At 54.5% G+C, this 139481-nt stretch overlaps 3 protein-coding genes across 9 annotated transcripts; all 3 read right to left on the bottom strand.

Annotated features, from left to right (window-relative positions):
• Positions 1-10289: 10289 nt before the first annotated feature.
• AGTR2 (angiotensin II receptor type 2) lies at positions 10290-11573 on the bottom strand. The gene has a single exon (XM_064158894.1). The coding sequence runs from the start codon at positions 11571-11573 to the stop codon at positions 10443-10445; it is 1131 nt and encodes a 376-aa protein (XP_064014964.1). The 3' UTR covers positions 10290-10442.
• An 8774-nt stretch (positions 11574-20347) lies between these two features.
• Positions 20348-37746, bottom strand: PRPS1 (phosphoribosyl pyrophosphate synthetase 1). Of its 3 annotated transcripts, XM_064159632.1 has the most exons (8): positions 37537-37739; positions 36767-36964; positions 31880-32063; positions 31560-31658; positions 29081-29205; positions 25671-25844; positions 24609-24768; positions 20348-22391 (listed from the first exon to the last, which is right to left on the bottom strand). In XM_064159632.1, exons 1-8 carry the CDS (start codon positions 37542-37544, stop codon positions 22299-22301), a joined length of 1041 nt encoding a protein of 346 aa, XP_064015702.1. In that variant the 5' UTR covers positions 37545-37739; the 3' UTR covers positions 20348-22298. The 3 variants fall into 3 exon arrangements, with proteins under 3 accessions (XP_064015702.1, XP_064015703.1, XP_064015705.1); XM_064159633.1 differs by lacking the exon at positions 25671-25844 and having other exon boundaries at positions 37537-37746; XM_064159635.1 differs by lacking the exons at positions 36767-36964; positions 37537-37739 and adding an exon at positions 36302-36398.
• Positions 37747-48811: 11065 nt separating this feature from the next.
• FRMPD3 (FERM and PDZ domain containing 3) lies at positions 48812-119022 on the bottom strand. Of its 5 annotated transcripts, none has more exons than XM_064159630.1 (15): positions 119000-119022; positions 81372-81529; positions 81023-81125; positions 80614-80659; positions 79272-79376; positions 78188-78295; positions 77525-77656; positions 76859-76978; positions 76608-76744; positions 75683-75806; positions 74918-75007; positions 73238-73417; positions 60622-60766; positions 55621-56442; positions 48812-54894 (listed from the first exon to the last, which is right to left on the bottom strand). In XM_064159630.1, exons 2-15 carry the CDS (start codon positions 81520-81522, stop codon positions 52004-52006), a joined length of 5154 nt encoding a protein of 1717 aa, XP_064015700.1. In that variant the 5' UTR covers positions 81523-81529; positions 119000-119022; the 3' UTR covers positions 48812-52003. The 5 variants fall into 5 exon arrangements, with proteins under 5 accessions (XP_064015700.1, XP_064015697.1, XP_064015699.1 ...); XM_064159627.1 differs by lacking the exon at positions 119000-119022 and adding an exon at positions 89546-89631 and having other exon boundaries at positions 81372-81534; XM_064159629.1 differs by lacking the exon at positions 119000-119022 and adding an exon at positions 89546-89619.
• Positions 119023-139481: the final 20459 nt, after the last annotated feature.

Here is a 139481-nt window from a genome sequence, read left to right as displayed (position 1 = left end):
CACCAGGCCACCACTGCTGCTAAGCCACTGCCACTACCCCACATCCCTCAGCACCACATCCATGCGCCTGAGGGGATCATCACCCCCAAGGCTGATTGACTCCAGCCCTGCTCAGGGCAAGGGCAGTCAGGGGCAGCTCCAAACCCTTCACCTGGCAGCTTTTAAAGGCCAATTTTGGTAGTCTTGCACCAAAGAGAAGTGGGGGCAAGGCCAAGCAGAGGAAAGCTTTGGGTGCTTTTTGTTCTCACCAGGAGTCAGTGCAGTGAGAGAGGCTGATGGGCAGCAGCAGATTGCTCAAAGTTGCCTTTAGCTGCTGTGGCAAAGAGCAAAATATCTGTTGGTGTCTCAAGATCCAGGCAGAAGAATGCTCCTTCTTGGCTCAAAACATGGCATTGTCATAGAGTCACAGAATGCTCCAGGCTGGAAGGGACCTCCACAAGTAACCCAGCCCAGTGCAGTCAGCAGGGACATCCTCCACTAGGACAGGTTGCTCAGAGTCCTGTCCAGCATCACCCTGGATATCTCCGGGTCAGGACCTCAACTGCAGGCTTACAGGATACCAGGGCTTGGAAGGGACCCAAAGAGGTAGAAGCACAGAATCAGAGAATCAGGCAGGTTGGCAGAGAGCTCCAGGCTCAGCCAGCCCAGCCTAGCACCCAGCCCTGCCCAACCAACCAGACCATGGCACTCAGTGCCCCAGCCAGGCTTGGCTGCAACACCTCCAGCCACAGCCACTCCACCACCTCCCTGGGCAGCCCATTCCAGTGCCAATCACTCTCTCTGACAACAACTTCCTAACAACATCCAGCCTGAACCTGCCCTGGCACAGCTTGAGGCTGTGTCCCCTTCTTCTGGTGCTGGCTGCCTGGCAGCAGAGCCCAACCCCACCTGGCTACAGCCTCCCTGCAGGCAGCTGCAGGCAGCAATGAGCTCTGCCCTGAGCCTCTTCTGCTGCAGGCTGCACCCCCCCCAGCTCCCTCAGCCTCTCCTCACAGGGCTCTGCTCCAGGCCCCTCCCCAGCCTTGCTGCCCTTCTCCAAACACCTTCCAGCACCTCAGCATCTCTCTGCAATGGAGGAGCCCAGAGCTGGACACAGCACTGCAGGGGTGGCCTGAGCAGTGCTGAGCACAGGGGCACAAGAACCTCCCTTGTCCTGCTGCCCACACTGCTCCTGAGCCAGCCCAGGATGCCATTGGCTCTGCTGCCCACCTGGGCACTGCTGCCTCCTCTGCAGCTGCTCTCTGATTTAGGTGTAAGGTAATGATCACATCTGGGGAGTTTGTCACACTGAGTCTTCTAAACGTGGCTTGCTCTGGAGGGTTTGGGGTCAGTTTTTTGTCTGGAGTGATGCAATTGAAGTCATGACTGGTTTTGCTGTTCCCATCTAATCTGGAAAAGAAGAATGTAGGCCTGCAGCCAAATGCCTTAGACACAGGGCAAAGCTGATTTCATCAGCCTGCTGCCTCGGGTGGAATCTTACCTTGTCTTCTCTTCCACATTTCCCTGCCATGCAGAGGTGGTTTTTTGAGCAGCCATGCATACCTGAGCTCTACCTCTTACAGCCTGCCTGAAAGTCAACCTGAAGGTGCTGCAAAGGGACCATCATCCTGGGGGGCATCAGGAAAAGTGTGGCCAGCAGGGCCAGGGAGGTTCTTCTCCCCCTCTGCTCTGCCCTGCTGAGACCACAGCTGCAATGCTGTGTCCAGTTCTGGGCTGCCAGCTGAGGAGAGACAGGGACCTGCTGGAGAGAGCCCAGTGCAGAGCCACAGGGATGAGTGGGGGCCTTGAGCATCTCCCTCTGGAGAGAGCCTGAGAGCCCTGGGGCTGGTTAGTGTGCAGAGGAGGAGGCTGAGAGCAGATCTGAGCCATGTGTACAGACACCTGAGGGGTGGGGGTCAAGTGGAGGGGGCCAAGCCCTTTTTGGTGGCCAGCAGCAGTAAGCCAAGGAGCAACAGCTACAAACTGGAGCAGAGAAGGTTTCAGCTCCACAGGAGGAGAAACTTCTTTGCAGTGAGGGTGCTGGAGGCCTGGAGCAGGCTGCCCAGGGAGGTTGTGGAGTCTCCTGCTCTGGAGACTTTCCAGCCCCTCCTGGATGCTTTCCTGTGTGAACTCCCCTGGGTGCCCTGCTCTGGCAGGGAGGTTGGACTGGATGACCTGCAGAGGTCCCTTCCCACCCTGTGATGCTAAGATTCCACTTCAGAGGGTCATTTCTGAAGGTGTTGCTGTCTCAGATCATCCCAATCAAGTTGTGCCTTGAGAATGTCATGAGGGAGAATCTGGGGCAGTTCTAATGAACAACTTAGTGACTAACTCAGCTTGATGGCAACGAAACCTCCCTGGTGAAGAGTGCTGCAGCAGCTTCTAGAAGGCATCTCCTCTTGTGTCCACGTTCTGCTGTCACCAGTGTCTGTGCCTGTGCTCTCTGTGGTCCTGCTGGGCCTTCAAATGAGCTCTCCTGTGTGAACTACCCTGAGTGATGCTGCCTTGGCAGGGGGGTTGGACTGGATGAGCTCTGGAGGTCCCTTCCAACCCCTAAGGTTCTGTGATGCTGTGGCTTGTGAAGTCCCACAGGAGAATTCCCTCTGATTCCAGATGCTACTAAAATAAAGCCCTGATGGGCTTAGTGAATAGTGGTAGGGGGGAAGCATTTCCATGAGAGTGCTTGAACACAGTAAAACAGCCATAAAGGCACAGGACACTTGGACTCATCTCTGGGGGCTTCAAAGGAGATGCTGGGCTGCAGCAAAAGAAGTGTGGCCAGCAGATGGGGGTGGGGGGATTCTGCCCCTCTGCTCTGCTCTCCTCTCCTCTCTTCTGCTCTCCTCTCCTCTGCTCTCCTCTGCTCTCTTCTGCTCTCCTCTCCTCTGCTCTCCTCTCCTCTCCTCTCCTCTGCTCAGACTTCACCTGGAGTGCTATGTCCAGCTCTGGAGCCCTCAACACAAGAAGGATATGGAACTGTTGGAGCAGGTCCAGAGGAGGCCACAGAGGTGCTCAGAGGGCTGCAGCAGCTGTGCTGTGGAGAGAAGATGGAAAGGCTGTGCAGCCTGGAGAAGAGAAGGCTGCAGGGAGAGCTCAGAGCTGCAGTTCAGTACCTGCAGGGGAGCTGCAGGCAGGCTGGGGAGGGACTGCTCAGAAGGACTTGTAGGGATAAGCTGAGGGCAGTGGTTTGGCAGTGGAGCAGGGCAGAGTTAGGTTGGGCATCAGGAGGGAGTTGTGCACAGTGAGGGTGGGCAGAGCCTGGCACAGGCTGCCCAGGGCTGTGCTTGAGGCCCCATCCCTGCAGCCATTCCAGCTCAGCCTTGCTGTGTCCCTGTGCAGCCTGCTCCAGCTGGAGCTGTCCCTGCTGCCTGCAGGGTGAGGTATTTGGGGCTGTTCACCCTAGATAAAGCTCCAGGAAGACCTCAGAGCAGCCTTTCAGTATCCAAAGGGGAAGGACTTTTGACAAGGGCTTGCAAAAAGGACCAGGGACTATGGCCTGAAACTGGAGCAGGGCAGAGTTAGGTTGGACATCAGGAGGAAATTCTTCATGATGAGGCTGGAACAGGTTACCCAGAGATGTGGCTGAGGGCTCCTCCTTGGAGAGTGTCCAGAGCAGTCTTGATGTGGCTCTGAGGATGCTCAGAGGCTGCAGCAGCTCTGCTGTGAGCACAGCCTGAAAGAGTTGGGGCTGTGCAGGCTGCAGCAGAGGAGGCTCCCAGGGGACCTTCTTGTGGCCTTCCAGCATCTGAAGGGGGCTCCAAAAAAGCTGGGGAGGGACTTTTGAGGGTGTCAAGGAGTGTCAGGAGTGGGGGGAATGGAGCAAAGGTGGAGGTGGGGAGAGTGAGGCTGGAGGTGAGGAGGAAGTTGTTGAGCAGGAGAGTGGTGAGAGGCTGGCAGGGGTTGCCCAGGGAGGTGGTTGAGGCCCCATGGCTGGAGGTGTTTGAGGCCAGGCTGGCTGAGGCTGTGTGCAGCCTGCTCTAGGGTAGGGTGTCCCTGGGCATGGCAGGGGGTTGGGACTGGCTGCTCCTTGTGGTCCCTTCCAACCCTGACTGATTCTGTGATTCTGTGGCACCTGCTGCATGCCAGACCAGTATGTAACAGAGGTGCTGGATACACACCATGAGGAGCTACTCAGGTCACTGCTGTTAGTCACCCAAGGGAGATTAAGCAAAGCCAACCAAGAGCTCTGTTGCCTTGTGCAGCAATGTGTGAGAAGCTTAAGCATCTCCAGAGGACATGAAAGGGTTATTAGGTCAAAGAAAATCACAGAAACACAGAACCTCAGAGGTTGGAAGGCATCTGCAGAGGTCATCCAGTCCAACCCCCCTGCCAAGGCAGGGGCACTCAGGGCAGGGCACACAGGAATGCATTCAGGTGGGGTTGGAAAGTCTCTAGAGGAGCCTCCATAACTTCCCTGGACAGCCTCCAGGGCTCTGTCACCCTTACAGGGAAGAAATTCTTCCTCCTGCTGAGGTGAAAGCTTCTCTGTTTCAGTTTCTAGCTGTTGCTCCTCATCCTTTCTTTGAGGTCCCTTCCAATCGAAACCATTCTATGATCTCCAGCCCTTTGATCATCTTTGTAGCCTCCTATGGACCTATTCCAGCAGGTTCATATCTTTCTGGTGTTGGGGGTCCCACAGCTGGACCCAGCAGTGCAGGTGAGGTCTCCCCAGAGCAGAGCAGAGCAGAGGGGCAGGATCCTCTCTCTCCATGCAGCTTTGGCCTTTTGGGCTGCCAGTGCCCATTGCTGGCTCCTGCCCAGCTTCTTCCCCACCAGCACCCCCAAATGTCACAGTTTCACCAAGGAGCCAGCAGGGTCACCCAACAGTGTGGCACTGATCTTATTTCTGGGGGCAAGTCACTGTGCTTGGAGATGTTGCAGCCAAGCCTGGCTGGGGCACTTAGTGCCATAGTGTGGTTGGTTGGGCAGGGCTGGGTGCTAGGTTGGGCTGGCTGAGCCTGGAGCTCTCTGCCAGCCTGCTTGGTTCTGTTATACAATTCTATGCTAGTGCCATGGTCTGGTTGCTTGGCCAGGGCTGGGTGCTAGGTTGGGCTGGATGAGCCTGGACCTCTCCTCCACTCTGCTTGATTCTATGAGGGGCCTGGAGCAGAGCCCTGTGAGAAGAGGCTGAGGGAGCTGGGGGGGTGCAGCCTGCAGCAGAGGAGGCTCAGGGCAGAGCTCATTGCTGCCTGCAGCTGCCTGCAGGGAGGCTGTAGCCAGGTGGGGTTGGGCTCTGCTGCCAGGCAGCCAGCAGCAGAAGAAGGGGACACAGCCTCAAGTTGTTCTGACTCTATACACTGAACCAGCAGCAGCTTCCAGCCTGCCCAGTCTCAGTCCTGTGTAGGACAGGCAGTGGAACAGCCAGGCTGAACCCCTTGAAGCGTGGCTGATTGCAACCTGACTCCCAGTGCCCATCCCTTTGCCTCCTTTATTGAAGCCCAGCCAAGCCTGAGTGGCTCTCTCCACCCCTCCACTGCAGCAGCCTGCGCCTCAGCACTAGATGGCCTCTTCCTTCTGTCAGAGAAGCTCTGATGTGCCACTCCTTCAACAGAGGGCTGCACCGAAAGGGGGAAAAGAGAAACCAACCAGAACCCAAGCAAGCAAAAAGCTAAGTAAAGCTCCAGCGGTTCCTCCGGGAGGGTCTGAAGAGGAGGATTGCAAACCAGCTCACCGGAGCGTGCTGAGTGGAACTCAGAACACAGAACTGGGGCTCTGCAGCTTGCCTTGCCCTTGGGCAGTGATTTACCCACACAGCACTCACCAAGGACACTCAGAGATTTGTTTGAGTCGGAAGGGACCTCAGACATCATCTGGTTGCATCCTCCCCCCCCCCCGCCACCCAGGGGCACCTTCCATCAGCTCTGCTTGCTCAAGGCAGCCAAAGAGGTTCCAATTGCAGCACATCAGGTTCCAGCCCAACACAAGGGGGAACTTCTTGCCTGGAAGGGTCCCAGAGCCCTGGCACAGGCTGCCCAGAGAGGTTGTGGAGTCTCCTTCCCAGTCCTGTCTGGATGTGCTCCTGTGTGCCCTGAGCTAGCCTGTGTGGTCTTGCTCTGGCAGGGGGTTGGACTGGATGATCTCCTTCCAACTCCTAACATCCTGTGAGCCTGTGAACCTGATGTCCTCCACTGCTGGAGTGGGGTTAGGTTTCTGCCCTGGTGCCTGTGAAAAGGAATGTGCTGGTCTCAGAGTGATGGGAGATGAAAAGCCTGTGTCCAGGGATGGGCCACCAGGAAGGTCAGAGGGCTTCAACTCCTATCAGGACAGGCTGGGAAAGTTGGGGTTGTTCAGTTTGGAGAAGAGAAGGCTCCAAGGAGACCTTCTTGTGGCCTTCCAGCATCTGCAGGGGGCTACAAGAAAGCTGGGGAGGGACCTTTTAGGGTGTCAGGGAGTGGTAGGAGTGGGGAGAAAGGATCCAAGCTAGAGGGGGGGAGATGGAGGTTAGAGATTAGGGAGAAGTTGTTCAGCATGAGGGTGCTGAGAGACTGGCACAGGTTGCCCAGGGAGGTGGTGGAAGCCTCATCCCTAGATGTTTCCAGTGCCAGGCTGGATGTGGCTCTGGGCAAGCTGATCTAGTGTGAGGTGTCCTTGCCCATGGCATGCATGCCTGGGTGAGGCACTTAGTGCCATGGTCTGGTTGGCTGGGCAGGGCTGGGTGCTAGGTTGGGCAGGCTGAGCTTGGAGCTCTCTTCTAACCTGGGTGATTCTCTGACTCCATGATACCCCTGGCCAGAAGGTGGTGTGGGGAAGGCAGACAGGTGTGAGTGCCAGCAGGGGCCAGGCTGTGTGCCCTCTCCAGCAGAACAAGCTGTACCAAACAGTTCCTCTTGCAGATCTTACACAAGCAAAGGGCTCTGCTCGCTGCCCAGCGCCAGCTCCTGCTGCACAAACATTCTCTGCCTCCCACTGGAAGCTGGGGCTGTCAGGAGCTGAGGGGCACACACAGGAGGCTCAGTTTGGACCGGGACTCTGTCTGCAGTTGATTTAATCTGGATCAGCCACGGCTAGAAAAGGAAGCTGCAAAGAGGATTTGCTCCGCACCTACGCCAGAGAGCAACTGACCCCTGCAGGAGACCATCCCTTGGACCCTCTGCTGGGAGAGGAGCCCCTGGGCAGGCCCCAGAGTGCTCCAGGGTGTCCTCCTCTCCAAGAAACTCTGCTACCACCCTCAGCTTTGACCCCAAAACTATCAGCATTTCATACAACCACAGAATCACTTTGGTTGGAAAAGCCTTTGAAGGTCACCCAGGCCAACCCCCCTCTAGCTCTGCCAAGGCTGGGGCTGACCCATGGCACTCAGCACCACAGCTCTGCCTCTGGGAAACACCTCCAGGCATGGGGGCTCAGCCACCTCCCTGGGCAGCCTCTTCCAGCCTTTGAGAACCTTCCCTGTCAAGAGGCTTCTTGTGCCAATGCAAACCTCCACTGAAGCAAGTTGAGGCCATTCCCTCCCATCCTAACACTTGGTCCTAGGGAGCAGAGCCCAACCCCCACCTCACTGCAGCCTCCTTTCAGCAATGAGGTCTCCCCTCAACCTCTTCTTCTCCACACTAACCCCCAACCAGCTCCCTCAGCTGCTCCTCCCCAACCTTGTTCTCCAGACCCTTCTCCAGCTTTATTGCCATTCTGTAGACCTGCTCCAGCCCCTCAGTGTCCTTCTAGAAGTGAGGGACCCAAAAATGAACCCTAGATTCAAGCCATGGCCTCTCCAGTGCTGAGCACAGGAGCCAATCCTTGCCTTGCTGCTGCTGCCCACACCATTGCTGACCTGAGTGCCCTTCTTGCCCACCTGGGCACACCCTGGCTCATCTTCAGCTGGCAGTTGATGAACACCTTCAGGTCGTTTTCCAGCCACTCTGCTCCAAGCCTGAAGCCTTCCTGGGATGGGTTTTCCACCTGGCTGATCACAGGACAGCCTTCCCACAGCAGCCTTCCTCCCCCACTGAGCTTGACTGCACCATGGCAGGGCAGAGAAGCAACAGCCCCAGCCAAAACCCAGCCCAAGTGTATCTCACTGTGCCTGGGGAGCGATCAAGGCACTGAGCAGCCACAAGGTCCCTGCCAAGGAGCTGCAAGGCTTCGCCTTGGTCGGGCTGGCAGTGTGCTCTAGGGGTGCCTGAGAGAACACAGGGCTTGGAAAGGACCAGGGTGGGAGGCAGAGCTGGGGTCTGACAGAGAGAGGCTGCAGCACTGCACAGCTCTCAGAGTTGCTTGGAGCTGTGAGCAAAATGTTCAAAGTGGAAAACGTAGCTTCTAAATTTGCGAGTTAAAAAGAAGAAGGAACCACCAAAAGCCTCCTTAAACCTTTGCCCGAGAGAGCCTGAAAGCAAACAAACAGAACATGCTGAAACTGTGAACCCCACCCACACATTCCCATTAGCAATTCCTCACAAATCCCAGGGGAAGCTCCTGCCGGGGGCCATAAATTCAGAGAGCTCCAAGTTAGTCGAATGGGTCTAAAAATAAAGGAAATGGCTTGGCACAGACCTGCCCCCACCCCCCACTTCCACCTCGGCTTCCTCTCCAGACAGAGGTTTTCTTGACTGTTGGTTTCACCACACTGCTCAGACTCATGGCCCTGCAGAGGGCTAAGGCAGAGCTGGCCAGCAGAGAGCTCTCCCTGGCACTTGGCTTGCTGCTGCTGCAGAATATGACCCCCACGGGAGACTTCAGAGTCATAGAATCAGTCAGGGTTGGAAGGGACCACAAGGAGCTGGGGGGGTGCAGCCTGCAGCAGAGGAGGCTCAGGGCAGAGCTCATTGCTGCCTGCAGCTGCCTGCAGGGAGGCTGTAGCCAGGTGGGGTTGGGCTCTGCTGCCAGGCAGCCAGCACCAGAAGAAGGGGACACAGCCTGAAGCTGTGCCAGGGCAGGTCTAGGCTGGCTGTGAGGAGGAAGTTGTTGTCAGAGAGAGTGATTGGCATTGGAATGGGCTGCCCAGGGAGGTGGTGGAGTGGCTGTGGCTGGAGGTGTTGCAGCCAAGCCTGGCTGGGGCACTGAGTGCCATGGTCTGGTTGATTGGACAGGGCTGGGTGCTGGGCTGGGCTTGGAGCTCTCTGCCAACCTGCTTGAGTCTATGGTGCTAAGATCCTATGGTCATCCAGTTCCAGCTCCCCTGACATGGGCAGGGACACCCTACCCTAGAGCAGGCTGCCCACAGCCTCATCCAGCCTGGCCTTAAACATCTCCAGGGATGAGGCCTCAACCACCTCCCTGGGCAACACATTCCAGGCTCTCACCACTCTCATGCTCAACAACTTCCTCCTTACCTCCAACCTAGCACCCAGCCCTGCCCAACCAACCAGACCATGGCACTCAGTGCCCCAGCCAGGCTTGGCTGCAACACCTCCAGCCACGGCCACTCCACCACCTCCCTGGGCAGCCCATTCCAGTGCCAAACACTCTCTCTGACAACAACTTCCTAACAACATCCAGCCTAGACCTGCCCTGGCACAGCTTCAGGCTGTGTCCCCTTCTTCTGGTGCTGGCTGCCTGGCAGCAGAGCCCAACCCCACCTGGCTACAGCCTCCCTGCAGGCAGCTGCAGGCAGCAATCAGCTCTGCCCTGAGCCTCCTCTGCTGCAGGCTGCACCCCCCCAGCTCCCTCAGCCTCTCCTCACAGGGCTGTGCTCCAGGCCCCTCCCCAGCCTTGCTGCCCTTCTCCAAACACCTTCCAGCACCTCAGCATCTCTCTGCAATGGAGGAGCCCAGAACTGGACACAGCACTGCAGGGGTGGCCTGAGCAGTGCTGAGCACAGGGGCACAAGAACCTCCCTTGTCCTGCTGCCCACACTGCTCCTGAGCCAGCCCAGGATGCCATTGGCTCTGCTGCCCACCTGGGCACTGCTGCCTCCTCTGCAGCTCCTCTCTCCCAGCATCCCCAGCTCCCTCTCTGCCTGCCTGCTCTTAGCCACTCTGGCCCCAGCCTGTAGTGCTGCTTGGGCTTGTTGTGGCCAAAGTGCAGAACCCTGCCCTTGGCCTTGTTCAGTCTCATCCTCTTGGCCTCTGCCCACCCATCCAGCCTGGCCAGGTCCCTCTGCAGGGCTCTGCTGCCCTCCAACAGATCAACACCTGCACCTTGAGTGACCTGTTCTAGTGGGAGGTGTCCCTGTTTGCAGTGTGGGGTTGGAGCTGGATGAGCTTCTAGGTCCCTTCCAACCTATTCCATTCCGTGATTCTACAACCAGCTTAGGAGGTGATGCTGAGCACCTACCCCATCAGCCCAATGTCCTGTGCTTTCTTTTGCCTTTCTGTTACACTCTCCTGATCTCAGCCACGTGCAAGCTCACATTTCAAAAGCCTTCAACAGGTTTATTTGCCAGAACCTTCACTCTGTGTCAGACTCCTTGCAGAAAAGAAGGATAAATCCCCATGGATGAGAAAATCTTCTTCCCCTGCAAACAGCCAGGCACTAAACCCAAGAGAACAGGAGTGAGGGGCAGCCAACTCCACTGCCATCACCAAACATCATGCCCCAGTGCTTACAGCAAGGACCTGGGGCCGTCTTCCCTGCCCAGGGGGGGTCTCAGCGTCTCTGGGGCAGCTGCCTCTCCTCAAGGAAGAGCTCTCTTGGTGGCTGTTGAACAGAGAAACTCTCCGCTTAAGCAAGTGGTGGAGCCTCTCCTGGAACTGGTTGCCAATGAAGCAGTAGAGGAGAGGGTTGGTGCAGCTGTTGGAGAAGGCCATGCAGAGGCTGAAGGGCAGCGCCGCGTCGATGGCCCCCGTCACCTGGCAGCTGCTGATGACCTGCAGGTGAGCCAAGGCATCCAGGAAGGTTAGAACGTGGAAGGGCAGCCAGGAGATGAGGAAGGCTACGACGACAGCAGCCACCAGCTTGAGGACTCTGTCCCTCCTGTGCCTGCTTTTCCCGAAGCTCTGCGCCGCCAGCAGGCGCCTCCTGATGCAGAGGCAGCAGGTGGTGATGACGGCCAGCGGGATGCAGAAGCCCAGAGCGTTTTTCAGGAGGGCTGTTGTGGCAGACCACTTTGCATAAGCCTCTGGGGGGAAGGCCATGATGCAAGCCGTGACCCCCAAGCTCTCGACGTAGCGGGTGTCCCGGAAATGAAAGGTGGGGAGGGAGGCCAAGCAGGCGAGAGCCCACACGCCCAGCACCACGGAGTACGCCTGCCGCGGAGAGCGCCTCTGGCAGCGGATGGGGTGGGCGACGGCGCGGTAGCGGTCCACGCTCATGCAGGCCATGAGGAACACGCTGGCAAACATGTTGAGGCAGAGCACGGAGCTGCAGATCTTGCACACGAGGGACCCGAAGAGCCAGTTGTACCCCTGGGCGTAGTAGGTGGCCCAGAAGGGAAGGGTGGCGAGGCACAGCAGGTCCGCCACGGCCAGGTTGCAGATGTAGACGTTGGCCACCGTTCTGGGGCCGCCGTGGCGGCAGAGCACCGCCACCACCACGCCGTTGCCAACCGAGCCCAGGAGGAAGAAGACGGAGAAGAGAGCTGGGATGAGGGAGAATTGGTAGTGGGAGGAGGTGAGAGGGCAGGCAGCAGGGGAGCGCAGCGCAGGCGAGGAGCCGGGCGCTGCTGTGCAGAGGGCCTGCAGGCTTTCTCTGCTGGAGCCCAGCGAGCAGTTGCTCTGCATGTCGGTGCTGCTCAAAAGGGAGGGTGCTGCTGGATACTGTGTGCTGGCAGCGCTCCTCTCTCACACAGGCTCCTTGGAGAGGTTGTGGAGTCTCCTTCTCTGGAGACCTGCCCGGGTGGCTTCCTGCGCTAGAGTCTGCGGTCCTGCTCCGGCAGGGGGTTTGGACTCGATGATTTATGGAGGTCCCATCCAACCCCTGACATCCTGGGATCCTTGGGATCCTGTGGCTCACCTGCAGATCAGAAACTGAGTGTGAGCCATGCACTCTGCAGCCATCTGTAGCGCTGCACAGTCACAGCACACCCAACCTCCTGTGTCATCTGGTGAGGCGATGCTGCTCTGGCAGGGGGGGCTGGACTAGAATCTTTTGAGGTCCCTTCCAGCCCCGGACATTGCGGGATTCAGTGTAATTACCTGGGTAAGCCGAGTGCTGCAACACCAGGCAGTCCTCCTGGGCTCCTTTGCTCCACCTCCTCTGGCAGGATGCAATTAGCCCTTGGGAGGTCACAGCCCTGTTTAATGAGCCTGGCAGAGAAACGAGCAGCTGGGTTCTGTCTGTGGTTACAAGGTGGTGCTTCGTGTGGCCAGCGGAGCAGAAAGATCGCAGAGGCAAGGAGCTGGAGATACTTCAGGAACTGTAGTGAACAAAGGCAGCACTGAGGCTCCTTGTCAACCTTTTCTGGGCCTTCTCATGCCACTTATGGTGCTTTGTACAGCTAAAATACTATAGAAAGGCAACACTTGCCAGTGGGGATCAGACACTTCGCACCTGAGGGTCTCACGGGCATGAAAGCAGCTTTTTATCAAGGCTGTTAGTAACAGAGGCTTTGACTGTTTTATTTGTTAGCTCAGGGGGCTGAAAAAAGGGACACTGAAGGCTCCTTACAAAATGTCATTTATTGCCACAGTCCTGGAAGCAAATCTCCTGCCCTCCTGGCTGCTTTTAGTCAGGGGAGTGACAGAAACCCTTACAATGCAGATGCAAGCAGCAGGCATTAGGGTACTGAGCTCTTGGAGGCATTGGATTTAGCAGCAGTGCTTGACATGTAACTAGAAAGAGCAGGTTTGGGTTTCAGCAGGCATTAGGGTACTGAGCTTTTGGAGGCATTGGATTTAGCAGCAGTGCTTGACATGTAACTAGAAAGAGCAGGTTTGGGTTTCAGCAGGCATTAGGGTACTGAGCTTTTGGAGGCATTGGATTTAGCAGCAGTGCTTCACATGCACTTAGAAAGAGCAGGTTTGGGTTTCAGCAGGCATTAGGGTACTCAGTTCTTGGAGGCACTGGATTTAGCAGCAGTGCTTGACATGTAACTAGAAAGAGCAGGTTTGGGTTTCAGCGAGGTGAAAGGTAGCTATGAAGCAGCTAAAACAGAATCACAGAACCAAGCAGGTTGGCAGAGAGCTCCAAGCTCAGCCAGCCCAACCTAGCACCCAGCTCTGTCCAACCAACCAGACCATGGCACTCAGTGCCTCAGCCAGGCTTGGCTGCAACACCTCCAGGCACGGCCACTCCACCACCTCCCTGGGCAGCCCATTCCAGTGCCAATCACTCTCTCTGACAACAACTTCCTAACAACATCCAGCCTAGACCTGCCCTGGCACAGCTTCAGGCTGTGTCCCCTTCTGCTGCTGCTGCTTGCCTGGTGGCAGAGCCCAACCCCACCTGGCTACAGCCTCCCTGCAGGCAGCTGCAGGCAGCAATGAGCTCTGCCCTGAGCCTCCTCAGGTCTGGGTTTGTTCCAGTTCAAAGGCTCCTCTCTCTGCAGCCTAAGCAGAGTTCTCAAACGTTAAGGCTTTATAGTCAATAATGAAGAAGTTCATTTTACAGGAGAGGAGGAGAAATTCTTTTCTTTTGTTAGCTAAATGCTTCTGGAACCAGTCAGGCATTTAGGTAGTCTCAGGGAGCCCTAAAAGCAACAGAGATTTCGACCAAGCCGAGAGCTGGGTGATGCTCCCTCCTCTAACAGAAGCCAGCTCATCACTTCACACATTCTTCTGTGTTAACAGACGTGCTCCGTGCAAAACCTGCCTTGTGCTGCTCGGGATATCGTCGGTAGCAGAACTGGATGTGAATTGCATCGCCTTAAACAATGAGAAGTCGTCAGCAGACCGTTCAGTGCTGGTTGCTGTAGAGTGCTGGCTACTGGACCCAACTACTCAGGGTCCTAACTACTGGAGCACAAGCCCACGTTCTCTAATCAAACAGGTCTTAAACCAGGGGAAAGCTCTAGCCCGAGGATGAGAAAGATTCGAGAGGGTTCCAAGCCTCACTTCATCCTTCTCTTAAGTCTCTGCCTTGAAACTGTCGCTATCATCTGGAGCCTCCGCACTAGCCGCACACGTTCCGTGCCCGGCTCGCTCCTAGCAGAGGGACCTGCTTCACCCTTCCCTTAACTCCCTGCTCTGAATCTGTCGCTTTTAGCTGGGGGAGCTGCAGGCTCCGATCTAGCCGCACACATTCCATGCTCAATTCGCTCCTAGCAGAGGGACCTGCTTCACCCTTCCCTTAACTCTCTGCCTTGAATCTGTCGCTTTCAGCTGGAGGAGCTGCAGGCTCCGCACTAGCCGCACACATTCCATGCCCGACTCGCTCCTAGCAGAGGGACCACCCCGGCACAAAGTGGAGCTGCGGTGCTAAGAGCAGCTCGCAGACGGATGCCTGACCCCCTGCTCCTGCCCTGGCAGCCCCTCTCTCGGCCACTCAATCAGGTAGCAACCGGCAGCTGGCAGCAAACTTACCTCTGCAGCCTCCGTCCAGCGCCGAGCCTGCTGGGCTCCGCTTTCCTCCCTTCCTTTCAGCCACTATCGCCAGCAGCGATCTGCTCCCTCCCAGCTCCCGCTTTCCCACTGGGAGGCTCAAGCACCGAAATGCGAAGGCTGGACAGAGTGTGCTCCTCTGGGGAGCAGCGTGGCTGGAGACGCGCTCTTGGAGAGCACACGGGCAGGGAGCCGGGAGAGGGGCACAGCCGAACCGACCGGGAAGGGAAACGAGGAAGGGAGAGGGAAAAAAGGGGGAAAAGGGAAAAAAAGCAGCAAGAACTCTGGCCTTTTGTCAGCCCACGCAGCCACCAAGCAGGTCAGTGGGAGCACACAGGATCACAGAAGCACAGAGTGGCAGGGGCTGGAGAGGACCTGCAAAGCTCATCCAGTCCAACCCCTCTGCCAGAGCAGGGTCCCACAGGGCAGATCACACAGCAACACATTCAGGCATGTTTTGAATATCTCCAGAGGGGGAGACTCCACAACCACCCCTGGGCAGCCTGTGCCAGGCTTCTGGCACCCTCACTGTGAAGAAATTCCTCCTCATGTTCCCATGGCACTTCCTACACCTCAGCTTCCACCATTGCCCATTGTGCTGGCATTGGGCATCCCCCAGCAGAGCCTGGCTGCAGCCTCCTGGCACTCACCCTGCACATCTTTATCAGCATGACTGAGGTCACCTCTCAGGCTGCTCCTCTCCAAGCTCCCAGCCCCAGCTCCCTCAGGCTCTCCTCTTAAGAAAGATGTTCACTGCCTGCAGCATTTTTGTGGCTTTGTGCTGGACACTTTCAGTTTCCTGAGATCCTTCTTGAACTGAGGGGCACAGAACTGGACACAATATTTGAGGGCAGAGTAGAAGGAAAGGAGAACCTCTCGATTACTAACCACAGCCCTTCTAATCCACCCCAGAATGGCACTGGCTTCTTGGCCAGCAGAGCACATTCCTGGCTCATGGTTGTGTGACTCCTGCTGCAAAGGAGAAGCAGCCCACTTAGTGCCATGCCCTACATACCCTGGTTGGTGTGCAGGGGCCAGCTGGCTGTCAGGTGAGGGACCTAAGACATCAGCACTCACTCTGATTCCATTTCTTACTGACAGTGTGTGGCCAGGAAGCACTCAGACAGGAATTCTTGCTGCACAAAAATAGCTTGGTGAAAGATCCTGCTCCATCCTTCAGCAAACAGCTAAGCCTGCTCTGGAAAGTAGGAGGAAAAAAGGTCAAATGCATGAGAATGTTTATTTTGCAAAGATAACAAACTCACATTGTTTAGGTTTAGAGAGAAAGTTTTTCTTTCCAGATGTACTTTTTGATCCTCAGAGATAAGAGCTGTGTCTGGTCTGTTCTGCCTCCAAAATGAGGGAGGTTCTTGTGCCCCTGTGCTCAGCACTGCTCAGGCCACCCCTGCAGTGCTGTGTCCAGCTCTGGGCTCCTCCATTGCAGAGAGATGCTGAGGTGCTGGAAGGTGTTTGGAGAAGGGCAGCAAGGCTGGGGAGGGGCCTGGAGCAGAGCCCTGTGAGGAGAGGCTGAGGGAGCTGGGGGGGTGCAGCCTGCAGCAGAGGAGGCTCAGGGCAGAGCTCATTGCTGCCTGCAGCTGCCTGCAGGGAGGCTGTAGCCAGGTGGGGTTGGGCTCTGCTGCCAGGCAGCCAGGGGCAGAAGAAGGGGACACAGCCTGGAGCTGTGCCAGGGCAGGTCTAGGCTGGCTGTGAGGAGGAAGTTGTTGTCAGAGAGAGTGATTGGCACTGGAATGGGCTGCCCAGGGAGATGGTGGAGTGGCCGTGGCTGGAGGTGTTGCAGCCAAGCCTGGCTGGGGCACTGAGTGCCATGGTCTGGTTGGTTGGGCAGGGCTGGGTGCTAGGCTGGGCTGGCTGAGCCTGGAGCTCTCTTCCAGCCTGCCTGATTCTGTGACTCTTGTGAAAACTAGCTGAATCTTTCTGCTGGCTTCATACATCTCAGCAGGCAAGAGATGGGGCTGCTGCACCTGGTGCAAAGGAGACCTTACCTTGGCCTGCCTTTTGCCTGCAACCATTCCACCCTCAATGGGTGCTCAGCATATCCAGTTCCCAATCTGCCCCCAGGGTCCTGCTGCAAAGCTCCCTGTGGACAATGCACAAACCCCCTCCTCCTTTTCTTTTCCCTCACTATCACTTTCTGAGCACTGCCTGCCATGAACAGCTGTGAGGTGGCACCCAAGCTGTCCAGGCACAAGCCACCCTTCTGCCATGCAAATGCTGAGCTTGCAGGAGGTGTTTGTCCAACTCCCACAGCCAGACTGCTAAATCCAGCACAAGGATCTGCTGCAGCAGAGCACAGCACAATGTGGGGCAGAGTCCCAAAGCCTTTCTTGCTCCTGCTCCTCTGACTGCAAAGTTACAATAGCTGAGGGGAGCTTCACCACAAGAATCAAAGGGTCACAGAATGTAAGGGTTGGAAGGGACCTCTAAAGACCATTCAGTGCAGTCCCCTGCCAGAGCAGGGTCACCCAGGGCAGAGCACACAGCAACACATCCAGGTGGGGCTCGAAAGTCTCCAGAGGAGACTCCACAACCTCTTTGGGCAGCCTGCTCCAGGCCTGCAGCACCCTCACACCAAAGATGATCTCACATTGAGATGGAACTTCCTGGGATCCAGTCTGTACACCAGATTCCAGTCACACTAAAACATCCACTCACCCAAAAACACTCACACCCCCTACTCCACCTACATCAAAGCACCCACACACCCCACTCCACCTACACCAAAGCACCCACCCACACCAGAGTAGCCACCCAACCCCCCCAAAGCATCCACATGTTCCCAGGGATCTGCTGGGCATCCCACACACACTCACCCTGCTGAAGCACAACTTAAAGCAAGACCTTGGGATAAAATAGCACAGCATTTCCACAGCTGTGGCAGATGCTCCACCACCAGGCAGCCCATGGTGCTCCCTAGGGAGATAAGGTCACTACAGCAGCAGCATGGATGGACAAAGAAGGCAATAGGATGTAGAAAGCCTGGGGTGCATGTGCATTCAGTAGCTCCAAGTGCTGGGTGCTGCACTTTGGCCACAGCAACCCCATGCAGAGATACAGGCTGGGGTCAGAGTGGCTGAGAGCAGCCAAACAGAGAGGGATCTGGGGGTGCTGATTGATACCCACCTGAACATGAGCCAGCAGTGTGCCCAGGTGGCCAAGAGAGCCAGTGGCATCCTGGCCTGCATCAGGAATGGTGTGGCCAGCAGGAGCAGGGAGGTCATTCTGCCCCTGTACTCTGCACTGCTTAGATCACACCTTGAGTGCTGTGTTCAGTTCTGGGCCCCCCAGTTTAGGAGGGACATTGAGATGCTTGAGCGTGTCCAGAGAAGGGCAACGAGGCTGGGGAGAGGCCTTGAGCACAGCCCTACGAGGAGAGGCTGAGGGAGCTGGGATTGGTTAGCCTGGAGAAGAGGAGGCTCAGGGCAGACCTTATTGCTGTCTGCAACTACCTGAGGGGAGGTTGTGGCCAGGAGGAGGTTGCTCTCTTCTCTCAGGTGGCCAGCACCAGAACGAGAGGACACAGCCTCAGGCTGTGCCAGGGGAGATTTAGGCTGGAGGTGAGGAGAAAGTTCTTCCCTGAGAGAGTCATTGGACACTGGAATGGGCTGCCCGGGGAGGTGGTGGAGTCGCCGTCCCTGGAGCTGTTCAAGGCAGGACTGGACGTGGCACTTGGTGCCATGGTCTGGCCTTGAGCTCTGTGGTAAAGGGTTGGACTTGATGATCTGTGAGGTCTCTTCCAGCCTTGGTGATACTGTGAATACTTTAGAAGGGCAAAAAGCCAAGTTTAAGAACAGGCAGCCTACCTGTTCCTGGCTGGGCAGGGGAGCAGTAAGGGCACCAGCATGCTGGGAATGGTTGGAGGGCCAGGATACCTGGGAGGCCTTACATGGAGCAAGGAGAAGAACAGGCATCCACATAACCATGGCAGGCTTGCCAAAACCCTTCTGCAGAGATGCTGGCATCACAGGAAGTATGAACCTGCTGCAGACTACCAGGGGTAGCAGCTGCACTATAGCAGCTCACAACCATCTCCACCTGGCCTGCCAACCTCTGCATTTGACCCATTTCCTGCCACCACGGGGCAGGGACTTGGCTTTCTGGCAGCAGTAGAGGGCTTGGCCAGAGGCAGCTCTTTGCAGGACACCGGCATCTTGCTGCTCTAGACAGCAAGTGGGCTCTGAATTAAGAGGTAACAATGGATAAGTACACATAAAAAGCAAAGGCCAAGTCTCAAGATGTGGTTGCTACTCAGAGAAGTTTGGATGGCAAACAGCCTGCAGTCCTTATCCCCTAGGTAGGGGGAGAAGCAGCAGCTACAGGTAAAGCCCCAGGCCAGGTTGCTCCCAGGGCAGCAGATCTGGTCTTGCAGCTCCCCTGGGTAGGGCCAAGTTTGGAGGGAGCCACACAGCCAGCAGTCACAAACCAAAGCAAGGTGGCCTTCACAAGCATCTTTCAACCCCACTCTGCAGAGCTTGCATCACAAAGCCCACCCTAAGCTGAGGAAGAGCTCCATTTTTCCTGGACAACAAGAAGAAAGCCACACACTTTAAAAATGAAAGCAGAAAACACTTTTGCCTTTATGCAAACTGCCATACAAGTGTTCTACTGCACACCTACACTCCAGCTGTGTCTGCCTTCCCCTCTACCTCTGCCTGTTCTCCACATGCTTCTCCTTTGCAGATGCTGCAGCCTGCTGGAGCTTTTGTCCCTAGCAGGCAGGCACTGCAAAAGGACCTGGATCCCCTACTCCCTATGCAAAGCCCCTCAACAGCAACGGCTGCACCCACCACAGCCAAGGCACAGCCCCTGTGCAGTGCGTTGCATCTCCTCCATGCTGCATCATTTTGCCACACAGACCACAGGGTTTACAAAGCTGCCAGAGCAGCTTGCACAGGCTGGGGAATGGGAGCTCCCCTTTATTTGTGCCAGCCATGGCAATGCTGCCACACTCTGACAAACCACAGCCAGAGCAGCTTTCCAGTCGACCTGCTGCATTTCCAGCAGGCAAAGGGTGAGGCTGCTGAGAAGCTTTGAAATCCCACCTTGCAGAAAGAGAAAGAAAGGAGTTTGTATCCCTGGAAGAGCTTTTTCCCCATGACAAATTTGTGAAGCCTCTCATAGCCACAAAAGCTGCTTCTTTCCCACATGCTTTGCTATTCCTGCTGTCAATAATTTCTAGCCAAAAGAACTGAGACATCAACTATGAGGAGGAAAGCACAAAGAGGCTTGACCTGAAATGGAAGTGACTGCTAGCCATTTTAGATGAGTTTCACATTTCCCACAGGAGAGGGCTATCAGGGCTCAGACACAACCTCAGTGATGGCCATTTCCAGGAACACTTCATTCTCTTCTACAGGAAGGAGCAGGCAGGACACCACCACATACAAAGCAAGACCTGAGCTCCCTTCAGCCACCACCGCCTAGCTGTGAGCTATTTTCCTTACTCCACAGAGCCAGTTTACTTTTTCCTGCCCATTTTTAACTCCATCCTCCTGCCACAATCCCTTCCTTCTACCAGAGCAGGTACTGAGAGCACCAGGGCTATAGTGTCTTAGAGTAGGGCTCGTTCCTCTGGGGGATTTTGCTGCTCCTTGCAGTTTAGAGAAGGGCTTGTGTTAGCCCTTACTACTTCAAGGCACTTCAAGGCAAGGTTGGACGTGGCACTTGGTGCCATGGTCTAGCCTTGAGCTTGGACTTGATGATCTGTGAGGTCTCTTCCAACCCTGATGATACTGTGATACTCTTACCCTCCAGCAATTAAGTCTGGGAAACAGACAAAAGCCATCAGCCACTAAGAAGTAGCTTAAATCCAAGATTTTTCTTCCAGGCAATGTGGGCACAACCAAGCTGAACCTCAGCTGGCCTTGTTACAAGAAGGTTAAACCAGATGGCATTCCAAGGTCCCTTCCAAATGGCATCACTCCATCATCTATCCACCTTTCAAGTGACCCAACTCATCTCATTTGTAAGGCTTTTAGAAGCATGACAGGCAAAGGCCATTTTTTTTTTTTAAATAAAAGTTTAATTCCTTCATCAGGTCTTAAGTTCAAACACAAATGCTGCTGAAAATCCTCATGCTGCTGCTCCAGTGTCCTGGTTTTTGGCTTTCAGGTGACTGGCAATGCAGCAGCAAGGACGCCCATACAGGAGGCAGGAATCAGACACTTGGTAGAGCTCAGTGCAGGATGCAAAGCAAAGAAGCAAGAGACACTTTCCAGACAAACACCAATGCTTATAGAAAAAGAAAAACCCTACACTGTAATAGAAATGTTAACATTGCCACAGGACAGGAGTTCTAGGGAGGGAGAGAAGTCCTCACTAAAAGGCACAACCGAAGAAGTACTTCCCTAGATCTTAACTAAGTCTTTCAGTTAGTTCCACTTACACCCCAGCCACATGCCTCTCAAAGCCATGCTGGTTACTCTAGCAAGTAATTCCAGGTTCCTCCTTTTCCCTTTTTCCTCTAGTCCAGCTCAAAAACAAACAATAGAGGAGTGCTTATAGAACCCAGAGCAGAAAACAGATTGGTCCATAACTTTGTGAGAGTCCAGGAGAGACCTAACCGTTTTACCTCACGATTGTCTGGTACAGTTACTAAGAATTCAAGTTTCAGATGATAATTATCACATCTGGGAGCCTCAGCCAGCTCTAGTTTTGGTTTTGTGGGTTTTTTGTCTTCTTTCAGGCACTTTCCTGCCTGACAGGTTGGTGTTAGATCTACAGTGTTCCCAGTACTATGTATCACGAGCCTCTTCAACCCATTGCTGTAAGCACTCATTAGCAGCATCAGGCCCACTCCAAGGCCTTCTTCAGGCTTTGTAGTCCTGCAATCTCCTGTGCTCCTTGGTTTAAAATCTTTTGCAAGGAGCTACACTTACAAGGCAAGGCAGGATGAGCAACCAGAATGGATCAGTAACTTACAGGACAGGATTGCAGGCAATGAGAGGCTAAAACAGCTGGACACAAAGCTCATATATACATTACTAAGTCACCCCAGTGTCTGAGCAGGCACTTGCTAGGTGCAACAACCAAGCTACTAGGGGATAAAGAGGCTCAGTTTACTACTGTACTGGTAAGAGAAGCAAGGATGTGCAGAGCAAGTCGAGGTGCAGCTGTGATACACAACTGAGCAGCCCTTTAACTGCTAGCAAAGCTAACAGTGAGCTGTGAAATTGAGGAACTGGGTTTGGCCACACTGGAAACTAAAGCACACAACCACCACGATTCCTCTACACAAAGAGAAGAATGCTGGTCCAGGATGCACCTTCACCATCCCATTAGCACAGCAAGGCAGTGCTGCAGACTGTGCTCTCCCCTTCACTTGGCTGTGTAGCATGCTAAAGGGCATTTAATTTCATCTGTAATTAAGTCAAGTCTGTCCTTTGGTGGAAGGAAGCTGTAGCAGAACCACCTCCCAAGTGTCCCCAAGGGCTTCATCTACGGTCAAGCTTGGCCAAGATCCAAGCTTTTCCCCATGACTCTTCAAGGGTTCCTGTCGAGCCTAGAGTGGTACAACAGCCAGCAGTCTACTGGGCTTTTGCTGTAGATCCAGATCAACATGTTTGGGAAGTAGAGCTCCCTAGGACAATTTAGTCACATGCCAGATCATCTAACCCTGCCCACAAACCCTCTCCCTCCCCCCCTCTTAAAATAATTGTGGCAATTAGCCATGTGTCAGTCCTGCTCTCCACAGATCTGCAGAATCCATGCTCATCAATACTACTGAGCCCTAAAGCACAGGGTTGCTGGTGGAGTTGGAGTGTTACAGAGATGAAGCTTCCCCTTCCAGCTTCCCAGTGTTGGGATCAGAGCCAGTAGGCCTGACTTAAGCAGGAGTAGCTGTGGAGAGCTGCACTGGAACAAGCAGAGTCTTCTACTGAACTTTACACCAAGCTGAACAACTTTTGGTTTTTAAAAAAAAGCCATACAAGCAGCAGCTGCCATCTGGTGTTATAAAGGGACATGGCTGAATAAGTAGGAGACAGATTCCCCATTATGAGTCCTCCTGATGGCCTCGGCAAGGATCATCGAGATGTCAATCACCTGGAGGGGGAAGAAAAAGGCATCAGCATCACTGAGAACAGACATGGAGCCCAGAAGAAGGGCTGGTGAGGCAGTAAGGGGAGTCTACACTCAGCATCCAAGCTTGTGTCACACCCAACACAGCTAAGTGACTTCTACACACAGGACTGAGGTATAGAATGACATGATCTGTTGGAAGGTAGGAGAGTCCTGCAGAGGGACCTGGCCAGGCTGGATGGGTGGGCAGAGGCCAATGGGATGAGCCTGAACAAGGCCAAGTGCAGGGTTCTGCTCTTTGGCCACAACAACCCCAAGCAGCACTACAGGCTGGGGACAGAGTGGCTGGAAAGCAGCCAGGAGGAAAGGGACCTGGGGGCACTGATGGATAGTAGGCTGAAGATGAGGCAGCAGTGTGCCCAGGTGGCCAAGAGAGCCAATGGCATCCTGGCCTGCATCAGGAGCAGTGTGGCCAGTAGGACAAGGGAGGTTATTCTGCCCCTGTACTCAGCCACACCTTGAGTGCTGTGTCCAGTTCTGGGCCCCTTAACTCAAGAGAGATGTTGAGGTGCTGGAAGGTGTCCAGAGAAGGGCAACAAAGCTGGTGAGGGGCCTGGAACACAAACCCTATGAGGAGAGGCTGAGGGAGCTGGGGGTGTGCAGCCTGCAGAGGAGGCTCAGGGCAGAGCTCATTGCTGTCTACAACTACCTGAAGGGACATTGTAGCCAGGTGGGGTTGGGCTCTTCTCCCAGGCAACCAGCAACAGAACATGGGGACACAGTCTCAAGTTGTGCCAGCGCAGGTCTAGGCTGGATGTGAGGAGGAAGTTGTTGGCAGAGAGAGTGATTGGCACTGGAATGGGCTGCCCAGGGAGGTGGTGGAGTGGCCGTGCCTGGAGGTGTTGAAGCAAAGCCTGGCTGGGGCACTTAGTGCCATGGTCTGGTTGACTGGCTAGGGCTGGGTGCTAGGTTGGACTGGATGATCTTGGAGGTCTCTTCCAGCCTGGTTGATTCTATGAACACTCTGAATATATTCTACATACAGCATTACAGGAATTATGTCACTGCTAATCTTGCTCAGGATGACACTTCACTGTCACCTTTCTTTGCTGAGACCCCCTAAGCCCACTCTGTTTACCCTGAGACTATCTTATTTGCTTTGTGTGCAGTCTAAATTGAGGCCAGATCACTTCCCCCGAGTCAGGAGGCTTTACCACCGCTGCCAGCAGCCTAACAAAGGCAAAGCTGCTGTGCTGCAGCTCAGCACCCAGTCACTGTGCTGGCTCCACCTGGTGGGGTAAACCCAGTTAACAGCAGGGAACAGCGAGTCTCAGTGAAACCCTCAGCTCTGAACTCCAGCAGCTAAATCATCTGAACTTCTAACCTTAGTGAGAAGCACCATGTTAACAGTGCATTAAGGAAAGTAACTGAAACTCCTATTTAACATTTTCTTTCTTCTGGATAGTTTGCCTCTTAAGGAAAGAGAAAAATCCAACAGCTCTAACTGGCAGACAGAGCAGGTAGAGCACGAGACAAGATAGATCCTTTAGTCTCAATTTCTCACAGGCAACATCAGAGGTTAGTGTAAGAGTGAAGTGTTATGTGAGAGCCAGAAAAACTACTGCACTGCAATTTTTTTGCTACAGCTGTTTACACTCTGGTTTTGCCTCCATGCCTGGGGAGCAGCTGAAGCACCAGGGATCTTTTAGATGTGCTCAGTGCAGGACCTGAACTTAGTGCCCAAAACAAAGCAACCCAACGGCAGTTTGCAACTAGCCCGTCACTCTAGAAAGCAGCTTACAATTCACTGTAGCTCCAACCAGGTGAGCTTCCTCTTCACTAGAATTCCAGCACAGGGATTCCACTCCTCTCATAACACAGTACTACCTGAGTTTCAGCTGCACAATTCACTCCCCAGAACTTCTCCAGGTGTCTGTGTCCCATATCTGCTGTGAAGCTAGTGCTGAGGAAGTCCTTGGCTGTGTGTATGTTATAGCAGTACCTGAAGCTTCTAATGGACCTATTATGCCTGAATGCTCAGGTCAAGCTGCAACATTCAGCTGTCCTTTAGCACAGGACATCCCCAAGTCCTGCCTAGCTCAAGCTGTACAGCCAACACTGCCAACAAGTCCAGTACCAACAAAACTGCTGTAAGTTCCAGCCAGTATCAGGAATTTTCTCACCACCAGCAGAACAGACAAGCACTTCTACTCCCCAGTAATGATAGAAGTAGATGCTCACCTGGATTTTGGGGCACTGTTTCATCTTGTCCTCCTGGGGTATTGTATTTGTGACTACAACTGCTTCAAAACAGGCGTTGTTGATTCGAGATATCGCTGGCCCCGAGAAGATCCCATGAGTTAAGATGGCATAAACCTTGGTGGCTCCAGCTGACACAAGCCTACAAGGGAAAGGAGGATGAGAAATCCTTAGCAGACATTAGTGCAGAGCACAAGCATGGAAGAAGACAATACAACATGCTCAGGGGACATGCTGCCTTTGATTCCCTCTTCTAGCCCATTACTGATTCAGAGGAGTAAGAGTAACAAAAACCTTGTTCATAACCCTGGGACATTTGTATCTCTGCCAACACAAGGCAGCAGATATTTCATGCTGAGTGTTGCATATGCTGGGTGTTGCTTGTGGAGAAGGCCTGAAAGACACTAAAGCTTACTTCTAACAAGAAGTCTGATGTGTGACTAAGTTGATGGACCAGACAGCACCAAGTTCTACCTAGCACAGTCACTGATGGCCTAGTGGAGGCATGCTTTGGACCCAAGCATGTCTCAAATACAGAACACAGTATGTTCTTCCAGTTATTTCCACTGGAAAGAACTTCACCAAGGCCTTTGACTTATTTTGTACTTCAGCCAGGCTTTTGACTGATTTAGCATAGGAGAACATCAAGAAACTGTGTTACTTTGTGAAACCTGACATGCAAATAATCTAATTAGCTTATCACACAGCATTGCAACTTACTCTATCATTGGAACTTATTACACAGCTATGGAAATGCCATGGGGCAACGAGTACAAGTTACTCCTGAGGAGTTTCTGACTGGAATGCAGAAGACAGTTTTTCACAATGAGATCACTTAGGCACTGGAATCACGTCCCAAAAGGAAGCAGTGGATTCCCCCCAGGCCAGCCAGTTTTAAGATTCAGCCTGCCAGGGTTCTGGGCCAGCTCATTTAATCTGCACTACTGTCTAGAAAGCTTGGACCAAATGATCCTTGCGGTCCTTTCTGACCTAGAATCCCATGATTCATTCTGATTGAGGAAAGAGCCAGACAGCCCTACTCACTTGTCTGCAGCATGACAGATGGTACCACATGTGTCTGCCATATCATCTACCAGAATGGCCACTCTGTCTTTCACATCACCCACCAGCACCATGCGATCCACCTCGTTGGCCTTCTTGCGCTCCTTGTGAATGAGGGCGAAGTCTACATTTAACCGATCTGCGATGGAGGTCACTCTGAAGAGAGAGCAGTTCATGGGATGAGACTGAACAAGGCCAAGGGCAGGGTTCTGCACTTGGGCCACAACAACCCCAAGCAGCGCTACAGGCTGGGGACTGAGTGTCTGGAGAGCAGCCAGGAGGAAAGGGAGCTGGGGGTACTGATAGAGAGTAGCTGAAGATGAGCCAGCAGTGTGCCCAGGTGGCCAAGAGAGCCAATGGCATCCTGGCCTGCATCAGGAACAGTGTGGCCAGCAGGACAAGGGAGGTTATTCTGCCCCTGTGCTCAGCACTGGTCAGGCTACACTTTGAGTACTGTGTCCAGTTCTGGGCCCCTCAATTCAAGAGAGATGTTGAGGTGCTGGAAGGTGTCCAGAGAAGGGCAACAAAGCTGGTGAGGGGCCTGGAACACAAACCCTATGAGGACAGGCTGAGGGAGCTGGGGGTGTGCAGCCTGGAGAAGAGGAGGCTCAGGGGTGACCTCATTGCTGTCTACAACTACCTGAAGGGAGGCTGTAGCCAGGTGGGGGGTGGCCTCTTCTCCCAGGCAACCAGCAGCAGAACAAGGGGACACAGTCTCAAGTTGTGCCAGGGGAGGTCTAGGCTGGATGTTAGGAGGAAGTTGTTGGCAGAGAGAGTGATTGGCATTGGAATGGGCTGCCCAGGGAGGTGGTGGAGGCACCCTCCCTGGAGGTGTTCAAGCAAAGCCTGGATGAGGCACTTAGTGCCATGGTCTGGTTGGCTGGCTAGGGCTGGGTGCTAGGTTGGACTGGATGAGCTTGGAGATCTCTTCCAACCTGCTTGATTCTATGATTCTAGCAAATCTCTTAAAAAACCCAAAAATTACTGAACACAAATGGACAGTGCAGTAAGAGAAGCTGACATGGCACTACAGCTCCCAAACAACAAACAGAAAGGACTGTACCACCTTAGTTTCCCTTCAAGCAGTCACACTGGGATCTCTGATCTAATCTCTCCCGATGATAGCCACCAGATGAAGATAAAACAGCTTATCATCCTGACCACTGTAAATTAATTTGCACTTAAAGCTGCACCAAGCTTTAATCAGCAAGCTTGGCAAATCTGGAGTGATCAGAATGCTTTGGAATTTGTCATCTTTCTAGCAGCATACTGGAAAGGCTTAAGTTGTGCCATGACAGGGATCTATGTGAGCATACAACTGTCATGCACTCAATGATCTCACAAGGACTGTAGCAGGAGTGCACATCCCATAAATCCAAGTCCACCACATCATGCTTACTTTGGTTAAAATGACCACAGAGCCACCTTACTAGAGAGACCTACACTTTATAGATAGGCCTCCTAGCCTTGGTAGATCAGGTCCAGCTCTGTCAGATTCCTATATGAGGCTGCTGAAACTAAATTGTTTACTGAAGTATTTAGTTTTTCAGTCTCTCCATAAAACACTGCATCAGCTGAGACTGACACATTTCAGGTTGAGTGGCTTTTGAAAAGGCTTTATCAGGAGTCAGACTACAGCTGGCTGACCTGGCATTGCATACACTGCACTCTGCAACTAGGTGCAGAAGTAGTTGATTATACCAAAGGTCTTCTCCAATACAGGGGCTACAACAAAGCTAAAGGAAGGCAGACAGTGACCTACAATAGCAGAATCTCTTGTGTGTGGAAGACATCTTTAACACTCTGAAGTATGTGAATCAGGTCAGCACATACCAACATTTTGGTGTGACAGCCCTGGATTAAAGAGTATGTCTGTGTCCTTTGCTCTTCACTGATGCTTACACAGAAGCACCAAAGAAAGGCCTGGTTTCTCCTAAGCAGCACCTGAGAGCATTCTGCATAAAGGTGGGAGCCAAGACTATCAAAGCAGAATTGTGCTACAAATGTCTTGGGGTTAGCTAGGATAGGGCTAATTTTCTTCACAAGAAGCTGGAAGGGGCTACAGCAAGGAGAGCCCATGGAAGCAGCAGTGGGCTGCTCAACCCCACACTGACATCACACCCACTGTGTAAGGGGGAGGCTGGCCAGGGCAGGAGAGCTGAGCTCTGCAGTCTGGTCAGGTATCCAGTGCAAAGAGCAGTGAGCTGAGTGCCACACAATTTATTATTACTGCTTTTTCTGGCTTTAGGAGGTTCTACTGAACTCTTCTTAGCTCAACCCATTGGGTCGATTCTCTTTCCCATCCCACAGGGAGAGCAGGCAGCCACACGGTGGGGTCAAAGTACAACAGCAACACCTGCTGCTGCTTTTTGGAAGGGAACCATTTATCTTCCTTGCTCTCAGGGAAGAGGAAGAGCAGCAGTGGGCTTAAGTTTCACTAGATTCAAACAAAGAGTATAAAGCAAGACAATGTCTCAGTAAGACTAAGCTTAATACTTCACTGCCTGGACAAAAGTGTTTGATTAACCAGCAGTGGTAACCTGTTATGGCACAGGGGTATGAGTTACAGGATTCCTTCTGTCAACCTGCATCATTGCCATTCTACAAAAACTTGAAGTTCTACTCCAAGGGATACAGTAACTGAGCAATTCCCACACAGCTGTACTCAGCACTGGTCGGGCCACATCCTGAGTACTTTGTCCAGTTCTGGGTCTCTCAATTTAAGACAGATGTTGAGGTGCTTGAATGTGTCCAGAGAAGGGCAGCAAGGCTGGGGAGGGGCCTGGAGCACAGCCCTGTGAGGAGAGGCTGAGGGAGCTGGGGGGGTGCAGCCTGCAGCAGAGGAGGCTCAGGGAAGAGATCACTGCTGTCTATAACTACCTGAAAGAAGGTTGTAGCCAGGTGAGGTTGGGCTCTGCTGCCAGGCACCCAGTGACAGAAGAAGAGGACACAGCCACAAACTGCAATAGGGCAGGTTTAGGTTGGACATAGGAAGAAATTCTTCACTGAAAGTGATTGGCATTGGGGTGGGCTGCCCAGGGAGGTGGTGGAGCCACTATTTCTGGAGATGTTTAAGAGGAGGCTGGCTGAGGCACTTAATGCCATGGTTTAGTTAATTAGAAGGGTTAGGTGATAGGCTGGACTCAATGATCCTAGAGGTCTTTTCCAACCTGTTTAATTCTGTGGTTCTGGAAGCTATTTAACTCTCCATGAAGCCCAATGAACTTTCTGAATATTCCCTAGGCAAAGTATCTGACCACTCTTTTTCCACAGACTGTCTCACAGAAGGCAAGCTGGCAGGGGGAGCATGTGCCTTAAGAATGAGGTCACACATCCCCTCAGCAATTCACACAGATACAGCAGCACCTCAGGCTAGCTGCCTGACAGCTCACCTCTTGGCTCCACCAGCATCTGGTGAAACAATGGTGCAGTTCTTCCACTCTGCAATATTCTCCTTGATCCATTTCAGTACAGCAGGCTCAGCATATAAGTTATCAACAGGGATATCAAAAAAGCCCTGCAAGGAAGATAACAGCAACAGATACAGCTGAAGGTAATGTTCAAAAGAGAAGCTGGAAGAAGCCTTCTATAGGATCAGGCAGGCAGCCACCACCCTTCCACAGCCTTCAAGCTTGCATCAGGAACAGCGTGGCCAGAAGGATAAGGGAGGTTCTTCTGCCCCTGTACTCAGCACTGCTCAGGCCACACCTTGAGTACTGTGTCCAGTTCTGGGCCCCTCAAATCAAGAGAGATGTTGAGATGCTGAACATGTCCAGAGAAGGGCAACAAAGCTGGTGAGGGGCCTGGAACACAAACCCTATGAGAAGCTGAGGGAGCTGGGGGTGTGCAGCCTGCAGAAGAGGAGGCTCAGGGCTGACCTCATTGCTGTCTACAACTACCTGAAGGGACATTGTAGTCAGGTGGGGGGCGGTGTCTTCTCCCAGGCAACCAGCAATAGAACAAGGGGACACAGTCTCAAGCTGTGCCAGGGGAAGTATAGGCTGGATGTTAGGAGGAAGTTGTTGGCAGAGAGAGTGATTGGCATTGGAATGGGCTGCCCAGGGAGGTGGTGGAGTCACTGTGCCTGGAGGTGTTCAAGAGAAGACTGGATGAGGCACTTGGTGCCATGGTCTGGTTGACTGGCTAGGGCTGGGTGCTAGGTTGGACTGGATGATCTTGGAGGTCTCTTCCAACCTGCCTGATTCTATGATTCTCTCCACTTCTCTCAAAGCAAGGGCAGCAGCCTTTGGGATACACTTAAAGAGCAATGCAAGAATACATCAAAACTAGAAATAGTTTATCAGCATAAATAACACTTCACATCTGACATGTTTACAACATGAAACTAGCTCTTCACCTAAGAGGCTGTAGAAAGCCAGCATCCAACACATTTCCAAAGCAGTCAGCTGCCTGTTTAAAGTCCATCTTTACAGCTCTGTACCTACTCTGTTTACATCCACAGGAACCCCACAGAAAAGGCATTTTGGTTCATTTGGTTTCAAATGAATGCAGCTGGCTTCACAACTTTACAGTGACCCAGCAGACTCCAGCAGGCAAACCTCAAAGGTCATGAAAAGCCACAAGTTAATAGTGGACAGGGAGTAATAAGCAGGAGTAGTGGGGGCTACTCTACAGGAATCCTTCAAGGTACAGGGATGAAAGATCCTTCCTATTCCTTCTACGCTCAGCAGCTACAAAACCCAGACTGAAACTAGCCAGATGCTGGAAATCTCACATACACAAATCAAATCATTCAGCTGAATCTCACCATGGCTGCTGGTGAAAGGTCAACCCTATGGCACACATCACTACTCTGAGCCTCTCAGGAAAGAGGTGACTGACTTGGGCTCTGTTATTTTATTTCATGGTCTTTCTCAAAGTTCTCTCAGCTGTGTCTCCATAGATTTTTAACATCTGAGACAAAGTGTTTGGGGGCAAATTAAACTGGAAGATACTTTATGAAGTATAACTTTCAACTTCACCAGCAGTAGGTATCTTACCCTTCTGGATTCAAAGTGTTTGCAGCAATACATTAAATAGCCTCCCCTTTGCCATACTCCTTTCAATTGCCCTGAGTTGATATTTCTTTCAGAAGTGGAAAGACACAGGACTGATAATCTAGCACTTGATGTCCCTCTCCTGGCAACCTGGTCTAGTTGAGGATGCCCTTGCTTACTGCAGGGGGGGTTGGACTACACAATCTTCACAGGTTCCTTCCAACTCAGGCCATTCTATGATTCTCCCACTCTTGCCACTTCAAAGCTTCAATTGTTCTGTTCACTAAGCCAGGAAAACTGAAAAATAACTTTCAGTTCACCTGCAGCTTGAGAGAGGACCAAATAAAACTTATGCAGAAGGGTGGCACTGAAGAGGTAAGTGAGACTGCCCACTTTGCCAGCAGCAAGCTATCCAAACTCCCACACCTGTGCCAGTACACCTGAAAGCACAGCTAACCCCAGGGCAGCAGTGTTACCAGCCAGTGTCACCAGCCAGTGTCAAACAGAGCACTCAGAGCACTGCTCCCTTCTCCCTGACAGAAAGCTCTACTAACACTCTTGATAAAGCCATTCTCCATCTCCACTTCCACAAAGGACCAGTTCAGAATGCACCACGTTGCACAGATCATTTACTAGCCAAACATTCATTTACACAAGACTGAAAATGCTTAGTCCCCAGAGAACAGCTCTCATTTCATTTGCAGATAAATCTATCTCCCTTTACTCCTCTAAATGATTCCACAAATCCCTTTCAGTCCCACATTCCCGAGTCCCAATCACTGCTGTGTGTAAAAAAAGGCAGACTGCTTGGAAGACTACAGGGCTGTGAAGAGGTTCAGACTGGAGCAAGCACTTCCCTATTTTTAGCTCCTACCTGAATCTGAGAGGCATGCAGGTCCATGGTGATGATATGATCTGCACCCGCTACAGACAGCATGTTTGCAACCAGCTTGGCAGAGATTGGAGCTCGACTCTGGCACAGAAAGAGAAAAAGTAGCATTTAAGACAAGTTCAGCAACTTCATTAAGACATCAGGTCTTCTAGGCACAGATTCACAAGCAGTTATTAGCAGGAGTGGTGGGTAACATCCCACCTTTTCATCAAATGGTGATTGCAGCTTGGTGTACTTTCAGCAAGAACTAGATCCTTATGGAAAGATGAGCTCTCAGTGCAACGCCTCAAAGCAATTCTTACCTTGTCCTTTTTGTCCTGCCGAGCATAAGGGAAGCAGGGAATGACAGCTGTGACTCTGCTGGCTGAAGCAATCTTACAGGCATTAATCATGATAAGGAGCTCCATCAGATTGTCATTGATCTCTCCACAGCCACTCTGCACAATGTAGACATCCTCCCCTCGAACACTCTCGCCAATTTCCACGCTGGGGACAGATGAGGAAAGGAGAGTCTGTATGCAAATACAAACCCAAGCAGCCATGCCACACGCCTGCAGAGCAACCGAAGCATTGCACTCCCAAGGCTCCATGGCTGACAGTGTCACACAATCAAGGATCGAGCAGGAACACTGTTGCTTATTTGCTCAGCAACTATTTTACAACGCTCAGTGATCAGATTTAATGGTTCAGGCAGTAAGGCTAAAAGCACACGGTGTGTGCTCTCAATTTCAACACAAGCTGAGCCTGTAAACACCCTGAAACAGGCCTTATTGCCCTGAAACAGACGTGCAACCAGCTCAGCTAAAAGCAGCAGCGTACAAAGGAAGCAAGAACGATGGCAGATTGGCACAGAAAGCCAAGCCAAACTTTTATCAGAAGCTATGCTGCAGCTGATTATTAGATTTAGTCAGAACAGCTATTTGCTGGCTTGAACAGAAAAGCCCTCCAGCAGTTCACTTTGGAAAGGCTTTTGGGGTTAATTTCCCCCTGGATGCAATGCACACTAATCCTTGCTGATGAAGGGCCTGAACACAAGCCAAAGGTCCTGTTTGCTGGCAGCAAGCCACCAGCTTCAACATGTGTATCAAGACACTGCACTAGAAGCAGCTGGAAGGAAAGCAGTGGTAGTTTTGAGGTTTCATCCAGGGCAATAGGAACAGATTAACAAGTGCTTTCAACATTTCAAGTTTGAAGAAGCCTGCCACAGATCTCTAAGCAAATAGAAGTGAGTCCACCAGGGACAAGGCTCTTCCACAGTTTCTTCTTGCACTGGAGATGCTGCAGACTGCTGCCACAAACTCCAGGAGCGAGTAGAGACCATCATCCACCTGCCTCCTAATGGCTTCACTTATAGAGCACCCCATATTTCTTACCTCCTCCTACATTCTTGCTGCCCACTACGCATTTATATTGCTACTGCATGATGACTTACAGCACACAACAAGCTCTCAGGTAGCATTTCAGCCAGGTTAACCTTTCAGAAACCCTTCAGTGTCTGAATTAACAGTAGGTGGCATTCAAGCATCATCTCTAACTGTAGTAATGGTCTAATGTTAAGTTGGTTGAAGGCATATATTATACAAAAATAGCAATTATTCTGCTAAAACAATCTTACTTTTGTGGAGAATCAGAGTCACCTGGGTTGGAAGTGACCTCTAATAGTGACCTACTCCAAACCCCCTACAGTGAGCAGGGACATCCTCAACTAGAACCCTGTCGAGCCTCACCTTGAGTATTACATCTTTAGTGATGATCTGGACGAGGTGATTTGAGTCCAGCATCAGTAAGTTTGCAGATGACACCAAGCTAGGAGCAGCTGTTATCTGCTGGGAAGTAGGAGAGCCCTGCAGAAGGACCTAGACAGGCTGGATGGGTGGGCAGAGGCCAATGGGATGAGATAGAACAAGGCCAAGTGCAGGGTTCTGCATTTCGGCCACAACAACCCCAAGCAGCACAACAGGCTGGGGACTGAGTGGCTGAGAGCAGCCAGGCAGAGAGGGAGCTGGGGGTGCTGGTAGAGAGTAGCTGAAGATGAGGCAGCAGTGCCCAGGTGGCCAAGAGAGCCAATGGCATCCTGGCCTGCATCAGGAACAGTGTGGCCAGAGGACAAGGGAGGTTCTTGTGCCCCTGTACTCAGCACTGCTTAGGCCACACCTTGAGGGTTGTGTCCAGTTCTGGGCCCCTCAGTTCAAGAGAGATGTTGAGGTGCTGGAAGGTATCCAGAGAAGGGCAACAAAGCTGGTGAGGGACCTGGAACACAAACCCTATGAGGAGAGGCTGAGGGAGCTGGGGGTGTGCAGCCTGCAGAAGAGGAGGCTCAGGGCAGAGCTCACTGCTGTCTACAACTACCTGAAGGGGCATTGTAGCCAGGTGGGGTTGGGCTCTTCTCCCAGGCAACCAGCAACAGAACAAGGGGACACAGTCTCAAGTTGTGCCAGGGGAGGTCTAGGCTGGATGTTAGGAGGAAGTTGTTGGCAGAGAGAGTGATTGGCATTGGAATGGGCTGCCCAGGGAGGTGGTGGAGTCACCGTCCCTGGAGGTGTTCAAGCAAAGCCTGGATGAGGCACTTGGTGTCATGATTTAGTTAACTGGATAGGGCTGGGTGCTAGGATGGACTGGATGAGCTTGGAGGTCTCTTCCAGCCTGGTTGATTCTATGATTCCAGGATCTCCAGGGATGAAGCCTCAAACACTCCTCTGGGCAGCCTGTCCCAGTGCTCAATCGCCCTCACAGCAAAGAACTTGTTCCTAACACCCAAACTCAATCTCCTCTAATTTCAAACCGCTGCCCCATGTCCTATCACTGCAGGCCTTCACAAACAGTCCATCTCTAGCCTTCTTGAAGGGTACTTCAGGTACTCACAGTATCAGTTTATTAGGGTAAGTAAGATGTCTGTTAGGTCTTAAGGTCACATTACCTGCTGACATAACTTAATGGGTAGCCAACTAGATAGATAAAGAGCAACCAGAGGCAAACAGCCTCTTTTTACAACTGTCCTCTGCAAGTCTTTGTACTACCTCTGAAGCTCTCAGTTGCAAGTAATACCCATGCAACAGCAACGTGATATTCTACATCCTATGTACATCCTGGATTCTCCTGAGGGAAAAAATACTGTCGCCAGAAGAAAGGATCATAGAATCAACCAGGTTGGAAGAGACCTCCAAGCTCATCCCATCCAACCCATCGCCCAGCCCTAGCCAGTCAACCAGACCATGGCACTAAATGCCTCATCCAGGCTTTGCTTCAACACCTCCAGGGACAGTGCCTCCACCACCTCCCTGGGCAGCCCATTCCAATGCCAATCACTCTCTCTGACAACAACTTCCTCCTAACATCTAGCCTAGACCTGCCTTGGCACAGCTTCAGGCTGTGTCCCCTTGTTCAACTGCCGGTTGCCTGGGAGAAGAGGCCACCCCCCACCTGGCTACAATGTCCCTTCAGGTAGTTGTAGACAGCAATGAGCTCTGCCCTGAGCCTCCTCTGCTCCAGGCTGCACACCCCCAGCTCCCTCAGCCTCTCCTCATAGGGTTTGTGTTCCAGGCCCTTCACCAGCTTTGTTGCCCTTCTCTGGACACCTTCCAGCACCTCAACATCTCTCTTGAATTGAGGAGCCCAGAACTGGACACAGCACTCAAGGTGTGGCCTGAGCAGTGCTGAGCACAGGGGCACAAGAACCTCTCTTGTCCTACTGGCCACAGTGTTCCTGATGCAGGCCAGGATGCCATTGGCTCTCTTGGCCACCTGGGCACACTGCTGCCTCATCTTCAGCTACTCTCTATCAGTAACCCCAGGTCCCTTTCCTCCTGGCTGCTCTCCAGCCACTCAGTCCCCAGCCTGTAGTGCTGCTTGGGGTTGTTGTGGCCAAAGTGTAGAACCCTGCACTTGGCCTTGTTAAATCTCATTCCCTTGGCCTCTGCCCACCCATCCAGCCTGGCCAGGTCCCTCTGCAGGGCTCTGCTACCTTCCAACAGATCCACACCTGCTCCTAGCTTGGTGTCATCTGCAAACTTACTGATGCTGGACTCAATCCCCTGCTCCAGATCATCAATAAAGATGTATACATGCTTAGTGTACTTCCCTAAATCAAGTTTTAGAAGTGCTGGGTAATTTTTAGCTTCTCCAAGCATGATGCTAGCAAGACTTCCAAAACACAGACATAAACCAGTATCAGTCTTAGGTTTCAGAGTCTTGGGAAAGCATAGGCTGCATGGCAGCAACTGCATCATGGGCTGCAAGATGGTGTCAGCCTCTGATCTTCCCTGAATAATTTTCTAAGTAAAAACTGATACTCCTCAGTACAGTTCAGATACACTTACAGATACACTCTAAGCACAAAACCGTCCAGAGTCAGGTCATCACAGCCTCGATTAGGCATGGAAAAGGCTAGCCAACGTGGGTTTAACCCCGGGGCGATGCATTCTCATCATCTCCTAGCTTCTGGGGTGATTTTGGGCAAGGTCTGGCTGGTGAATTCTGTCGCTCGGAGCAAACGGGTGACAAACCCTTTCCTGCAGGTACAGGCACACTACACACCGCAAGGCACGGCGCAATCGCTGTCCCGGCCAGCGCAGCAGACAGGTGAGCTTTAGTGGAGGCCGCCAGAGGCACGGCCCGGGCCGTGCAGCAGCCCCACACGCGGCCCAGCGCCGGGAGCTCTCCGGGGAGCACCGCAGGCCCGGCTTCCCCCACGCCAAACAGCAGCCCCTCAGGGCCCCGCCGCTCACCTGCGTGTGCCGCTGGGCCAGGCCGCTCGCTTCCGTTCCCTCCTACCCAGCACCCGGCCCAGCACCCAGAGGCAGGACCACGGTGCCCCGCAGAAAGGGGCTGCGGGCGGGTGGCTGCTTCAGCGGAGCCAGCGGCGCTGCACAGCGGCCCCGTCACTGAAAGACACCCACGGGAGACAGGGCTCCGACCGTGGCCCCTGCCCGGGGGCTGCGCAGCGGGTGCTGCCGGGCAAGTGTGGCATGCGTTGGAGGTCTCCAGCCCCGCAGGGCACAGGCGGGAGCGCCGAAAGGCAGCTTCCCAGCGTGGTTTCTGGCGAGCCGCCGCTCGCCCGGCGCCAGGCCGGGCCGAAGGGCCCAGCCCGCACTACAAACCCCAGCAGCCCCTTGCGCGGGGGGCAGAGCAAGCCCCAGCGCTGCAGCGCCCGAAGGCCCCCGGGAGCCGTAGTGCGGCCCCGCCCCGCTCACCACGTCTCCTGGTTGCTGAACTTCTTCGTGACCACCTTGCCCAGCTCCAGGCCGAGGCGGTCGGCGATCTTCTGGGACAGGTCCTGGTGCGAACTGCCGCTGAAGATCTTAATGTTGGGCATGGCGGCAGCGGCTCGGTCCTCCTCCGCGCTCCACTTGGCACCGCAACCGGCTGTCGCACGGGGCCCCAGCCGCCTCCTAGGCGAGGATGCGCAGGCCGAGCACAAGCTGTAGCAGCACGCACCTACTCCGCCATCTTACCCCTTCCCGCCCGCCGCGCGGCCCCTTTATAGACGCCTCGCCCCCGCGGACACGCCCCGGCGCGCTTCCCATTGGCTGCCAGGCGGCCAGGGGCGGGGCTCCCCGCGGGCCCGCAGTGGCGCGAAAGGCTGTGGGCGTGCCCCTCCCGCCTCGCCCTCCACCTCCGCAGCGGCCCCCGGGGTGCACGGGCCGAGGGACCCCCTCAGGAGGTGGGACGTAGGGCAGAGAGGAGGCCTGCGATTGGCCAGCGCGGCCGCAGCCAGAGCCGGCCGCCAGCCCTGCCCCGCGGGGCCCCTCCGGGAGGGACTCTCGTGATTGGCAGCGACCCCCGCTCCGCCACCCGCCCGGCGGCCATGATGGCTGCCCGCCCGCGGGGCCTCGCCGCGGGCACGCAGAGCGCAGCAGAGAAAATGGGCAGGCTCTCGCTGCAGAGCGCCGTTCCCCTGCTCCCCCGGCCGGCCCCCGACCTTGGCGGGCGAGGGTCCCCGTAGTGGCGGGGCCAGGGTTACCTCAGCATGCCAGAGTGCCCGTGTGTGCTGCCTTCTTCCTCCGCCGCCGGGGCCTGCCGCGCCTTCAGCAGGCGTCACCTCGGCGGGCTGCGCTAGCGCGGTGTAATGCAGCGCTCCGGTGACATGCGGCACGGGCGTCACTCTGCCCGGCCGCTGAGCCGCCGAGTCACAGTGTGCCGGCGTCACCTCGCCAGGCGCTGCACCCCTGAGCACCGGGCTCTGCCAGCGCCCCCTCGCCAGGCGCTGCACCCCCGAGCCGAGCTCTGCCAGCAACCCCTCGCCAGGCGCTGCACCCCCGAGCCGAGCTCTGCCAGCAACCCCTCGCCAGGCGCTGTACCTCCGGGGCGGGCTCTGCCAGCACCCCCTCGCCAGGCGCTGTACCCCCGAGCCGGGCTCTGCCAGCGCCCCCTCGCCAGGCGCTGCACCCCCGAGCCGAGCTCTGCCAGCGCCCCCTCGCCAGGCGCTGCACCCCCGAGCCGAGCTCTGCCAGCGCCCCCTCGCCAGGCGCTGCACCCCCGAGCCGAGCTCTGCCAGCGCCCCCTCGCCAGGCGCTGTACCCCCGAGCCGAGCTCTGCCAGCGCCCCCTCGCTAGGCGCTGTTCCCCCGAGCCGAGCTCTGCCAGCGCCCCCTCGCCAGGCGCTGTACCCCCGAGCCGGGCTCTGCCAGCACCCCCTCGCCAGGCGCTGTACCCCCGGGGCGGGCTCTGCCGGCGCCCCCTCGCCAGGCGGTGTGCCCCTGGGGCGGGCGGTGCTGGCGCCACGTCTGCGAGCCGTTGTACCCAGCGCCGCACATCACGCCACGGCTTCGCAGCGCCACGCCGCTGGATGCTGGCGGTGGGAACGAGTCGGGCTCCCGCAGCATCGCAGCCACATCTGTGCGCCTCCTCCCCGACAGAGCAAAGCCCCCGGGCCGTGGGGTGAGGCGCTGTGAGCCCCAGGGCTGGCGGTACCCACCGGCGGGGGGTGCCCAACGTTTCCCGTTTCTCTGTGAAGTTTTTTTTCACAGCGAATAGAGGTTGCCATGAAAGAAATGGTTTGCGACTTGTGCGGCGCAAACAAACCCAAGCGCCCGTCTGGAGGCTGCGCTGGCTCAAGGACAAGCGGGAGCTGCCTGCCCGACCAGCCGCACCCTGAGTGGCGGCTCTGAGCCCGGGGCTTGGGGCCGGTCCCCGGCTGCTAGCTTCAGAGGTCGGGCGGGGCCGTGCGCTGGCGTTTTCAAGTTGGAGCAAGTTTTCGCTTTTAGAAGGATCGTGCCTATCTTCTTCACTCGAACATCAAACCTTTTGCTTGTCTGGCAATCTGCGAGCCTGCAAAACCACCAGTAATTGACTGCCTCTGCCCTTCCCCTTCAAGCGTGCCATGCTCGGTAACCGACTGCATGTGCAAAGAGGGCAGTGGCTTTCACAGTATCACAGTGTCACAGTATCCCCAAGGTTGGAAGAGACCTCACAGATCATCAAGTCCAACCCTTTAGCACAGAGCTCAAGGCCAGACCATGGCACCAAGTGCCACGTCCAGTCCTGCCTTGAACAGCTCCAGGGACGGCGACTCCACCACCTCCCCGGGCAGCCCATTCCAGTGGCCAATGACTCTCTCAGGGAAGAACTTTCTCCTCACCTCCAGCCTAAATCTCCCCTGGCATAGCCTGAGGCTGTGTCCTCTTGTTCTGGTGCTGGCCACCTGAGAGAAGAGAGCAACCTCCTCCTGGCCACAACCTCCCCTCAGGTAGTTGCAGACAGCAATAAGGTCTGCCCTGAGCCTCCTCTTCTCCAGGCTAACCAATCCCAGCTCCCTCAGCCTCTCCTCGTAGGGCTGTGCTCAAGGCCTCTCCCCAGCCTCGTTGCCCTTCTCTGGACACGCTCAAGCATCTCAATGTCCCTTTTAAACTGGGGGGCCCAGAACTGGACACAGCACTCAAGGTGAGGTCTAACCAGTGCAGAGTACAGGGGCAGAATGACCTCCCTGCTCCTGCTGCCCACACCATTCCTGATGCAGGCCAGGATGCCACTGGCTCTCTTGGCCACCTGGGCACACTGCTGGCTCATGTTCAGGTGGGTATCAATCAGCACCCCCAGATCCCTCTCTGTCTGGCTGCTCTCAGCCACTCTGACCCCAGCCTGTATGGGGTTGCTGTGGCCAAAGTGCAGCACCCTGCACTTGGAGCTATTGAACTCCATCCCCTTGGACTCTGCCCATCTGTCCAGGCAGTCAAGGTCCTGCTGCAGAGCCCTTCTGCCCTCCAACCCAGCCACATCTGCCCCCAGCTTGGTGTCATCTGCAAACTTGCTGCAAACTCAGTCAGATCAAAACATCCTGACAGCTATAAGCAACAATTTCTGCACTCGTGCTCGGAGTTTGCAGTTCTGCCTGCAATTTTCATTCTCTGTTGGAATGGAAATAGCCTTTGGCCACATTTTGAGATAAAAAATATCACCATTGTGATGGTTACCCCGAATTGCAAATAGAGAGATGTTTATGCCTTCTGGATCATGGTTAGAAGGTAAATGGTTACTATTTTAACAGTCCATTTCATTTCAGAGGGGGTTTTATTTTTTGACATTTATAATCAGGGTTTTGCACCTAATTCTATAATTACTCCCCCTGGGAACTTTCAGCCTGCATGTGACTATATTATGTGGATTAATTTAGCCTTTGCAAGGAGGGAAAAAAAAAGAGAAACATTGTATTTAAAGGGTTTTAAGTACACTGAATAAGGGACAAACTGTTTCTCCACACTTTGCATGCATTCATGTGATTTCCACTCGTTTTAACTGACTGGCCTCATAGACAACAAACTCCTGCAATGCATTGTAAGTTACTGCTTTGAGTCTGTCACAATTCCCCCAGAAGAAATAGTGCACAATTCACAGGGGCTGCCCACATCTTCTTCATTCTGGATTGCAACTATCCTGGCTCAAGATGCCGCTGCTGTTTATCCCCAGAAGCCATCAAACGAATGATAGGCTTGGAGGAGGTTTTCTCTGACTCTTTGTAGGGTGTCACTGCTCTCGTCAGACCCCACCTGGAGGACTGTGTGCAGTTCTGGAGCCCCCCACACAAGAAGGACTTCAAACTGGTAGAGCAAGTCCAGAGCATGCCACGAGGATGATCAGAGGGCTGGAGCAGCTCTGCCAAGGCTACAATCACAGTATCACAGTCTCACAGTATCACCAAGGTTGGAAGAGACCTCACAGATCATCAAATCCAACCCTTTACCACAGAGCTCAAGGCCAGACCATGGCACCAAGTGCCACGTCCAGTCCTGCCTTGAACAGCTCCAGGGACGGCGACTCCACCACCTCCCCGGGCAGCCCATTCCAGTGTCCAATGACTCTCTCAGGGAAGAACTTTCTCCTCAGCTCCAGCCTAAATTTCCCCTGGTGTAGCTTGGGGCTGTGTCCTCTCGTTCTGGTGCTGGCCACCTGAGAGAAGAGAGCAACCTCCTCCTGGCCACAACCTCCCCTCAGGTAGTTGTAGACAGCAATGAGGTCTGCCCTGAGCCTTCTCTTCTCCAGGCTAACCAATCCCAGCTCCCTCAGCCTCTCCTCGTAGGGCTGTGCTCAAGGCCTCTCCCCAGCCTCGTTGCCCTTCTCTGGACACGCTCAAGCATCTCAATGTCCCTCCTAAACTGGGGGGCCCAGAACTGAACACAGCACTCAAGGTGTGGTCTAACCAGTGCAGAGTACAGGGGCAGAATGACCTCCCTGCTCCTGCTGGCCATACCATTCCTGATGCAGGCCAGGATGCCACTGGCCCTCTTGGCCACCTGGGCACACTGCTGGCTCAAATACAATAGTTGGGGCTCTTCAGTCTGGAGAAGAGAAGGCTTCCAGTGTCTGAAGGGGACCTACAGGAAGGCTGGGGAGGGGCTATTGATGAGGTCTTGTAATGACAGGACAAGGGGGAATGGGTTTAAACTGGCAGAGGGGAGATTCAAACCAGATGTTAGGAAAGGGTTCTTTACAGTGAGGGTGGTGAGACTGGAAAAGGTTGCCCAGGGAGGCTGTGGATGCTCCCTCCCTGGAGGTGTTCAAGGCCAGGTTGGATGAGTGGGAGGTGTCCCTGCCTATGGTGGGAGGTTGGAACTGGCTGATCCTTGAAGTCCTTTCCAACATAAACTATTCTGTGACTCTATAATTAAACTTGTGAGTTTATGGTCATTAATTCCCATAGTTAGGGAACTGGAAAACGTGTAACAATGGACATTAATTCCCACATTTAGGGAAGTGGAACATCAACCCATGGTCCTTTTGAAGGGGGTTTTCTTTGGTGTAACTGCAGCAGCTTAGGAAATGCTGTGCCACACAGCAAATCCAGGCAATGAGAAAGGAAGAAGACAGCCTTTTCTTTCTGATTTCTTGTTAAATCTTGTTCATCTTAATAACACAGAAGTTTAACTTCACTATGAGATGACTTTCTGGTGATTCAAGTGACACCTCCTCTGCCATATTCTTGCACAAAATCCACCTCACTGTAACTGTTCCCTACTAATGACTCCTGAACTTTTGTCTGGAGGACACCTGAGAAAATCTGGCAATTTTGTTGGTGTTCTTTTCTGTGGACCTTTCACAGTTCACAGCATTTATTTCAGCTGCTAGTCTGAGATAACTGCAAGCTTGCAATAGTTGTTCTGGACACCGTTTCTAAGTGATAAAGCTATCAAGTCTAAAAAGCACTTCAAGGCCAGTTCTCCCTGCAAAACACAGACTACAGAAGGTTTGTGGCTGCTGTTGCAGTTTGAAGAATTTGGAAGATAACTAACTTCTTTCCAGTCCCCAAAATATTTGGATTTGGGTTTGAAACACTTGCTTGAGTCTTGGTTTAAATTCCATTCCCCCTGGCCCATGCACTTGAGTGCCTCTGTGCATCGACAGCCTTCTTCCAGTGTGTGAACCTAAGGCTAAAGGCAGAAGATCATAGAATCATGGAATGGTTTGGGTTGGAAGGGACCTCCAGAGGTCATCTAGTCCAACCCCCCCACATTAAAACATGTGAATTAGACCTCTCATTGACAAACTCTGAGTCCCCCCTGTGAAGGGCTTTTGAAGAAGCATGTCTGTTAGTTTCCTCCTGGAATCATGGAGATGGGATTTGCAGGAGAGAAAAATCTGACAGAAGATGAAATAAGGGAGGGGGGCTGAAAGAGAAATGGATGCCAAAAAGGCCAAGTGCAAGGTCCTAAAGGAAAGTGGATGCCAAAAAGCCAAGTGCAAGGTCCTAAAGGAAAGTGGATGCCAAAAAGCCAAGTGCAAGGTTCTAAAAGAAAGTGGATGCCAAAAAGCCAAGTGCAAAGTCCTAAAGGAAAGTGGATGCCAAAAAGCCAAGTGCAAGGTCCTAAAGGAAAGTAGATGCCAAAAGGCCAAGTGCAAGGTCCTAAAGGAAAGTGGATACCAAAAAGCCAAGTGCAAGGTCCTAAAGGAAAGTGGATGCCAAAAAGCCAAGTGCAAGGTCCTAAAGGAAAGTGGATGCCAAAAAGCCAAGTGCAAGGTTCTAAAGGAAAGTGGATGCCAAAAAGCCAAGTGCAAGGTCCTAAAGGAAAGTGGATGCCAAAAAGCCAAGTGCAAGGTCCTAAAGGAAAGTGGATGCCAAAAAGGCAAGTGCAAGGTCCTAAAGGAAAGTAGATGCCAAAAAGCCAAGTGCAAGGTCCTAAAGGAAAGTGGATGCCAAAAAGCCAAGTGCAAGGTCCTAAAGGAAAGTGGATGCCAAAAAGCCAAGTGCAAGGTCCTAAAGGAAAGTGGATGCCAAAAAGGCAAGTGCAAGGTCCTAAAGGAAAGTAGATGCCAAAAAGCCAAGTGCAAGGTCCTAAAGGAAAGTGGATGCCAAAAAGCCAAGTGCAAGGTCCTACAGGTTCTACACCTTGGTTTGGGTAATCCCAGGTGTAAATATAGGCTGGGTGAGGAGTGGCTTGAGAAAGGTTTTGAGGAGAAGAACTTGTGGGTGTCAGTTGGTGGGAAACCGAGCGTGAGCTGGCAGTGGTTGCTTGCAGCCCAGAAGGCAAACGTGTCTTGGTCTCTACCAAAAGAAGTGTGAGGGAGGTGATTCTGCCTCTCTGCTGTGCTCTGGTGAGACCCCACCTGCAGCACTGCATCCAGTTCTGGTGTCTCCAGCATAAGAGGCACATGGAACTGCAGGAGTGGGTCCAGATAAAGATGATCAGAGGGCTGGAGCACCTCCCTTATGAGTACAGGCTGAGAGAGTTTGGGCTGTTCAGCCTGAAGAAGAGAATGCTCTGGGGAGACCTTAGAGCAGCCTTCCAGTACCTGAAGGAGGCTACAGGAGAGCTGGAAAGAGACTTTTCACAAGGGCTTGTAGTGATTGGACAAGAGGGGCAATGACTTTGAGTTCCAAGAGGGCAGATTTAGACTGGAGACTTGGAAGAAACTGTTTCCAGTGAGGGTGGGGGGCCACGGGCACAGGTTGCCAGTGTCTCAGGCAAGGGAGGTTGTGGATGCTCCCTCCCTGGAGGTGTTCCAGGCCAGGCTGGGTGAAGCCTTGAGCAAGTTGGTCTAGTGGAAGGTGTCTCTGCCCATGGCAGAGGGTTTGGAACTGGATGATCTTTAAGGTCCCTGCCAACCTAAACCATTCCTTGTCTACTCATGCCCAGGTACAGAATTACACATCCTGGCACAGAAAACCCTTTGGAGAAGCTTCCTGTCATGTGCACAGACTATTTGCATCGACACTAAAGGTTGGGTGATGTAAATAAGCAGAGATACCTTCCTTCCCTGTCAGATGCCCAACTAAAGCCACGGATGTCCCAGGCAGCTCCACCCTGTTTGCCTACGTGAGGCATTTGGCAGGATGTTTTGCAGAGGAATCCAGACGCTGTGCTTTAAGTGAGGATAAAATGTAGACATTACTCATTTCCATGTGGCTGTCAGCTCCCTTGGGCATGGGGAAAGCAGCAGTGGGGCCCAGCTATTCAGCTTGCCCTGCTGTTGTATCTGGGGATGCTGTGATTCCTGTGTAGTGTTGCCAGGACCTTGGAGAGGATGGAAATCCCGACAGGAGAATGTGGCCACTACGTGGTGGGGATTAGAGTTCAAAGTGCTTTAAACCACGGTGCCCACTTGTTGTCTCCAGCTGACAACGAACAGCAAAGTCCACAGAGACACAAGCAGTTTTACTCAGACTTGTCTTGGGACTACTGCTTGAGGGCTGCTGATTTTCCAGCTCCTCATTTTGAGACTTGAACCCCTCTTATCCAGGTCTTCTCATGTGCATTACAGGGACCAGTGATGATTCGTTTTTTTGTTCCTTTTCTGTCCATTGTCACTGATAGAGCCCTGGTGAGGACTCCTTGGGAGTGGAGGTTAAATTCAGAGATTAAAGAGAGAGCAGACTATGATAGGAGTACAGGGACATCAGATGGTCATAAATGCATGTTGTGGCTGAGCAATGCTGATGGGAACCGTGAAGGCCCTGGATAAAATCTCCATCAGCTGTGATGCTGTAGCAAAAAAACTCAGGCAGAAGGCAGTGTGGGGACATCAGTTCCTGCTGGCACTGTTCTGAGAGGGTGCTGAGGCTGGGTAACCACCTGCCACATTCAGGTAGATTGCTCTGGAGGGAGGAGATGGAGAGAAATGGATTTACCTTTATGCACACACACCTGCAAAACAATCTTGTCCTTTTCTGAGAACTGCAGACTTTGGTTAACTTGCCTGGGACAGTGGCTTTGGGCTGAAGAAATGCTGATGCTAAACGAGGGCGAGGCAGTCTGCAGGTAGGATCATAGGATCATAGAATCAAGCAGGTTGGAAGAGACCTCCAAGCTCATCCAGTCCAACCTAGCACCCAGCCCTAGCCAGTCAACCAGACCATGGCACTAAGTGCCCCAGCCAGGCTTTTCTTGAACACCTCCAGGCACGACCACTCCACCACCTCCCTGGGCAGCCCATTCCAATGCCAATCACTCTCTCTGACAACAACTTCCTCCTAACATCCAGCCTAGACCTCCTCTGGCACAACTTGAGACTGTGTCCCCTTGTTCTATTGCTGGTTGCCTGGGAGAAGAGACCAACCCCAGCTGGCTACAGCCTCCCTTCAGGTAGTTGTAGACAACAATGAGGTCTGCCCTGAGCCTCCTCTGCTGCAGGCTGCACCCCCCCAGCTCCCTCAGCCTGTCCTCACAGGGCTGTGCTCCAGGCCCCTCCCCAGCTTCACTGAGCAGTTTACCAGCAGGTAACCCAAGTGGACAGTGAAATGGGAACTGGACTTGGAAAAAAAGATACATTTCCTTCAAATTCCTTGTGGTGTGTAACTGAGGTGAAGATTTTTGCATCATTCAAAACCATTCACAAGGACATCTCCTTTAGGAGTATTTACAAGTACCCAACAGAGTCAGGCTGCTGATATGGTCCTGCTCTGGCAGAGGGATTTGACTCGAAGATCTCCAGAGGTCCCTCCCAACTCCTAGCATCCTGCCATCCTGTGACAACACCTGAAAGATGAGTACAGCAATGATAATCCTTCTCAGCTAACATACCGGTGTGGCTCATCCCTGCACACTGGCTGGTCCTGGAGCACCTGTTTCCTCTGCAATAACTGTGCTGTGAAGAAAGAATTCCTTCCTGCTGGGGTGCTGATTGCCCACTAGATGGTACTAGGCATCGACTCTGAAACTGCTGACTGAACTGCCTGCTGTCAGTAATGTTTTCAGGCTCTGAGGGTTGTTGGAAAGCATCGACTTTTCCATGGGTTTTCTTTTTTCTGGGGGGATCCATATCCAGCTTTACAAATAGGGGGATTTTGTCTCCTTCAGCATCATCATTGGTTAGTTCAGACTGGGAAGTGGTGTGATGTAGATTAAAGTAATGAGCCTGGAGGCACAGAGACCATGTACGAGTCTTGACTGCTGGTGCCTTTGCTTTAGACCACACATGCAGCTTCAGTACAGAGAAATCACAGCATCACAGAACGTTAGGGGTTGGAGGGGACCTCCAAAGATCATTGAGTCCAACCCCCCTGCCACAGCAGGATCACCTAGCACAGGTCACACAGGAACACATCCAGGCAGGTTTTGAAAGTCTCCAGAGAAGGAGACTCCACAACATGATCTCTGTTCCAGTGCTCCAGCATTCTCACAGCAAAGAAGTGTCTTTTTGTGTCGAGGTGGACCCTCTTGTGTTCCAGCTTGTATCTGTTGTTCCTTGCTCTATCACTGGGCACCACCAAAAAGAGATCATCACCTTAATCTTGACACCCACCCCTCAGATATTTATAGAGGGGTGGGAGCCAAGATGAAGAATCATAGAATGTTAGGGGCTGGAAAGGACCTCAAAAGCTCATCTGGTCCAGTCCCCCTGACAGAGCAGGATCACCCAGAGCAGATCACACTGGAACACATCCAGATGGTTCTTGAGTATCTCCAGAGAGGGAGACTCCACAACCTCCCTGGGCAGCCTGTTCCAGTGCTCTGTGACCCAGTTCCTAAGCTTTTTGCATTGTGTCTGTATCAGACCTGGCTTTTATAGTCCCTGGAGGCTTTGTGGCACACAAAGGGCACACATGAACATAGAATCATAGAATCAACCAGGTTGGAAGAGACCTCCAAGATCATCCAGTCCAACCTAGCACCCAGCCCTAGCCAGTCAACTAGACCATGGCACCAAGTGCCTCACCCAGTCTCTTCTTGAAGACCTCCATGAACGGTGCCTCCACCACCTCCCTGGGCAGCCCTCAATACCTTCTTGCCTGATAAACAGGGAGCAGTTCATTGTGCCAGGCAAAAGGTGCCCCCAGAGGGAAGGGAAATGCCACCTGCAGCTAGCAAACTGTTTACCTTGCTCAGGTCTCTCCCCGGGGCTGGCACTATGCTTTTGCTGGGTTTTCCTCTGCAGGCAGAGCAGAGCAGTCCCAAAGGCCAGCAGAACTCTCAGGCCACCAGTAGCAGGCTGCACACCATTGCATCTTCACAGGCAGAAGAGCACATGCCAGGCAGAGGCTGTGAGTTGGCTGAAAACACCCGTGGGGGCATGTTTCCCAACTTCTGGGTGCTCAGTTTAGCCCATCCTGAAGGCATCAGGCAGGAGTTTGCTAACAGAGGAGGGTTAAAGCATCCTCTGGCTTTCCCCTGCTTTAGGGGCAGCAGGGTGTCCTGTGGGCACCAGGAGCTCCACACTTTCACAGTCTCACGGTATTATCAAGGTTAGAAGAGACCTCACAGATCATCAAGTCCAACCCTTTACCACAGAGCTCAAGGCCAGACCATGGCACCAAGTGCCACGTCCAGTCCTGCCTTGAACAGCACCAGGGACGGCGACTCCACCACCTCCCCGGGCAGCCCATTCCAGTGTCCAATGACTCTCTCAGGGAAGAACTTTCTCCTCACCTCCAGCCTAAATTTCCCCTGGTGCAGCCTGAGGCTGTGTCCTCTCGTTCTGGTGCTGGCCACCTGAGAGAAGAGAGCAACCTCCTCCTGGCCACAACCTCCCCTCAGGTAGTTGCAGACAGCAATAAGGTCACCCCTGAGCCTCCTCTTCTCCAGGCTAACCAATCCCAGCTCCCTCAGCCTCTCCTCGTAGGGCTGTGCTCAAGGCCTCTCCCCAGCCTCGTTGCCCTTCTCTGGACACGCTCAAGCATCTCAATGTCCCTCCTAAACTGGGGGGCCCAGAACTGAACACAGCACTCAAGGTGTGGTCTAAGCAGTGCAGAGTACAGGGGCAGAATGACCTCCCTGCTCCTGCTGACCACACCATTCCTGATGCAGGCCAGGATGCCACTGGCTCTCTTGGCCACCTGGGCACACTGCTGGCTCATGTTCAGGCAGGTATCAATCAGCACCCCCAGATCCCTTTCTGTCTGGCTGCTCTCAGCCACTCTGACCCCAGCCTGTATCTCTGCATGGGGTTGCTGTGGCCAAAGTGCAGCACCCTGCACTTGGAGCTATTGAACTCCATCCCCCTGGACTCTGCCCACCTGTCCAGGCAGTCAAGGTCCTCCTGCAGAGCTCTCACCCCTCAGGTAGCCGTAGACAGCAATAAGGCCAGTGGCCAGTGTCAGCAGTGAGAGGGTGAGAGCTGCTGGAGGTGTCCCCCTCCCAGAGGGGAATTAACTCAAAATGCCCATTAACAACACAAGCCCATGCCAAGCCTGCCTGCATTTCAAACCTGCATTGTTGCTGCTTAGCTGCTGTGGAGCCCAGCAACTTGTGGAGTCCTCAGGCTATGCCCTTCCAGGTACCTGCATTTCTACAGCAACACAACCAGGAGGTTTTGCTTGTGAACAGTTGTCTTGTACAGCTCAGAGTCCTTGAGAAAAGACACAACTGCTAGTTTGGGTATTAAGATGAATATATTTAATCTCTCTTGTTTGTAAAACAAGACATAAATTTGTATATATATATATATATATATAATTTATATATATTTATTTTAATTTATGTATACTATATACAGACAATAAAAAATTGTTGGTTTGTTTTTCCTCTGTATTAGACTGAGAGATTGATGAAGGAATGATATAGGCATAACAGGGATGGAGCTTGGAGAAACTCAAGAGTTTCATAACAGATCATTCACACAGAGAAAAAAAGAGAGGAACAGGGCTCCCTATCCACCTGCAGCAGGACAACAAAGCTTTGCCCACCACAGACCCAAATCTGACTTGGCTCTTCCACTCCAGATTTGCTACATGGTTCTTGAAAGCAGGAGGTTGTCCCCACAGCAGGGTCCTCTCCTGCCTTGCTGACAGCATTGGCCAAAGTCTGGGGCAGCCAGGGGCTGGACCAGGGGTGGTTATTGCAGGTGGCAGAGGACACCTTGGCTGCAAAGCAGGCCGTGGAAGAGCGAGAGGTGTCCAGTGTGCATACTTGTGCGGAGCAAGAGAGATGGGAAGCATCGACTGACTGGGTGCAGAGCCTTGACCATGCCCAAATGCTGGGGCCAGCTGGCTGGATTTGACAACTGGTCTCACCCTTGGCACCGATGCCCCCGTGTCCCTTTTCTCAGCCAGAGGTGGGTGTGACAGAGGCCAGGCACCCTGGCAGGACCCACTCTCCCCGCGCACGTGTGCAGCGGGTGGCATGATAAGGGCAATGCAATGCATAGCCTTGCATTTCCCTCCTTGTTCTGTTTTGGAGGGTGGGTGACTGCAGTGAAGCACCAGTTAAGGTGATCTGATTCTAGAAGCTGGGCTGGGAGGAAAGAGAGAAACCTCAGGATGTGAAGGGAGGCAGTGAGGAATCATTTCACCATCCACCTGGGAGCGGAAAAACCCCCACTCCAAACCCCCAACTCCAAATAACCATCACTCAGCACTAAACTTCTCATGGCAGTCAGTCTGGTGGGGACAGGAAAAGGACTCCAGCACTCTGGCAAGGAGGGAGCTGCTGTGGCTGGTGCCAGTAGCACCACATGGCTTCGGGGCCAGCCATGGCTCACTGACAAAGCTTCTCTGGGGCTTCTCTCTGATGGGCATGGTGAAAGGAAATCAGAACAGGTTTGGGCTGAGCCTCGGAAGCACAGGCATGGCATCTGGAGAATGGTGTGAAAGAGGTCACCTTTCAGCTGCCAGCCCAGCTTCTGCTTGCAATGGTCAAAGATCAGTCTGGATCCTTGAAGTCTCTCTAGCATGGACACAGTGATCCAGCAGAGGGAGTGGAACACAGAGTCATAGAATCAAAGAATTGCTTAGGTTGGAAAAGACTCAGTGCAGTCTTTTGAGTCCAACTGTTAACCTAGGGCTTCCAAGTCCACCACTAAACCATGTCACTGAGTGCCTCACCCTCATGTCTTTTAAACACCTCTGGGGATGGTGACTCAACCAATTCCCTGGGCAGCCTGTTCCAACCTCGACAACCCTTGAGAAAATTTCCCTAATATCCAATCTAAACCTCCCCTGGTGCCACTTGAGGTCATTTCCTCTTGTCCTAACACTTGATACTTGGGAGAAGAGCCCAACAACCACCTTGCTACAACTTCTTGACACTTCAAGAAGTTGTAGAGAGTGATAAAGTCTCCCCTCAGCTTCCTTTTCTCCAGACCAAACAATCCTAATTCTCCCACCCACTCCTCCTAAGGCTTGTTCCCTCGACCCTCCATCAGCTTCATTGCCCTTCTTTGGACACATTTCAGCCCTTCAATGTCCTCTGTAGGGAGGGGCCCAAAACTGAACCCGGTGTTTGAGGTATGGCTTCCCCAGTGCTGAATATGGAAGGACAATCACTTCCCTAGCCCTGCTGGCCACACGACTGCTGATGCAAGCCAGGATGCTTGACCACCACCTCTGGCATTTTGGCCCAGCTTGGTGCCACATGCAAACTTACTGAGGCTGCACCCGATCCCCTCGTCCAAATCACTGATACAGAGATGAAAGAGAACAAGCCTCTATCCTGAGCCCTGAGGAGCACCACTTGTGGCCAGCTGCTAACTGGATTTAACTCCACTCACCATCACCTTTGGACGTGGCCATGCAGGCATTGTTTTACCCAGCAGAGAGTACCCCTAAGCCATCAGGGGCCAGTTTCTCTAAGGGAATGCCAGGGGAAGCGCTGTGAAAGGCATAACTGAAGCCTAGGCAGACAGCACCCCTTTCTTCATCCTCTAGATGGGTCACCTTGTAGAAGGAGACAAGGTTAGTCAAGTAGGACCTGCCTTTTGTAAACCCATTCTGACTCGGCCTGAGCACCTGGCTGTCCTGCATGTGCTGTGTGATGGCACTCAGGGTGGTCTGCTCCATGTGCTTTCCTGGCACCGATGCTGGGCTGACAGAGCCTCCCTACTTGCACACATCAAGCCTCCATCTCCTGCACAAGCAGTAGCTGTGCTCAGGATTAGGGCACTGGTGCCCAGGTGGTGAGGGTAGAGACTGCTAGCTAGGGCTCTACCCTAGGATTACAGCATCCTGCCCATGCTAGGCCAACATCCCAAGCCCTAGCACAGCTGCAGAACATGCACCCCAGAGAATCCTTCTGCTGATAATGACTCTGCATTTGTGGGCCAGGGAGACCCTGGAGGCAGAAGAGCTGTCTATGTGGCAAGACACTGGCTTGGCTCCAAACTGCCTAATTGAAGCCAGAAGACTTCACTTTTATGTGGCAAGACACTGGCTTGGCTCCAAACTGCCCAAGTGAAGCCAGAAGACCTCAGCTCTTTTCCTGCTAACACCCTGGCCCACCACACACCTTGACAAAGGTCTTTGCACAAGCGAGGCTCAGAATCACATGAAACCAAAATAAGCACGGAGGGGGCATGACTGTGCTCCCCAGGTGCTGTCACCAACCAGGCAAGGTGGGAGAGCAAGCAGAGCAGCTGCTTGAGACCCCTGATGAGCTGGTTGCACAGCCTGTGACAGGGCACCAACTTACCCTTTGAAGCACCACTGCCACAACCACCCGTTCTGCAGAGGTAAAAGAGCATCTTGGCTGCCACAACCCCTGCTGGACGCAGGGCCTGCAGACATGCATCCTCCCCAGACCCCTGTGACTTGAGAACCACTGGCACACGGGCCCAGCACACTGGGCTGGCTTACTTATTGATCAGCGTCTTGAGGGAGCGTGTCAGCGTGCTCATGACAGTGGCGACCGTGGCTGACTGGTGGGCGAGCTGCTCCACCGCCTGCTGGTGGCTCAGCGTTCTGGCTGTGGACTCCTCTGCAGCCTTGAGGAGGAAGGTGTAGTTTCTCACCACTTCCTCCACCTTGGTCAGCAGCTCTTGGCGCTGGGACTGCGAGCGCACGACGTACACCAGCCTCACGAAGGTCTCGACGAGGCTGCTTAGCACCTGGAAGCTGCTTGTGATGGCAGACAGCATGTGGGTAGGGCTCTTGTCCACGGCTGCCACACGGCGGCAGGAGGCACGGAAGTCCTTGAATTTAAGGGCAAGCTCTTGCTTGTACTCAGCCAGCTGGGAGATGTAGGGTTTGCAGTCCTGGACGTCAGGGCTCGTCACACACTGCCTCAGGATAGTCAGGAGCTCGTTGGTGTCCAGCTGCACCTGCAGGAACCCATTGGGGAAGCTGTAGGCATGGCCTCGGAGGGTGTTGATCTTTGCCAGGCTCCCCTCAAAACTGGAGGTCCTTAGGTCTATTTCCTGGGTCTGGCTGTCAATGGAACTGCTGCAGGCTGTTGCATCTAGGACCTGAAGCGTCCTGCTCATGACTGGGACCATCTGATTGTCCAGCTTCATCCCTGGGAGTATCTGCATGGGGATGGAATAGGACAGCTCGTCCTTCTCGCTCCCATCATCTGCAACGTCGCATTTCCTGTAGTAGAAGCAGTACCGGATGGAGCAGCACTTCTCATCCTCCACGTCTTCATCCTGCAGCTCAGCGAGTCTTGGATACATCTCTTCCTGGACAGAGAACACCGCTGAACCCTTCTGGTTCTTTTTCTCCTGCGCTAGCTGGACGTAGGAGGGGTCAGCCACGGCAGAGGCTTCCTGGATTTTGCTCTTCAGAGCGGGACACAGGACGGTGGGCTCGGGCTCTGTCTGGGGTGCCTTCTGCTTGGGGGTGTAGCTGTTGTGGCAGATGTCCGAGGACAGGGACTCCAGCTCAGCCTTGTCTATCTCGCTGACGCTGTAGCGCCGCAGCAGCTTCCTGTAGTGCGGCGCCCCCACGCACTCGCCGCGGGACGCGCAGGTGGCCAGGCAGGACACGCTGTGCTCTGGCTCCGACCGGCACTCCCGGGACTCCAGGCTTGTGGATCGGATCCGCCTGCCTTTGGAAGGGCTGCTCGCCCCCGGCAGCCTGGCGGCTTCTGCTTGCTTCTGATCGTCGCTGACTGTGTCCCTCCCTTGCCGCTCCAGCTCTGCCATCAGCAGCTGGTTGGGCGGCGGCCTCACCCCCCTGCAGAGCCGCTTGCAGTCGCAGCTGCGCCGTTGTTCCCTGGACATCCCCGGGACTTTCTGCACAGGACTGCTCCTGAGCTGGCAGCTGCAGCGCCCCGGGGCGGGAGGGTGCAGGTACTCCTGTGGCGGGAGGTCACCTTTGCTCTTTGGCTTGAGCAGCTCTTCAAGGAACTCCAGCTCATACTGCTTCACCTTCTGCAGCTGAGCCTGCCTCTCGTCTGTCTCCTTCTTCAGCCGCGTTGGAAATGTCGCAGAGAACAGGTTCCTCAACCTGAAGGGAGCCTTTTGAGCTTTGGCTTTAGCTGGGACACCAGCACCTTGCTGGGTCACCTCCAGGGCTTTTTCTACTTTCTTGGAAGGCACTGTGCTGACCTGCAGGCTCTCGGGTCTGGACACCAGCTGGATTGGCCCTTTGGGTTCCTCACTGGTGCTCCTGAAAGTGCTACTAGGTGATGGAGAGTGCAGGTTGCTGCTCTCAGCTTTTAAGCTTTTGGCTGAACTTTCCTGTTGCATTTTCTGTCCTTGGTTTGAAGGAGCTGTGTGTTTCTGAAAGACGAGGCTTGTGGCTTCCCCACCTGCCTTCTGAACTGGCTCTCTGCTTGCAGCTTTGCCTGGATCTTCTCTACTCACTTTTTGCTGGTAGCTTTTAGAGGCAAAAGTCTTACTGGGCAGCATTTCCTCACCTGCTGAGGTGAGGTGGAAAGCTTCAGCCTTGCTGCCATGAGCTTCTTTAGGGCTTGGAGAAACTTCACAGTGCTGCTGCGGAGAGAGCTGCTGCTGCTGCTGCTGCTGCTGCTGCTGCTGCTGCTGACAGTTGCATAATGTCTCTGCAGTTTGTGGACCTCCTCTAGGTTTCGAAGGCTTGCTGCTGGATGATGCACAGCTGCTAGTACCATTCATGTTCTGCTCTTCTTTTGAGGCTGCTGCCACTTGTGGAGCTGACCCTTTTGCATTAGCCACTTGCTGCAGAGCAGCTGAGATGATGGCTGGACTTACCCCACTTTTTTGATCCAGGAGGAGCTTGGAGCTTGGCTGGACCTCTTTGGGTATCTTCTCTTGTAGATCTTGTGCCTGCTCTCTGCTCGAGGCTGCTGGGGCATGCAGAGATACCTCAAAGGCAGCTTTTGCGTGGCCTGCACCTTTGCATTCAGAGCCTGGCACTGGAGCCCCCCTGTTCTGCTCAGTAAGCTGGGGGGTCAGCAGTGGCTGGCCATCCAAGCTGCGGCTCCGCTCGGCGTGCTGCTGCTGCTGTTTGCTCTTGCAGTTGGTAAGGTTGGGGCTTTGGGGTGAGAATGCTGCTGGCTTCAGCAAAGGGCTCGGCTCCTGGCGGCTGAGGGGGTAGGGCGAGGTGAGAACAGCCTGGGCAGCACAGCTCTGGATTCGGAAAGGCAAGTCCTTTCTGGCCAGAAGGTTTTCTTTGTTGATGTGTTGTGCGAGGAAGTAGGCTGCATTCTGATGCTGCTTCATAGCAGAGACCATCTCCGAGACATCAGTTAGCTCTGAGGAATTGGTTTCATGGCCAGAATCCAAGGATGACTCAGGAGTGATGGCAGCGAGGACAATAAGACCTGAGGAGGGACACAAAGAAAGCCCCACAACAACACTCACACCATGCTGCTGCTCGCAGGAGAGGGGAGCTCCGTGCAGCAGGAAGGGCCCAGGAATTCGAGACACTGCTTATCCTTGGAGAAGCTTCAGTGTAACTAAGAGTTAATGCTTCAAAGAGAGATGACTCTGAGCTGAGCTGGCTTGCTAGCTTAATTCAACAAGAGCTCCTTGCCCAGGAAAAATCCTGGGAAGCTTTCCAGTGTTAGCAATAGCAGAGCTACTGGGACTTGGAAAACTGGGCAACAGCTACTTTGCCAATAGTGAGCAGGGCAGCCAAGGTGGGGAGAGGGACAAAGGACTGTGCTGCCAGCAGGCTGGTCCCAAAGACACCCATCTGACAGCAGGTGTGCCCTGTGAAGGGCTCACACACTACAAAACATGGATGGGAACCTCTGAAGGCCAAAGGCTGAAGACACCAGGGATGTGGGGCCACAGCAGGGAGGAACTCATGCTCACAGCACTGGTGCGTTAGTGCCTCGCCCCAGCATTGTGGCAGGTGTGAGATAGCCAAAAGACTCCTTCAGCTACTGCGAGGGAGAGGAATCTCACACCAGCTTCTCAGAAATCTGAACAGCATCTTGCCTGTTGCCACAACTTAGTTTCTACCAGAAGCTGCTCCACAATCACGTACCGTGGGAGAGAAACGCTAGGAGGGGAAGAAAGGAAAGTCACAGCGGCTGAAATACCTGCTGTCTGCTGTGGTGGGGGGTGTGGGCAATCCTCCGAAGCAGCCAGGGCTTCCAGTGCCTGCAGGGTGGACACCAGAGCATCGTCCAGCTCCTGGGCGTGGTCCCGCACCGTCCGCGGCTGCACGTTGTCTATCAGCGTGACAGGGATCTCGTCGTAGAGGATGCTGCAGAGGTGCCGGCCCTGCTCCTGGCTCTGCGCAGCCGCCCGGCGCTTGGGGTCGTCCTCGTCTGAGCTGTTGTCTCGGAAGCCAGGAGGTGGGGCGGTGATGGCAGGGAGCAAGGACGTGGTCTCATCCTCTTCCTCGTCGCTCCCGGGAGGGGGAAGCGACATCAAGTCCACCATAGTGTCGCGGCCGCCGCCAGCCTTGCCCCCCTTGCCGGCGGCCAGGCGGCTCTTGATCTTGGCTTGGCAGGACTCGCAGTAGAAGTGCGAGGCGTCGGTCCACAGGTGGGTGTCTATGGTGTGCGCCCTGGCCCTGCTCGTCTGCCTGTCTCGGCCAAGGCCGTCTGGGTCATACTCTGTTGCTGTTCCATTGTAGCCCTGGCCGGAGCTTTTGGAAGTGGGGTCAGATTTGGTCCTGGGGCGAGTCTCCTCAAAGAAAATCAGGTTTTCGTTGATGTCCGTCCTGCTCTCCCTTTCCTTCCTCTGCTCTCGCATATGCAGGTAGCAAAAGCTGATGAGCTCCGAGTCGGACGCCCTGGAGGCTGGAGCCCCTGCTGCTCCGGCGCTGGCGGCAGAGCCATCCACCGAGCCACTCTCCTTCCTTCCCGTGTGCCCCGCTGCAGCGGGCTGCTGGAGGCTGTGTGCGTTGATGTGATCTAAACCCAAACCACGACAGGCACGTTAGGCAGCAGCACCCCAGAGAAGGCAGAAGAGCACGGGGAAGCTCCTGTCCATCCTGGTGAAGCATCCACATGCTCTCTGTTCCCCGGTCCCTGGTGTGCTGGACTGCCGCGGGGACGTGTGTGATTCCTGTGGCACAGCCAAGGCAACCTGGCCAGTCCTTTCACAAGGCATCTTCTGCAACCCACTGGGCCTATCAGCCAGCAATGAGTGCAGGAAGAAATGTCCTGCGTGGGCTGATCACAGAATGGTTTGGCTCAGAAGGCATCTTTAGAGGTTTAGTCGAACCCCCCCCAGCCCTGCAATGAGCAGAGAGATCCTGTTCTAGTGGGAGATGTCCCTGCCTGTGGCAGGGGTTTAGAACTGGATAACCTTGAGATCCCTTCCAACCTTAACTATTCTGTGATCCTATGATCTTCAACTAGATCAGATTGCTCAGAGCCCAATCCAAGCTGACTTGGAATGTTTCCAGGCATGGAGCATCTATAACCTCTCCGGGCAGCCTGTTCCAGTGTTGTACCACCCTCATTGTAAAAATGTCTTCCTTGCATCTAGTCTGATTCTACCCTCTTCTACTGTCAAACCTTCACCCCTTGTCCTGGTGCAGAAGGCTTCTCGGGAAGACTTGCAACGTAGCCTGTCTGACTTTAAGTGACAGACAACCCCCAAGTCACAAGCCCCTCACTGCCTATACTCCATGCATGGTTTCTGTCTGCCTGATAGCTATTGGGTCAGGCTAGCTCTGATAGAGCCCTCTGCTCCTGCTGTTAACCCTGAGACAGCCTCCCCTCGCTCCCTTCTGCAAGGCAAGCAGCTGAAATACTGCCTGAAGCTCTGGCCAATGGTCCAGCCCTCAGGAGGGGCATCTGTCTGCATTAGAGGTTGAATGGTGCAGCTGTGCTGACAACAACTGCCAGGGGGCATGCAGGCTCCATCTTACCAAGTCTAAATTAAATTACATAAATCCTAATTAAATTCATTAGTGCAACAAATTGAATGATTTGTCTTCCCAAACACATGTTTGTATTTCACTGTTCATCACCTGCAATGCTTAAAAGCCCAGTCAAAAGAGTATCTCCCATTCCTGCACATACCAGCACTCTGAGATGGCAGCTGTGTGAGTGAACACGAGGCTGCTGCAGCCAGGGGTGTGCTCAGCACTGGGCTGTGGTGGAGCAGCATGGTCTGAAGCAGAGGCTTTCCCAAAACCTGACACCTCTGACAGGTCATGCTAGCAGCCTGCCCTGCTTGGACAGCCTCACTGAATGGGGCAAACCCTCTACAATCCATAATCCTCTGTGTGAGGAGGTCCTGACAAAGAGTTGAGAGCAACCAAGGGCACAGAGCTACTTGGCTGAGAATGGTTGTTGGTGTGAGTGGGGAGGGGAAGGGGCGGGGAGGTGAACTGCCTGTGCAGCTCCATCATGGCACAACCCCTCCTGTGAAGGGCAAGGATCTGGCATGCAGCTCAGCAGGGAGATGTGGAGAGATGGATCTAACTGACAACATCCAGACAGAGTCTGCATTCCTAAAAAATGTCTGCAGTTCAGCAGGAGGCTTTAATGGGCCACAGGGAGGATGGATGTGCACCTCTTCTAGGCAAAAATCATGAGCCAGGGCCTGACTTTACACTGAAGGTTCTGGCAGAGCCTGCCTGCAGCCTGGAAAGTCAAAGCCTGGGCTAACTTGACTCATCCCAGTGGGGCTTTCTTGCCATTCCTGCAGAGATGTGCTAATGAAGAGCAGTCCTTGCTCCCTGTGATCTGCCTAGCTCCTGACAGCTCAGCCTGCAGCCACAGAGAGACCAGGACTTTGTTTCCTCAGTACACACTAAATTCACTCCTCTGAAGGATGTCTGAGTGTCCTAGAGCTGCAGGTAAAACTATTTCACTCTGCTGGCCAGAGAGATTTTCACTGGACCCTCGAGGATAGGGCAGGCCATCTAGTGACAGACTGGCTCTTTGGTATGGAGCCTGTGAATCCACTGCTCCCTCACTCTCCTGCCTGCACTGTGACCTCCTCTCACACCCATTCCAGCCCAGCTCTTTGGTATGGAGCCTGTGAATCCACTGCTCCCTCACTCTCCTGCCTGCACTGTGACCTTCACTCAGACCCGTTCCAGCCCAGTTCTTTGGTATGGAGCCTGTGAATCCACTGCTCCCTCACTCTCCTGCCTGCACTGTGACCTTCTCTCACACCCATTCCAGCCCAGCTCTTTGGTATGGAGCCTGTGAATCCACTGCTCCCTCACTCTCCTGCCTGCACTGTGACCTTCTCTCACACTCATTCCAGCCCAGCTCTTTGGTATGGAGCCTGTGAATCCACTGCTCCCTCACTCTCCTACCTGCACTGTGACCTTCTCTCACACCCGTTCCAGCCCAGCTCTTTGGTATGGAGCCTGTGAATCCACTGCTCCCTCACTCTCCTGCCTGCACTGTGACCTTCTCTCACACCCATTCCAGCCCAGCTCTTTGGTATGGAGCCTGTGAATCCACTGCTCCCTCACTCTCCTGCCTGCACTGTGACCTTCACTCAGACCCGTTCCAGCCCAGCTCTTTGGTATGGAGCCTGTGAATCCACTGCTCCCTCACTCTCCTGCCTGCACTGTGACCTTCTCTCACACCCGTTCCAGCCCCACTGATTTCTTGAGATCGACAAGCAAAGGGCAAGATCTAATGCCCTGCTTTTGGCATAGCTTTGGACCATGCCCATGAAGCAAAATCTTCCTGAGGACAAACTCCTCCCTGCCACCAGAGTGTGTGAAAGCACCACTGGAGTGACCCCTACCTGTGGGGCTCCCTCCAGGCCCCCGGAGGTGTCCTGGGATGCTTTCCACTCCCTACCACATAGCGACGGCTGTGAGCCCCACCTGTCCCTGTAGCCCATCACAGGGTGACATGATCCAGGGAAGGACCACTCTGATGACTGCCAGTTAAGGTGGAAACACTGGCAGCAAAACGTGACTGAATGTGTTTTTGCAGGGCACCCAGGGCAGAGAGCACAGTGGCAGCTGTCAGTAAGAGGTGCAGGTGAAGAAGCAGAAGGAAACCAGGTGTGTGTGTTTGCACTAACATCACTTGCCAGGTCCTTCCTTGCCTTCATAGAGGATGCTACAGATGTTTTCCTGATGCCTCGTGTGAGTGTCCTCCCACATGTGCCAAGTCCACGTCTGGGTGCCTTCCTCAGACTCCTTTCCCAAGGATCCTGCTAGCTCTTGGCACCTTCCTTGGTGAATCCCATCTTGAGGAGGCAGTTTTGACACTTTCCAGCTAACCTGAAGACTTGTCACACCTCTCTGGAGCTGCAGTGTCACTTGGGAGGTCTGGGGGTCAGCTGGATTGGTATTCTGCCCATCTCCAGCCAGTGTTCCTGTACTTTATATTTCCCCATGCAAAACATACTCAGTGTGAACACCTGCATGGAACAACACCTCCTTTGCTCGTGGTTGACTCTAGTTTGAAATGACTCTTGAGAATCATTAATCATCCTGAGAGTGACTCACCCTTGCAATCCACCCTCAAGGAACAGAGCACTGGTGCCTGGTGAGCAGAACCTGTCTTTAGCTGTCCTGGTCTCCTGCTGTGCTCAGATCAGCCCTCTGCTCCTTCTACCAGGCTGGGCACCTGGAAAACTGGGACACTAAAGTTTCCTTCCTGATTTAGATAATCAGCAGAGCAGCCATGCTTGCAGAGCTGCCCCTGCAGCAGAGACCTCTGCTGATGAAGGCAGCAGCATCCGAAGGCAGCAGGAGCAGAGTCCCTGGCTGAGTGCAGACACTGACACTGGTCTCTGGAGTGAGAAGTTTGTGCTGCATCCCTGCAACAACGCCCAGGCTGTTCCCTGAGGACCCAGCATTTAGTGGTCTTTTCGAACAGCACCTCCTGGGTGTGCTCAAGGAGCTGCTGGAACACCACCTGCAGTGTGTAGGGCCCAGGATGACACCACAAGCTACAGCTCATTCCAAATGAGGATTTGTCTCCCTGCTCCTTGTGTCCTGGTTAACAGGGGGTCTGCAGTTTGTGCAGGGGGAATGGGAGCAGAGGGCAGATGCCAGAGAAATCCCTTTCTAGTGCTGCAAGGCTCAGGGCAGAGGGAGGAGGAGGAAAGGGAGGCTGGGGAAGGGGCTCACATGGAAAGCAGAGGCTGAAACATACCTGCCTTGATAATCTGAGGTGGGGGCGGCTGGCTGGGGGCCCTGGAGAAGATCATCTTCTTGGAGTCCACCAGCAGACGGCAGTAGCCTGCGATCAGGCAGGCGAAGTTGGTGGCTTCAGGCCACTCCATCAGCAGCACCAGCGGCTGGAAGGCAGAAGAGGCAAAGTCTGTGAGCCCAGGCTGTGCCCCTCAGCTGGCATGGGACCAGTGCTCCAAGAGGGTTGTGCCGGAGCCCTGCACTAGTATGGCTGCTGAGCTGGCTGACACTTCTAGCACTCACACATGATAAACCAGCCAGGTGCATGTTCTTGCTCCTGATCACCCAGCAAACCGCAGTGCATGACAAAGAATCCTGCTGCAGCTGTGACTTCTGCTTGCTGCCTCCTCTAAGGGTGATGGCAGAGGTGGAGCCCTGCAGGGCCCCCATGCAACTGGCAAATCTGCATGCCAGTGTTCTAAGCCTACCTGCAAGCACAAATTTAACCATGGGGCTCTGGGGAGCTCAGAGAGGTTGTGGAGTCTGCAGCTGCCAGACCCTGTGTTGCCCTCCCATAACAGTGCTGCACTTTGGCCACAGCAACCCCATACAGAGATACAGGCTGGGGTCAGAGTGGCTGAGAGCAGCCAAACTGAAAGGGATCTGGGGGTGCTGATTGATACCTGCCTGAACATGAGCCAGCAGTGTGCCCAGGTAGCCAAGAGAGCCAGTGGCATCCTGGCCTGCATCAGCAATGGTGTGGGCAGCAGGAGCAGGGAGGTCATTCTGCCCCTGTACTCTGCACTGGTTAGACCACACCTTGAGTGCTGTGTTCAGTTCTGGGCCCCCCAGTTTAGGAGGGACATTGAGATGCTTGAGCGTGTCCAGAGAAGGGCAACGAGGCTGGGGAGAGGCCTTGAGCACAGCCCTACGAGGAGAGGCTGAGGGAGCTGGGATTGGTTAGCCTGGAGAAGAGGAGGCTCAGGGCAGACCTTATTGCTGTCTACACCTACCTGAGGGGAGGTTGTGGCCAGGAGGAGGTTGCTCTCTTCTCTCAGGTGGCCAGCACCAGAACGAGAGGACACAGCCTCAGGCTGTGCCAGGGGAGATTTAGGCTGGAGGTGAGGAGAAAGTTCTTCACTGAGAGAGTCATTGGACACTGGAATGGGCTGCCCGGGGAGGTGGTGGAGTCGCCGTCCCTGGAGCTGTTCAAGGCAGGACTGGACGTGGCACTTGGTGCCATGGTCTGGCCTTGAGCTCTGTGGTAAAGGGTTGGACTTGATGATCTGTGAGGTCTCTTCCAGCCTTGGTGATACTGTGATACTGTGTGATAGAAGATGTCTGCTTCCAGCATGATGTAGAAGGGGCAGAACTGCATTCCAGACCCTCCCAGCCACCACCCTCAGCCTGTGGATCTTACTTAGATCTAACCCTTCAGAAAAATCAATCTGTGCCTAGGAGCAGATGGTGCCTCCTTTTTTAGGAGAGCATTTGTTTGCACGCTAAAAAAGGTCTTTTCTTCAGAGAGGAGGAAAAATCAGACATGATCTGTGTGCCACTTACCACCTCACTGTGCAATCTAGTGGCAGACACCACGACTCCCCAGTTCCCTGGCTCCTGGCTTGTCCTAAGGAGAAGGTTAGCCAGCCTGGAGAGGCTGTCGGGGTGGAATCCACTCTCACCTTCCCAGCGAGGTCCCATGCAGTGCTAGGATCTGACTGGGCAGAGCAGGCTGCACTAGCACAGCTCAGTCAAGTGGTCCATGCTTGGACCGAGCCCCCAGCACTCCTCAAGGTGGATTTGTGAGATGGAAAAAAAAGCAACAGTAGCTTCCATGAAGTTAATGCACGGCAGCTCTATCCATCATCTACCCCTCATACAAAGCACTCCTGCCCACAGGACCTGTTTACCCAGGTACAGGGCTTACCTGAGGCAACTTAGGGATCTTTTAACTGCCCATCCAAGCCATGCTTGGGCTCCTGCACACTGACAGCCCTCCAGGACTCAGAACTTGTTTTGCACATCCAGGGCAAAACAAGCCCATTTGAAATGAAAACTAAACCCACTCAAGCTTATGCAGTGTGAAAAGCATTAAAGCTATTTTGGTTTTCCTGTTTTATAACCACAGAAGGCTCCTGGTTCCCACTGACCAGCTCTGCTCAATGCTTGCTTTTTTAAGCCAGCTGGCAAAGAAAGTGCCAGCTCGACAGCATATCACACCCTGGACCCTACAATGCAGTAAACCAGGGTGTGAAGCCATCAGCCCTGAGCTGAGCCATGTCTGATGCCCAGGCTGAGCCAGCCTCTGGCAGGAGCTGATTCCTCCTAGGGCCAGGATTAAGAAATTCTCTCTTTGCCCACCGTGCAGGAGGAGAAGTAAGAAGTAGTAACCTGATGTGGAAGAGAAATAACCTGACAAGTGAATGCCCTCTGCTGAGAGGCTCTCTCCCTGCCCACTTGACAAGGTTCTTCCTGCAACATAAAAAAGGAATCTGAGATGACACAGATCAAAGGGAAAGTACCAAGATAGAAAAGAGAGAAGAAATCCTCTCATAGCTTGAAGGAAGCAGGCATGCAGCATTGAGGTGGGGGGTGATGGTGACACCTCTTAGCCCAGCTCCAGTCTTGACATCAGTGATGAAAGGAGACCATGTGTTGCAGTTCTGTCGTGTGAAGCATCCTTACAAGAAGTGCCTTCTGCACAGGGTAAGCCCTCCTGGGGGTTTCAGGCTATCTGGTGCATAAGGAGCCATGGATGCGTTGCCTTCCCCCTCATGCAGCAGCCAGGGGTTGAGGGCTAGCAGCAAGAAAGGAAGCAAACACCAAGGGGAGGGAGGCCACGGCTGTGAAGTGTCCACTACCTGGAGGTTAAATGAAGAGGCCAAGGAGGGTTGAGAATTCCCTTTCAAAAGGAAAACCAGGGGGGGTGGTTTCTACCGTGTGCAAGTCACACCCCACAGATTCACAGACACCAAGGCTGAGTAGCACAGTCATGGATGGACCTTCACTGCCTCCTGTCCCTGCTTGCTGCTCAGCCCCAGTACCCCAGCTGGGTACCAGTATCTTCGAGACCCAACACTGCTTCCATCTTTTCTGATCCTTCTGCTTCAGGATGCTTCCATTCATGGGACTGGTGGTTCTTGCCTGCAAGAAGCAGCTCCTGGATCAGTCCTCCTGAAGGGAGACAGGATCACCTCAACTGGTGAGGTTGCCCACAGATACAATGCACACAGCACAGGAGGATGCCCTGAGCTCCCTGCCAGTCTGAGCCAGCCCAGACTCCAGGCTGGCTTCCAGCAATCGGTGTGTGGCATGCTGGGGTTAATTGCAGCTCTCTTCTCTAAAAGAGGAATCTTAATAGAGCTCAGGGAGGGGTATGGGAAATGTGAGAGTTCCTCTCCAATTATCAAGCATTCAAATATTGTTATTAGGGATTAAATCACTTCAGGGGCAGCTTGAAGCCATCCCCTGAGCTACTCGTGGCCCAGAGACCAGCGCTGCAGGGGCTCCACGTCCTGCTGATGGATTCTTTGCTGTTTGAGAAAGCAGTAAGTGTGAGCAAAGCCCTTTTAGTAAAGCTCTGAGTTTCCCTGGCTTCGGTGGCTGCTTTGCTGCTGCCTAACAGGCCTGGCTGTAATCCTCTCTTGTGTGGGGTTACAAGGCTGAATCTCTCTCTTCCACCCACCTAGGTAATTCTGCTGAGATTGCAGCAGCTCAGCTGCCTTTAACACTTGGACCCTGCTGCCACATCTCCCTGAAAGTGGCAAACACCTCGGAAGGTAATGTGTAGGGCCAGCAGCAGCTTTGTTTCCTTGGGCAGTCAGGCTACAAAGAGGAGGTGTCAGGGATGGCAGCTAACAGCAATGTTATTTTTAGACCAAAACAGCAGTTTTGGTCACCCTGTTCCACGCAGGCAAGGCAAATGAGGTCTCACCAGAGATAGCCAGGCACAAGTGAGCAGAGAGAACATTCACTTTCTGAGCTGTTGCTGTTTTCCACCTAATGCTGCTAAGGGTTTTAGATGGTAAATTCATGGCAGCTTTGCAGGGAGATGCTCTAAGTGACAACAGCACAGCACTGTAGTCTGTGCCTGGGGCTTCCTTGTGAGCCCCCTGTCTTGTGGTGAACAGCACTGACCTCCTTTCCTTTGTAAACACCCTGCAAGGAGCAGTGAGGGTTTGTGTCTGTGGTCACTATCAGCCTAGTTCCCAAGGAGCTGTGCCTCATGTCATACCCTTGCCTCCCCCTGGAAGTTTTTCAGCTCACTACTCAATACCAGCAGACCTGACAAAAAAGCAGCAGCCTGGAGGAGTGTGAATCTTCATCAGTTTTGCAGACCTGGTGGTGCAGTAGAGCAGAGAGGCCCCTGTGAGCAGCTGGAAGGCAGATAAGGATGCAGCAGGAGCAGAACTGCTGTTTGAAATGCGTGAAGGAAATTTTATGGCCAAGGTTATGCTAAAGGATCTTAACAGTCCTCATATTTAAATTCATTTATGATCCAATTCCTCTAAGACCTGCTCCCTGCCCCACTGGCACTGGTGGGTTTTGGCAGCAGCCACAAAATGCAGTACCTCTCTCCCAGCTGTTCACCGGTTCATCAGCGATGGGGAACAAGTTATTTACTAGGATAATCCTCTGGTTATCCTCCCTCTGTGCACTGATGGCATCTCTCATGTCAGCCAGTACATCCTCCTCCTCCTCACCTGCACATTCTTGCAGCTACAGAGTCCTTGATGGCCCCAGGGGCTCTGCTTCCCTGGGATGCCAGAGCAGAAACGTCCATTTGATTTCTTTGTCAGGACAGCAGTGCCTCTAGGGTGAAAGCTGGTTTTGCACAGAAGCAAACTTGCTGGCAGATTCCCACTGCCCTAAAGGTGCATCAGCTTCCCAGTGGGATGCACAGGTAAAGGTTCATCTCTGACCTGTAATTTGCCAACGTGCAAAGAAGCCAATTTTCAGGAGAATGTTCTTTCTGCATCAAAGTGCACAGCACCAGCCTGAAATGGTTGATGTTTTGAATCATAGAATCAAGCAGGTTGGAAGAGACCTCCAAGCTCATCCAGTCCAACCTAGCACCCAGCCCTGCCCAACCAACCAGACCATGGCACTCAGTGCCCCAGCCAGGCTTGGCTGCAACACCTCCAGCCACGGCCACTCCACCACCTCCCTGGGCAGCCCATTCCAGTGCCAATCACTCTCTCTGACAACAACTTCCTAACAACATCCAGCCTAGACCTGCCCTGGCACAGCTTCAGGCTGTGTCCCCTTGTTCTGGTGCTGCCTGCCTGGCAGCAGAGCCCAACCCCACCTGGCTACAGCCTCCCTGCAGGCAGCTGCAGGCAGCAATGAGCTCTGCCCTGAGCCTCCTCTGCTGCAGGCTGCACCCCCCCAGCTCCCTCAGCCTCTCCTCACAGGGCTGTGCTCCAGGCCCCTCCCCAGCCTTGCTGCCCTGCTCTCAACACCTTCCAGCACCTCAACATCTCTCTTGAATTGAGGAGCCCAGAACTGGACACAGCACCCAAGGTATGGCCTGACCAGTGTTGAGTACAAGGGAAGAAGAACCTCCCTTGTCCTACTGGCCACAGTGTTCCTGATCCAGCCCAGGATGCCACTGGCTGTCCTGCCCACCTGGGCACACTGCTGGCTCATCTTCAGCTACTATCACACTGCTTTTCTAGGTTTTGCTTGTCCTAATGAGAAAAGGACATTTTTTTCACTCAGACTTTCCTGCTTGGCAAGCAGCCTCTCTGGAAAGCAAAACAAACCACATTTACAGTGGATATAAGAGAGGAGTTTTCCATTAGCTTATTAAGGATATAGTGCTTTTTCTATTATGCCCTGCCTTTAAATCAAACCTCCTTCTGGAGGATATTCTCTTCTTCAGACAAAGGTGAAGGTTTCATAGAGGAATATCTGAAGGAAATTTTATGGCCAAGGTTATGCTGGAGGATCTTAACAGTCCTCATATTTAAATCAATTTATGAGCCAATCTCTGCATGCTATAACCCTTAAGCTTCTATGCATTTGCTTTTAATCTCTCCCCTTTATCATGGACTTTGGGTCTTACCTTGCTTCTTTTAATGTAGTGCAGCAGAAAGGCTGGGGAGGAATTTGCTTAATTTATGTCCCCTGGTTTTACTTGAGGGGCACTGCTGAGTTTATATTTAATGATATAAGCATCCAGGCCTAACGAGGCAGCAGTCAATTCTTCACTTGTACATTGACCTTTCCTTCCTTCCCTTTAAGCATTATTAACTCAGCTCTATCAATACCAGGCTGCTTGTGATTAGGAGCATTATTTTCAGTTGCTGATCAATAAACCTCCTGCCTTTGTTAGCAGCAGATCCCCAGGTTTCTGCAGCAGGGTCTCCTTCCTTGGTGTTTGAGCAGCTGCTGCCACTGCCAGGGGAACACTGTCCTTGTTCCCTGCAGGTCCCACAAAGGGACCATGGACAAGGGGCAGTGGATGTAAACTACAGCACAGAAAGCTCCACCTCAACGTGAGGAAGAACTTCTTTAAGTGTAAGGCTCATGGAGCACTGGAACAGGCTCCCCAGAGAGGTTGTGGAGTCTCCTTCTCTGGATGCTTTCAAGACCCATCTGGATGTGTTCCTGTGTGACCTGTGCTATGGTCCTGCTCTGGCAAGGGGGTTGGCTCCAGAGGTCTCTTCCAACCCCTACCATGCTGTGATCCCATGACAGGTGCCTCTCCAGACTGAAAACTTGATGGTGCCTCCTCCTCTTTGCTTTGGTGGTGGTGCCGTGTCCCGGGGAAGGTGCAGGTCCTGTCTGCACCTTCTCCTCATGGTGCAGCTGCCAGCTTTCACCTCCCCACTCCAGCTACTTGTGGGAATGCAAAGTGAAGAAGGATGATAACAGGTGGATGCTGACCTTGGTTCCCACCAGCTGCTGGCTACCTTATCTCAGAGAGGATAGATAGTGGACACCATGTCAATGAGGAAAACCAAGGTGTGGTTTATGCAGATGGAGTGGGTTGTCCTTGCCTAATTCTGCTAATGTGTAGGTGTGTGCCCTATGCTCTGAGGCTATACAATGAGAGCCAAAATGATCAGTAAAGGTCTCTGGCATAATTCACATTGAATCCTCTGGAGTCCATGTGGCATTGCCTTTGATCACACTGATCTGTGGGGGCTTTGAGCACGTTCCTGTGGCAAGCTAGCAGGTTTTCTGCAACAGCTGCTCAAGGGGCTCATGCCCTTTGCTGTGGGATTTCTGATACCCAAAGCCTGCTTTTGGCACCCTCCACATTTCCTAGTCATTGAAGCAACTTCTCAGGACTCCTATGGTTGCATCATCATCAGGCTGCACTCACAGCAGCCTGAGGTCTACTTGTTGGTTGTTTAGGTTTTTGTTTGTTTGGTTTAAACAATAAAGACATAAATTGTGGCTTTGTAGGCTTGGAAACTAATCCTCTCCACATGTTGTCTGACTCTCGTCTCCACAGAATCACAGGACCAGTCAGGGTTGGAAGGGGCCACAAGGATCAGCCAGTTCCAACCCCCCTGACATGCCCAGGGACACCCTACCCTAAATCGGGCTGGTCAAAGCCTCATCCAGCCTGGTCTTAAACACCTCCAGGGATGGGGTCTCAACCACCTCCCTGGGTAACCCATTCCAGCCTCTCACCACTCTCATGATGAAGAACTTCCTCCTTACATGCAGTCTGAATCTCCTCACCTCCAGCTTTGCTCCATAAGTCTTCCTGACTGGCTCACATGTTCCTGGCTGACTCCTGTCCTGGGTGCTGTGGATGGCACTGAGGTTGGCTCCAGATGCTGGGATGTGCTTTGCTTTACATCCTGCTAGAAAGATTCTGTGAGGGGGGAAAACTTCATCTACTACTCCCACCCCAGGTACTGAGACAAGAGAAGTCTCAGTCCCTCTCTCTCTCCCATGAGATGAAGTGTTTCACAGTCTCACAGTATCACCAAGGCTGGAAGAGACCTCACAGATCATCAAGTCCAACCCTTTAGCACAGAGCTCAAGGCCAGACCATGGCACCAAGTGCCACGTCCAGTCCTGCCTTGAACAGCTCCAGGGACGGCGACTCCACCACCTCCCCGGGCAGCCCATTCCAGTGTCCAATGACTCTCTCAGGGAAGAACTTTCTCCTCACCTCCAGCCTAAATCTCCCCTGGCACAGCCTGAGGCTGTGTCCTCTTGTTCTGGTGCTGGCCACCTGAGAGAAGAGAGCAACCTCCTCCTGGCCACAACCTCCCCTCAGGTAGTTGTAGACAGCAATAAGGTCTCCCCTGAGCCTCCTCTTCTCCAGGCTGATTTCAGTGTGGCTCAATGCAAATAAAGACGAATTTCAGCTTAGGGAAGCAGAGCCTTCAGGTCCAGCATCACTCTTCATGTAGAAGAAATCTGGTGGGTTTCAGTCATTGCTTTCACAAGTGAGAGTAATGCTGGCTCCACCTGCCCTCACCGGTGTCACAGAATCACAGAATCAACCAGGTTGGAAGAGACCTCCAAGATCATCCAGTCCAACCTAGCACCCATCCCTAGCCAGTCAACTAGACCATGGCACCAAGTGCCTCATTCAGTCTTTTCTTGCCTTGGCACTCCCAGCACATCCCTGCCACACTCGGCTGAGGGAAGCATCACTGGGCACAGGGGCAGCTGTGGCCACACCAGCGCCTGCTGCCGCCAGTTCTGCTGGAGCGGCTGTGGGGCAGAGGGGTCTCCATCCCATCAGCAGTGAGAAGGAGGGGCGGGTGGCAGGCAGGGGGGAGGGGAAGGCTGCAGGAGGGGCGGGGGTGGTAGCTTTTCTTTGCCACGGCAGGCTGGCAGCAGGCCGATGCCGCTGGCACGCAGACATCAATAGCCAGAGCCCAGGCGCAGCAGCAGCAGCAGCAGCCGCGGACGGGGCTGAATTAATTTTCCCTTTGTTTTCCTCTGTTGAATCTTGAGCCAGGCTGAAGTGCCAGCTGGCTGCAGGCCCTGCTGGGAGCTGTGAAGTCAATTACCCCGATGCCTTTGATTGAATTGTGCTTGGCGAGCGGCCAGCCCCTGTGGGCTCCTGCCCAGCAGCCTGGCATGGGGACCGGGCGCAGCCTGGGACAGCTCCTCTGTTAAACTGCAGATGCTTGTCCTGGCTGCCCCTCGAGTGTTCCTCTTTCATTGCCATTCAGAAGGCTTCAGCAGCTTTTTGTTGCCAGTGTCAAGCCTGTTAATAGGAAAAAGCCCAGTGGCATGTAGCTGCGTCCATCAGGAGAAGTGCTCCCTCGGAAAAGGGGTTTGCAGGAAGAACAAAACCTTTGCTTCTGCAGCAGCTGTGGAGCTGCACAGCCAGAGGTGTGACCTGGTGCAGCCACGCAGCTGGCTTTGATGAGGCTATAATACTGAGCAGCTCCCCCATGGCTCCTGCACTGGGGAGCTTGGGGAAGCACGGGGAGGTAGCTCTTCTGCCTCCCCTGCACCCCATCAGCACTGCCAGCCTTGCCTAGGTGTTGATACTACCCTACCCGGGATGCTGGGAAGTAGAAGAGGACTTTTCAGTCTTGCACCGGGGAGGAGGGGAGATGAATGCCAGGAAGTCCAAATCTCAGCTGGCTCAGGAGCATTGGCTGCTCTCAAATGCTGGTCCCAGCACTGCCAGGCAGCTGGAGATGGAAGCCTCTGCGAGATGCAGGCCTGCAGAGCCCCCAGACCACTGAAACAAGCTGCATTTACTGCATAAAGGTCACAGGAGACACCATGTGCCACCTCCCTGTTCCCAGTAACATCTACCAGCTCCAGGATCAATGCTTAAACACCAGCAAGTCCAGGATGCAGGAAGAAGAGCAGAGGAGTGATGGCCGCAGCAGAAAGGGGACACTGCCAGGTGGGAACAACCACACAATCCTCCCAAATGCCACCACCAGTGCTGTGCAGCTGGGGAAGCACCATCCTGCCCCCAGCAGCCTGCTGTAAGCTTTCTCAGCACTTCCAAGCAAACCTGCCCCACTCCCTCTGACTGGTGGGGCAAAACCTGCTCCTTTCCACCCAGCAGCAACCTCAGACATTGCAGGGAATGAAAATCCTTCTGGGAGCCAGCAGCAGAAGTCTGGAGCCTTTTCTTGCTCTGTCCTGAGTTCGTGCAGTCCTACAGCATTTGCCCCTGCTTTGCCACCCCCCCACGGTGGCAAACACCAAAGAAAGCAACACAGAGGCATCAGCCCTGGGTTTGTATCCCAAATGGGCTGTTTTAAACAGAAACTGAAGCCCAGGATGGAAAAGCTCCAAAGCAAACCAATTAACTACAGAGTGAATAATTTATAAGACAAACACCATTTCTTTTCCTTCTGAACTAAATGCAAACAGTTTACAATCTTCTCAAGCCTGCTTATTACCTGGAAATCCTCCCCAGCTCCTTTCTGGCAGGCTTGTCTGGGCTGTGGCTGCAGGCAAGGTGTGGAGAAGGCTGTTTGGGTGGTGCTGGTCAGGATGTGCAGACCTCTCAGCTAGTGGCTGCTCCATGACCTGACCCCTTTCCCTAACCCATGGGGTGAGCTGCACAGCATCACCAAACCTGGTGCTCAGAGATCCCAAACGAGACCTCTGCACAAGTCTCTTGGTGGTGGCTGACCATCTGCTGCTTCCACAGTAACCCAGAGAGAAGTCAGAGAAGTCATAGACTCATAGAATCAACCAGGTTGGAAGAGACCTCCAAGATCATCCAGTCCAACCTAGCACCCAGCCCTAGCCAATCAACCAGACCATGGCACTAAGTGCCTCATCCAGGCTTTGCTTGAACACCTCCAGGGACAGCAACTCCACCACCTCCCTGGGCAGCCCATTCCAATGCCAATCACTCTCTCTGACGACAACTTCCTAACAACATCCAGCCTACACCTGCCCTGGCACAACTTGAGACTGTGTCCCCTTGTTCTGTTGCTGGTTGCCTGGGAGAAGAGGCCACCCCCACCTGGCTACAGCCTCCCTTCAGGTAGATGTAGACAGCAATGAGCTCTGCCCTGAGCCTCCTCTTCTCCAGGCTGCACACCCCCAGCTCCCTCAGCCTCTCCTCATAGGATTTGTGTTCCAGGCCCCTCACCAGCTTTGTTGCCCTTCTCTGGACACCTTCCAGCACCTCAACATCTCTCTTGAATTGAGGGGCCCAGAACTGGACACAGCACTCAAGGTGTGGCCTGAGCAGTGCTGAGCACAGGGGCAGAATAACCTCCCTTGTCCTGCTGGCCACACTGCTCCTGATGCAGGCCAGGATGCCATTGGCTCTCTTGGCCACCTGGGCACACTGCTGCCTCATCTTCAGCTACTGTCTATCAGTACCCCCAGGTCCCTTTCCTCCTGGCTGCTTTCCAGCCACTCAGTCCCCAGCCTGTAGCGCTGCTTGCGGTTGTTGTGGCCAAAGTGCAGCAGTTGTGGCCAAAGTGCAGCAGTGACAGGCTGCCCCCACCCCACCGGGTCAGGCTGCCTCGCCCACATCCCTGCCGGTACCTGGGGAACACACCGGGGATGCCCCAGCAGCAACATCCTGCAGCACCAGGCAGCAGAGTGCAGCCGCCCCAGAGGGACACTCCCTCCTGCTCTGCGATCCGCAGGGCTCTGACAGGCTTCGGGGGCAGTGTGGATTTGAGCCAGGCTCCCAGAGCAGCCAGGACACTGCTCCCAGTGGTTTTACGACTCATAGTGGAAATAGATTTCATTTGCAAGCCAGGGCCTTAGCCACTGACACGTTCAGTGCAACACAATCACTGCAGGAGGCAGATGAGCACTGCAAATAATGATCTTTTCTGACTGCTTCTCTTAGCTGGCCTCATCCATTGCTGTCCTGCATGAGCTCAGCACATGCCTCACTTGGGAGCAGACATTCTGGCTTTAAAACTCAGCCCTCTGGATAATGGTTCAATGAAGACAGATAACAGCAGCCACTGCACTGGCGAGATGCTGTTGAACCTGCTGGGATTCACAAATGGGATCCTTGATCCACTTCACTCCAGGCAGGCAGAGGAGCTTTTGATGGCTTCCACCAAATTCCAGGCAGCTGCCTGGAATTTCTCAGGGATATAAAGCCCCTAGCCATGTGCATATGTTTGTAAGGTGTCTGTGAGCTGCCTCTCCCCCAGTGATTGGGAGACTGGAAAGAGGAGACACAAGAGACCATTTCTTCCTACAGCAGGAAAGGGTCAGTGATGTTATGGAGTTCACTGCCGCTGCAGAGCACAGCAGAGTGGAGCAGCACTGCAGGATCTGCAGAGAAGCCTCCTGGGAACTGTTACCTAATTTATAGCTGATGGATGTCCGCAGCACCTCAGCATCCAGCACACCTACTGCTCCTACGACTCAGGCACGGCTGCCCTCTGCCATGCCACAGCACCAGAGGAGCCATGCACCCCACTGTGAGCTCACCCAGACCATAGCACTAAGTGCCTCAACCAGGCTTTGCTTGAACACCTCCAGGGACGGCGACTCCACCACCTCTCTGGGCAGCTCATTGCAATGGCAAGGGAGGTGCCACAGAGCACACACCCTGTAACTGCAACGTGAAAGCAGCTTTTGAGTCCCTGGAAATAGCCAAGCAGATACTCCAACATGCACTTGTGTCCTGAACCTCCTCCAAGGTTAGCACAAGACCTCCACGCTAGCCCTGGCGTCTGCTTCCATGTGCCTACCTTGGCATCCAGGATGCTTGTCTCCACCCGGGCCACTCCCTGGTTCTCTCTGAAGAGCTGGATCTTGCTGACCTTGCTGAACTCTGACAGCACTGTGGTGAGGTTGGTCTTCAGGTCGATGACATGGCTGATGCCATGGCGGGGTCCCACCAGAAGCGTGGTGGCTGGCTGCTTCTCGTCCTGGTAGCACAAGCACATGGAGAGAGACAGACAGACAGGGAGGGGTGAATAAAGATGCTCTGGGGCTGCACAGGCTGCACCTGGCTCTCTCTGTGGAGCCACCCCTCGGAGTTCACAGCTTGGCTGGGTTCCAGATGGCTTTTGCAGAGTAGCAGGTGAAGCTGGTGCCACGACTGCCCTCCCTGAGCCTTCCTGCAGAACTGGGAACAGTGTGCAGGGTGCCAAGGGTGTTTAAAAATAAAGCAGAGCTGACTGTCCACATGAAATATTCAAGCTGCTGGTGTCACTACAGGAGGAGCATGTCACAGATCTGCCTGATCTGACATTGCCTCTGAGAGAAGGAAGCAGAGGAGGGAGTGAATGCAGTTTAGACAAACCCAGAAAGACTAAAGCCTCGACTGAACATAGAAATCTTTCTTGCTCTGGTCTGCCCATGAAGGATGCTTCGAGGTGAAGAGAAGCTGGGCAAACCAGTGCAAAAAGAGATGTTCTTGGCCACATCTCCTGTGCTGCCTCAGAATTGTTCCTTTAGTGTCAGAGCTGAAGAAAAGGCAAAGCAAAGCACCCACACCAGAGGTGAGGTGCCCAATGCTGCACCCCCAGGCAGTGCCAGAGGCAGGCTTTGGCCACTCAGCCACAGCCCCAGCCAGACACCACATGGTTCTGCCTTCACTGATTTCCTACACGCAGCCCTTTGAGCTGTGAGGTGAGGAGCTCTGAGGGGTGGTGGAAGCAGAGCAGATCAAAGGCTGCAAGGGATGGAAGCTGGGACACAAAGCAAGGGAAGCCAGGGAAGTGCTGAGACCTTGGGTGGGGGCAAAGGGAAGAATGGCAGAGAGGTGACACTTACATGGAGACCCCTGGATGGGAGGTGGAGCGAGAGGGATGGAGAGGTGAGCCAGGCAGCGAGGAGCCTTGGTGGGTCCACCGTTCTCCTCTTTGGCTTGGTGGCTTTCCTCCTGCCATGGAGAAAGTGAGGTGGCTTGGGTGAGGGGTGGAGATGCCTCTGATGGAGATGAGGGAGGAGTGGGCCATGGCAGCAGCAGTTTCCTGAGAGCTGCCAAGCAGCAGTCGGGATGGATCACCGCTGATGGAGGTGCTAAGGCCAGCCAGGCTATTCCCTGTGTGGACAAGCAGGGAATGCTGTGGCCTTTGCCAAGGGTGTCCCTCCAGCAAAACGGGTGGCAGGATGCTGCCAGGGCAGGACCAAGCTATAAGCATGTGTCTGAACCTACTCTGGCTTTGCTGAGCAGGCCAAGTCGCTGCCCAAAAGGCTGACAAGAGTGGAACTGAACCTGGCCCTGTGGAGCTGAAGATCTGACCTAGTGTCAGCATAGGCTCTGGAGGCTTTTCTGGACAGCTTGGAACCAACCCATCAGGGCAGAGTAAGAGATGGAGGGAAGTATTTCCTGGGGGAGTTGCATCTTCCCTGGCTCTCCCCTTCAGCACACACTCAGGACCAGCGCCAAGCACCTCCCAGCCCATCCTGAATTACCGTACCAGTCCCACTGTGTTGAAGAGGACCCCAGCAAAGGTGGGCAACTCGTTCAAGATCCTCAGGTACTGCAGCTTCGCCTGGGCTGTGGAGACCTGACAAAACACATCACAGAGCTCAGCACCACCAGCACCACGAGGAAGAGATTCAAAGACTGGCACAAGCTCGGGAGGGCCCAAGCAGGGGTGTGCAGCACAATGACAGCCAGCTCAGGGCAGAGGCTGTGCTGGCAGCAAGCCTTGGGGCTTGACATGGGGTGGAGGGTCCCTGCTCCCCTGCCATCCTGGGCAAAGGCTGGGAGGTAACTCAGAGTAGAGGCTCAGCCAGAGAGCAGCCCAGATGCTTGATGTACACATCCCCAGAGCTGTATAACCCTCCTGGGGGACATATAATTGCACTGGGGTGCTCTGAAGGCTGCAGGGCCCCAGGCAGTGGCTCAGCAGCCTCCTCCAGAGCTCTACAAGCCCAGAAGCAGAGATAATGACAAACTCAGGCATGAGCCAGGTGTGCTGCTCCGGCCAAGCTGATTGCTGCTCCTGGCTGCTCTCTGACCCCCACTGCAGTCTCCACAATCCAGATCAGCTCCTGGAAGGGGATTCGGGAGAGAGAGCGGCTGCCTGTCTGTCACCACAGGACTTACTTCCCAGGCAGAGGGACTTAAGCAGCAGTAGAAGTTGTTCCCATGCAGTCAAGAGACCAGAGGAAGGCTGGGGCAGCAGGCACGTCTCCACCCCGCCAGCCCTGAGCCACGGCCCTGCAGCTGGGCTCACCTTGGCGCTACCAGGCTGGTTCTGGTGGGCTTTGAGCTGCTGCGAGAGGGATTTCCGCAGACTCTTCTCTTTGATGAGCTGAAGGAGCGAGGGGGGCAGGAAGGGCTCCAGGCCCCACTCCTTCCTGCGGGGAGGGAAGCTTGCCTGAGCCGCCCAGCCAGGGACACCTCCGATGTCCCCGGGAGGGACAGAAGCCACAGGCGCTGCCCGAGAGCATCCTCCTGCCATCAGAGGGAGCTGGAGCCGCACCAGCACTTCCTTGGTATCGCAGCTGGAGCTGCGGCAGCCCCCGGTCTGGATGGCATCCCTGGCTGCTGTCACAGCCACCAGCACGGGTTGCGGGGCACACTGGCGCCAAGCCCAGCCCCCACTCAACTTCACCTAAGGTGAAGGGATGCAGAGCAAATCCCCAGCCCCCTTTTGGGGTTCTTCTGAGGTGCCACCTCCCTTCTTCTTCTCCTCCATGTGCACCGGGCAAGGCCAGCCTGCACAGATGGACTCCATAGGGATTTAAGACCAGCAGGAGCCACAGGAGGGCTGAGCCAGGGCTGCATGGCTTGGTGCAGGGCTGAGATTACACAGCCACAGTGCTTTCTCCTCGCCTTGGAAGCTGGGTGGAAAATCAGCTCAGGTTCCCATGGGAATGATCCTGGCTTCACAGCAAATATCCCTGCTGGCCCTGGCAAGGCTGCCACGTGCAGCTGGATGTGGGGGGTCCTGCGGTGGGCCCAGGGATTGCATGTCACTGCTAGCAAGCCCGTGAGCCACCAGGCAGTTCCAGGGGGGCCCCGAGGGCATCTCTTGCTCAGCACCCTGCGATGGTGCGGGGAGCACTCCAGTCAGGCAGGGGCTGCGAGCAGAAGCAGAGGGAGGGGACACGGAGGAGGGCTACGTGGCAGCGTGGAGAGGGGGCAGGAGGACTCACTCCACGTTCTTGAGGGAGACCTTCTGGCTGGGGCGCGTGGCTGAGACGGTGATGTAGATGTGGAGGGCAGCCAGCCCCAGCAGCATCTCCGGCTTAGGGTCTGTGCCGAAGCGCTCTCTGATCACATCGTTGCGGCTCTGCGGGAGGGAGGGCAGGTGTCCTCAGACAGCCCCGGGGACAGGGTGCTGTCCCCTGAGGGATGCCTCCACAGGGCTGCCAGCACCACCAGCTGCCAGCGGGGAGTCCCCTACCTGGATGTACAGGTACTCGAATGCTGCAGGATCCCGGCGCAGCAGCTCCACCGGGTCCTTGGGGAAGAAGCTCACACGGAAGAGGCATCTCATGCCGTGGTAGTGCGTCCTCTGTACGACCTGCGGCGGGAGCAGAGGGGAATGGTGAGCCCAGGAGCCAGCTATGTCTAACGGCAGGGCAGCAGACTCCCTGCTCCCTGGATGGGTACTTGATTTCTCTCCTCCGTCCACCACTTGATGCCTTCATCCCAGGAAGAGCCCAAACACTCCTTGGTGTGACACCTTTGCTTGGTGCTGCAGGGGTTTATGTTACCAAGCTAATGCTTCCTCCACGATACTCATTTCATTCCTGCTCTTGTGCAGTGCCAGCTTCCTGGTTCTCCTGGGCAGGCCGGGAATGTTCAGGAATTCTGTCTGCAGCTGCCCGGGATGGAGCACAGAGCACTTGCACAGTGCTGCCAGGGTGGGATGGCCAAAACCCTGATCACCTCTCTCTTCAGCCACCCTTTGCTATCCTGATCCCAGGATCATGCCAGAGGCAAGGAGAGGCTCCATCATCCCACGTCACAACCCTGGTCAAGCCCCATGCTGGTGAGGGAAAAGCCTCCTTGTGCCCCAGCCCCTGGCGATGGCTGAGCCCATGCCCACCCACACCCAGCAGCTTACATGGGCCAGCGGCTGCTTGTCCTGGAGCAGCAGGAAGCGGTGGCTCTGCTCCGGGCTGGAATACTCCAGGACCAGGGCAAAGTGCTCAATGTGTCTCAGGGACAGGCGGTCCTGCAATGTCACCATCACGTCCTGCAAACACCAAAGACAGGCCTGGCTGTGAGGCACTGCCTCCCTGCCAGGGTGGGTGGGAGCTGGCACCTCACTGAAAGCTCACCCCCTCTTCCCTGGCACCTGGGGCTGTGCCACTGCAGGATAAGGGACCGCAGGATGGTACCCAGCCACTGCTGGGTGAAGTGACATTGCAGTAGGAGATGACCAGCAGCCAAACCCTTAGCTTCTCTGCAAGGTTTGGGGAGGGGGGGCTGCAGAGAGCTGGCCTCTAGCAATGGGGTTCACAGGAGCAGCCATCCTGGCTGGAGGGCAGGTTCCCAGCAAGGAGAGAAGTTAGGAAGGAGAGAAAGACAGCAGAATCCCAACCCTGCCAGCTGCAAAGCGTGTCACCCAGGGAGGTGAAGGGGCTATCTATCATGTGGTGGCAGTTTGCAGCCAGCCAAGCACCGCTGACATTTGTGCAAGGAAGCAGGAGACAAGGAAAAATGGTTTGGGCAGGCAGGAGGAGAGACACATCACAGTGCCGTGGAGGAGAGCTAAGGGGCCCACCTTCACGGTGGTTCTGCCATCAAACGTGAAGGATTTGATCTGCCCATTCTCCAGGAAAACCTTCAGCACGTTGGGAATGAGGAGGAGAGCTTCTTTCTTCAACATGTCCTGGCACACGACAGCAGGGAAAGGAGAGAGAATGGGGGGCGCAGAGAGACAGAGGGAGGGTGGGGAGAGAGAATGAAGTGTCAGAGATGGAGCAGTTGCAGCGTCCTCCACTTCTCTGGGCTTACAGCTAAGAGGCTCATTTCCCTCCGAAATCCTGCATCTCTGCTGAGCCACCGAGAAGCACAGAGCTGCAGCAGCTCAGAGCTGCTCCCAGGGCATCCCACTCCACCCAGCACATCCCAGAGCCATGCCTGTGCCTGTCAGCCTGTCCTGCTCATCAGCTGATATCCCCGAGGGGAGGTGTTGGTCAAGGTGGCTCAGAGCCAGTCTCCCTTTCCTGACCCTCAGCTCAACCTTGCACATGCCCTGTGCAGGAAGCTGGGGGAAGGTTGATGTTTATTTAGCAAGAAGCTTTGCAATCAGATAATTGTCTAATTGATTTTGCTTAAAATTAGAAATGACTGGAGGCACTTTACCAGGCTTTTTTGCTGATGTTGTTTGGGGTATTCTTCAGGTTTTGCTGGTTTGTGTGCTGCCTAATCAAACCTCTTTGCAATTAAGAGATAATGGCACTGGGTGGAACTCTGCTGCAGCGTAACAGCTTCCTTGTGCATGGGCGCTCCTGTGAAGCCTTTGGTCCCAGGTTGCAAGCCACAGACCTTCCTTAGGGCAGGTGCTGGCACTCCCCAGTCACCCTTGGGTGCCCAAGGGGACTGAGATGGGATTAGATTTTCAAGGACAGTTTCTGGGCAGGGACAGGGGAGGACCAGAACACATCCCCTCAGAAGTGAATCAATGCTTCTGAATGTGCCCAAGGGCATCTGTCCTATGGGCTCCCTGGGCCAAAGGGCTGCTCTCATCCACAGAGCCCAAACTGGCCGAAAGGAGCCCTGTGGCCTTCAGTCATCCTGTGCTCCACAGGCCAGGGGATGCCTCAAGAGGGTGACTCATGCAGGAGGGCAGGGCTAGGACTTACTGGGTCTGTCTCACCGACTGTCACCTGCTCTGAAAAGCGGACCTTGGCGGGGTTGGACCTCAGCTTCGCCTTCTTGGCTGCGCTGATGAAAGCAGATTTGGGAGACTGGAAAGAGAGCACTGGGTGAATCGCCTGCCTGCCTGCCCTTGGAGTCCTGCTGCAGCAAAAGTCAGACATGGGTCCCAGAAAAAGCCTCTCCAAAGCTGGGGTGCTGATAAAGAATGGGCAGCAAACCATGAAATGGGGTGGGGTGGGGTACAGTAAGTCCCCTTTGCTGTGGTTATACAGTGCTGCAGGCAGGGCCAGAACAACGAGCAGCAGCCCCTGAAGTGAAACCAGCACCCTCAGTGTGATGGGGAAGGCTGCACCCCTAGAGCACACACGTGCCTGGCACCCCCTGTGCAGGCTGAGCTCTGAGACGTGAGCCAGGGCTTGCCCAGAGGCACTGGATGGGAGAGACAAACCTCTCCGATCTGGGTCTCCAGCCAGAGGAAGGAGCCAAGTGACCAGGAGATGGGGGGCTGCAGGACCCTAAGCATCCCTGCAAGACCTGGTGGCAGTGTGGAGAGAGAGGGAGCCTCTGTCTGCACACACTGTGGTATGGAGGCTGTGGTGCCACAGACTCCCTCTGCATCTGAGAACACCAGTGCCAGCCAAACAGCCTGTCCTGGGTGGCAGTCTTCAAGGGCCAGGAGGAAAGGAAAGGTTTTTTTGAGCCTAGCCCACTCACCACTCCTGATTGATGGAGCAGCCCTGCGTGGTGGCCTCTCCTTCCTGGAGAGCAGGGGAGCACAGGGCAGCTCTGGCAACACTGACATCAAAGGGCTCAGTAGAGCAGAAACAATGCCCTGCCACCACCAACGCTGGTTCAGTCTGCTCCAGTGACAACAGGTGCTAAGCCCCAGTGCACAGTCACCACCTGGTGCCAGCATCACTGCCTGGGGCTGCAGCCTGGCACTCCATCTCCCCACGGACGTCTGAGTCTGTCAGGAGCGGCAACATGTCCCTTGCTGCCTCTGGCTGGATAGGTCACTTCATCAGACACGCCTGATGCCCTCACAGACCACATGGGGATGGTGACATGTTCCTTCTCTCCCTCCCTCCTGAGAGGAGTTAGCTACGAGGACAGGGAAATGTCTGCCTGGGTGCCTAAAATGACGCTGTGGGGCTGCAGCAGCTTTCAGACCCAACGGCTTGGAATAGCCTTGAGATGGTTGGACACTGCTCCAACACCTCAACTGAGCTGCCTAAGCGAGCCCATGGGGCCTCCAGAGATCTCCCCCAGGGCTCTTACCCCCTACCATGGGTCCCCTCAGGCTGCCCGTGGCCCCGCTGGTCTCACCTGGTGGGTGTGCAGGACCGTGAGGATGATGAAATCCTTGGCCTTCCTGTGACAGAAAGGAGAAATGAAGGTGGATGTGACCTCAGAGCAGCAGATCTCAACATGTGCATTTAGCTACTGAGAGCGAGCACATCCCAACCTCCCCGGTCTGATGGTGGCTGGGACCCTTTTACAGGCTCCTTGGGGTGCTTGGTAATATAGGTCTGGGTGCTTTCCTAGTGCTGCCCACCCCTTGCCAGATCGAAAGAGGTATGACCTTTGCTCATCTTGAGGCTTCCCCACATCAGCAGTGACCACTGGTGGCAGCAGAGCCTGGGGATGTGCACTGACACCCCAAGGCTCCAGCTGGGGCACAGCAACCTGGCATGAGCCCAGTCTGGAGGCGATGAGGGACGAGTGTTGTCCTCACCTGACAAGCTCGATGAATCTCTCTCTGGGGGCTTCACTCACGTCCTCATCATTGATGGCCAAGATCTGGTCTCCTGGCAGGAGTTTATCCTCAGAGGGGCCGCCTGCCGGGAGAGAGGGTCAGGGCCAGCCCAGGCAACCTGAGGCTGTGAGGTGAGGGGGAAGCAAGAGGGTCCCAAGCACCCCAAAATGTCTGCCCATGTATGTGGCTGTGGAGGGCACCCCACAGCCCTATCAGTGGGGATAGGAGAGGACAGGAGGCCAGGGAGGGATCCCACTAGGGGAAGGTGCTGCTGTGCTTCCTAACGCCCTGCAGATGCACCCAGGGACCCCTCTAGGGCATACCTTACCTGCTGCCACCGAGCGCACCACCACCGGCTTCTCACTGCCGGCCACGAAGCCGAACCCGAGCTGGGGGTGTCTCTGGACCGTCACTTGTCGGAGCGTGTCCGGAGGCAGCTGCCCACATTCCATATCATCGCCACTGCGCTCCTCCGGCATCACATGGCTGCGCTGCGGGGGCGAGGGGCAGGCTGCGGGGGCGAGGGGCAGGCTGCAGGCGCCGCAGCCCTCCCCGCCCGCCCCAGCTGCTCCCAGACCTCTTAGAGGGCAGTCCCGCTCCACTTGCCTCCTGCATGGCAGGTCCTAGCAGCTTGCCGGGACACCCACGGCCCCCTCCCTGCCTCGGTCCTCCCTTGCAAAGTGGTGCTGCTCAGTGCCAGTCCTTGCCACAGAGTCAGCAGCTTGGAGGACAGTCGTGGAGTTGCCCCCCAAAAGTAAATCGTGCCATCCTCTCCTGGCATCTCACTACCCCATTCCTCTTCCAGCATCTCATGTCATTAGATGGGAGACCAACGCAGGATCGACTCCTGGTGGTGTGACTGGTCGTTACTTGAGGGGTGCCACCACCATGAGGTTCAGAGGCAATGGCAGCCCTGGCACAGCCAGAGTGCCACCTTGCTGCCTGTTGTGCAGAGGTTTAAGAACAAGCTGAAGGGTTGGCTGCTGCTGAAGGGCTGGCTGTTCCACACCGTGTGACACTGCTGCACAGTGCCAGGGGCACATGGAAACAAGTGCACAGAAGCACAGAATGGTTTGGGTTGGAAGGGACCTACAGAGGCCATGTAGTCTAACCCCCTCTGCAGTAAGCAGGGACATCCTCAGTGAGCTCAGGTTGCCCTTGTCAAGCCTCTCCTTGAATATGCCAGGGCTGGGGAGAGGCCTTGAGCACAGCCCTACGAGGAGAGGCTGAGGGAGCTGGGATTGGTTAGCCTGGAGAAGAGGAGGCTCAGGGGAGACCTTATTGCTGTCTACAACTACCTGAGGGGAGGTTGTGGCCAGGAGGAGGTTGCTCTCTTCTCTCAGGTGGCCAGCACCAGAACAAGAGGACACAGCCTCAGGCTGTGCCAGGGGAAATTTAGGCTGGAGGTGAGGAGAAAGTTCTTCCCTGAGAGAGTCATTGGACACTGGAATGGGCTGCCCGGGGAGGTGGTGGAGTCGCCGTCCCCGGAGCTGTTCAAGGCAGGACTGGACGTGGCACTTGGTGCCATGGTCTGGCCTTGAGCTCTGTGGTAAAGGGTTGGACTTGATGGTCTGTGAGGTCTCTTCCAGCCTTGGTGATACTGTGAGCCTGTGATAACTACCTCCCCGGGTAACCTGTTCCAGTATCGCACTACCCTCATGGGGTAGCCAGTCTTAAAGCTGGGATTAAGGCAGGCTCAGCCATAGCTGCTGGCACCACCACCAGCCCTAGGGCTCCTCAGCGCTGACATCCAGAAGACAGAAAGACCTAGTCTGGGGCAAGGTCGTGCCAAACGTGCCCTCGGTATCCCAGAGCAACACCAGCTGCGACTTCAGATGCCTTGGCAGGGCTGTGAGCGATGCCAGCAGCGTGGGGCCGGCAGCGGCGCGCAGCACAGACAGCCAGCAGCGTGCACGGCCGTGACCAGAAACCCAAGTGCTGAACGCCCTCCTGCTTCTGCGCTGCTCGCTCCTGTGCAGACTGTTCAGCTCGCTTGAGAAAGATCCTTCCCAGCCTTCTGGCAGCACATCAATTGTTCCCTCTCTTATCAGTTTAGGATCTGACGCATCATCCACCTAATGCAATCTGTCTGCGTTTCCAGCGCTGCAGAGGGAAGAGGGGCAGCACGGGGGGCCAAAAGGGAAGGGGATCCTCTTGCAGCTTCAGGTCAAGTACCTTGCTGCCATGAAAGACAGCCCTATGCTGACCCTGAGACCTCAAGTGACCTATCCCAACATCTCCTTCTGGCCCTATCCCTGCTGCCTTGTCTCCCACAGGAGCCAGGAGGGCTCTGTGCACCGTTTGCCTCCCCTCTGTGTCAGGGACACAGCACTGGCTGTGGATGAGCTGCACTCTGGGGTGATGAGATGCCACCCCTGCTGGGTCCATGCTGACCCATCTCTGGTGCCCAGCTGGATGGGTACTCTTTACTCGTGCAGTGGCACATACTTGGAGAAGCAACACAAGACCTGGACAAGGGAATTGCTGAGGAGCAGAAGGGTGTGGGCATCTCCTGGGGCAGGAGGGAGTCCCACACCTGTCGGCAGTCCCCATGGGGTGCAGCACCCACGAGTGCAGGGTACAGGGCTGGTTCCATCAGCAGGAGAGTGCAGCAGCAGGGAAGCGCAGGCAAGACCATCTCCCCTGCGACCAGCTACGTGCTGCCTCATTAGCTGCTTTGCTATTCCCGTGGGCATTCAAAAGAACAACAACAGCAACAACAAAAATACCACACGACCCAGGCAATTTTCCCAAACAAACGTTATCCAAAGCCATTGTTTGCAGCTGAAAAGGGGATTTAACACAGCACAGCATCTCCATGTGCCTGGTGAGAATGGCTGCTCTCGCAGAGATGGAGCTGGCTGCCAAGAGACAGCAGAGAAGCTGAGCTGATGGCCTCCCAGGGGAGATCATCCCCTTTTAGCCCCCCTGAGTTGCCCACAGGAACTCCAGGCCTCCCCATCCAACAAGACTCCACAGCACACGAGTGTGAGGATCAACTGCAGGGCTCCAAGCACTGGGGTGCCTCAGAGATGAGGCTGAACTCAGTGTAATTGCTCTGGGGAAACTGAGGCAGAGGTTTGCTCACCAAGGCACAGCATGTGGATGACAATGTATGACAGGATGAGGGGCAATGGGTTTAAACTGGCAGAGGGGAGATTTAAACTAGATGCTAGGAAGGAGTTCTTTACAGTGAGGGTGGTGAAACACTGGCATAGGTTGCCCAGGGAGATTGTGGAGCATAGAATTGGTGATTCTGTGCTCCACAACCTTCCTGGAGGTGTTCAAGGCCAGGTTGGACGAGATCTTGAGTGACCTGTTCTAGTGGGAGGTGTCCCTGCCTATGGTGGGAGATTGGAACTAGATGATCTTTGAGGTCCCTTCCCAGCTAAACCATCCTATGATTCCATGATAAATCCTGATCTACAGCTGCCAAGTTAAAACTGCTGTGTCCCCAGATCCATCCCTTCATGGGCAATTTAGGAGTGGGTCTCAGCCCTGCTCCCCCTCCCACCATTGCCTGCAGACAAGCCTCAGCCCTTTGGTGACTGCTCAGGAATAGCAGCCTCTCCTACAGCTGAATTACCATCAGAAAAGGTTAGTGGAGAAGGTTTTGCAGCTTAAAATGACAGAAGGAAAAGAATATATGCCTCGTTTCAGCCACAACCAGCCTGCTGTCCAGTGTCAAAGGGAAGAGGGGGAATAAAGAGCTGGATACTGACAATGCAACTCCTTTACCAGGCTCTTAAACTGCTCCTCTCCTGATAAGACTTTGATGCTTGCAGAAGCGTTACCAGGGAATTAAATAAGAGAGGAGCAGCGTCCTTGTAAGCAGACTTATCCCCTCCTGGAGAGGCAGGAATGTGCTCAGCAGCAGGTATGACATGCCTTCTCCAGGTTGTGCTCTGAACATCCTTCCTGAGGCAGCTCTCCCACACTGGGCTTGGGGCACATGCCCTGAACCAGAGCAAGATGCTGGAGAAAGCCAGCAGCAGCAGCAGCAGGAGGGGGTAACACTCCCCCCAGCACTGGTAATTACGGTTTGGCTGCAGCCCAGGGCAGCAGGAGCCATTGTTACTCTGCATCCTGGCTTTTGTTCTCCTTCTAATTCCCAGGCACAGAAGTGCACTGGGCTACAGATCTCTCAGCCTTGCTCTCACAGCAGAAACTGGGGTAGATAACAGCCCCTGAAGCACTGCAGCTCTGCCCCACCAGCAGCACCCAAACCCAGCCCCTTTCTGGGCACAGCAGCGATCCAGGCCACACTGCTTGGCCAACACCCACCCACTCCCCTCGATGGGCACAGAGCAGCACTGATCCCATCCCACTTCAGGCAGCAGATAGTCGTTCCTGCCCACGTCCCTACCCCTGCTGTGTCTTTGCCTGCCTGCTGCCTGGCCACAGCCTGAGAGACTGCACTGTGTCCCCCCACATCCCCGCGGACCACTGTGGTGCAAGGTCATTGGAAACGTCTCAGGCCAAGGCAAAAGGACTTGCCAGGAGAAGCCTCCCTGTGCCCATCAACAGCAGGAGCCCACCACAGGCGTGTCCCTGCGGGATGATGGCTGTTCCTCACCCAGCTTTCACGGTGCCTCGGCTGACATGACACGAACATCTCCTCCCTCCTGGGACTGGAACACACCCCCTCTGTGCTCAGAGCTCAGACACCGTCTGGTCATGCTCTGCTGCCCGAGGCAAGAGAGACATCGGCTCCATCTGGTCACTCCCCACCACAATGTGCCACCATGAGATGTGCCTGCAGCTTCCCGACCACCTTCAGAGCTCTGCTCTACAGAGCCAGGCTGGATGCAGAGCCCTCCTTGCCTCCCAGACAGATAAAGGCAGAGCAGGAGTCACTGCACAGGCTGAGATGTACATGTTTAATTTCCTGCTGCAATCAATCTCTGCTGCCTCTCAAGGCTGTTCTTCTCCTCTTGCTTTTACTGCTGACTGACCCCCACTGCCAGCAGAAAAAGCCACCAGAGCAAACCAGCAGCACCTGCCCAGGAGGGCTAAGGGTCCTCACCTGCTCACTCCCACTTTTCCCAGCTGTCTTTAAACAGGGTGGCACCAGGTGGAAACTTCCACAGCTGAAGAAAGGCTGAGCCCCGGGGCACAGAAAGGTTCTGAGCCTTTTATGGTGGGGCACTTTGCACCGATGGTGCTGCAGGGCTGGGTGCCAGCTCTCATCCCCTTTCCTCTGCCGCCGTGAACACCTCAAGAACAAACAGAGCCTGTGCATTCCTGTCTCTCCTGCTGCAAAACCGTGCCCAGCTCCTCCATCTGCCAGGCTGCAGTTGGTGAACGGCTTGTGAGGCATGTGGGAACCTGAACATGTGTGGCAGCAGCAGGACACGCTGGGGAATGGGCCAAGAAGTGTTTTCATGGGGAGCATACGGCAGCTCCAGCCTCACACACTGGTCTCCATCTCACGTGGAGCCTCCTGGGCTGCCAGGGCATGCAGCGACCAACAGCAGGGGCAAGAGTAGAGTGGGCAGAGCTGTCTGGCATGGGATTCGCTCTCAGTGATGCCCAATGACAGGACAAGGGGCAATGGGTGGAAGCTGAGGCATAGGAGGTTCCATGTGAACCTGAGGAAGATTTTTTTCCCTGTGGGGGTGACAGAGCACTGGCACAGGCTGCCCAGGGAGGTTGTGGAGTCTTCCTCTCTGGAGATACTCAAGAACCATCTGGATGTGCTCCAGTGTGACCTGCTCTGGGTGCTCCTGCTCTGGCAGGGGGGCTGGACCAGATGAGCTTTCGAGGTCCCCTCCAGCCCCTGACATTCTGTGATTCTATGACCTGCACCCCTCTGCCAGCCCAGCAAACATCCAGTGACGTTTGGAGCATGTTAACATCAGCTGTGCCCAGCAAGAGCAAACAGATGCTGTACTTCCAGACCACCAGGAAGCCACTCAGAAATGCCACACAGACAGGTGGCATTTGATGGGCTGGCATTGCCTGCCTCTGCTTTGGCAGCAGTTAATGGCTGACTGAAGCAAGGAGGGATGAGCTGCGGGATGCCAGCCTGGCTGAAAATGATGTTAAAGGCAGCAGAATGACCCAGACCTTAATAGGTGAAGTCCTTCATGGGTCCAGCTTGGAGAACTGCAACCTATGTATAGCTCTGCCATATGGCCCAGGACTTTGCCCTCTGTGCCCCAGCTCAGATTTGCTGCTGATATTAGGAAGCAACTGAAAATCAGTAAGAGCTTTTCCAAGGGTTATCAAGGGTTGGCTTTACTGTGGGTGCTGATTCTGCTCTGAGCTGGCAGGTACACCAGGTACACTGCTGCTACACAGGTTGGGTGCCAGATGGCAACCACTCGAGGGCAAAAATACTTTGGGCTTTTCAGCACAGGGACAAGCAGACAGCAAGCAGCATCCCTTGGGTTGGGCTGGACTGAGCTGAGCTGGGCCAGCGAGCAGCCAAGGACAGCTGTAAATAATGAAGCAGCAGCCGCAGCCTGGCTCTGGCCAGCAGCTGCAGCTCTCTGCTGCTCAGCCTGCAGCTTCTTAAACGCTCCTGGCATCTCAGCTAGAGAGCAACACAGGCAGAGGGGCAGAGAGGGATGGAGACCCTGGAGTGGGTTGCCCAGGGAGGTGGTGGAGGCCTCATCCCTGGAGGTGTTTAAGGCCAGACTGGATGAGACTCCAGACAGCCTGATCTAGGGTGAGGTGTCCCTGCCTATGGCAGGGAGGTTAGAACTGGATGATCCTTGTGGGCCCTTCCAACCCTAACTGATTCTATGATTCTGTGAAGCCAGGTGGAATTCCTGTCCCTGGGGCTGGCAGAGAGAGGTGGAGGGGAGTGGGACTGGCCCGACCTGGCACTTAGAGCTGCATCCTGGAGGGCGAGAAGGGCCACTCCCAAAGTCATGCTGCTTATCAAATACAGAGTGAGCATGGCTAACAAATACCCTGCACCCCAAAACCCAACATGCTCAGATCAACAGGAGAGACAGCATCTGAGCAGGATGAGACCATCCTGGAACAAGCCCTATGAGACCACAGGTGGCCAAAGGCACCACAGAGAATCCAAAACTTCCACAGGCAAACACTCAAAAATATTGTCCTCTCCATCTAAGATTTGGTCCCTCCAGCCTGGAAAGGTGAGCAGAATGGACATTGACAGGGCCCCTAAACCCAGCCTGACATGGGGCTGGGAGATGCTACCACATGACAACTGGTGGGCACCTGTGGAAGGAGGTTTAACACATGGAACAGGCAGGACTTTGGCACCCTTGAGCAAACGAATCCCTGGAGCTCACAGCCACAGCTGCAAATTCAGCTGCCTTTCAAAAGCAATTTCCAGCCACTAAAGCCAGAAGCCTCCAAGGTGTCATAGAATCAAGCAGGTTGGAGGAGACCTCCAAGCTCATCCAGTCCAACCTAGCACCCAGCCCTGTCCAATCCACTCAGTGCCTCATCCAGGCTTTTCTGAGCGCCTCCAGGGACAGAGGTGCTCAGCAAAGGTGTCTGTGCTATAGCTGGCCAAATCCTCAGAGAACTTACACCAAGAGTCCATCTGGGACCAGCCCACTCCTCAGCACACAGGAGAATCGTAGGATCATAGAATCAACCAGGTTGGAAGAGACCTCCAAGATCATCCAGTCCAACCTAGCACCCAGCCCTAGCCAGTCAACCAGACCATGGCACTAAGTGCCTCATCCAGGCTTTGCTTCAACACCTCCAGGGACGGTGCCTCCACCACCTCCCTGGGCAGCCCATTCCAGTGCCAATCACTCTCTCTGACAACAACTTCCTCCTAACATCCAGCCTAGACCTGCCCTGGCACAGCTTGAGACTGTGTCCCCTTGTTCTATTGCTGGTTGCCTGGGAAAAGAGCCCAACCCCACCTGGCTACAATGTCCCTTCAGTTAGTTGTAAACAGCAATGAGGTCACCCTTGAGCCTCCTCCAGGCTGCACACCCCCAGCTCCCTCAGCCTCTCCTCATAGGGTTTGTGCTCCAGGCCCCTCACCAGCTTTGTTGCCCTTCTCTGGACACCTTCCAGCACCTCAACATCTCTCTTGAATTGAGGGGCCCAGAACTGGACACAGCACTCAAGGTGTGGCCTGACCAGTGCTGAGCACAGGGGCACAAGAACCTCCCTTGTCCTGCTGGCCACACTGCTCCTGATGCAGCCCAGGGTGCCATTGGCTCTCTTGGCCACCTGGGCACACTGCTGCCTCATCTTCAGCTACTCTCTATCAGCACCCCCAGGTCCCTTTCCTTCTGGCTGCTCTCAGCCACTCAGTCCCCAGCCTGCAGTGCTGCTTGGGGTTGTTGTGGACAAAGTGCAGAACCCTGAACTTGGCCTTGTTAAATCTCATCCCATTGGCCTCTGCCCACACATCCAGTCTGGCCAGGTCCCTCTGCAGGGCTCTCCTACCTTCCAACAGACCCACAGCTGCTCCTAGCTTGGTGTCATACCTGCTCCTAGCTTGGTGTCAGAGGGTACCTGAGCCCTCCTCTACCCAGCGATGGGGAAGGTACCCACCTGCGCGTGTCAGGACACCAGCTGGGCTCCTGAAGGTGAGCGTGGCAGAGATGGGACCCTGCTTGCACGTGCCAAAGTGTGCTGCCAAGTGCCTTCAGGAGGCAGCAGGTCTCCAGGGCAGGCACTGGGCAGCGGCTCCAGGGGGCATCAGGTACCTGTGGAAGCGAAGGATGCTGAGCTGAGCTGAAGACCCGCAGGGTGTCTGCACACACAGCCCTGCTATGCCTGGCACAAATCAGGGACAGGCTGGGGTGCTATGCAACCTGTCTGCATGTGCCCCAGAGACAGTGGTTGCCTCACTTGCCTTGGTTTCCACACTGTTACAGACAACTTCCTCCTATAAACACCAATTGTTTTAATCTGGGGGCTCCCACCATTTTCTCCTCCAGTTTCCCCTGACTTTGGTCTGTGTAGAGGGTTTTTCTTCTCTCCAGCTGAAGAAGCACCTTGCTGAGAAGGGGATCAAAGCAAAATTCTTTAGTAACAGGCTCAGGCCCAGCAGGCTCACGTTCCTGCCTCAACCAGCAGTGGGCAAAGGGGGCTGCTGGCAAAATCAGTCTGAGATGGAAAAGCTGGGCTGGAGGAGAGGCACTTGGGACAGGCAATGCTTCTCTTGCAGGGCTCCACAAACCTGCCTGCAGTGAGGGAGAAGAAAGCTCATCTGCTCTCTACTGTGTCAAGGGCATGCCCTAGGTGACATCTGCAAAGCCATGCCATGGGACAGCTTTCTTAGGGTGTTTTTCTTTCCCTTTAGAGATGCCCAAGCAGCTGGGCACTAACCTAGGGCCCGAGAGAAACTGGTTTCCTGCCCCTCCTCTGCTACCATCTGCTGAAATGATCACGGCCACATTACCTTGGTCCTCTCCTCTGCAGTGATCCTCTGGTGTCAGCAGGCAGGAGCCCTCCTCAGCCAGCCAGGGGCAGGGCCAGGGGAGATGTTACAGATCCGGAGGGATTTTTATCTCTGCAAGGTCTACAGGAATACAGTAAACAGAGAGACAACAGTGGGCTAATAGGAGGTGAATACATAAGAGGATTAATCAGAGATAAGGAGTGATGGGATAAAATTCAGGGCACTTTTCTCCCTTATTTGCACGACACTTCTGCTGTGATGGGGGCCTGGAGCGACACCAATTCCCCATCACAGCTCTGCTGCTCTCTGCTGCTCACCTGCTGACGCCTACTGAACCACTTAGCTCCTGTGTGCCTGGTTTTACCTTCACATTGTAGCAACTTTGCTTCCTGGGGGTTACTTCAGGCACACACTCGCTTGTGTGGGGAGGAGGGTGCCAGCCCCAGGCGCTCCTGCCTCTCTCATGATGGCACAGGCACCTTGAATCCAAACCAAACCTCTCCTGAAGGAGACCCCAAATGCACACATTGTCTCTCCAGAGCCTCCAGGACAGGCTCTGGCTGCTGCATGGCATGGCAGGACCTTTCTGGTGGCAAAGCTGCAGGAGCATGGCCTCCTCCATGCCTGCCCAGGTGGCAAGGCTGCAGGAGCATGGCCTCCTCCATGCCTGCCCAGGTGGCAAGGCTGCAGGAGCATGGGAGCATGGCCTCCTCCATGCCTGCCCAGGTGGCAAGGCTGCAGGAGCATGGCCTCCTCCATGCCTGCCCAGGTGGCAAGGCTGCAGGAGCATGGCCTCCTCCATGCCTGCCCAGGTGGCAAGGCTGCAGGAGCATTCCTCCTCCACGCCTGCCCAGGTGGCAAGGCTGCAGGAGCATGGCCTCCTCCATGCCTGCCCAGGTGGCAAGGCTGCAGGAGCATTCCTCCTCCACGCCTGCCCAGGTGGCAAGGCTGCAGGAGCATTCCTCCTCCATGCCTGCCCAGGTGGCAAGGCTGCAGGAGCATTCCTCCTCCACGCCTGCCCAGGTGGCAAGGCTGCAGAAGCATTCCTCCTCCATGCCTGCCCAGGCACAAAGTGAAGGACTCTGCAGCTGCCAGCCTTGCCCCAAAGGCTTTGCAGAAGGAGAAATGTATTGCTGCATACGAAGTCCAGAGGGGAGTTAAATAAACAGGGAAGAGTTATGGAGCCTTTACATCCCATTAGTGAGGGAGCACAGCCTGCATCCCCTCCCAGGTGGCAGAAAGGAAGATTCAGGGAGACTGTCAACCCCTCTCTCCCAGTGCTGCAGAAAGAGGCCAGAGAACCCAATCAAACACCTTCCCCCAGGTCCTCCTGAGCCTCAAGACTTTCATTCTGGATTTACAGAGAGCAATTTGCTCAGCTGATGACTTGCTGGAGGATTTCAGGACTACTATCACCATCCAGCACAGAGCAGAGCATGAAGGGGCCTGGGAGAAGGGATGCCAAGAAAGGAGGCAGGACTGCAAAAGGGACAGCAACACTCCCAGCCCAGATGGCTGTGTGACAGCCCCCAGGTGCAGAGGGAGTGTGAGTCAGACCTCGTGAACTCATTCAGTACCTCCCAGTGTGGTCCACTGACCGGCTGTGAAAGTCCATCCATGGCAAGAGATGGCCTTGACACAGGGGTGGCAAACCCTGAAGCATGACGGCAAAACCTCCCAGCAGAGTGTTGGTGAGAAGATGCCCAAAGCCAGGACAGAGCTGGCCCACAAGCTTGCCTGTGTGACAGAGGAGCCTGTCCCACCAAGTCCCTGCCACTGCCACCAGCCTCCGAGAGAGCTACACAGGAACCTGCTCATAGGAGGTGACAGGCAGAGCCTCACTGGGTCCCTCTCCACCCCTGCCTTTTCTGAGTCCCCTTCCCGTACTCGGAGGCTCAGCAAAGCTCTTCAGCAGATGGCAGATAAAGGCCAAATACACTGAAAAAAACCCCAGAAACCACCAACAAAGAGAAAACCAAAACAAAACCACAAGCAAAGGAGCAGGAGAACCTTTGTGTGTGATGCTTTCAGCCCGGGGCTGATGGTGTTTTTAGCAGAGAGACTTAATTTATACTTTACATTCTTTTTCCATCCTGCTCTCAGCTCTCTTGCCCATGCCAGCGTGTGCCAGGGGTGCCCTGCAAGCTGCAGCGAGCAGGCTGGTGAGTGCAGCCTGCTCCCCAGGCAGGCAGCCCTATCTTTAGAGGCAGGCTCACCCCCGCAGACTCTGCTTTCTACACCTGTGTGTACAACCTAAGCTGTCAGCCCATGGCTTGGATGGCAACACTCTGTGCTGGGTTGGGAACTGGCTGGAGGGAAGAGCCCAGAGAGTGGTGGTGAATGGTGCCACATCCAGCTGGCAGCTGGCACTAGTGGTGTCCCTCAGGGATCTGTGCTGGGCCCCATCCTCTTTAACATCTTCATAGATGACCTGGATGAGGGCATGGAGTCAGTCATCAGCAAGTGTGCAGATGACACCAAGCTGGGGGCAGATGTGGCTGGGTTGGAGGGCAGAAGGGCTCTACAGCAGGACCTTGACCGCCTGGACAGATGGGCAGAGTCCAAGGGGATGGCTTCAATAGCTCCAAGTGCAGGGTGCTGCACTTTGGCCACAGCAACCCCATGCAGAGATACAGGCTGGGGTCAGAGTGGCTGAGAGCAGCCAGACAGAGAGGGATCTGGGGGTGCTGATTGATACCTGCCTGAACATGAGCCAGCAGTGTGCCCAGGTGGCCAAGAGAGCCAGTGGCATCCTGGCCTGCATCAGCAATGGTGTGGTCAGCAGGAGCAGGGAGGTCATTCTGCCCCTGTACTCTGCACTGGTTAGACCACACCTTGAGTGCTGTGTTCAGTTCTGGGCCCCCCAGTTTAGGAGGGACATTGAGATGCTTGAGCATGTCCAGAGAAGGGCAACGAGGCTGGGGAGAGGCCTTGAGCACAGCCCTACGAGGAGAGGCTGAGGGAGCTGGGATTGGTTAGCCTGGAGAAGAGGAGGCTCAGGGCAGACCTTATTGCTGTCTGCAACTACCTGAGGGGTGGTTGTGGCCAGGAGGAGGTTGCTCTCTTCTCTCAGGTGGCCAGCACCAGAACAAGAGGACACAGCCTCAGGCTGTGCCAGGGGAGATTTAGGCTGGAGGTGAGGAGAAAGTTCTTCACTGAGAGAGTCATTGGACACTGGAATGGGCTGCCCGGGGAGGTGGTGGAGTCGCCGTCCCTGGAGCTGTTCAAGGCAGGACTGGACGTGGCACTTGGTGCCATGGTCTGGCCTTGAGCTCTGTGGTAAAGGGTTGGACTTGATGATCTGTGAGGTCTCTTCCAACCCTGATGATACTCTGATACTGTGAGACTGTGAGACTGTGAACCTCGCAGCAGCCTGGCAAGTCACTGCCCCTCTGATGACAGCAGGTGAAGGTCTCACCAGCCACACACCTCCTCAGCCACATGCCAGCTGAAGGCACTCACCTGGGCAAAGGGACTCAAGGATGCAGAGCTGCTCCTGCACGGGCGTGACCTGACTGCATGCCCTGGTGTCCCCACGGGATCCCAGCACGTTCTCCTGTGGGATACAGGCATCTAAGGCCCACGGGGAATGCAGGCAAATATGCTCAGTCCCCCACGGGATGAAGCCATCTGGGGCCCTCATGGGATGCATGCATGCATAGTTCTCCATGGGACACAGGCACCTGGGCTCTCTTTGGGACACAAGCAGGGGTGCTAGGGTGTGGTGGAGTCACTGTCCCTGGAGGTGCTCAAAAACAGCCTGGATGAGGCACTTAGTGCCATGGTCTGATTAACTGGACAGGGCTGGGTGCTAGGTTGGACTGGATGAGCTTGGAGGTCTCTTCCAACCTGGTTGATTCTTTGATTCCATTATGGGACTTTGTCTCTGTGATCTTCTTAAGGGAATCTAGGACCCCTCAAACTACCTCAACACCCGAGGAACATTCCTTCCCCCAGGCCAATGCCATCCAAGAGCTACCAGCTGCCTATGGCACACAGCTCTGCTGGCCACCCACCAGGCTGCCTGCTCAGTGTCACACAGCCCCTGTGCTCTGCCAGGGCTCCCAGGCAACACCCAAGGTCACACTCTCCTGACTGTGGCAGAAGGAGCAGCTCTGGGGCCCTCAATTCAAGAGAGATGTTGAGGTCTGGAACGTATCCAGAGAAGGGCAATGAAGTTGGTGAGGGGCCTGGAGCACAGCCCTATGAGGAGAGGCTGAGGGAGCTGGGGGTGTGCAGCCTGCAGCAGAGGAGGCTCAGGGCAGAGCTCATTGCTGGCTACAACTACCTGAAGGGAGGCTGTAGCCAGGTGGGGGTTGGGCTCTTCTGCCAGGCAAGCAGCAACAGAAGGGGACACAGTCTCAAGTTGTGCCAGAGGAGGTCTAGGCTGGATGTTAGGAGGAAATTCTTCAGAGAGAGAGTGATTGGCATTGGAATGGGCTGCCCAGGGAGGTGGTGGAGTCACTGTCCCTGGAGGTGTTCAAGCAAAGCCTGGCTGAGGCACTCAGTGCCATGGTCTGGTTGACTGGCTAGGGCTCGGGGATAGGTTGGACTGGATGAACTTGGAGGTCTCTTCCAACCTGGTTGATTCTATGATTCTTTGAAATGCCAACACAGCCTTTTGGTCCCCAGTGTAGTGGATGGGTCCAAATTACCAGCAGGAGTGAGATTCCAGCAGGTGCTGTTCCGTGGGGCCATGGTGGTCAGCACACACCACGGTGTTTGGAAAGCATTGGCAGTGCAGAGAAACACTCTGACAGGCTCCTAAACCAGAGTAAATGACTTATGAATTATTGATGTCATGAGTTTGCCTCCCCTGTTAGGTGAGGGAGAAGAGCTCTGGCTGCTGCTGGCATGTGAGCAGCAGCCACCTCAGATGGAGCCAGCAGACTGGCCACGTCCACGCGTGGCTCCCAGTGGAGATGCTGGCGTGGCAGCTGCTGAAGGCACAGTGATGCTGGCAGGTATCTCTGCCCCAGGCTTCACAGCAGCACAACTCAGCTGCATAAATTCTGATGATCTTCTGAAGTTCTTGCAGCAGCAATTAGTTTGATCAGCCCATGCAAATCAGTTTCTATTTGAAACCAGCCTTACTCAATGGGATCTGCTCAGTATTTGCCTCCTGAAGCTCTCATGCAGATCAGTCTTCCCCATTTCAGGTGTGAAATGCAGCTGGGACAAAGAATGGTTTCACATGCCTGGGCATGGGACCCAGCCTGGCACTTGCTGGTAGCTGCTTGGCTTCATTTGCTGCTTTCAAGCTGATGTTCTGTCCAGAAACAAAGGGACTTAGGCTCTGAAACCTCATCTCCTCTGGCAATGGATTATGTCATTAGATCATTCCAGTCATTTAGAGGAGTGTTTGGATAACCAAATTTAAACAGTTTAGCCCTTCAGAATATACAAATCAACCATGAAAACCAGTAAGGTGCAAGCTGAAAGAGCACTGCCAATTCCCATCCATTTCTGGCTGATAAGTGATTTAAGAGATTTTACCTTTGGCCCAGCCTCACCAGCAGCTGTAGCAATGGCCTCTACAACCTCTCATACCTCACCTTTCACAGGAGGCAAACCAGGGGTCCTGGTGCCTTGCTAGTATTCAACCCTTCCCCTGGAAGCATGCTCATTTTCTGCTTGGCAGTTCAGGAGCCTCCCTGAGCTGGGTTCCTCTGACTGCTGTGTCCTGGAGGAGTGGTGAATGTGTTAACAACAGCAGCTTGCCCTGACCTCTTTGATGCTGCACCTACAGTGCTGACACCAGAAGCCTTGGACAGTGCCCAGTCTTGCAGCACCAACAGATAACCCCAAATGGACAGATAACTCCCCAACCTCATAGAATCATAGAATCAATCATAGAATCATAGAATCAACCAATCAGGTTGGAAGAGACCTCCAAGTTCATCCAGTCCAACCTAGCACCCAGCCCTAGCCAGTCAACCAGACCATGGCACTAAGTGCCTCAGCCAGTCTTCTCTTGAAGACCCCCAGGGACGGTGCCTCCACCACCTCCCTGGGCAGCCCATTCCAATGCCAATCACTCTCTCTGGGAAGAACTTCTTCCTCACATCCAGCCTAGACCTGCCCTGGCACAACTTGAGACTGTGTCCCCTTGTTCTATTGCTGGTTACCTGGGAGAAGAGGCCACCCCCCACCTGGCTACAGCCTCCCTTCAGGCAGTTGTAGACAGTAATAAGATCACCCCTGAGCCTCCTCTTCTCCAGGCTGCACACCCCCAGCTCCCTCAACCTCTCCTCATAGGATTTGTGTTCCAGGCCCCTCACCAGCTTCAATGCCCTCCTCTGGACATGTTCCAGCACCTCAACATCTCTCTTGAATTGAGGGGCCCAGAACTGGACACAGCACTCAAGGTGTGGCCTGACCAGTGCTGAGTACAGGGGCAGAATAACCTCCCTTGTCCTGCTGGCCACACTGTTCCTGATGCAGGCCAGGATGCCATTGGCTCTCTTGGCCACCTGGGCACACTGCTGCCTCACCTTCAGCCTACTATCTATCAGTACCCCCAGGTCCCCTTCCTCCTGACTGCTCTCCAGCCACTCAGTCCCCAGCCTATAGGGGAGGGGACTAATGCTTCCAGGGATGCAGAAGCCTGAACTCTCTTCTAAATGTTGAGACAGGCTCCCTTTAACTCCTTGGAGAGCCAGGGCTGGAGCCCAAATCGACCCATGCAGATCGGGTCTGTGCTGTGCTGACTTTCCCCAGCTCCATGAGTCCTGGACCAGGAGTAATGGTGAGCTGTACCCTGAGAAGTGCACAAACTCATCAGCCAATGAACCCCTTTGGGACGCATGCAGGTCTGCTTTGAGCTCACACCCAGGGCCCAGCACCCCTCTCACTGCCCACCAGGCTGGACTCAGTATCTCAGCCCCATCCACAGCAGGTCCTGGATGCTGTGCTCCCAGTGCACTCAAGGCAGATACTAAGCCGAAATGAGCTTTGCCAAGGGGAAAATTCTCTCTGGCAGAAGGGAAGGGAGATGTCTGGAATGGTGTCTCAGCCCTGCAGAGAGGAAGACTGCAGGGAGGGAGCTGGGCAGCCAGATAAGGAGTTGCCTTTTGGCAGGGAGCATGTACTTAAAGCAGCCAGCTGCCCTGGGAGACCAGCACAGAGCTCTCCTCACCAACTGCACAGCTCTCCTCTTATTTTTCCCCTCTCCTTTTCTCCACATTCAAGCATGCTCCTGCAGACTGAAAACTACAGAGAGAGTTCCAGCCAAGGCAGTTTCAGAGCTGAGTCAAAGCTAAAAACCCTAGGTACAGAGCAGCTAAGCAAAGACAACTCAGCACGGTGAAACAGAGCAGTGCAGGTGCTCTGTGTCCCTTTGCAGCTCCATTCACCTGGCTGACTGGCATGGGTCCCACCCACGACCTCAGTGTGTCTCACTCTCTCCTGCTCACCCACCATCACTTTCTGACCCTGGTAGAATCATTTTCCTCCTCCCGTGGACACAAGCTCTCACCCCAGAGCAAAGCTGACCCTTATGGCTCCATGCCCAGCATACAAGAACCAGCTTTTGCTTCCCTGACCGTACAGCCCTGCAGAGATGCCCAAATCTTCTAGGTTGAGATTTTATTTTTCCCCCACAGATGCTACTCTGCTGATACATGAGGGAGCAGGGAGGAATGGACAGAGACAGACCGACAGGTGGGGGAGAGGTGGATGAGCTGATTTCTGGCAAGCAGATATCCTGTCTGGACTCTTAAAAGGAACAAGACACAATCCTCAGCGTGACTCAGCCTGGAAACACATGCTGCTTCCCAGTCCCATCACTGGGACCACTGCATCCCCATCACTCAGCCACCATCCCATGAGGGCACAGCCCATGGCTGCTGCTCCAGCGCCCACTCCAAATGCATTTCAGAGTCAGGACAGGTAAAGCCAGGCAGAGCCTGAGACGCAGACAGGCTGCGTATGCCAAAAGGCAGCTGGGCGAAACAAGGGCTGATGCTCTGCAGGAGGAGCTGTGCATGGCTGACGCTGCTCAGTCTCTTGCAGGCCCCCTGAAAGCAGCTGTCAGAGCTCATCTTGTTCCAGCTCCCTGCCTCCCCAGACACGCCGGTAATTCTGCTCCATCGTGCGTGTTCCCGGCTTGTTCCTCTGGGGGAGGGAGAGGTTCTGAGCGCTGAGAGCCTCACTGCTCCTCGAGAGCATCAACAGTACCTGGCAGAGCAGAGCAACGGAAGGCGTGGGACTGCGAGCACCTTCCTGGGGTGCAGCTTGTGCCACAGAGCTCCTGCCAGAGAGGCAGTGGTACCTACACATGCTCACATACAGGGTCACGTTCAGGGAGCTGGGGATGGCAGTGCTAAGTCCTTCTGCCCCTGCACTTTACATCTGAAACTCCACATCCAGCTCCAGGGTTAGGAAGGAAGGGGCTAGAGATGTAGGGTTCATCTGGAGGAGGTACTTGAGGCAGCTCCTGCCCAGCGGCACAGTTAAGCCTGGAGCTGATGCCATCCCCACCTGCCCCCCAGCCAGGGCACCGTAAGCACCGTACACTGCAGCAGCCGTGGCTTGCCCAAAACCCCTCCCTGGGGCTGGGCGGGGGTGAGCCCTGCAGCTGGGCATGATGATGCCGAGCTCCTGCCAGAGCCCTGAGTCTTTTAAGGGAGATGCTCGGCATCACCTCCTCAGACCACGGGGGTGTTGGACACCCCTCCTCTCTGCCCTTCCAGCCACCAGCTCCATCTTTCTGGAGCACACAGAGCAGTGCCCGCGAAGATGGGGCCGAGCATCTTCCCGAGGATATGCAAACAGAGCCCCAGCCCTTCGCACTCCTTCAGCACCGGGGGAAAGCGTTACCCACGCCGCCCGTGCACGATCAGCGCTGCGCTGTGCAAGCCAGAGAGTGACAGCTCTTAGGAAGGCATGTCAGCTCCAGCTGTCTTGGAAGGACCTGTCAAACTGTCACACAGCATTAGCTGCAACACATTACCACACCTCACCCTGCAACCCGCACCACCACGGGGCTGTGGCACCCTTGCTGTGCCACAGGACCTGGAGGCTTCGACACATGGGATTGCTCCATTACCTCTCCAGGCAGCACCCCAGACAAGGGTTGCTGGCCACTGTTTTTGTCATCTGTGCCACTTCACCTCTTCTCCTACAGCAGAATGCCCACGATCTGCTGCCATTTGGCTCATGCTGAAACAACTAACTGGCTGCCACTCAAGCAGCTGGACAAGAGGCTGGTGTCGGGGGCAGGAGGCTGTGGTCATGGGTATGGCAGGGGGAGTGATGGAGCACCTGTGTGACAGCCCACAGCCACTCACACTGCAACAGCCCTGCAGGAATGCATCCCTAGTGAGGGAGCTGGTGTTAGCAGGGAGGGCTTGTGATGGGGGCAAGCCACCTTCCCACCCTAGCCCTGGAAGGGCTGGCCAAGTGCCCTGGGATGCAGCTCCAATCCTTGCTCCCATCCTCTCCCTTGCCACAAGCTATCTGTCCCCATCTGTGACCCCAGGCTGCTGCAATATGAAGTAAATACCTGCCTACAGCACTGCTGCTTTGCTCTCACCAAGGGGGATTGAAACAAACTCGTTTTGCAGCAGGTCAAGCTCACTGCTGGGCAGCGGTCAAGCCTCGAAGGAGAGGTGGCACAGCCTGGCATGGCAGCAGCAGCAGCTCCCTAGCCCACCACGCCCATTCACAACACTGCATTTGCATCCAGCTTGCATCAGAGAGTCAGGCTCTACACTGCTCATCTGCAAGTGAAACCACTGCCCGTGGTCTCCACAGCTGTCACCTTGGCGCTTCTGGGGAATGACAGTTTGTAGCCTCTGGCCAGAGCATATGAGATGACTTCGTCAGTCCTAAGTCACAAGAAGTGGGAGGGAGAGCTGAAGTTTGGCTCTGGGAGCTCACTGCCCCTTCCTCTGCCTGCTCAGATGGATGCTGCGAGGCAGCAAGCAGCTCTGGGGAGCTGTGAGGCTGGGGCTAAGACTCACAGGCTGGCTGGGCACCGGCTGTGGGTATCTGTTGGAGAACACAAGCTGCAGCTGCAGTTCTGTGAGGCTGGGCCAGGAATGCCTCTCCCTAATGCTCCTAATTTAGCCAAGAGCATAAAAATCACCGCCCAGGCATGCAGACAAGGAGCCACAAGATCCAGCTACCTCTTCATCTAGCTCTGGGCACACCTTCTCCCATTCTCTTCTTCACTGTCCAGAATAAAACCCTTCTGCTAGCCTATAGAGAAGATAAAATTCTAACAGCAATCAAATGCTCTCAGCAGAGGAGCCACTTGGTCCTTACCATCTCCTGGCTGCCAGCAGCTTGTTGGGAAACAGGAGCCACAAGCTACTTCCTGGGGCTAGGATGGATATCCATCTGGGAAGGCCTGGGGCAAGAAGTGGTAAGAGCCAGGTTGGGGTTTAGCTCCAGCCCAAGTGTTCAGTGATGGCAGCAGCAGTGCCCAAGCCCTCATGGGAGGGGAACAGCTCTGTGCAGTGAAGCATGAAGGACAGAAGGTCACCAAGGCACATGAAAGGGAGGCCATCAGGACAGGTAGAAGGAAAGCCACCAGACCAAAGGGCACCCTGGGTCGGGCACAGCCTCACCGACTCTTCTGACTCTGAAAGCCACCTGCTGGGCAGAGGTGCCCTAGAAAGGAGGTGCACACAAAACCTCAGGAAAATGGGAGCTGGGCTCCATGCCTTCCATCTCAGTGGTAAGTCTGTTCAAACCAGCCCCTCTGGGGGCTGAGGTCTCTGCAAGCATTAGAAGGGGTTGCAATAAGGTTGGAGGGGAGCAGGCAGCCTGCCTGGATCCAGGGGAAGGTGACTTGCACAGATGCAGTGTTGTTGACCAAGAGCTGCTTCCCAGGCTCCTGGGGAATGGAGACATTGCTTACACCCTGTGCAGGACTGGAAAACCTGAGACTTCTATGGGCCACCTCCTTCATGAACAGGCAGGAGCAGGGCTCTGCAGCCACATCAGGCAGCGATTAGGAGGGCCACAGCTGTCATGCTCCTGCCAACTAGAGTGAACCATGGGGAAGCTGCCTGTGCTGAAGCCTGGGTAACAAACTACAGCTTCTCAGCTGAGGAACCTGCAGGAGCTGTGGTCAGCACACTTGAAATCAAGCCATTTCCACGAGGCCACTCTGCTGAACAAGCACCAAGTGAAGCAGCTAGTGCTGCAGATCCTGCCTTTCCAACCTGATCTCCTTCTATGATCAGGTGACTGCTTGGTGGATGTGGGGGGGCCTGTGGATGAGGTCTATCTGGACTTCAGCAAGGCCTTTGACACTGTCCCCCACAGCACACTGCTGGCTAAGCTGTCAGACCATGGCTTGGATGGCAACACTCTGTGCTGGGTTAGGAACTGGCTGGAGGGCTGAGCCCAGAGAGTGGTGGTGAATGGTGCCACATCCAGCTGGCAGCTGGCACTAGTGGTGTCCCTCAGGGATCAGTGCTGGGCCCCATCCTCTTTAACATCTTCATAGATGATCTGGATGAGGGCATGGAGTCAGTCATCAGCAAGTGTGCAGATGACACCAAGCTGGGGGCAGATGTGGCTGGGCTGGAGGGCAGAAGGGCTCTGCAGCAGGACCTTGACCACCTGGACAGATGGGCAGAGTCCAAGGGGATGGCTTCAATAGCTCCAGGTGCAGGGTGCTGCACTTTGGCCACAACAACCCCATGCAGAGATAAAGGCTGGGGTCAGAGTGGCTGAGAGCAGCCAGACAGAGAGGGATCTGGGGGTGCTGATTGATACCCACCTGAACATGAGCCAGCAGTGTGCCCAGGTGGCCAAGAGAGCCAGTGGCATCCTGGCCTGCATCAGGAGTGGTGTGGTCAGCAGGAGCAGGGAGGTCATTCTGCCCCTGTACTCTGCACTGGTTAGACCACACCTTGAGTGCTGTGTTCAGTTCTGGGCCCCCCAGTTTAGGAGGGACATTGAGATGCTTGAGCGTGTCCAGAGAAGGGCAACGAGGCTGGGGAGAGGCCTTGAGCACAGCCCTACGAGGAGAGGCTGAGGGAGCTGGGATTGGTTAGCCTGGAGAAGAGGAGGCTCAGGGCAGACCTCATTGCTGTCTACAACTACCTGAGGGGAGGTTGTGGCCAGGAGGAGGTTGCTCTCTTCTCTCAGGTGGCCAGCATCAGAACAAGAGGACACAGCCTCAGGCTGCATCAGGGGAAATTTAGGCTGGAGGTGAGGAGAAAGTTCTTCCCTGAGAGAGTCATTGGACACTGGAATGGGCTGCCCGGGGAGGTGGTGGAGTCGCCGTCCCTGGAGCTGTTCAAGGCAGGACTGGACGTGGCACTTGGTGCCATGGTCTGGCCTTGAGCTCTGTGGTAAAGGGTTGGACTTGATGATCTGTGAGGTCTCTTCCAACCCTGATGATACTGTGACACTATGATACTATGGACCTTCCCCATGTGTCACTGGCTCTGTGTCTGGATGCCAGCACGGTAACTCCTGACTACACAACCCCAGTGTTGCCTTATTGCTCCTGTAAAAGCCACATGGAGCAGCTCACATGTGCCAGGATCCCTGCTGTCACCTCATTTGCAAGCATATTGCCAGGAGCAGGTACACACAGACAAGTTCTTAGTGGCAGCGTCAGTGGAGACTATCTAAGCTGGATCTCATCTTGCATGAACAGGTAGCAAGGAAACACATTGCCACAGAGAAACCTCCTCTGAGGAGCTGAGACAAAGCAAACTCTGGCATCCTCCTCTTACAGAGCCAAGGCATGGGAGCTGAGCCCAGAGCATCCAGGCTCTCTCTCACAGCACAAGGTCATTCTCCCTCCCTGGGGGAACTCACAGCCCTGAGATGGCCCCAGCATTCTGGGAGACACTCTGTTCCTTCACCCAGCTCAGGCCTGGGTGCCCTCTGGGATTACAGGATTTTGACTGGATAAGTGCTTTCAGGAAAAATAAGTAAATCAGCATTTTGTTGTTACTCAGCATCAGTGAGGCACACACTGTGATGTGCTGGCTACGATCCTACAGAACTCCAGGCTGACAACCTCATCTCATGGGCTAGGGATGCTGCTTGCAAGGCCTCTTCTGTGTCCCCAGTCTAGGTAGGAGCAGGAATCTGATGCCTTCTCAGAAGCATCTCTCTGATCAGTAGGTTTACAGCAGGAGCAGACCCAAGGTCCTTCTGCTGAAGCTCTCTCTACAGGCAGTGAAAAGAGGAGCCTCAGAGGTGAGGCAGAAGCAGCCATGAGGAGAATTACCAGCTGCTCCATGCACACAGTACGATTCCCAGGGAAGAGAATGTCCCAGGTTTGCTGGGACAGATCCTAGGCCAGTCATGGTCTGCAGGCCACTGGCAGCTCTGAGTCAGCCAGGGCAACTCTGCCGAGCTGGCTCATGGGTGTGTGTCAGGCTTAGTATAAAGGGGGAGGTTTGCCAAGGATTAAGGCTCCTGCTCAGGCTTCTTCTCTTGCTTAAGTCCCTTCTGCTCCTAAGGACTCTCATTTATTGTGGCTGCTGGGGTGAGTACAACTTTACACTGGCTTTGGTTTGGCTGTCTCATTTCCATTTCAACTCATGGGTCTTCTCTACTCTTCCCAATTGCCCTGCCCAGCTGGGATTGAGGGATAGATCAATGGCTACAGGTTAGCTGTAGATATAGGTTAAACAGACAAAGAGTGAAAACCAAAGCATAAACCCCAACAAAACACTGAATCACCTAAAGGTGTCCCCTAACTTGAAGAGATGATTCTCTGTGGGCAAGAGCCCACAGCCTGGGAGATGCTTCCAGCACCCTCATGTCCTGCATCCCACCACCTACCCTGCTTGTGAGATGGTAATGAGCTGCCTCCCAGGGGAGGCAGATCTCTGAGGGAAGGCACTGGGTGCAAAGTGCTTTGAACCCCTACCTTGTGCAGGAGGCATCAGTCACCTCCTCCTGGAAGGAATCCAAGTGGGAGGTCTGTAGGTGGGTGGGGAGCACTGTCCCAGAGGGGGAGCCCTCTGCCAGAGCCAGGCACTCAGGCCAGGTGAGAGCTCTCGGGAGAGAGGGTATGGACCCTGCCATGCTCCAGCAGCCAGCAGCTGGCTGGAGCACTTCTGTGGGAGGAAGGACCAGGAGAGGAACCACAAAGAGCTGCTAAGCAGGCATCCCACTAATGGGAAAAGGAATCAAGGGCTTCCTAGAGAGACTGGCATTGGGATCTGGATTTAGCTGCATAGTTCTTTGGGGACTGCAAAGACAATGTAAACTCCCAGGGGATTAAGCCTGAAGAGGATTTCAAACTGGCAAGGGGAGAGTAGAAGCCAGCACCATAGGAGGGATGGCAATTACAGAGTTAGCTGCCAGCCTTTAGGAAGATAAATGACACAAGATTTTATACAGATAAATGGAGGCTTAGCACAGCCAAAGAAAGGACTGGTGCTGGAGCAGGAGCAGCCTCTGCAATCTGGTTGATGGCAGAGCAGAAGCAGGGCCTGGAGGGCAGAGCAGGAATAAAGAGGAGTTGAGTTTGCATGGCAGGGCCAGAGCGGGAGCGGCGCAGGGACGGGCACAGAACCCTGCTCCTGCCCAGAGAAGGATGTGGGGACGGTGTGGCTTGGCACAGGCTGAGAGCAGTGCTGAGAGAAACCTCAGCCCTGCTTAGCAGTCAGGTCAGGCAGCAGCAGCAGCAGCCGGGTGCTGGGCAGAGGATGTGCTGTTTTTCCTCTTGCAGACAAGCAGCACAGGGGTGGTTTAACCTCTGCAGCACAGGCCAGGCTGCTCACCACATTGCTGCCTGTCCCAGACCCACGGGCATCCCAGGACCTATGGACAGTACAGGTAGGCTTTGAGAGCATAACAAGCAGAAACAATTCAATGCCAGAACAGGTTCTGCTTCCCCACACTTAAAACTGCAGCAAACCTGAGAGCCAGCCTGCAAGCCTGTGGAGTGCTGCCTGCCTGCCCCTGAGCTCCAGGGCTGTGGAGGCCAAGCCCTTGGAGCTGGGCATTTCCCTTGCTTGCAGCCACATCCCACACAGCAAGCAGCTGCCTCCTCCTGGCCTGTCCAACCTTTGCCAATGCTGGGCAAGACCAAGCTGTGTTGCTTTCCACTCCATCACATGCTGCCTGGTTTGCCATCCCAGCTGCTTCCTGACTCTCCTCAGACTGTGCATCCCTTACCCAGGACCCTAGGACCAGGACCTGCGCTCCCTGTTCAGCTGTTGCTGTTCAGAGACAACTCCTCAGTCTCTTGGAAACGCTTTTGCGTGGGAGCTGCTGCCACTTGGGGAGTGAGTCATGCTGCCAGGCAGGCGAGGGTGGCACGTGGACACGCTGGGCACCGGCCACCACTTGCCCTCTGAGACTTCCATGGTGTTACAGAGCAGGAAGCCACAGTGCCCTCACGGGCTGGCATTTCTCACACACCTCCTGCCCTGTTCTGCTGCTCCAGCTGCCTCTCAAACACTATTTCCCAGTGGTTGCTTTTTCATGCCATGACATCAGGGAGAGAAGGGAGCAGCCCTTGCAAAGCAGCTCCTGCAGAGATGGAGGCTTCAGCCCCTGCTGCATGGAGGCACATGGCGTGAGGAAATCCTCCCTGCCCAGCTCAGAGCTTCTGGGGCACTGAGGTGAGGAAGAGCCTCGCAGTAAATGATCACCGACGGTGCAGAAGCCCATGGGCAAAAGGCTCTCCTGAGCCTCTTCACGCTGAGAGAGGCATCCTTAGAAACCGCACGGCAGCAGTCCGGCCACTCCCCTTTGGGGACCACCTCCTCACCCAGCCTCGGAGATCAGCCGAGCTCCCCAAAACGCGATGGGATGATAAGCACCTCTCCTGAAAGGGAGCAATTACCACAGCACAGGGATTATGCAAATACCGCCGGTACCAAAACGATGCTCCCTGAATGCTGAGCAGCAAAGAGCTGCAGAGAACAAAAACTCATTTAGCCAAGAGCTGCATCGCATCTCTCTGAAGTGCCGAGAGGCACGGAGGGAGCTTCCTTGGGTGGAGGGCTTCGGGAGGCCACCGTAGCCCACTGACCCTCACACCAGAGGCAGAGATGGTCCTCAGCATTTCCCCCTCCTCCCAAAGCACTTCAGAGCCAGGACTGTCACTCCTCTTGGAAGAACAAGGGAACTGAGGCACATAAAGAGAAGGCACTTGGCTACTGAGACCCAGTTGTGGAGACAGAGGAAAGTTTAAGGTGATGCTGCTAGAATGCCCCAAGCCAGACACTGAGCAGAGCACCCCACTGCTTCCCACACCCCTGTGCGTGCTCCTGGGCAGCTGCTGTTTGCTGCTGTGGTGTGACTTGCTGGAGTCAGCTCTGTGTGGAGCAGAGGTGCTGAAAGAGGCAACAAGTGGAGGTGTTCAAAAAAAGCCTGGCTGGGACACTTAGTGCCATGGTCTGGTTGATTGGACAGGGCTGGGTGCTAGGTTGGGCTGGATGAGCTTGGAGGTCTCTTCCAGCCTGGTTGATTTATTGATTCTATGATTCTGTAAGTGTATGGGTCTGGATCAAAAAACTCTATGGGCTACTCATGATGGGCTAGGGCAGAAGCAATCACCACAACAGGCAGGAAACTCGTTAGGAGAAAGCTAGGTAGGGACCTGTGAGTCTTGATGCAGCCTCAGCAGATCTGCCTGGCACAGAGGCAGCATTATTCCCAAGGTCTGATGTTACCAGCTCAAGAGGAGCAGGGTTCAGTGTGCCAACCACCACTGCACAGCTGTAGCTGTGCTCCTCTGCTCTGGCTTTCCTCCAGCCTCAGCTGCCAAGATGGGAGGTCAGTTCTGCAGCCCCAGCCCCTGAGCGGGCTGGTGCCAGAGCCACAAGGGCTGAAAGCAGAGCAGGCCACAAGCATGTTGCCATCCTCAGCAGTGGCTTTGGAAGGACCAAGTGCTGATTTAGAAGGACAGAGGGTGATGCAGGCGAGACAAGGGCTGTCAGGCAGCACAGCAGCGCTGCCACCATTTCATGCCTGGCCACTATGTTTCCCTTGGTGTGAGTTCGTTCTAACAGGGACAACTGATAGGATACTGCTGTGCCATAACCACACAGCAGCCCTGAGTGAGAACCACTGCTTCTGACAGTGCCGCTGGAGCCGCCAGACCCTCAGCTGCTGGCACACCAGTGCCTGCCCTGCACATGCTTGCCTGCCTGGCAATAGTCACTTGCCAAGTCCCGCTGATGTTGCATGGGGAAGAAGGACAACTCAATGCTACCAGAGCCAACCACACAATGCTGTTTCTTGTCCCCATTGAGCAGAGGAGCCACAAGGCAGCAGGAATGCTCTCTGCATTGTACAATCCCCTGCACCAGTGCCAGGAAGGTTTATGGTGGCAGCACAGGCACTGCCGTGCTGGTCCTGCAGCCCAGCATGCCCTCCTGCAGCCCTCAGTCTCCATAAGCAGCACTGGTAACCCTCTTCCAACATTGTCTGGCCACAGATAGTGGACTGTCTACTCTGGGGATCCAGATTTGGCAGGAGATCTGGGGACCCACCAAAAGGAGTCTCCACCCACCCCAGACCACTGAAGGAGATGCTGGACTGCAGCATCTCAATGGGGTGGCATGTGGGACCCCAAGCTCCAAGGCAGCTTTTCATGCTGCCAAGCCCTGTGGGAAGACCCTCTTGTCACAGCCTGTTTGAGAACAGCCTGGTGTAGCTATTGCACGTGTAGGAGGTGTCACATACCCATGGCAACGCCTGCCCAGGAGGTATGTGACTCCTCTGGCTGCTGCCCCTGGTGCAGGTGGCCACCTGGGGAGCTCAGGCAGCATGACGGAGCATAGGGAACAGCTCTGAAATCAGCAGAGCCTCTTCCATTTCCAGAGTGAAATGCCTGCCTGAGGACCAAGACTCCGACTGTTTAGACCATGACAGCAGCTGCCTTCCCGAATCCATCCCTGAATTTGACTGTCCCAACGATCTTCTCAGAATCCAGGACTTTTCTTCCCATGGATCTCACTCCAGCTGCTCCACAACCAGCCCCTTCCTAATTCTGTTTGCCCTCAGGCAGGTCTCCTCTACCACGGAAAGCTGTGTTTGGCCTCGCAGCACTCCTGCAATGCCAGTGTTTGCTCACAACAATGCGTGTGTTGGATTTCCTTTTGTTCAGCAAAAAACACACCTCCTCCTTGCCTCCCACCCCATCCTGAGCCCGCACTGCCTCGGGAGAGACAGAAGGTTAAACTTGCAGGCAAGGTGAGAAAAGCTAGAGTCCTCCTGCTACTTACAACCACAGCACACAGGGTAGGCACTCTGCAGATCTCTTGTGACACCACTAAACCCACCTGCTGCTGGTACAGCTCCTGACTTCTCTCAATCACCTCTAACTTTCTTATTCTTCCCTCAAATCAAGTACCCGCCCTGCTGGGGGAGAATGGGGCTTGCTGGAGGTACCAGTTCACCCTGCAGGACTAAGCCCAGTTTCTACTCACTTTAGCCAAAACAAGTTTGGACTTGACTGCTACATGATGTTGGGGACCAAGTGAGCGTGTGGCAGCACTGGGTCTTTTCTCCCTCCTCATCCAGCATCCCACTCCTGCCTGTTTCATTATCCCACAGGCTGCTCCACCACCTTCCATCCCCTCAGCAGCCCTGCTAGACCACCCCCTGCACCCCAGCCCTGGGGCCTCAGCATCCCTGCACTGAGAAGCTGCTGAGCCTTTATCTTAACCTGGAGCCTTAACACACCAAGAGCAGGTGGCTGGAGGCAGGGAGGGTGGCAGATTGCCTTGGGGCATTGCCAGTGCTGTGGGAGCAGGAGGCTGCATGGCTTGTGGAGAAATGGGTGGAGGAACCTTCAGTCCACTCCCTGTGAAGGGACAGATGGCTTCAAGTGCCTGTGGAGCTCCCTGCTGCTCTGTCTGGTAATTCTCAGTGCTGACCATGGTCCACATGTGGGCAAACCCCTCTGCCACAGCCCAACGTCAGAGGGAGCAAGCAGTCACACAGATCAAGACGGGGGACAGACACTCCAAGGTGGTTGCACTGATGGAAGCAGGAGGATGGAAGAGAGTATTGGAAGAGTGGAAATGAAGAGAGGAAGAGCAAGGAAAAGTGACCTGAAATAAGCATCTAAGCCTTGAGAGAGGAAATGTATGATGAGATGATCTTTCGAGGTCCCTTCCAGCCCCTGATATTCTATGATGCCATGGGGCATGGAACAAGGCTGGATATTCATTCAGGAAGATGGACCCACCTGAACCCACCCAGCCAGTGTCCTTGTCCCAGCTGTGCCCAGATGAGCAGAGCACTCACTGTGGGCTAGGCTACAGCCAAGGAACAAACTCCTCCAAAAATGTGCTGGATGGATGCAGGCTTGAGCCACAAGTTCTTTGGGGCAGGAACCACATCTTTTGCATCCTCTTCACTTGCTTGAGTGCCCAGCTGAAGAGCTGGCATGACAGCAGCACCATGTACCCAGCCCACTCATAGGAGAAGGCCAGGAATCAGAGCAGCCTGCAGCATTGCTGGGCCTGGAGCTATGCCTCTAGGTTGGCTAACGTGCTTATGAGATGGGTGATGGCAGAAGGTGATGGCCACACCACAGCAGCTGCCCTGCCCACATCCTTTTTCACACCGGTCCTTTTATTAACTCCAGTTACTATTACGTGTTGCAACCAAGAGCCCTTTTAAACCAGCAGCCTCCACGTTGCTTGGAAACTGCTGCAGCAACCAAAAGCCACTGTCAGGAGGGCTCGACGCCAGGCTGCTTCCCAGGACTGGCAGTGCTGAGAGACCAGTGGAACCACACTGCCTCAGCTGGCATGTGCTGGGAGCAAGGGGACGCAGAGACGAGATGGGAGCAGCTGTGCCACGCAGCAGGGACAAGAGAGCCAGGAAAGGCTCAGGGACCACGGGGCTTGTTGGAGGACTCAGGATCCCACCAGCTGCATTTCAAAATCACAGAATCATAGACTCATAGAATCAACCAGGTTGGAAGAGACCTCCAAGATCATCCAGTCCAACCTAGCACCCAGCCCTAGCCAGTCAACCAGACCATGGCACTAAGTGCCTCATCCAGTCTTCTCTTGAACACCTCCTGGGATGGCCACTCCACCACCTCCCTGGGCAGCCCATTCCAATGCCAATCACTCTCTCGGCCAACACTTTCCTCCTCACATCCAGCCCACACCTACCCTGGCACAACTTCACACTGTGTCCCCTTGTTCTATTGCTGGTTGCCTGGGAGAAGAGCCCAACCCCCACCTGGCTACAATGTCCCTTCAGGTAGTTGTAGACAGCAATGAGGTCACCCCTGAGCCTCCTCTTCTGCAGGCTGCACACCCCCAGCTCCCTCAGCCTCTCCTCATAGGCTTTGTGTTCCAGGCCCCTCACCAGCTTTGTCACCCTTCTCTGGACACCTTCCAGCACCTCAACATCTCTCTTGAATTGAGGTGCCCAGAACTGGACACAGCACTCAAGGTGTGGCCTGACCAGTGCTGAGCACAGGGGAAGAATGTGCCCAGGCAGAGGGAAAGGGCAAGTGTCCAGACCAGCAACCACGGAAAACCTGCTTGGCCCCACAAGATCTATATGGCAAATTCTGGACATTGAATTCACAGTCTCACAGTCTCACAGTATCATCAAGTTTGGAAGAGACCTCACAGATCATCAAGTCCAACCCTTTACCACAGAGCTCAAGGCCAGACCATGGCACCAAGTGCCACGTCCAGTCCTGCCTTGAACAGCTCCAGGGACAGCGACTCCACCACCTCCCCGGGCAGCCCATTCCAGTGTCCAATGACTCTCTCAGGGAAGAACTTTCTCCTCACCTCCAGCCTAAATCTCCCCTGGCACAGCCTGAGGCTGTGTCCTCTTGTTCTGGTGCTGGCCACCTGAGAGAAAAGAGCAACCTCCTCCTGGCCACAACCACCCCTCAGGTAGTTGTAGACAGCAATAAGGTCACCCCTGAGCCTCCTCTTCTCCAGGCTAACCAATCCCAGCTCCCTCAGCCTCTCCTCGTAGGGCTGTGCTCAAGGCCTCTCCCCAGCCTCGTTGCCCTTCTCTGGACACGCTCAAGCATCTCAATGTCCCTCCTAAACTGGGGGGCCCAGAACTGAACACAGCACTCAAGGTGTGGTCTAACCAGTGCAGAGTACAGGGGCAGAATGACCTCCCTGCTCCTGCTGCCCACACCATTCCTGATGCAGGCCAGGATGCCACTGGCTCTCTTGGCCACCTGGGCACACTGCTGGCTCATGTTCAGGTGGGTATCAATCAGCACCCCCAGATCCTTCTCTGTCTGGCTGCTCTCAGCCACTCCGACCCCAGCCTGTATCTCTGCATGGGGTTGCTGTGGCCAAAGTGCAGCACCCTGCACTTGGAGCTATTGAATGCCATCCCCCTGGACTCTGCCCATCTGTCCAGACGGTCAAGGTCCTGCTGCAGAGCCCTTCTGCCCTCCAACCCAGCCACATCTGCCCCCAGCTTGGTGTCATCTGCACACTTGTTTCAATCATTAAGGAGTGAGAGAGAGTGGTCTGGTTTATGAACAAGTCTTGGTGCATCCTTAGTGGTGAAGTCACTTACCACTACCTCTGCAAACCCCTGAATAATGCAGTATCTCCTCCAACGTAGGGCTTACCATCGACTGCTGCTACAGTTTTGGAGACACTCTGGAGCATTTTCCATAGTGTAGCAAAGAGAAGCAGCATATTTTATCACAGGAATGGCAGCGTTAAGCATATTTATCCGCTGGCTATGATGCTGTGATGTGCTTTCCTCTCTAACGGCTGCCCAGACATGCGTGCATCCCAGATTGGCACCCGTGTTTTCCATACTTTGCTGGTTAATTTACACAATATGTGAACATTCCCATGTAAACCAGAGGAGAGCACCAAGCCATTCCTGCCAACCCACTCTCCTGAATTCACTGCTCCCCTGTCTCGCACCACTCCTCTTTCCACGTAGTGCCAGCGCTCCAGGGATCCTCCAACCACCCTTGGGATCCCGCATCCTAGCTTGGCACTGCTAGGGAGAAGGAAGACCGAGAAGGGGGGAAGTGGGAGAGGACCCCAGGGCCAGCTCAGTGCGGGAGTCCCCCAGGAGAAGCAACATGAGGGGAGCAGGTTCTGCCAATGCTGCTGAAATGCATCTCCAACATGATCCCACCTGACACCTTCCTCCATTGCCTCGGTGAAGCGCTGCTGCCTCCATGATAAAGAGGATGCTGTGGAATTAGAAGGCTGATTGATATGAATATGTAACGACGCTGCTTTATTAATAGCAGCTGCATTATCAGTTTGCTCCCTCCTATTGGCAGGAGATCTGGGACAATATGTGGTTTGAAAACTAAAGAGCAATGCAACCCGCAAAGGCGGCAGCAACGGCAGCAAGATCATTTCATTCCTCTTGCTGGTGAGCTGGCCAGGCCGACACAAAGGCGGTGATCACTGACGCATCACCATCGCTCTCTCTGCCGGTCAGGAGAGCAGGCACTGGGAGGAATCCACGGTGTGGATGGTCCTGAGCACGCCACAAGGCCATCTGCAAAAGGATCTGCAGCCAAGGTCCCCAGCACAAGCAGGAGACAACCCCTCAAGCCAGGGAACACCACAGCCAGCTTTAACCTCTGCAAATTGAGGTCATTTGGTACCGAGCATCACACAAATCTCCCTGGCATGGGTCATAAACTCCCTCTGCCGCTCGCTCTCCTTACTGCCCCCATCACCACCCCGGAGGCTTAAATGAAAACAAGATTACAAAGGAGATTGGATTGGACATACTTCTGGTGTGCTATTTTAGCTGTAAATTATGCCAGCTTCATAAAACCCCAACTGCTGCTTCCCAAGATCCCTGCATAGATTGGCTTGCTAAGATCAGGTGACTGGACACTTGCTGTGGGCAAGCTGTGTCTAGAGAAACACTTTGGTGGGCTCTGAATGGCAGCAAGATGCTGGAGTGCTACACACGAGTCTATACATACACACATGGGCATGACAACACCCAACCACTCTCCATGCCTGTTAATTAGCTAAACAGTGACACACACACACACAAAGGTCTTCCAAGCCCCTACCTGCTGGGCTTCAGCAATCCTTTGGATCATCTGTTTCAGCTGCCTGTGCCAAGGCAGCTGATGCTCTTGGCTAATCCCAGGACAGAGTGGAGCATCAGGCAGCATAGTTCAAAGCAAGACTGGATGCTAGGTATGGGACTGTGCTCTGTCATGCCACACAGAGTAAGCATCAGCTAGCATGCGTGGGGCTTGCTGCTGTGGCGGCTGCAGGACGAGGCTGAGGAATGGAGTTCTGCAGGAGCAGTGCAAAACCAGCCTGAACTTTGCTACAGCAAACCTAGCAAGAGGTTTTGCAATTCCTCTCACGAGCATCACTGCACCTTGGCTGTGGTCCATGACCCTGGAGGACAGAGCAGCCAGGCTCCCAGCACCATAGTGCTGCTTTAAGGAGAGTCTAGTAGCACTGCCCAAAACTAAAAGGACAACAGCTTGGTGCACACTCAGCTCCAGCCCTCAGCCCCTCTTCTACACTGCTACCGACAGCTGCTCCCCTGAGCATTAGAGACTGTGCTCACACCAAAGGCTACAAAGGCATGCACAGTGCAGGCAGCTAGGACCTTGAGCAGTGCCACAGCTCCAGCTGCTGCAAGCACTCTGCCACCTCCATGGGACAAGAGCCACTCTGAACTCCGAGGCGGTGAAGTTCCCACAGCCCATGGGTGCCCTCTCCTACCTGCTGCTTGCTACTTGGAGGATGATGGCTCAAGAGTGGCAGCAGGCCTTGCCTTTTCCCAAGCAAACATGGCAGTATACAGTCTCCCCTCTCACACTCCTATGGTTCCAACCTGCTTGGAACTCAGCTTGGTGCCACCGTGCTCCTAGCATGCATTGGCTCACAGCTTTCACTGCCAGTCCAAGGAAGGGCACAAAGAAAAACTCCCACGCAGGATGGGTCCCAGCCTGTCTCATCCATCCTCCTCTCCAATCATCCTCTCCATGCAATGCTATGGTAGACTTTGTTTTGCACATCTATCCCAAGTTTCCTACACGAAGAATCTCTGACACATCAGTGACCATGCAATTAGTGGGCAGACATTTGCACACCTTGTCCTACAGGAGGATGCAGCATCCCACCTGCAAAAGAAGAGGCACTGCAAGCTGGCAGAGGTGTTTGCATTGCAGTGCTATGTCTTAGGAAGAAAGGGGCAGAAGCTCAAGAGTGGTCAGGGCAGCAAAGTAACACTGGGCAGATGTGAGAGGGTTCATAGCCAGAGATTGTGTGGGTGCCCTACTTTGCTCTCCAACAGGGAGCTGCACCTCCTTCATGTCCCCATCTGTGACAAGCCATCTCTACACATTACACTGTGCCTTTCACCACCAGGCCCTGGCACAGGGTTTGTCTGCATGTGTATGTATCTATTGACACAAAACCAGGCTTCCTAGGCAATCAATAATGCTATTTAAGAGATAAATCTCACTATTGACTGGCTGCTGAGGCCAGCTCCTGATTAATTTTAGAGAGAAAGAACAGCAAGGGAGCGAGGGAGTGTTCCCAATATCACTGGGCACCTGTGTGCTCAGGCTGTGCACATGGGAATGGTTTGGGTTGAGGATGGACTGGGACATCTGTCCCCAGGTTACAAATGGATGGGGCTGTGCAGGGACCATTTTCTAAGGCAGATGCAGCTCCACTGTCAAATACTTCTGTGACTTGAGAACAAAGGCTCAAGTCTCTTTAAACCCATCAGGGACCACGAGGTAAATCTAGGCAGAGATACACAGATTTTCACTCAGCTGAGGATCCATGCACCCTCAGAGAAGAAAAGGTCCATCTGTGAATCCTTATGAGCACTCACTGTGCTGTGCACAAATTAAAATAGGACATTGTGTTCCCTGAGTCCAGCTGTGGCTGTGCCAGGCTTGAGGCTCCTCTACCATCCTTCACCCAGGCTTGGTCTTTAGATCATCACTTGGAATATGTCGAAAGGATCTGTTGACTGGCAAGCCCTCAGAAGTGGCTCCTGCCTCTGACCTGGCTGCAGAAGTCTCTTCTATGGTGCATGTAGGGCCTCCCCCAACCTAGTGCTCCACTTTTGGGAAAGGACAACTCCCACCAAAACAGGTCAGATCAGGGGATAAGCAGAGCTCATGCTCTAGGTAAGCCAGTGGAAGGCTGTGAAGGAGTCACCCCACTCCTTCCTGTGGAGAAGTGCTGAACCCAACAGATAGTCCTGCCAGGGCCAACAGATTGTCCTGCCCAGAGAACATGTTCCTCCAGATCAGAGATTTCCAGCCCTCCAAGCAGCAAAGATCTGAATGCGCTCCCAGAAGAATAAGAAGGACTCTCTTTTAGGTAGGCTGGATCAATCAGCAAAAGATGAGTCCAGCAACCCAGGGGCATCTTCTAGCCCACGATGCCTGAGGCTACCACTTCCCCAAACTGCAGGTCTTGAGGATGGTGCCACATTTATTTCCTTCCATGTTCCCAAGCATTTCTCCCTGGCTGGTGTGGATCCATGACTCTATTTCCCAATCTGAAAACTCAAGCAACCTAACAGCACTGGTGCTGAGGATGGGTGCTGGATGGGATGGAGCATGACCAAACAAGCCCTGCCCTACCAGAGGGCAAAAGGCCCCATTCTATCAGGTCCTTCTCCTCCCACTGCAGGCTCTGAGACATCACCCTGTGATGCCACAGCTGAGCCATGGGAGGGGAAGGTGGCTTTGAAAAACATCTCAGCCTTGGAAGATTTGAATTGCCCTCTGCTGCATGGCAGGAAAGATGGAAGCCTGCTGCTCCAGGCCCCAAAGACAGTGGGGGGTTCATACAGTGGAAGAACTCAAGATGAACTGAGCCTTGACCCAGCCAGACTGAAGGATCCTCAAGGCAGCAGAAACATGGTGCCTGCAGGCTAGAAGTGTCCTGGCAAATGGCACTGAGCTCATGTGTACCAATCAGGAAAGAGGCTTGCTCCTGACTTCAATGGGAAAGGGGAAGGCACTGAGGCAGAGCTGAGGACTGAGCTGTTGCTCCTCAGTGCCAGGGAGCAGCCATCAAAAGAAATCATAAAAGCATCTTCCTGACACAGTAATAGGGCTGCAATTGGATGCAAAGTACCAGCTCTGAGACCAGGTGAGTCTCAAGAGTGCTGCTTCCTGCTTGCAGGTCAGCTCCCATGAGCTCAGGTGGTGATGCAAAGTGTGCAAGCAGTTGGTGCAGACAGCACCTTACCTTCTGACTGCTTTCCACTGGAGGACCTCTGTGCTAGAACGGTCTTTGTGCTTTAAGGCTTCAGCCCAAAGCTTCAACTAACTTACTTCAGGACCGAAATGAGCTCCAGAACTTGCTACAGGCACACCATTGCCCTCTGTAAGCATCAAGCCACCTTCCTGCCTCAGGAAGCCAGCGGGTGCCTGTCCACCTTACCTTACTGAGTGGCACCTCTTCCCTTCTCCAGCCTTGTCTCCAGCACATTTCTTGGCTCACAAAGAGCCAAGCCTGAGCCTTCCCCAGTGTGCTTCCCCTGACTGCCACTGCACATCCGTTCCACAGGCCCTTCCTCAGCAAGCGATCCCAACTCCCCTGCCCTGGGAAAGTCTCCCTGGCAGACAAGTTAGCTGCTGGCAGCCGTCAATATTTGCCTCTGGGATGGGGTGAGGGATTTCACACTGGGAAGCTGCAACAGCTGGGGCTGCTGTAGGGACAGCTCTCGGTGCTAGCAAGGCGAAGCCCTGGGAGAGGCTACCCATGCTGCGGCACCCATCCAGCAGCACCCCATGCCCCCTCCACAGGTGGGTTCTGCAGCAATTGCCCGCAACAATGCCGAAGCTGGAGCTTGGAAGCGGTGCTGCGGCACAACGGTGGCTGTTGCCATGCCAATCAAGCGGGCAGTCGGCACACTGAACCCAAAGAGCAGCCACGCCGCCGGAGACGGACCCACAGCGGGGTGCCCTGGGGACTGCTGTTGCCTCCAGGCTCCTGCAGCCGCATCACACAGCCCAAAGGAGCCCAGCTGGCTCCTGGGCGATGTCCTCACTAAGCACCGGGTGCTCCTTGGTGCACAGAGTCCCCAGAGCCTGCTCCCCACCTCACCTCAGCCCTGCACCATTGCACCCCAGCCTCAGCTGGCAGTTGTTTGCGGACAGCAGTGCTGTCTCTCTCGTTCCCGAGCAGCAGCAGCAGCAGCAGCAGCCACACTGGAAGGAGAGGCAGACGCATGTCAGCGAGGGCAAGTTCAGCATGGCGGGGGCTGAGCACGGCAGCAGGTCCTCGGCGAGCAGCTAGAGAGCGGCAGGCTGCAAGCGCAGCCACACACGCTGCTCAGAGGCACAGGGAGAGGGCACTGCCTGGGCAGGCGATGCGCAGGGGGCACGCTGGAGCAGTCCCTTCTTAAACAAGGAGACCGTAAGACGTTGGGTTTGTTTTTTTTGCTGCTCAGGTGTGACATAAACTCCTCGCTGCAGGATGACATGGATGCCAGCAGCTCTCAGGCAGGAATGAATTTGGAGGGCTGCTAAACAGAAGGAAGCACCCTGCCCGGGTCTCTGCCCGGAATGGAGGCAATACCAGCCCCATTCTGCTCTCAGCACCTGTCTTTGCTCAGAGACAGGCCACACGCTCAGCCTCCCCTGCGCCTGACCCACAACCTCCACTGCCCTCGAAGCAGTCTTGTGCCAGGCATGAGATTGCTTGTACATTCCCAGCCCGCCCTGCTGCAAACCAGCTTTTCCCTCCTCCAGCCTTCCCTTGGCAGGCATGGAGAAGCCGAGGCTCAGGAAGGCAATACGCAGCTCACAGTGGGTGTCATGAAAGGAGAGAAAGAAGCGAGTGTTTTCAAACTGCTCTCCCCCAAAAGCAAGCTACTCATACCAGTCCTGCTGCTGACAGGGAGGAAAACTCATCCCGTCCAAATTGCTCCAGGAGAGGGAAAAAAGCCCAAACGAGCCCCAAGCCAGAAACCCAAGTGCATTTGTCTCCGTTCTTTCAGCTCAGTCAGCCGCGATTCATGATGGCAACTGCTACAATAACGGACTAACCAAGAATGCTGCCACCCAGGAGCATGCCAAGGTGACCTGGGGGGCAGTGACAGAGCTCCCCACTTTCTCTCCAGTCTTGTCCTGCTCAGGGATCCCAGGAGGCAAAAGTCGTCTCCAGTGAGAGTGGTGCTCAGCAGCACTAATCCAATTCAGACCACGCAAGCCCCTCAAACCAGGTTCCACCTCCCGTGCATCGTGGCACGTACCTCCGGCAAACACACCGTCCGGGGGCACGGGGGCTGCGACAGGACAGCGGAACCGCCAGCAAGGGGACACCCTGGCTCCACCATGGGACCCGCCAAGGGCCACATGCGCGTCTCTAGCTGTCCCCCATGGGCCGGGCTCTTGCAGAAGGACGAGGCAGAGCCCTGCTCCAGCACCTCCACGCTACTACCGGCACCTGCCGGGCACCCGGAGCTCAGGGAGCCGGGCATCTCTCCTGTGGGAAACGTGCATCCACCCGGCACTGGGGCACTAAGGAGGAGAGGGCTGCCCTCCTGCCCCTCGCACTCACCCTGCTCAGCCGGCGGGTCCCTGGGGATGCCCGGGAACTCCCGCCAGCTCAGTGCCCCCGCTGGGGCGCAAGACCGACGAGTGTCCATGCCGCCGCGCCCCGCCGCAACCCAGCAAGCACCGCTGGCTCCCCGGGACAAGGGCTCACCTGGGTTCCGCCGCCGCTCCCTCCGTAGCCCCCCCGGCACTCAGGCGGGCGGCGCGGCGGGCGGCGCGGCGCGGCGGGCGGGCAGGGCAGGGCACCCGCAGCCCCCCGCCGCCGCCCCCATGGCCCGCCGCTGCCGCCACCGCCCTCAGCGCTCAGCTGGGGCCCGCCGCCTCCGATGCCTCCGCCCCGCAGCGCCCGCCCCCGCCATGCCTGGCCGGCTCAGCGCTCCCCGTCCCTCCCCGACCGGCGGCCGGCGGCGGGCGCTGTGCGCGGCTCTGCGGGACCCGGGCGGGCGGCGGCGGCGCAGGGCGGGGCGCGGGGCGGGCGGACCGGAGAAGAGGGGGGGTCTTTTGCGGGGGTCTGCAGGAAGCTGCGGGGTCCGCCTGCCTCCGCCGGGCCTGGGGAGCCGGTGGGCATAACTCCCTGCCCCCCACCCCCCTTCCTTTCCGGACGCGCCTGGACGGTCACCTTCGGTGGGTACCGGAGCACCGGGAATCCGTCGGCGATCACCGGGCATGCCCCTCGCCCGCCTCGTCACGCCTCCGCCAGCTCCATCCCTAGTCGAAGCATCTCTCCGCTCCCTTCTGTGGGTCTCCCCGTTCCGACCCTGCACCGCTGTAGGCAGCCCAGGCAGGCCTGCGAGCAGAGCGGCAGCAGCCCCTGCAGGGCTCCGCTCCCCGTGCCCTCCCCAACGGCCGGGCTGCCTTTGCTCTCGCTGCTGGGTGCCGCGCCAGCCTGCCCGGCCACCCGTCTGCAGCGGCCGGGGCTCTGCCGAGCACCAGCCCGTTCCGGGTCTGCCGCTATGCCTGCCCTGCCCCGCCTGCCAGCTCCTCTGCCTGTGGCACTTCTTCAGTGCCACTTGCCATGTTATCGTCTGGTCCCTCAAACCTCATGAGACCCTTCTGCAGTGCTCCATTAGCTCGGGTTTTTAAAACAACCATTACCTGTAGGCATTATGTGTAACGTGCAAACATCGACACCTTACTCTTCATCCTCTTTTCCAAACGCGTGGCATTGTCTGCTCGCCCATCCATAGGTAACTCCATGGTAACATCCCTCCCAGTCTGGGGAAGAAAAAAAAGTCACCAAAAGCTCTTAAGGAAACTATGTTATCAATCCACAAAAGCAGAGCTGTGTGCATTTCTTACAAACACGATGGCAAGCCAGAGCTGGGAGGGAGGTTACCATGGATTTGGGGAATTTAAGTACATTATTGGCTGAGTAACGTCTTGAAGAAAGAATGTTAATAGGTTTGCAAGCCATGAATCCCTCATTTGAAAATCTGACTGACTTCCATTATATAATTTTCCAAATCCCCCTCCCATTCCGTTCTATATGGGAGCTTCAAGAGGCTCATTTGCTCTGTGCAGAAGTTGGACTTGTCTGTACCTTGCTGGCTTTAAGCTTCTACAAAAATTGGAGTCACATTTCCTGCCTCCCCTTTGTGTGACATCAGTGTTCAACTCAGCACTGTGTTGGTAGCTCAGCAGCTCCATGCTGCTCTTCTTCCAGAGCCCTTAGGGAAATCCCGCCTGATCCTGGCAATCCCTCGCTCTTCATTTCATCAGGGGTTCCCAAAAACCTCTTCTGACATTTGTCTTGGAGAGAGTTCTTCAGATTTACCTGCCATAGAAAAGGGCAGAGGATGTGAATTTTCCAGCACCCTCCGTGGCAGATGCTGATGTAAATAAATTAATGTTGGTCTCGTGCAGTGCCCTGATCTCAGAGCTGTTTTTGCAGCCACAGAAACCCAACAAGACAGCAAGGAACTGACTATGTTCTTTTGAATGATATTAGTGTAGTCTTCATTACACAGAATCATAGAATCAACCAGGTTGGAAGAGACCTCCAAGATCATCCAGTCCAACCTAGCACCCAGCCCTGGCCAATCAACCAGACCATGGCACTAAGCACCCCAGACAGGCTTTGCTTGAACACCTCCAGGGATGGTGCCTCCACCACCTCCCTGGGCAGCCCATTCTAATGCCAATCACTCTCTCTGACAACAACTTCCTCCTAACATCCAGCCTAGACCTGCCCTGGCACAGCTCCAGGCTGTGTCCCCTTCTTCTGTTGTTGCTTGCCTGGGAGAAGAGACCAACCCCACCTGGCTACAACCTCCCCTTAGGTAGTTGTAGCCAGCAATGAGCTCTGCCCTGAGCCTCCTCTGCTGCAGGCTGCACACCCCCAGCTCCCTCAGCCTCTCCTCACAGGGCTGTGCTCCAGGCCACTCACCAGCTTCATTGCCCTTCTCTGGACACCTTCCAGCACCTCAACATCTCTCTTGAATTGAGGACATGTTTTTATGCTTTCAGTATGTCCCACCTTAAAACTTGTCTTGTCCTAGAGGTCTACATTCACCTCACCCAAATTTAAGTCCTCCTTGTTTGCCTTGGTTGAAGACAGTGTGCACTTCCTGCTTGCTGGCCTTCATCTTAGAGGAGGCTCAGGGGTGATCTTATTACTGTCTACAACTACCTGAAGGGACATTGTAGCCAGGTGGGGGGGGGCCTCTTCTCCCAAGCAACCAGCAATAGAACAAGGGGACACAGTCTCAAGTTGTGCCAGGGTAGGTCTAGGCTGGATATTAGGAAGAAGTTCTTCACAGAGAGAGTGATTGGCATTGGAATGGGCTGCCCAGGGAGGTGGTGGAGGCACCGTCCCTGGGGGTCTTCAAGAAAAGACTGGCTGAGGCACTTAGTGCCATGGTCTGGTTGACTGGCTAGGGCTGGGTGCTAGGTTGGACTGGATGATCTTGGAGATCTCTTCCAACCTGGTTGGTTCTATGATTCTATGATTCTATGATCTGTGCCCTTCACATGGCTGTTTTAAACCTGGTAGCAAAAAGAATTTTGGCCCTTTGCAGATACATCTACGAACAGAACACGAATACAAAATACATTTTGTAGAATGGAGGTTGTGGAGAAGACACAGCAAAGCTCAAATGGTTTTCTAGACTTTGGTATCCTGTGTTCCATGAAAAGCCCTGTGCCTCTCCCTGCCTGACACAAAGACATCCCTCACCAAACCTGAGCTGTTCCCTGCAGGGTGTTGAGATGTGTTTGTTTGCACCCATCTGCTTATATACACCTGTTGCTTTTTCCTTCTTTTAGTTGGGATGCTGGCATAAAGCTTGCTCAAAAGCAAGAGCTAAGTGCCTCAACAGCAACACTTGCTGCTCTTCCACCCTTCTGCTCTGTGCTGGATTGGCCCCTCATTAATTAGCTGCTTTATTGCCCTCTTCCCAGGGCCTCTCACTATCCACGACACCAAGATGAGATTGCTGAGGGCAATATTGGAGGACTCTCAGATGAGACTGCTGGGGCTTTTGGTAGTCAGAAAGAACACCAGAATGGAGAACAAAACGAACAACGTGCACCACAGAGCTCATGGAAAGCAGGAAGCAAACCTTAGGGGGAGTCTTGTTCTCCAAAGAAGCTGCACGCCAGCAGGCATGGCTACCCCAGCAGTGGAGGCTTGGGTAGAGGAAAATGACATCAGCACGGGGCCAGTGTGCACTGGTGTCAGTGATGCTGGTGGCACCAGCTGCAGCTGTAAGAACACCTGCCTTGGTGCACAACCCTCACTGCTGCAGGAGGGATCAGGTGAGGGCGGAAGGTGGGGAGCACAAGTGCCACACTCGTGTAGGGGGGACAGGTGAAGGAGGCATCAGTGCATATCTGGGTTTTCTCTCTTCTGGAAGCAAAGCAGAGCAGTCCCCTCCTACTCTGTCCCTCGCTCCAAGCCAGAGCGAGTAGGAGAAATCACGACTACCTGATGGCTGCTTGGCAGTTGTCAGGAAACACGCCTGGCAGTTGTCAAGCCAGATCCTTGTCGCCTGGTTAGAGCTGCGCTGTCATGACATGGCAGGACTCTGGCACTCCTTGGAGCCTCAACGCTACCTGCTCACAAGGATGAAGAGTCCTCAGACTTCAGATCAAGTAAGGAGCTTCTTCCCCAGGCAGAACCAAAGTCAGCCGGGCACAAGCCCTTTGGCGGGATCCGAGGACCAGCACGGGATACCAGCAGCACCGGGAGCTGCAGCAGGGAGGCAGCATCAGCTCCTGCCTCAGTGGCAATGTCAGAGTGTCGTTGGGGTGAGGGTTGAGAGTCCCTCCTGCTGGGTGTTGAAGGAAGGCTGTTGCCGAGTAAACATCCCATTAAGCCAAGAAAAGATGAAATGAGCTTGCAGAGCCCAGTGGGGCGGGAAGCAAACAGCTCTATCAGCACTCGGGAGTGAGCAGTTTACATAAGCAACAGGCTCACCAGCTGAGAGGAGAGCAAGAGCACAAGGGAGGAGAGCTAGGAACAGGGAGACCTCTTCTGAAGGGTTTGTCACCGGTGGGCAGGATGTGCTAACAGCTGCCATTGTTTCAGGGCACTATGGCAAAGCTCTTTGGCACGGGATGCCAAGGAGAGTGGCAAACCCCAAGCAGCCCAGAATATGCAACTTCAAAACCACAGCTGTGAAGAGGCTTTTCCCTTTTCCTTCGTTCTGCCAAGGGTCACCAGATGGCAGCAAGGACACAAGGCTTTCATAGAATTATGGAATCAACCAGGTTGGAAGAGACCTCCAAGATCATCCAGCCCAACCTAGCACCCAGCCCTATCCAGTCAACCAGACCATGGCACTAAGTGCCTCAGCCAGGCTTTGCTTGAACACCTCCAGGGACTGCAACTCCACCACCTCCCTGGGCAGCCCATTCCAATGCCAATCACTCTCTCTGGCAAGAACTCCCTCCTAACATCCAGCCTAGACCTACCCTGGCACAACTTGAGACTGTGTCCCCTTGTTCTATTGCTCTGCCTGGGAGAAGAGGCCAACCCCCACCTGGCTACAATGCCCCTTCAGGTAGTTGTAGACAGCAATGAGGTCACCCCTGAGCCTCCTCCTCTCCAGGCTGCACCCCCCCAGCTCCCTCAGCCTCTCCTCATAGGGTTTGTGTTCCAGGCCCCTCACCAGCTTTGTTGCCTTTCTCTGGACACCTTCCAGCACCTCAACACCTCTCTTGAACTGAGGTGCCCAGAACTGGACACAGCCCTCAAGGTGTGGCCTGAGCAGTGCTGAGTACAGGGGCAGAATAACCTCCCTTGTCCTGCTGGCCACACTGCACTGCCCAGCTGTCACAGCCACGGAACCTGGGACATGCCCAGAGTTAAGCTGAAAGGACTCTCAGAGCAGACACAAGCACCCTGCACAGAACCAGGACTCTCCAGGGTCACACAGTGGCTCCTGAAGAGTCCTAAGGACATCTGGTAGCAACATCTGCCCCATTCACAGGAGTGAGATGCCCAGCCCAGCTCTGGGCAGAAAGTCCAACATCAGCTGGGTCATAAGGACCACCAACCTCCAGGTCTTCAGTCCTTAGGAGAGAAACTTTCTTGAATCTTGTTCAAACTTCTTCTTCCCTAATAGGGTCATTGGTTAGCTCATCACTTTGCCAGGAACTTGATTATATCACCTGGCTCCTGCTGGTTTTGAAGGACTCTTTGTTAGTGCAGAAAGAGGAGCTTCAGTGATAAGGCTGTGGTTTAACAGCTGAGATGGCACTGGCTGCCCCAGCTAATTAAGTCTGTAGCTGTCTTTCCTGTAAGTGTTTTCCAACACCCCTGTGGCTGCCTTTGCAGAGAGCTGTACCCTCAGCTAGATCTCCACGCTGCTGGCTGTGTCCCACACTTTCCTACTGCATTGGTCACCTGTCATGGGGCCAAGAGGGGTCAAATCACTTCGGTGCCTGCTGAGGCTGAGGAGGCCACATGCAGCAGGGAGGTGCCATGGGGGTACTGCAATGGGGTATCAGAAGCCCCCTGGGGCACAAACAGGCTGAGCTTGCCTGGGGATGCTTAGGCTGGGTACCAGGGTACCTATTTATAGTGCCCATTAATTGCTGCCACTTGCCAGCCACCAGGCTTCTGCAGCAGGGGCAGGCTCTCCCCTCCAGGGATGGGGAGATGATGTAGTTACCTTCTAGCCAGGGTAAATCAGGGATACAGAGAGGATTTGGGCTTCTTACACCTAATACTGCTGGATTCATCCAACATACCCAAAACCAGGACACCTCCTTGGAAACCTCTGGGTGCTGAGCAGTGCCAGTGAGGGAGGTGGGGGGTGAAAGAGAGACAATTCAGTCTATTTATTGAAGTACCTAAATTAGGAGGTGGGAGTCTAATTTTAGGCACCTGGCATTGCCCTTCAGAGTGACGAATTAAGCACTTCAGGTGCTTGGTTGTGCATTGCTTCTTTCCTAATGTTGTGGGAGAGTGCCTTTGTCTCTGGGCCTGGGGCAGCACCCCACTGAGATCAGCCCTCACTGCTAGGCTGGCCCATTGCAGAGCCACTGGTGCTGCTAAGACATGCTCCAGGGACCTCATAAAACCTAGACAGTGACTTTATGGCTGTCTTGAGACTGAGCCCAGCTGTGACTCAGCAGCAGAGGAAGCTGAAGGCTATAACCACCGGGTGCTGGCAGCAGCGTCCCTCCAGCAAGCAGCTCGCTGGGGCTGGAGACGCCTTCAGCTGAGCTACATCACCATGCCTGAAGCAAAGCCAGGTGTGCTTCATTAATGCTAATGAATTAAGCCTCCCAGCATCCAGTGAGGAGAGGAAAGCTGCGTTGCTTTCCTCTTGCACCCAGCATGAAGCTGAGGTACTGAGGTCAGGAGTGGAGACAGTGGAAGCAGAGACCTCCACTACCTCCTGCATCCCAGCTGGGGGCAGCTGCAGCTCTGGCTCTGTGTCACATGTGGCAGGACAGACCTTTCCTGTGTTTTACCTTGCTTCATGATCCCTGGGAAGCAGATTTACTGCCCATAACCCAGACATGCCAGACCTTCGCTGTTGGAGGGGACCTTCAACCTACCCTGTCCCACAGGAGGACTCCAGGGGCAACCATGCCTACCCTAGGCAGCATGAGCTGCTGGAAGCCATCTCTGGCTCGGCAGAAAGGTTAATGGAGAGCAAAGTGCCATGCTGGCAAATTGCTCTTTGCCAATTGCCCCTTGGAGGACGCCTTCTCTGCAGCTCTGCCAGCTTGCTGCTCTCCTTCAAGACTTCCCAATCATCATAATAGAATGAAAACTTATTTACTGCCCTCATCCTGGCTCTCTAAAGTGGCCACAGGCACACAGCAGACCTCTTTCTTCTGTACTAATGAGAGTGCCTTAGTGGCTTTTCTGCCACAGCACAAATCAACCCCCAAATTGAACGCAGGTGCTGAGGGAAGGCTGTAAGTAGTGGCCAGGGCAGAGATGGGGAAGGGGAAAGCAGGAGTGGCCATGGGTCTGGCAAAGGTGCAGCAAGCTAGTCAGGGTGGCCACAGGCTTCAGCTGCTGCTGGGGAATGATGGCACATTCATCTGTGCTTCAAATGGTCTGAGGCTGAGGGAGCTGGGATTGGTTAGCCTGGAGAAGAGGAGGCTCAGGGCAGACCTTATTGCTGTCTGCAACTACCTGAGGGGTGGTTGTGGCCAGGAGGAGGTTGCTCTCTTCTCTCAGGTGGCCAGCACCAGAACAAGAGGACACAGCCTCAAGCTGCACCAGGGGAAATTTAGGCTGGAGGTGAGGAGAAAGTTCTTCCCTGAGAGAGTCATTGGACACTGGAATGGGCTGCCCGGGGAGGTGGTGGAGTCGCCGTCCCTGGAGCTGTTCAAGGCAGGACTGGACGTGGCACTTGGTGCCATGGTCTGGCCTTGAGCTCTGTGGTAAAGGGTTGGACTTGATGATCTGTGAGGTCTCTTCCAACCTTGGTGATACTGTGATACTGTGATCTCATGGGGGTTATAAGTCCTGCTTTAACCTGCCTGTCCAAGAAAAGTAACCCATTTACAACACCATCTCTCTAGGGTTGGTGTCTAAAGTACCACCAATCCACAACCTGAGGAAGTGTGGTGGTGAAATCAACCAGGATTCAGCCAGGCTTTGGCTCTCATGCAGCACGGAAGGGCACAGGAGCCAGCATGGTCCAGCTCCCCATGTGGGCAGCATCACTGAAACCCTGGCAACCAAACTCTCCCCAAGTGAAAGCAGAGGCTGCCTGTGGCCTTCCTTATTTTAATCTGCATTGCAATGAATTAAACATGTTTTAATATCTAAAAAAAAATGAAGGATCAGGGATCAGAAGTAATAAATCCTCCCCACTTGTTTCTGGTATTAAGCTGCTGTGTACCCAGGGCAAGTGTGATAATTAGAGTCCTGTGGTGATTCATTTGGAGGAAGGAACTGAAGGCATCCAGATATTGGTGTCAAGGGTTAGGGCTGGGTCAGCCATTAAATGAGTGACAGACACTCTCTATTAAGTGCTCTTCCTTCCCAAAGGGGAAAGGAAAGGGAATGAGGGACTTAGGAACTGGAAAACTAAAAGTACTTTAATGAAAATAATAATGATAAAATGGAAGTTGTACAAAGAGATACAAACCCAATACTGAACCCAGCTCCCCTGAAGGCAAGCAGTCACCATGACCACTGATGCTGTGGCAGAAGTCCCAGGCTGGATTCAGTGGCAGGTGGGAAGCAGATTCAGGAACTCAGGGCTCAGGCTGAAGGCAGAATCATAGAATCAAGCAGGTTGGAAGAGACCTCCAAGCTCATCCAGTCCAACCTAGCACCCAGCCCTAGCCAGTCACCTAGACCATGGCACTAAGTGCCTCATCCAGGCTTTTCTTGAACACCTCCAGGGACGGTGCCTCCACCACCTCCCTGGGCAGCCCATTCCAATGCCAATCACTCTGACAACAATTTCCTCCTAACATCCAGCCTAGACCTACCCTGGCACAACTTGAGACTGTGTCCCCTTGTTCTGTTATTGGTTTCCTGGGAGAAGAGGCCACCCCCACCTGGCTACAGCCTCCCTTCAGGTAGTTGTAGACAGCAATGAGCTCTGCCCTGAGCCTCCTCTTCTGCAGGCTGCACACCCCCAGCTCCCTCAGCCTCTCCTCATAGGGTTTGTGTTCCAGGCCCCTCACCAGCTTTGTTGCCCTTCTCTGGACACCTTCCAGCACCTCAACATCTCTCTTGAATTGAGGGGCCCAGAACTGGACACAGCACTCAAGGTGTGGCCTGAGCAGTGCTGAGCACAGGGGCAGAATAACCTCCCTTGTCCTACTGGCCACACTGTTCCTGATGCAGGCCAGGATGCCATTGGCTCTCTTGGCCACCTGGGCACACTGCTGCCTCATCTTCAGCCACTATCTACCAGCACCCCCAGGTCCCTTTCCTCCTGGCTGCTTTCCAGCCACTCAGTCCCCAGCCTGTAGCACTGCTTGGGGTTGTTGTGGCCAAAGTGCAGAACCCTGCACTTGGCCTTGCTCAATCTCATCCCATTGGCCTCTGCCCACCCATCCAGCCTGGCCAGGTCCCTCTGCAGGGCTCTCCTACCTTCCAACAGCTCCACAGCTGCTCCTAGCTTGGTGTCATCTGCAAACTTACTGATGCTGGACTCAATCCCCTGCTCCAGTTCATCAATAAAGATATTGAACAGGACTGTGCCCAGCACTGATCCTTGGGGCACACCACTAGTGACAGCTGCCAGCTGGATGTGGCACCATTCACCACCACTCTCTGGGCTCTGCCATCCAGCCAGTTCCTGACCCAGCACAGAGTGAACCTGTCCAAGGGGAAGTTCTGCTCAGATGCTGGCCACTGAGGAAGAGAAAGAGAGCTTGACCCTTGTGATCACTCATTTAGAGAGGACTTCTCTTGCTGCAGAAATATGAGTGCAAGATTCCCTCCTCAACTGCTCCAGCCTAACAGCAGCAGGGCTGTGGAATGTGCTGGGGATTCCTCAGGGGGCAGGGGAGATTTTGGGCAGGCAGCTGAAAACCCACAGATTCCCCAGGAGTTGCACAAGGCTGTGGGCTTGAGAGTGTATGGAGCAAGAAGGGACTTGCAAATATCTGCAAGTTTCATGGCAGTCATTCCATGGCTCAGGGGCTGCCACATCCCTTGGCAGCATAAAACCATGTGAGAGGCTTTGCAGATGCCTTTGAGCTTTCCCCAGGAGGCACAATCTCCTCTGGAAATTCGCCCTGCACATGTGCAGACTTAAGACACTTTATCTTTTCCCTTAGCCCAAGTAGTTAATCCATGGATGCCTCAGGTATGTGCATCACAAGCACAAGTCCTTGCCCTGAAGAAAGTGGAGGCTTTTTCCTCCTCTTCATATGGGAAAAAGGGGGTGTCAGTAGCTACTCAAAGGGTCCATTGATCCATGCAGAGGGGCTTGCAAGAAGCATGCAGCTGGCACAACTGCAGGTCCCAATCAGGGGTGTGCCTGTGCACTAATGCCACTAATAAGAGGACCTGAAAGTTAAGGGGATCCCACACCTCATGCTTCAAGGCTTGTGGCAGTCTCTGCAGCATAGAGGTAAAAAACAGAGTGTGAGTCTCTGGAGCACAGAGGCTGCCAAGGTGGCTTTGCCCTGCCAAAGCGGGCAGTGAGGTTCCAACACTGCTCCTGCAAAGCAGGGACCCTGTGCCCAACCCCGTGCTGCAGCCTTGTCTTTCCCTGCAGCAGCTCTGCTCTGCAGCATACTCATTCAGCCAGCTGTATAAATGCCCAGGGCTGGCACAGGCTGTTCCTGCCCCAGAGGCATCAGCACAGGGCTTCCAATGTCCCAACCTCGCTGGCACAAAGCTCTGCCAGTTCTCACTGCCTCGCTCTGCATCTCATGGTGTTTGTTTGTTCATTCATACATCAGCCTCCAAAATCACAGAACTGCCCAAGGAGCTGAATTTCTGATGTGTTCTTTGAGGATTAAATGTCAAGATCTCCTAAATACCCTGGGAGGCTTAGGGGATACACATCTGGAAGCAGCAGACAAGAGCTTGTGTTTAAATATTAATGGATCTGGGGTTTTGTTGGTCCTGCTATATTTAAAAGTCTGATTCTTGAGGGACCAATGCTGGCTCCAAAAGCATTCCCTGCTTGGTGTTGGTGCTGGCACATGGTGTGAACCCTGACAGGGGCACAGAACAGGTGCCCCACTGCCAGCAGCAAAGGCACGAGCTGCTATGAGCACTGAGGGGTGCAAACCTTTCCCAGGGAAGGACTGCGTGGAGGTTACAACTTTCCCTGGCGTGGCATTGAGGATAATAACCTGGCATCATTCCTGCCAAGGGCAGGTCACTGCAAAGCTTCATGAGGAAAAGCAAACTTTAGTCCAAATGTTCTCAGGCCCCCCTGGTACCCTGTGCAGGGGAGCCAGAGCAAGCCAGCATTTTGTGAAGGGGCAAGTCCACTCCTGAACCACATTGCTAGGTCATCTGGAGCTGGATGATGCCAGGTCCTAAATTAGCTCAAAACAAAGGGATTTTTCCCTTCCTTACAGCAGTAGCAGCCATAAAAAAGGTCCAGAGAGTCTTCACTTTTTGGGTAGTGCCTGCACAGCTTCCCCGTGGCTATGTCTTGACTGCTGCTCAGAGAAGGAAAAAAACTTTCCCTGCTTGAGGATGGAGCTGTGAGAAACCTTCCATTTCCAGTGGAAAAGACTGCATTTCTTCCAGATTTAAAAATTCCCAATCATTCCCATGGCTCCAGGAGCTGGGACTTACTTCAGCCAGCTGATATCACAAGACTGATCCTTCCAGGGCTGGCAAAGGTGTGCAGAGCACTTAAATGCCTTGCCATTAAATCACAGTCTCCTTCAGCTTGTCTTGGTAGATCCAGGGCACTTGGCACTGCTAGGAGCCCAAAGCAGAGCACTGCAGCAGCACAGAGAGAGAAGAGGAACGCATTATTTTTCCTCCTTTGCAGAGATGGGCTGAAAAGAGTGAGAACAACTCACTGCATTGAACTCCCCATCCGACACTTCAAATGCTTGCCATCAAAACACAAACTCCCCTGAGACCTCACAAAAATCTTTGGGTTGGCTTTGTCTTTCCAGCACGGATGAGGTGAAGCCCTGGGCTGAGCACAGATGACCCGAGGGTGGCGTGGAGAGTGCTAGGCTGCTGCAGTGTTTGGCTGGGGCACCCCTCAGTGCCTGTTATTTGCCATGCTGACACGGATGGTGCTGCTTATTGATGTTCCCTTCGAATTGCTCCTCTCTCTGCCTTCTTCTCCCCCCGGGGTATTTGACTGGACTTTGTAATAAAGCTGGAGGTGAGTGGAGGGGAAAAAAATGTTCTTTGAGTTTATTGTGAATGAGCAGAATCTTATCATCAGCCTGCTTGCTTTTGAGATTCACCCTGTAATCTTATTCACAAGCTGAATGCCAAGTGCTGAAGTAATCAGTAAGTGATCGATAACCGAGAGGCTCCTTCGTGATCTGCAACCATTTAACAGTCAATCTGTCCACGTGCATGCAGCCATGGAAGCTGCTTTGTGGGTGGAAATGTGCTGTTCTGAGAGCCCAGTGTGGTCCCCTCCATGCAGACCACACCAGGGGTCTGCCTAGCCCCAGTCCTCTGCCCAAGAGTCCTCCTCCCTGAGCCACCAGCCTTGCCAAAGTCTCTTAAAGTGACATATAACTTATTATTCACAGAATCATAGAGTCAACCAGGCTGGAAGAGACCTCCAAGCTCATCCAGTCCAACCTATCCCCCAGCCCTAGCCAGTCAACCAGACCATGGCACCAAGTGCCTCATCCAGGCTTTGCTTGAACACCTCCGGGGACGGTGCCTCCACCACCTCCCTGGGCAGCCCATTCCAATGCCAATCACTCTCTCTGTGAAGAACTTCCTCCTAACATCCAGCCTAGACCTACCCCGGCACAACTTGAGACTGTGTCCCCTTGTTCAATTGCTGGTTGCCTGGGAGAAGAGGCCAACCCCACCTGGCTACAATGTCCCTTCAGGCAGCTGCAGACAGCAACGAGGTCACCCCTGAGCCTCCTCTGCTGCAGGCTGCACACCCCCAGCTCCCTCAGCCTCTCCTCACAGGAATCCTCCTCATCTCAAGCTGTGCTTTGGGGGTGGCATGCAGTCAGACCTTCCCTGGAGAGCATCTCCTTTCCCTTGGGAAAGGTGGGATCAGCCACTGGATCCACGGGAAGCTTGGGCTGTGTGCTGGGAAAGACTCCGGCCCCTGCCTGCTGCTAATTACCAGGTCTGGTCCCCCCCGAGACTGCTAATGGCATTGTTCCGTCCTGCTCTGTCTTTCACACTCAGCTTTGCCTTTCATTTCCCTGCGAACACTGACGGCCCTGGGGCACTTTTAATTAAACATAAACAAATCTGCTTTTAAAGGAGGGCAGCAGGATGTCAGCAGTTCAGTAATAGGTAGGCTAGGCCTGGCAAAAATCAAGTGACTACAGCTGGATGTTACCTTCCATGCTGCCACCCGATGCCTGCCGACTCCCCCTCAGTCCCCCGTGCTGGCTGGGAGGGAGCTGAGACAGTGCCTGCTGGGTCCCAGCCTGTTGCTGCCTCCCTCTCGCTGCTGCCTCCTTGCTCAGCAGTCGCATCGCCCCAGCCCATCCATCATCCCAGATTAGCCATTAGCAAAGCCGCTCATTTGCAGGGCTGCAGCTCCAATGAATTGTGTTAGTGTTCCAGCAGCCGCAACGAATGGCCTGACACGGAAACCATTTGGGATCAGAGGGAGAAAGCAATCAATTCTTTTGTTCCCCTGCCTTCTGTCAGCACCCAGGCATGCAGGGCTGGAGCGCTCTCTGCCTCAGTGCCGTTTGGAGACTTTGGTTAAGAGAACAGTGCGTTTTGTTTGGCTCCGTGCCTGGCAAGCAGCAAAAGGTGCTGCTATAAACTCCCATGGTGGGATAGGATGCCACTCACTGCTGCCAGACCCTGTGCCCCTCCTGAATCACACAAGTTCCTCCTGCTCCCTGCCCTTGCTCCCCCACAGCTGACTGCTGCCTCAGGGAGCACTGCAGGGGCTCTAGTCCCTCAGGCACGCAAGTGGAAGGACAGCGACTAAAGGAGAGGCTTAACTGGAGTGCCCTGTCTCTCAGTTCACCCACCTGAGGCCATCGAGTTCCCAGCACCAGTGTGTGCCTCTTGCTTGCTTTCCCTGTCTCATGTATCACAGTATCACAGTCTCACAGTATCATCAGGGTTGGAAGAGACCTCACAGATCATCAAGTCCAACCCTTTACCACAGAGCTCAAGGCCAGACCATGGCACCAAGTGCCACGTCCAGTCCTGCCCTGAACAGCTCCAGGGACGGCGACTCCACCACCTCCCCGGGCAGCCCATTCCAGTGTCCAATGACTCTCTCAGGGAAGAACTTTCTCCTCACCTCCAGCCTAAATCTCCCCTGGCACAGCCTGAGGCTGTGTCCTCTCGTTCTGGTGCTGGCCACCTGAGAGAAGAGAGCAACCTCCTCCTGGCCACAACCTCCCCTCAGGTAGTTGCAGACAGCAATGAGCTCACCCCTGAGCCTCCTCTTCTCCAGGCTAACCAATCCCAGCTCCCTCAGCCTCTCCTCGTAGCTACAGCAGCAGTAATTGGATGAGGGCTTGCTGCCCTCTCACTGGCATCTTCAGTCTGTGTGCAGCACACTCAGGCAGACAGAATGGCATGATGCCCTCTGCAGACCCAGGTGGCCATGCTGGGCAGTTGACTGTAGAGCATCTTCTGGGCACATGCTCTCCTGCTGCAGCCAAAACACTGCTGCCTGGGAAATGGCTGTGAAATGGCTTCAGCCACCCATCGGCTCCAGCAGGATGCAGCCTGGCTTGGCTTGCCAATGGGACGAGAGTCTTCTCTGCTAGATGCAGGTCACACAGGACCAAAAGAGCAACCAGGGGGTGGTGGTGCCATGTCTGTTTCTAAGGCACTGTGCTCTCCAAACAACCCCTTAGATGGCCATCCCAAAGCTGTGGTCCTTGGGAAGGAATGACCAGGGAGGACGACTTCCCTGCCCACTGCACAGCTCCTGCAGTGCTGTGAGGGCACAGCTCTTGGCAGCTCAGCCAGCGTTCATAGAAGAGAGCATGCTGTAGCTGCTTCTGTTCCTGAGGCTGTGTGTGAAGAGAAACAACGAGCTGGGACGTGCCAGGCCTGCCATAGCTCCCCTCTGCTGGTGTTGAACCCAAGAAGTGGCAATTTCAGGGAGAACAATCCAAGTCTTGGTTTACAGCCCTCATTTTCAGATGTCTCCAGCCCTTTGGAGTCCTGAGCAGACACTTTCTCCCCTCACTGAGCTCTGCCTTTCACCTCCCATGAGAGAAAGATGCAGAGCTCAGATAGTAAAGGGGGGACTCTCAACTCTTTCCTCCTCTGCCTAGTGCCTCCTTGTGCCTTAATGACTTTGTGTGTGTGCTCGGAAGATTCTTTTCACTCTACAGTGATGAATAAGACAAAGGAAGTGTCATCACCCAGCTCAACAGCAAGGCAAATACTATGGGACTTGATGTTCTCCTTGATAGCAGCTGCAACAGCAAGCCCAGGGGATAGCTTTCAAATCCTCCTGGATGACTGCAGGGCTTTTCTTCACGCAGATGTGGAGAGGCAGGCTGCATGGAAGGTATCAGCTGAAGAGAAACTCTAATTTCCAAGGGAAGTGATGGCAATTGCTTTCACTGTTTGGAAGCAAGGACCTGTTCACTGGAAGGTGGACAGCCTGCCCCAGCAAAGCCAGCAATTAAAGGTAATTGTAACCCAAAGCAGTTACAGCAGTAATAAAGCAATGAATGGAGATTACTCCTGTAGTGGGCTGACCTTGGCTGGACACCAGGTGCCCACCAAGCCTCTTTATCACTCCTGTGCTCAGCAGAATAGAGAGGAAGAAAATAAAATGGAAAAAAAACCCCACCTTGTAGTTCAAGATAAAGACAGCTTAATAAAGCAACAGCAAAGGCCATGTGCAGAGGCAAAGGGAAACAAGAGATTTATTCTCTATTTCCCATCAGCAGGCCATGTCCATCCACTTCCTGGGCAGCAAGTTGCAGTAGGCATAGCAGTTGCTCCAGAAGACAGATGCTGGAATAACAAATGCTGTCTCCTCCTCCTCCTCCTCCTCCTCCTCCTTCCTCAGCTGTTATTGCTGAGCAGATGTTACAGGGTATGGAAGCTCCATTTGGTCATTTTGGACCAGCTCTCTGGGCTCTGGCCCCTCTCAAGATCTTGCCTTTTGCCCAAGCTGGGTAATGGGGGAAACATCAGAGAGACAACCTTGATGCTGTGGGAGCACTGCTCAGCAGCAGCCAAACGCTGGCGTTGTGAACACCTTTCCAGCTACCAATACAAGCACAGCACTAGAGGCACTGCTAGGGGGAAAGTTAACTCCATCACAGCCAGAGCCAGTCCAGACCTATGCTGCAACTATGAAGCCAGCACTCTTCAGAGGCCAGCATCCAAGGAAGTTTGCACTGAGAGTGCTAACTGGAGAGGGAGACTCCTCTCCAGCATTGCTTATGGGGTGGTGCACCAGCCTGAGGAGCAGCTTCGTGGGAGGAGGGGAGAAATGCAGATGCTGCAGATGGAAATCCAACGCTGGCATTCAACTCTGCAGGCATTCTTTCCCAAGTGCCACCCAGAGAAAGCCTTTTTTTTGCCCAAAAGGGTGAAAAGTGCTCACATTGGTGCCAGCTGATCAGCACAACAGCCTCCTAAAGGTCTGTAGACATCCTAAGGGCCCCACCACTAGTCTTGGCATCCCCAAATGAATAACAACCTCCAGCCTGCTGGTCAAGAGGGAAAACACTTCATAAAGTCAATCTTCTTTGCTCTCACAAGGTCTGGACTATGCTGCAGTATTTATATGAGGTAAGCTGAGGACATTTAAGCAGCAGCAGGAGGCCCTGTGAAGAGAATGAAAGGAATCATTTACAGTGATGGAGAGAAGAGACAGCACCTGCCCAGGTAAGGAAAGCTCTGGCAAGCAGTGTGCCACAGCCCTGGTTAGATGTTGGCAGCACAGGGAGTGCTGTGCACGTGTCACAGGCAGCAGTGGGAATCCCATGGTTTGATGCAAGTGGAGCACATCCACCACAGTGTTAGTGTCCTTCAAAGGTGATCTTCCACCTCATTTGCAGGCCAGGAATCCACACAGGTCCTAAGGTACTTGAATGAGGAGGATTGTCCCTTGCAGCTCCACTTCAGGATGTCTGCTGCTCTTTACTTGAAAGCCACTCAGCTTTGACTCAGGGAGAGCTTCTTCATGTAGGGTGAGAAACATGGCATCAGTTGGAGTGGGCATGCATCCCCAGGCATGCAGGACCTTGGTACTCACAAAACTGAGGTCTCTAGACCTCTGCTAGCACTGTTCTGAAAGAGGCAGCAGTGTTGTCCCTGCTTCACAGCTGGGGGAGATGGAAGCATAGAACAGCTCCAAGACTACAAAAATACCCAAACTTCAAACCTTAGAAGTGAGATCAAAGGAGAGTCATTAGAGCAGCAAAGCACAAAACACAAAGGCAGGGATGCTCCTGGTGGGTACCAACTGCCCACAGCTCCAGAGAGGCTGTGGTGTGCAAGGGAGCTGACTGCACTGCTAGAGGTCCTGCGTTGCACATCCAGCAGTGGCTGTGACCTGCTGACAAGGGGGGAAAGGTGCCAGTAGGAACTCTGTTGGGGCTTATGTGGTGTGCCTAGCTCCAACCTCACCCATCACATGCAAGCAACAACCTGCAGCCACCATCATTTTCTTGCCCCAGCTCTCCTCCCCTCCCTGAGCTCTCCAAGTGAGGGAGCCTTAGTGCTCTGACTACACAGGACCTTAGGTTGCTACCCTGGAGAACAGGAATGACTGCTAATTCTTGGCCCACGTGGGTTTTGGAGCACAAGCAGCACCTCAGCTGCTCCCATCCCCAGGTAGACAAGGGGGCTGGGACAATTTGAAAGCCAGGGCAGAGACCATGAAGCCTGGATAGTAGGTAGATACTTCTGTGGTCATCTGGATACCCCTGAACGTTTGAAACTGCCTTGTGAGTGGGGTTGGGGTCTTAGACTGTGTAAGCAGCTTGCCCAGAGGAAGCTCACAGACAGGGAAAGCAAATCCCAGCTGTATGCTTTAGTCTGAAGCTTCCCTCCCAGCCCGTGGGGCTTTGCAGCCTTCTTCCCTACGTTCTCAGTCGCAGTTTGCCTCCTCTCCCTTTCCCTGCGTGAAAGCTGTGCCCTGACATTAGCAAACCTAAGCAGCTGTCCAGCTGAAGTAAGAAAGATTGATTTGACTCCAAATGCTGCCAAATGCACAAAGCCAACACGCTGGGGAAAATGGGGCAGGCAATTTGGTCTGCTCTCTTTCAGCAGCAGTGACATTAGGTGTTATCTGATACAGGAGCCAGTATTTCCAAAGGGAAGGGCAATTATTTAAACTGCTGTCCATCTGGAAATGCTGCAGACTAAGAGTGCTGGGGAACAGCTTCTGACTCAGGGTTGTCTTTATTGAGGCCTTCATGCTTTTCTTGGTGGCTTTACCCTAGTTCAGGCTTCTCATCTAAAGCAAAGCTCGGGCAAGATTCCCAAAAGCAGCATTGTCCTGACTCCTCTCTGCTGCCCACATCCATCAGCTGGATCAGCACTAAAAGTCTGTGCAGAAAGCTTTTGCAAACCCCTGTGCTTCCAGCCAGGAAGGAAAGAAGAGTCCTGCTCATCTCACCAAGCTCAAGCTCTGGAGCCTGAGCCTAATGACATAAATGTCAGCTGCTGAACCTCCAGCTGGCCTCTGTGGGCATCTGTGCTACAGTAATGCATTGCCAAGTCTGTGACAGATGAAATGAAGCATTAGAGTCAAGAGAACAAAAATTACACATCTGAAGGCCACTTTCCAGTACCCTCAAGGTTTGGCTCTGCCTGCCTGTGACGTAAGTGGGCACGGATTTATGGCAAAGCTGCCCCAGCACAGGCGCCAGCGTTGGCAGCAGACAGGAGGTGGCTCCTGCTCAGCCCCGCGCCTCGCACCTGCTGGAGGCCACTGCAGGTCCACAGACTCCAGCCCTGTGTGAGCTGTGCTGTTGCACTGCCCCTTGCTAGTGCCAGGTGCCCGGGGATGCTCAGAACCCCCTCCCATTCAGAACAGCAGGTGCAGCTTTCAGGGCTCAGAGTTCCTTGCACAGAGCCTGAGGCAGAAGAGCTTGATGGTGCCACATCCAGCTGGCAGCTGTCACTAGCAGTGTCCCTCAGGGATCAGTGCTGGGCCCCATCCTCTTTAACATCTTCATAGGTGATCTGGATGAGGGCATGGAGTCAGTCATCAGCAAGTTTGCAGATGACACCAAGCTGGGGGCAGATGTGGCTGGGCTGGAGGGCAGAAGGGCTCTGCAGCAGGACCTTGACCGCCTGGACAGATGGGCAGAGTCCAAGGGGATGGCTTCAATAGCTCCAAGTGCAGGGTGCTGCACTTTGGCCACAGCAACCCCATGCAGAGATACAGGCTGGGGTCAGAGTGGCTGAGAGCAGCCAGACAGAGAGGGATCTGGGGGTGCTGATTGATACCCACCTGAACATGAGCCAGCAGTGTGCCCAGGTGGCCAAGAGAGCCAGTGGCATCCTGGCCTGCATCAGCAATGGTGTGGCCAGCAGGAGCAGGGAGGTCATTCTGCCCCTGTACTCTGCACTGGTTAGACCACACCTTGAGTGCTGTGTTCAGTTCTGGGCCCCCCAGTTTAGGAGGGACATTGAGATGCTTGAGCGTGTCCAGAGAAGGGCAACGAGGCTGGGGAGAGGCCTTGAGCACAGCCCTACGAGGAGAGGCTGAGGGAGCTGGGATTGGTTAGCCTGGAGAAGAGGAGGCTCAGGGCAGACCTTATTGCTGTCTGCAACTACCTGAGGGGAGGTTGTGGCCAGGAGGAGGTTGCTCTCTTCTCTCAGGTGGCCATCACCAGAACAAGAGGACACAGCCTCAGGCTGTGCCAGGGGAAATTTAGGCTGGAGGTGAGGAGAAAGTTCTTCACTGAGAGAGTCATTGGGCACTGGAATGGGCTGCCCGGGGAGGTGGTGGAGTCGCCGTCCCTGGAGCTGTTCAAGGCAGGACTGGACGTGGCACTTGGTGCCATGGTCTGGCCTTGAGCTCTGTGGTAAAGGGTTGGACTTGATGATCTGTGAGGTCTCTTCCAACCCTGATGATACTGTGAGACTGTGATACTGTGACTTAAAGGCAGGTCACCAGTCTCATCCCAGAGGACGAGGGCAGGAGGGAGCTGTGCTCCTGCATACCCCTCTGCAACAACCCTGCAGCTGCTGCTCCAGCAGTCCCCATCTCCCAATGCTGTTGTCCACTACAACCCCTCCTCCATGTTGTTATGGTGGGACTATGGAGCCACTACCCATCCGCATCATGGCAGAGGGCTGGGAGCTTTAGTTACATTCTGCTCCTTGAGGTCTCCAGTGCTTCAGCTGGGTAGTGTTTGTCATGTCTCTGGGTTCCATGTGAAGCTGCTCCCCTGGCAGAGCAGCCTCCTGGGCAAGCAGCCCCAGCTTTGTGTCGTGGCCAGCTCCATCAGCAGCCTTGTGGAGCCAGAGAAGCTTTGTACACAAAGGCACATCCATGCCTGCACTCAAGCACTCCAGCCTCAAAAAGCCTGAGCCTCCCTGGGGGAGCCTGGGGGAGCCAGTGCTCACCCAAGCTGCGTGAGGTCCAGCATAT

This window comes from Pogoniulus pusillus, chromosome 19, assembly GCF_015220805.1.
Source record: "Pogoniulus pusillus isolate bPogPus1 chromosome 19, bPogPus1.pri, whole genome shotgun sequence".
Lineage (NCBI taxonomy): Eukaryota > Metazoa > Chordata > Aves > Piciformes > Lybiidae > Pogoniulus > Pogoniulus pusillus.
This window is presented reverse-complemented; position numbering and strand designations above follow the sequence as displayed.

What these genes read in the sequence shown, in the direction of transcription:
- PRPS1 (XM_064159632.1), bottom strand. An exon ending in GGCAGGACAAAAAGGACAAG is followed by an intron (nt 31,659 to 31,879) that starts GTAAGAATTGCT and finishes TTTCTGTGCCAG; the next exon opens with AGTCGAGCTCCAATCTCTGC. An exon ending in TGCATGCCTCTCAGATTCAG is followed by an intron (nt 29,206 to 31,559) that starts GTAGGAGCTAAA and finishes TCTTCCTTGCAG; the next exon opens with GGCTTTTTTGATATCCCTGT.
- AGTR2 (XM_064158894.1), bottom strand. Translation starts at nt 11,573, where the DNA reads ATGCAGAGCAACTGCTCGCTGGGCTCCAGCAGAGAAAGCCTGCAGGCC.
- FRMPD3 (XM_064159630.1), bottom strand. Translation starts at nt 81,522, where the DNA reads ATGCCGGAGGAGCGCAGTGGCGATGATATGGAATGTGGGCAGCTGCCT. An exon ending in ATGGCAGAACCACCGTGAAG is followed by an intron (nt 77,657 to 78,187) that starts GTGGGCCCCTTA and finishes TGGTGTTTGCAG; the next exon opens with GACGTGATGGTGACATTGCA. An exon ending in ACCTCAGATTATCAAGGCAG is followed by an intron (nt 56,443 to 60,621) that starts GTATGTTTCAGC and finishes GTTTGGGTTTAG; the next exon opens with ATCACATCAACGCACACAGC.